Here is a 143,469-nt window from a genome sequence, read left to right on the forward strand (position 1 = left end):
AAGATGGAGTCTTTGGGGGGTTGCTGGTGAGAAGGATTTCTCTGACACACACAAAAAAACTGACCTCTCTTGCTGCATCATCTGAAACACAGACATCTGTAAGATTTAAAGCTCTCTCCGTCTGTCAGTGAACAGAGGTTTAAGTAAGTGAAAAAGAGCTGTCCATCAGACATGCCTGACAGCTGTATGGAGAAGTCACACCCCCTTTACAACAGACTGATACATGATGATAGGAAATTGGTGATGTGCACCACAGAGAACCAGCCCCTAAGAACTGCTGAAAGATACAGAGCACATCCCACCAAAGGGCAAGACAAGCCCATTTCTGTGGATGTATGACAGATGAGGATTCTAAAGACACATAAATTGTGTGTCTGGTGTGACAGCAGGCCCCAAGGAGACTTCATGCTACCCACCAGACACAAACACAAATGGTCTGATGCAGAGACAGGCCCTCTGTAAAAGTCCTTGTAAAGCTACTGTTCCATAAGACTGAAATCCACTCCTTTGACTTGGAAGTGGTCATGCCATTTTTCTAGATCATTCTGTATGAAAGCTGAAGGGGGTGAGAGAGGTTTTCCTCTGAACACCAGGAGAAATCCACCTCTGTTTTTAGCACCCTCAGTGGATGGATGCTCATGAAAAAACCAACTCCTTTCTGATCCAAATCTTGCTTGCATGCACTCCATGCATTTATTAGCACCCCTTAACTACACTCCTGGCAGCTGGTTTGTTGGTTCTGACAGGCTCTTGATAGAATCTGTGGAGGGCCATTTGAACGAGGCGAGCGGGGAGCGGATGTCTGGCACACACGGCTACACCCCAGGTGGAGCTATATGGTTGTGGGGACTCTGGCGCCTGAATAGCCCTTTTGTGGTGGCGTAGGCCTTGCTTCCTTCTCAGCATCTTGCTTTTTAATTTTATCTAAAGAAAAGCATTGCTGAGCTCTGGTCTCGCCCGCCAACTGTTATTCCACTCAATTGTTATTTTCAACAGCCTTTCGAAATAACAGAGAATACCGCATATTTTAACCTGTAACAGAAGATGACAAAGACAGGCCTATTCTTTCACCCTCATCAAAACAGCCGGGGATTTTGTAGCTTAACTTCTCTACTTTCAGTCATTGTTATTTTGCTGCCCTTTTCCTAACTCTGATCCCACTGATTATCTTATTTTCTCTGTCAGATAAACAGCTATCTGCTCTGCAGTGGCGCCCGAGTTCAGCACAACAATATCATTTGGTACACTGCAAGTGCTGTGCCACTCCTACACTTTGCTCAGAGCTGCAGCAAACCGTCCTTGCGTGGCACAGGCCATGATGGCTAATACTGAGGCTCTGAGTGTTCTGGTGCCATTGTGTGGATCTGAAAGCCCCATTAGTTACTTCATGTCTGCAATTCTGTTAATCTTTTTCCTTGTCAGTTTTTCCACAGATTCCAGTTCCAGGACTGTTTCTTTGACTGTTGCCTTTGACCTTTTCTGCTTCGTTTGCAACATTCCACTTCTACACACATGCTATTCTTTTTTGTTACATGCCTTTTTTATGGATTTTATCTTATCTGGTATCACTTTTGCCTGCCAGGTTGTTTCTACAATTCTTCTTTCACAAGTAAAATTACTTTTTGTTTGAAACCTGTGTCAGCTGTTGTGCATTTTGGATCACTCATGTCATCATCCATGTTAAAAGAGCTGAAAGAGGGAACTAGCTGGAATCTTTCAGACACATTACCACCACAAGGGTGAACTTTGGAAAATAAGAGTGCTTGTTTTAGTGTTAACAAACGGATGAAGATCTCAGCAGTATAAGTTTGGCAGCTGTTCCTGGGTAGATTGTGTACCTGCTGTCAACAATGAAAATGTCCAGGTACCCTGCAGATTCAGGGCTGTAAAATGATTTAGCCATGGAAGGTAAAACAGTACTGGCCATAAGGCGTTGTGTAGTGTGTCATGTTTATTTTGCAGCCTCATAAACATGCAGACTTGCGATATGCAATATAGTCTTGTTGGAAAGAGAGCCCTTGAGTCATCTTCTCCATATTAGCCCTCTGCACTTATGAGGCGACTGCATATGGAGGATTGTCTATGATGAAGTCTTAATAACAACGTCTGGGAGGGTTTAGCGGAAACATATTTGGAGACGAAAACAGTGTTTGAAAGGTAATGCTTTGGAATAGTGCAACTCACTTGGTGGGCTTGGAACTAAGATCTGAAGTATTTTTTTTGTTTCTTTTCAAACATTCATGACAGTGAGATGGATTTATTACTGTGGAGGCAAAGCAGAGTTTATTTGCTGTGTGGTTGTGGTTGACACTTTGCAAATGTGCATGCTAACAATCTCTCTGGCTTCAATGCATTCTCAAAGTGCTCCATTTCACTCATGTGGTTCCCACATTTTCACAAATTCATCACAGCCACACACATTTCAAATTGGCTCAAGATAACACTGGGCCCAGCAACGGTGTGTTCACGTAAAGGCATGTGACATTATCTGGCTATTTCTATGCAAATCAGTGGGCCTTTTCTTGTGAGCGGTATTTCATATTGTAGCATTATCTGACAGGGCAGACCAAGCGGTGCAGCTCTCAAGGCTTCATATTCTGATGAGGCTGTGGCCAAAGTGTGTAGAAACGCATTGGTCTCAATCAGAAGTGTTGCAGACTTGTTTATTTTTTTTTTTTATAATTTGTTATTATTATTATTTCTTTGTTTCTGTCTTTATGTGATATTATGTTGAGTGAAAAGCTATTAAAATAGCACAAGTGTCTGAAATATGATTATTCTGATAGAGCTGGGAATTACTGCTTCTTGTCAAGTACTTCCCGAGCTAAATTACAGATGCTTGTCAGAACTGTAAAACACCATTTCCTTTGCCAATTTCATTTGTGTCACGGCTCAATTAACATTGTTTACTTAAGTGCTGACTGTGGAATTGAAGCATTACAAGAGGCATTGAAGATTAATTTGCAGTCTAACTTATCTGTGTAATTAACTTTTTCTTAAAGACGATTACTAGTTCATTCGCAGCTCGAGGCAATCAGTGTAATGCACAACCATAAAGAAAACAGCACACACATTGCAACTAAACAGCATGACAATACTGAGTAAGGAAGTAAAGTAAGGAATGCTAAGTTCAAATAATAGCAAACAAAGAGGGTTATTCTATTATATTTGGACAGCCCATACAATTTTGCTGTGTTTAGTGGGCAGCAATCTTATACAGTTGGTCACAAAGCACTGGGCGAGGGTGTAAAGAATGAACATATTTTAAGGACAGACAGACTGGACACTTTTTTGAGCATGCTTCGATGACAGTCCATGTTAAAAACTAGCCTAATGTACACTAAAGTTGACAACAGAATCACACCATCCTTATCAATTGGACAAGGATGTCATGGAGTATAGGCATTTGAATGTCGTGTGGGCGACCAAATTCAACATAATTAGGTCATATTCAAATCCTGGCATTACTGTACATTTGAAATGAGTATACTATATAAATAGTACAATTTGTTTCAACATTTGATACGTTGCATCTGTTCCTATCGCCAGGGGCGCCGCTATAGGGGGCAAAGTTTTCTAAGGGCCCAGCACTGACAGGGGCCCCCAGAGAGCCCCCCCAATAATACTATTATTGGGGGGCCCAGAATTATTGTCTGTCATAGGGCCCAATTTTTCTAGCAGTGCCCCTGCCTATCACAGCTAAATATGGGTTTATGTGATTTGCAGATTATCACCTTCTGTTTTTATTTATATGTCACACTGTGTCCCAACATTTTTGGAAACAGGGTTGTATTTGTCAACATCAGAAAAAAAACGTATGAAAAAAGACTGCCCCAGTGAATTGAATCAGCCTTCTTGTGCTTAAGGTGTCCTTTACAGTCATGTTATGTCCAACAAAGCCAGAAATGAATGATTTGTCCGCTGATGTTTCTAATATTTTATGCCCTCATTCTAGAAACAGAACAATTTGGTTAGCTAATCACTATGGAGCTAAATTTGTCTCAACAATATTTGTATATGCGCAGAGGGGGATCCACAAATATTTCTTGATTTGCATGTGTGTTTTGATATCTACAATTTGTAAAACCGAAAATTTCATTTGTGAAATGTGATTCTGCATTTGCGGATCACCAGCACACACATTCATTGCTTTCCAAAGTTACGTGTTTTTGAGACGTTCTTCACATGAAAGTCACACAAATCCACACGTAAATAGGCCTACTTTCACAAAGAAATCGCAAACCAGTAGATGGCGACATCCACAAATATTTCTTGACTTGCATTCGTGTTTTGACATCCACAAATAAAAAAATCATATTTGTAACTTGTAAATTGTTTTTCACAATTGTAGATGTGTATTTGTAAATGAAATGGCATTTGTAAAACTGAAAATTGCCTCTGTGAAATCTAATTTTGCATTTGTGGATCACCAGCACACACAGTTTTCGTTTTCACATTTGTGGATCAGCATTTGTGGATCACGTATTTTTGAGACAAACTTTGCGGCAGAGAAGCCACTCAGATCCACAAGTAGCCTGCTGACACTTTCTAATCCAGTAGATGGCAGTGTTGTTCTATGGGACTCATAACCAAAGATTCTTTACTCATAACACACAGAGCTAGCGAACCTAGTTCTTAAATCTAACAAGTTATGCCTTTTACAACAAGCTTTTTGATGGAAAAGTGGTGTTTAATTTCCATAATCTTTGTTTAGTAAATGCATAAAACTGTCAGTTTGCAAGCGAAATCAAGAATTACGATCTTTGAGTTTGTATATTATTGAGACAAATTTAGCTCCATAAATCACCATCATGAATCTGATGATCAAAATGAGACGTTCTATTCCTTGACACTATTGAGGATGTGGCGAAAGCTGTGGAGGGTGGAGCACAGTCTGAAGCTCTCTAGGGCATAACAGGACTCATGTGGTGTTAATTAACGTAATGCATGGCTCTGTATCTGAAACTGGAACTAATCGCTGCTGGATCAGCTTATTGCACCAACAAACCCAACAAGCCCGCTGATGAATGGCCATCGTATTCAGAGTTATACCCCCTTCCAAATTTATCATAACCCCTTTCAGTGGCCGTGCCAGTAAGCACAGCGTGCAGCCACAGCAAATAATTAATTAACAGGTTAAGTAACTGGAGTTTAGAATTCTGAAATGACTTGCTATTAAGGAGATTGAGGGAAAAGGGGTCACTTGAATTGAACATAGTGTGCCCTAGCTGATGCATCATTGCGGTATAGGAGTCCAGAAAGCTCCGGCTTGTCTAACCAGAGTGGGCATTGATTCCTCTGGTTCCAAATCAGATCAACAACACCAAACAATGACTGACATTGAGTAGTGCAACAGGACTGGGCTTTATTTGAGAGTGCAGATTAAATGCAGTCACCTCTTCTCATATTCAACATCACCCACGGCCCCATCCACAAGGAGTCGATTCTTATTTCATTATGTAATGTCATTTTGCTTATCTGGAGTGAAATGCAGACCAAACTGTCCTTCTCACTTACATCACAGTCAGGGGAGGATCAATTACACTGTCTTCTATAGTCAAGTTTTGTCTTTGCTCTCTCTCTCTCTCTCCCTCTCCCTCCCTTTCTCTCTCCACAGGATTTCCTTATTAGATTATACCAAACAAATTCATTTACAAATTGCTCATTGGCGTTCCATAGGAATGCTTGCTGGCCCGTGCCAGCAACTGCAGTCACCTGTGCATGGCTAGGCCATGTGCACACCCAGAAACAGCCAGCAACAACAACAACAACAACAACAACAACAAAGATGATGGGAGTGCAAAAGCTGAAAATGTCACATTGTTGAATTGGGTGACATTCTCTTGTTTGTCCAGGTGGCAGAAGCTAGGTGACAGATGAGTTATTCACAATGCTTTGATCCAGACTGGAGAGGTGCAGCAAGGCCAATCCATTGTGAATCCAATCCATAAAGTTTCCAACACACATTGCTTTTGTTATTTTGTGAGAGTGTACACAGTGTGTGTTGAACATAACACAACTTGTTTTTTTTTTGTTTTTTAACACATCTCGATGTCCAGATAAGGACAACACAGTTTGTGTTGTTCCCAACACATTGAGAGTGTGCCTTTATTACTTGCCAATTAAAGCATTACTTACAACAGGAGTAATATCCTTTTTCCAGCAGTGATGAATGTATTCATGCATTTTTGCCCCCCTCAAAAGGAGAATAAGATGTTTGGAAACTAAATGCATGCTCATGGCCATGGGGAAAGAAGCTGCATGGGCTGCTAGCCCTGAGAAGACAGTGTAAGTTTTCTCTTACAATGGCTACACCATTTTGTGTTTGTGTGAATGCTGAGCTGGACACAAAGCTCTTTGGTCCTCATTTTGATGCTCTTTTATTATATGTGCAGACCTTCTCTCCTGATGACCTTTTTTTATAAGTTGTTTCATAATCAAAATGGGATCAAAGAGCTCTGGTGGGGTCAGAGTCCCAGTTTATATTGATAGCTTTCTGAAGACAACTGGGGCATACTGTATGCACGTCAACATCGACCAAGATAGGAAAACACATGGGTCTTGCAAGGGAATAATGAGATTTTTCTTTCCAATCAGAGTACAGTTTAATCTTCCCAGATTAAGGGTTTAGTCAATAATTCGGTAACACTTTATAATAACTACACACAATTTATCATTTATTAAGCCTTTGCTACTTATTAGTTAATGGTTTGTTCATCATTAGTAATTTCTTGTTCATACATAATTTATCATCAGTAAAACATTTGTTCACACAATTATAAATGGTTTGTTCATAGTAAATAAGCCTATCCCAAAAATATGTTTGTAAGTACATGATTTATAATTAATAAGTAATAAAACAACCACTTATAATGAAATCATTTTTCTTATTATAAACCAGTTGTAAACTATTACAAAATGCTTTGTTCATCATTTGTAAAGCATTGTTCCTATGTTAATTCTCATAAATAAAGTATTTGTACACATAGTTATAAATGGTTATCTATCTAAAATATGTTTATGAATTATTGTTAATACTTGATAAATTATGCAATAACATACACATGCACTAATGATTAGTTAGGGTGAGGATACATATTTTATGAACCACTTCCTAATACTATAATTCATGATTAACTCAGGTGTTACAAGTGGTTAGTTAATGATATTTTGTGAGCCCTGCAACACATTTTCAAATGAGTTGTAAAGATTACATTCACATTCATTCATTTAGCAGACAAGCGACGTACACATGTCAATTAAATTGAAGGCCATTGACATAACTGTGAAAGGCCGGAATCAAACCCCCAACTTTTCAGGTTACTGCATGCTAGTCGAGCTCCTTACCCACTACACTACCTTGGCCAGGATAGAAACCCCTACAACTATGCAAGAGTTTCTGTTTTCTTCTAATACACACTGTTATTAAACATCTGTGAACTATTATTAAATGCTGTATTCTTCATTTGTAAAGCATTATTCCTACATTAATTATCATCTGTAAATCATGTTTACACACAGTTAAAAATGGTTTGTTCATAGTAAACACGCATATCTATATTATATTTTTGAATTGACTGTTGTAATACCACTGGGCAGAGGTAGTGTAGTGGATAGGGAGCCGGGTTAACATGTTAACATGTAGTAACCCATAAAGTTGGGGGTTCAAACCCCGGTGTCCACCAATGTGGCCTTGCCCTTTAATTTCATTGAGATGTGTAAGTCGCTTTGGGTGAAAGTGTCGGCTAAATGAATAAATGCAAGTGTAAACTTTATAATACAATTATATTTGTAAATGTGTTGCAAGGCATACAACGTCTTCACTTTAGATGAGCTCACAAAATATCATTAACTAACCACTTGTAACTCCTAAGTTAATTATTAATTATAGTATTAGGAAGTGGTTTATAAAATATGTATCCTCACCCTAACTAATCACATGTGTATGTAACAACTGTTAAATAATGGAAATATTACTTAATCAATACCATATTATTGCATCATTTATTAAGTATTAACAATAATGTATAAACATATTTTAGATATAGGCTTATTTACTATGAACAAACTATTTATAACTGTGTGAACAAATGCTTTACTGATGATAAATTAGAAATGACTAATGATGAACAAACCATTAACTAAGTAACAAAGGCTTAATAAATGTTGAATTGTGTGTAGTTATTATAAAGTGTTACTAATAATTCTACTTCAAATTCCCTTAGATTGTATCTCATTACATTTCCTTACCTGTGAGATGTAAAGAGATGAGCACCACCAGTCTCCAACTACAACGTATTTACTAACTCTGAATTTAGTCATATGAATCTTCTGTTTCCATATGGGCAATATGAGAAGCCCCTGAGATGTGTTCTTAGGTTATGATTATGACAGAGGAAATTGTCCAGATCTAATTGTTTGTTATTCATAGCCACACATCTTTGAAATATCCAGACAGAGTTATCCAGGAAAGTAAATAGAATTGCATAGTCTCCTGAAGAAAGAATGTAAGGACATGAAAGGAAGCTTTCATGTCAAAGATTTCAGTCTCCTAGCTTCCACACTACAGCTACCACAAACTATGGTTTAGTCTTCACATGATTTAGTCCCAAGTCCACAGTTCTGCCGAAACCTCAGGGTCTCTCCATAGTTCCAAAGATAAGGGCAACAGCTCCATCTACAGTGATTAAAGTAGCACTGGGGCATCAGCATCAATGGGACCTTGCCAATTTCACCACTTTAGTATGCAGCCAGTAAACTGATGACTAAACTCAACTATTCATTAAACAGTAGCAATAACACATGTAAATCAAAAAGATGTAGCTATTGTATGTTGTGGTAATTAGTGTTATACAGCACACATGATAATTTAGCTTTCATTTTCCTATAATAGCAACTTAGAAGCTACTGTATTTATAACCCAGTGGGAGCAAACAATGCATTTGTGGTGTACATCTAAAGTCTTTCACCCTGAAGAGCAATATCATGTCAGTCTACTGGGTGCCACTTAGCTCACTTGTTTGTTTCTCTGCATGTGAACGATTCTGTGAGACAGCTAGACAGAACCCACAGTCCTCCTCAGAGACACAATTAGATTCCACATGTCAGAAGCAGGGAGACTCTCTGTGTCTTATCCCTGCACGGACAGTTAATTGCGGTCATTTGTTTCTTCTCTGAGATTTGGCCCACCACACAATCCAGTTAATAGAGGCTCGATGAGGCCGCGAGTTTCCTGCTCTCGGATCTTCTGGGAGAAGGACATGGGATGTAGTGTGTGTGGTGGGCTGAAGAGGCCATTGATTTCGCTGCCTTGGCCGCAGTGGCTTTACAGTGGATGAGCAATGTCGATATGAGTGAAACAAGCTAACGAGGACCCCACGGTGGTCAAGATTGTAGCTGAAGAATTTCAACATTTCAGACTGGATTTTCATGGTTTGAAGCCATGATACTCAGTTCTTGTTTGGTAACTGGATTGGAGCGTGGGGGAACTGTGGTTATTAAAAAAAGCTAACAACTTGACCTCGGGTCCATGGCTGTGGTCCAGCCAGCTTGCAATTTGACCGTTTTCATACCTTAAAAATCAAGATTTGTTCCTTTACTACCTGAACATATATTTATTTAAGTCAGAGTTTGTATGTTTTTAGGATTGTTATTGTGATGATTTTCTATCATTATTATTATGTTAAAACTACTTAGTCTATTACTAGTAGTAGTATATTTAATGTAGGTTATATGACCACTTTGAACTGTTAAGTTTTTCCAAAGGTGTAATACACATATTAACAAGACCCCACAAACCTTACAAAACCCAACTAAGTGTGTAACAGACATGAAACGCACAGTATTATTGTTTTATTGTTTTGGTTAGTTAATCTGAATTGACCTCTTTCGGGGAATCTGACAACAATGTAGGCACACTGGTTACGGGGCCATCAAAAAGTCAATTATAACAGGTAGTAATTATGAAATGAGAAATAATATATTCATGCTTCCAAATTGATGCCTGACCTAAACAGGAAGTACGGTTGTATCATTTCTCGGTGGTAACTTAACTGGATAGCAAAATATGTTACGTTAATGATGTGTTCATGAATACCCAATATGTTGTCAACCTTAGACATTAGTTTATGTACAGCATTGCAGTTTTGTGCTTTTTTCTGTGTAGAAAATGTGCTTTTGCTGACACACTGGCCTATTGAATTAACTATTTAGAGGACTTATCTCAATAATGCATGGAGCTTACCGTATGTCGAGTGGCCTGCTGAACCTAAACTCAACTTAAGCTAACACACGTGTATGCTACAGGGAAAGAAGATACATGATTTCATAAATAATGGGAGAGAGATATTGCGTGTATATCACAAATATTGTGTGTGTGTGTGTGTGTGGTTATGAGTGTGTGGATGTGTTTTTGTGTACATGTGTGTGTGTGTGTGTGAGAGAGAGAGAGAGGGAGAGAGAGAGAGAGAGTGTCTGAGCATGAATGCGCAAGTGGGAGATGAGATGTTTTCAGGCTAATTAACACATCCCTGCCTCTACTTCCTCTGAGTATTCCTTGTCAATCACAAAACATGACACAATTGCCTTTTATATTACAAGCTTTACATTAGTGCAAAGCCTAATAGTGTATTATTTTTTAAAGCATTAAGGCATTCAGAGGGGCTCAAATGCTCTCTAAGCTACCTTGCTGTACTGCTGTTTTCTTCGAAATTCCCTGACCATCATGTTTGAGATGAGACAGTATGAATTCATATCACACTTCCAGCAAAACTTAAAATTAATTAAAAAAAAAACACTGGTTATAACACTGGTTAACACTGGTAATGGTATAAACACAACCTCTGCCAACTTCTCTGCCTATCCATGAAGCAACATCTAATGCATCAAACATCCCAGGAGAAAGCCTGCATGGAATACTCTACTCGTCAGCTCAATACCAGTTCCTGTTGCATCTTGTATTCAAACTCAGCACGGCCGGCCTGCTGGAGAAGAGAGGTAGACTGAGGGAGACGTGAGGGAGGGAGGCCTTCCTCAGAGGACGGCCTGTTCTCATGTACTCGCTCCTTGTTATCCTCAGCTAGGGTCGAGACTGCATACAAATCTCATTACAAGATGCCTGCTATGTCAGTCTGCACTCATGCCCTTGTGTCTCAGCAATCCCATGCAAGCCACTGGCACCAGAAGGGCAATTCTAACCACACATTAAATAAACTCAAAGCCCAGACATTGCCTCAAAGCCTTCGCAAGAGAGCCGGGTTATCCGCCCGTACAACTCAATTTTGGAAAGATGCTGCATTTCAAAGAGGCATGTCGATGCTTTTAGCATTGATCCTGCCGCACAGTGACAGAGATTCAGTCATCGATCCCGTAGAGTGAAGCTGGTCAGGGCAGGAAGGGACTGCGGTAATAGAGACTCGGGAGTGATTCTCAAGTGACCAATTACAGGCCCTGTCTCACTTGTGGTTTGAGATCACGTCTCTTATGGATTTGCATCAGATTTATTTTTCACAAGGAAACTTCCCAGAGAACCAATTGAAATATTTCATTGAAAGGGAATGTGCTTTTGATTCTAATCTATAGATATGTTTATGTATATATTTGTGTGTCACATATTTGTGAGTCTGAATCATTGAAGCATGCAACGTAAAGGATAAAAAATACCAGCTAAGCAATTCTGCGGCTGGTGAGCTGCATGCATCAGTTGCTCTGAGCTCCTCAGAACTACTCTCGTTGACACCAAACCCTTCTGAATTGAGAGTGGGTCTGGAAAGACTTCCTTCAGAGGTGTAACTAGCAGTGAAATTAAACTTAAATTGGCGCATTAAACTCTTACCAAATTGTTTCAGAAACTGAATTGTTTCAGAAACCTCTCCCCATTGTATACTACACACAGAAGTAACATATGAACACATCAGAATACAGTAAGAATACCCCAGAATTCTACAGTAGCAATATTGTAAACAAAGATAAATCCAGTTATTCACTTAATTGCAAATAAATACACGTCCATGCTGGATAAGCAATTGTATTTGTGTGCCCGTGTTTTAGGGACATTGGAAATGGGCTTCAATGGCATCTTGCCCAGACGAATCTGCAGAGCAAATCCCATATTTGCCGAAAGTTAGTGTATTCCCAGGCTACCTCAGAACCAGCTTAACAAACAGTATGTTGTATTCCTACATAATTTTACACGTACAGTTAGACTTAAGGGTATGCATACCATGCAAAGACAACTGTACTGATTCTTTAAGACGAGTAAGATTAGAAAGATAGAGGATGCTTTCAACCGTTAAGAATTGTACACAAACTAGAGGGTTGTTAAATGCATTCTTAGGTTGAGCCAACAGTCATTCATCTGCCTTATTGACAACTTAACTGTCCATCAATTGCTGTTACTGCACAATCAATATGTTGAAAACACAGTTATGGGATGACAATCATGAAAAGAAACTGACTAACACTATAACTAAAATAATATTTTTTTTAACCTCATCTGTTTTTCCCATGTGCAAGACATACTGAGTGATGACCACAGTCACCAGAACAGAAACTATTCAATAAACAAGTTGCACATTTTGCACTGAGAACTGAGAACATCTCTATTTTGATGATCAGACAGATTCAAAGCTTACCATGAATACATTGATGTAAATGCCTAATTCTTTCTCCAAGGAAATGATGACACATCTGTCTAATTGTAGCAGCATGATAGCAAGCAGCCATTTTCTCTCAGGCCATGCCCTAAGGTATATGTTTCTTTGTTATGAGAACATAAACAGGGGATGATGCCTGAGAGAGATCTCTGTTCCACATCTGTGCCAGGTGAGTACTCTCTCAGGCCATAATATGATAACAGGTTGATTGAACTTTCACTTGACTTTGATCACAAATCAGTGTTTTTAAATATGCACTAAGGATATAGACTCTGGCATCCACATTGAGTCATGATGAGTATGTGAAGAAAAAAAGTCTTTGGACTTTTCAACAACACATTACACTAGGGAGTGCCTTAAAAAATATGCTAGTAAATAGCAGCAAATTAATATTTAATAACAAAGTACCGGTACACCATACAGTACAAATCTTTAGGACATTCAGTTCAATCATTTGAAGTAATATGCTAGCTAGATAGAGAGCACAAGTAGCGTTGTGTTGCTGAGGGCTCTAACAGAAATGTTGACTCATGTTAATGTTGACTAATTGCCTATAATGCAGACGTCATTGAATTGTTCTGAGCTGGGACAGGCGAGAAAGGTTAATGTGAAATCAATAGGCTGACAGGTTCTTTCCTGGCACATATATTGTGTGACCTTCTGGGTGGCAGTTCTTTCATTATGGAAGCATGTTTTTTTTCTATCCATGATCCGTTAGCAGAACATGTTCCTGCCTTTTTGTCAAGAATTGCATAGTATTTTTTTCAGGAAGAAAATTAAACTCATTGATGAAACATGAGTGAAATAGGCCATATGCTGCAAAATATAGCCTATGTGTGTCAGAGTGGTAAAGTGTTTGTTTTTATTTTCCATGGACATAGAATTACAGTACATGTTATTACAGGCCTTGTTGGTTTTCTGCTGATTTGCACATGAAGCGATATCATGCCTCTGTGTGAGCCAGTTAATGTTGCTGGTTCTACTTGGTGTGAGTACATTTATAATTTGACTCTTTTTGACTCTGAAGAAGACGCATGGGCGTCGAAACGTCGAAAAGTCAGTTTGCACTAATAAAAATCACTTAAAGCGTTGTGTGCTCCAGTCCTGGTCCTAGTTAGATCTTGGATCTCCTCTTTTGACTTCTGTGTCCTATTCCGTGAGCACCAACCAGGCTGAAGCGCAAGTGACCCCCTTTTACTACATTTATAATGCTTTTCAGGAGTCGCAAAGTGCTTTACAAGGAATAGATCAAATGTATGTGTACACAACACAGTACAAAGCACAGTACACAATATTCAAAAGAGAAAACACAGACATACAGACATAATGTGATACAGACACATTCCACAATGTACAAGAGGGGAGGCACATGCATACATGTATTTGTGCACACAAGGCACTGTATCACTGGGGTCCATGGAGTACATAACAACATTATGCCTAAACATGAAATGAACTACATGCCACGTTGAACAGATGTGTCTTTTTTGCAATTTCTTTAAAGAATCAGTAAGAGTCAGCAAGATGTAGCACATTCAGGGAGCAACAGCCTCAAAAGGCCAGTTAGCACGGTTCAGAGGTACGGGGAAAAGATAGTAAATGTAGGAGTTTTGGAGCTTAAGAAGTGAGCTGAGCAACAGGGTACAAAGGTGTAGGATGTCAATCAGATAGTCAGATATGCTGTGTGAATTTTATCAATTTTATTGGATCCTGAATAAGTAACCATTTTGTGGGCAGCTGCCACACAAAAGTACGAGACTGGGAGTAGGCGCTGTAGGTTGACCTCACTGTCCCTACTGAAAGCCAGAGGTAGAGGGGAGGGGGTGGTGTAATTGTTTTCAGACTTGTTTTCCACACTATGCAATCTTTGTCAAGCAGAATCTCCGCATGTTCTTCGCTTCGTTCAGATATGAGCTCATTTACATAATGTCCGTCCGAAATACTAGGAGGGGAGTAGTGTTAGAGCTTGGAGTTTGGAGTTCCAAATGTCGGGATATGTTGTTCAGGTATATGGCCCAACCGCTTGATTTCCGCAGAGCATGCACTTACACCTAGGTCTGAAAGCAGCTTATGAGACAGAGCATCTCTAACTTTGCAATTGGTGGAGTCAGTCACACTAAGAAATTGTGCCTAATGGATGCCTGGAGTCAATTTAAAAGTGAGATTTTGAAGCATTGTGAGAGCATTGTGTCTATGAAAACTTGTTATACTGCAGCAGTGAAGGTCCTTATGGAAGCCAAAAGAACAGACCACATCACTCCTACTCAAATCCCTGCACTGTCTTCCAGTGATGTAGAGTTGATTTTAGATAGTGCTACAAATCTTTAAATGGGTTGGGACCAAAATACCTTTTAGACATGCTCCAACATTACATACCCTCCAGACCGCTCAGATCATGGAGAAGCACCTACAGTATTCACAAAACCTCGTGTTAGAACAAAACATAGTTGCCTACTCTCTTAGTCTCCATATTTATTTTATGCTGGTCTCTAGACTTTATTTTTGCACTGTTGGACTTACTCATTTGCACCATCACCATGACACTCACTCACACAAAGCACCTTACCTTACTATGCACAGAGAATCACAGGCTCAGTCTCTGCCTCAGTCATTGCAAGCGCCTCATGATTAATCACCCACTATGTGGATACTGTTTTTAGACTTGATTTAGATTTAGTGTTATTTAGTATAATTTGTATTTTAGTATATTCTTTATCTTCTACTGTCCTTATTGCTTAGTTGTGTTTTTTATATTATATACTTTTAATTACTTTTTTCTGCTGTTAGTGAATGTGTGTGATGTCTGTATGCTACTGAGACCTTGAATTTCCCCTTTGGGGATCAATAAAGTAAGTAAGTAAGTAAGTAAGTAAGTAAGTAAGTAAGTAAGTAAGTATGTAAGTATGTATGTAAGTATGTATGTAAGTATGTATGTATGTATGTATGTATGTATGTATCTATCTATCTATCTATCTAGTGAAGCAGCATTTAGCAGTTCAACTCCGAAGACATAACTTGCTCATGCTCCAACTGCTACCAGTTTTAAATCTAGACTGAAGACCAAACTATTTACTGCTGCTTTCTCTTAATTCATTTGTATTTATCTTGTATTATTTATTTACTTACTTTTGGCCAGTAGCTGTATAATAAGTGGGATAATGTATTGTCCGCTGGTAATTATCGGAAAATAAGTCCCTTCAGGTCGAAGCAGGTCTGTTACGTATTTTATGACTTGTATGATGTGTTTTATAACTTTTATCTTTATTTTTTTTTAACCTTTTACATTTATTTTAATGATTTATTTTCATTATTTATTTTTTTTGCCCTCCTTACTTTCAATAAGAACTTGTTATTCTCTTCTCTCCAATGATGTAACACACACTGAATTGCCTTTGTGCTAATACATGTATAAATAAACTTTGCTATGAAAAAGACACACTTTTGTTACATATTCAAATGCTCTCTCTCTCGCTCTCTCTCTGTATGCAGTTGCTATGCAATATGTCTCCTTGAGAGAGACAGACAATAGTTATTAAAGAGTTAGAGAAAAAAACAAGGTAATTTCTCCTGCTGTCTATACAGTGTGTCACTGTATGTCTTTCTTGTTGCATATTGCAGAGGATCCAAGTGTATCCCCTCCTAAGTGCATTAGAACCTGAGGACTCTTGAGCTGCAATTGCACCATTATGCAGTTCATTCTAATGATGAGTCACTCAGGGGGGAAGGTCAGCTGATTGTGACGGGCTAATGTTGGTTTTCAGAAGTCTCCAAGGACACTTCAGAACATTCAATGCAAAATGTTTGGGAGTGTAGAGATTAGAGAGAGGGAGAGAGAGAATAAGAGAAAGAAAGGAAGAAAGCAAGTGTGTGACGTTTCTCCATCCTGTTGGCCTTGAAATTACTTTCCAAGGTTTTACCTGGGAAATACCTTCAATGTATTGACCTTAACGACAAGACTCTGGATGGATAGAGAAAATGGAAATGATGGTACTGATGTTTTGTATATGTATAATGTAAATGTATAATCAGCGACTTCCCTTTTTAATGTCCATCTAAGGATAAACCAAAAATTTGAAAACTATAAAGGTAAAATAGCATTTGGGTCATTCTATGAAATGGGTGCCCTTTGCATCCACAACATTTAATGAGATGCATAAGGCACAAACTAGAGCCAAAGTGTGTTTGCATAGCCAAAAGCTAATGCAAGAGTTGTTAACATGATGTGCAAGAATTTGTAACCATTTTTCAAAAGTGCATGGCCATTTCCATGTGTCCGGGTTGACCGACATGACATTTACATCTAAAATATCACCACATAAATGTTATATTATTATCAAACTTTTTGTTATTTTCAGAATTAAATATATTTTCCTGATGACATTAGACATATTTATTCAGAATAAAACCAAGTTTTTTTTTACATTTTTTTTATGCGACTTACCACCCCATCAAATTAACTTGTTTTGTTTGCAGTCTACTGTTACTTGAAATGAAATCACAAAGACAATTTTGAATAATGTCTGCCTGTAGAGCAACCAAGAAACTAAGCTAAAAAATTCTGACATTATTGTTTATTTGTTGTTTTTTCATTACTATGAGGGGGTCAGTCAAGCTTAATCCAACCACCTCATCTCTAAATTCAGAGTTTTAGAGTTGAGGGTTTTAACACTATCATTGCTAAGTCAATTACATTTCTAATCAAAGGCATGTTAAGCCTTTGATTAGAACTTGACCATTATTGGTTAACTATAGCCATTTTATCATGAAATATACCACCCAGTCACATTTATTATATTTCAATCCATTATATTTTAATGTGAGAAAAAAAATGTGTAAATGTGAAAATCAAAATACTTATTCAAAATTCTGAAAATGTTATAGTGGACAAGGCCCATAGAATGACCCATGTATGAACTGGTGCTGATCCTTGTTTGATTCATTTTACACAAGCAAAGGAAGCTGTTCAGTATGGGAGTGGTCCCTGTTGTGACGAAGTTCAGCAGAAAATGCAAATCAATCACCTTGTCACTCTGACTTTTTGAAGGCATTGTCTTCATTTCCTGCACCTCCCCGAGGAGAGTTTATTCAGGATCGATACCATGTGGAAGGCAGATGAATCATTTGGCATTTGGCTTATGGGGGCACATTTATGTGCTGAATGCATTATTAACCCACAGATTTATTGGTCCTGGACCTGTTTACCAAGCCTGCCCCACAGGGAGGACTGGATTGAACAAAAAAGGTCTTGGCCGGATACTGATACATATTTTTGAACAATACCTCCCCCTACTGGGCTGAAAGGTTACAGCATGACATGGCCAGCCTTTGTATGGCTTTGTCTACTGATCGTTTGCTATAGATTTTATCATGGTCAGAATGACAAAAAAATATTTTCTGCAAATTTGCAGCAAATACATACATATTTCCCTTCATGTAACTCCTATATATGCTGCCTTGTTTTCTATCCTAGCCTGAATTTTTTTGTTATTTTTTATTGTTTTTATCTAAGGCAAGCAGTTTATATTGTTCATTTAAAAAGGTGTGGCTTTTTAGCACAGGTCTAACTTTGTCACTTCTGATTCAAAACATGTGGTAAAGCAGCATGAGTACTCAAAGGTGAAAAAGTTAATTCAGCGTTGTTCAAAGGCTAAAGTCATGCTGGCCCTGTTTGTCTAGCATACAGTAATTAATTAACACCAGAGAGTTGTTCATGTTTTATCTCCTTGCCCCACTAAGCTGTCTTTCCCACCATGACTGTGCTTATAATCTATAGCACAGACAAGAGCTCATAATTAAAATGCTTGAAGGTTATCAGAAAACATGTAGCCTATGGGGGCACTAAAGTAATGGGCTAATTTCGCATGGGTTATAATTAAGAGATCATAGAAGCAAGAGAACCATCTAGGACACGATATCAGACATGCTTCTGAAACCAGCCAAATGTGATTGGACTACTTTTCATAGCAACAATTACAGTGTGTGCATGGTCCAGTGTGTGCATGGTCCAGGGTATTTCAAGGAGCTAACTGGGAGTGAAAAGGTCTGAGTACATCATGAGAATGACGAAAACGAAGAGAAGAGAAGAGAAGAGAAGAGAAGAAAATGCATAAGAGAGAATGTTTTTCACAGGGAAATAAATTTCATTCACAAGATGATCTTATCAATATAGGCAGTGGTGTGGTGGATAGGCTAGATCATATTACAAGTTATTGGAATATGTTCTATGGTGTTTCAACATCAGTTAGTAACTCACTGCAGAAACTGCCCAATCATGACTGTGCCAAAGGATACGGACCTACCCTACATCCACAGCTTAAACACAGAGCATTATTGTGCTTCTCTAAGACGTACAGTAAGACATTACTAATGACGCCCTAGAAAATTCAGTTGGTTAATTGGCTAGCACTGGGTCCCCCTGAAGACACAACATCCCCCTCTGAGTCTTCAGAGAGAGAGAGAGAGATAGAGATTATGTACCTCTCCACCGTCAGAGATACAAAGCAGAGACAGATTCTTACCAAGTACAGGCTAAGTGACCACAGCCTTGCCATAGAGAAAGGCCGGTACAAAAAAAGCATGGCTTCCAAAAGAGCAGAGGATCTGTAGTCACTGTACGACTGGTGAGGTTGAGACAGAGATGCACTTTCATGTCCAAAGTTTGAACAGATAAGAAAGGGATATTTTTTACAATTCTCAAACAAAATTCCAAATTGTAGCTCCCTTAAAGACTCTCATCTATTGGCCCAATTGGCTTGCCATGACATGAGGGACAGTGAGTCGGACACCTTGCCACAATTGCCAACCTATTGTCTGTACTTAATTCAATGTATTGTAATGCGTGTGTGTGCGTGTGTGTGTGTGTGTGTGTGTGTGTAGGTGTGTGTGTGCAAGAGAGAGAGAGAAAGTGTGTATACACAATTTTCCTGTTACATGTTACTGTTTCCCTTAAAGTTTGTATCTGCCATTGCAGGCCCAAACATAAATGATTCACATTCATCTAATCTTTCCTAACGATTCGATAGCTGGCCGCCCCATAAGCAGACTGTCAAAAAATGCTTCTCTGTAGGCAGCCTAGGCTCTGAGATCTGCACACAAAAACAATTGCTACCAACAAGTGTTGCCAACCACTCAAAGGCAAAATAAAGTGTTCCAACCAATAACTGACGAGATGCGCTTTCAGGAGAGTTTCTATTGCACGGGAGGGAGTAGCGAGCTAGCTCTCTGTTTTGTTAGAACGTCAACAGAACGTTCTACAGACGTTACCCCGCAATTGCTGATACAACCTTTAATGTTGTCAGTGTTCTAATTGTTACTGTAAAAATTATGGAATGGGCAACTTGTTGTTGGGAACCCGCGGCTATAAGAACTGTCTAATCAGACTTGACATACCAAACAGACATCATGTATTGCAGCTATGGGACCTATAGCAGCATGTCAATCTCCACCCACATGCACCATGCTCTCTCTGATCAGCGCAATTTGATTCCCCAAATAAAGCACTAGTTCCTTCAGTGCCCCACATGGCCTCTAAACCACCAACTCTCATCCTCCACTAGAGAGTGGTTATACTCTAATAATGATCCACTAACTCCTCTGCCCCTAGACACCTCATAATGCACTTCATCCCTGCATAGATCTCATTAAATTTACTGAAGAAATTCAGACTTCAATTTGAATCACGAATCCCCTTCAGGATCATGGAGTACAGCTTCAATATCAAAGGGTGAGTCATCTTAAGTAACTATTATCCTCACCGTTGAGCTGGGGTATTCAAGGAAGACTCAAAGGCACACCACCACAGGGAAAAAAGCCACACCACCGAAGAAAAACAAATGTCCATGTACAGATGTTCAGTTCATCTTCATCTTCTTAGGCACACACCAGTTCCTCCTCTTCTTTTCGTATTTATTTTATTAACCAAACACATGGTATATGATAAATATGACTATCTATGGCTTTTGAATATTGTATTCTATCAAAGCCTTCGAACATATAACAGTCATCATTTTGTAGCATAAAATCCTAACAAACACAATGACACAAGATAGTCTTGTATGATGTCTGTTTACACTAGGTGTATACACCACTTACTGTAACTGTACCTTTGAACATAATTTTCGACCTTCTGATGTATTTTTAGTGCTCATATTCGTGTGTATAATTGCATAGATAGATAGATAGATAGATAGATAGATAGATAAATGTCATTCCATGACATTTCCCTGACAAAAAAAACTGAATTTCCATGACTTACTATATAATGTTAGCCTGGGTGCCAGCCGAACTTAGTCCCGCCCACAACATTTGAGGTCGGGGAAGTTCGGTCTGGCATTGCTCCGTGTGGAGCAACTATGTTCGCCCCAAATCTGGCGGGCCAATCAAATTGGGCTTTACGATGATGGACAGGTGAGCAACAGCGCCTCGTATGAGTATGGCTACGTCAGGCTAATATAATGTACAACCAATAATTTCAGAGCAGAGCAGAACACATCACGCACCCCACAGCCTACTCCATAACAAAAAGCAACCTGTAACACACCCATTAGAAGTTCACTCTACGGGCCTTCTGTTCAGCAAAGTAATTGATTATATATCAATGAAATCCAACTGCTGTTTTCTATGGAGAGTAGCCTATGGCCAATCGTTCTTGTCCCATACTAGACTATTCCTAAGGTATGACTTAACGTCAGCATTGCTAGCATCAACGCCAGCAGCAACATTTGAGGTGTTTAAAAAGAGCTATCCAATTTCATTCATTTGGATTTAGTATCCACCAGTTCTCACAATTCTTTTCTCTTCTGCGGGCCACTTTTATGCTTACTAATTGCTGATTCCATTGCTGATTATTATAACTAAGCTACAACACATCCAGAAGTAGCTTCACAACGTAACATAATCATGAATGACAGGAAATTGGATGTTTGACCGAGATCATTGGATAAACACATTTTCACATTCCCTGCTGTCCTTGTTCCTTTGTGTGTAACAAAGTCCATGTAAAAATGTTCTCCCATAACAAGGTTCTAATCAAGATGAGGCATTATGTATTTGAATAGGTCTAACTATCTAGATTCCTAAGGAAAGGCTCTTCATATAGGCCTACAGTAATTTATTTGTTTAAGAAATAAAAGAGTGTATAAAATAGAATGAATAAGAATAAAATGGGACTTTGTTCTGTGATAACCACATTGTCATACATTGTGAGCAGTTTATACTTGCAGTGCCCGTTCAAACCTGCTATTCCTGTAGAAAACAGCCCGATTGCATGCCTGCAGGTGTCCATGCTTTAAAAAATAAGATATGGAAAAGCACCATTCCAGGTAAGCATTCAATAATAAACATTGTATATTAGCCTTTAATAAATGTGCAGTGAGCAGAATTTAGGCATGGCTGCATGTGACATTTTTTACAAATGTACCTAGCTGCTTTGTGTGACACCTGATGTGTGTGTCAAATTTCAAGACTTTTCGGCCATGTTAACCACCTCAAAATATATGCCAACCACAGGATCCTAAGGGGATATCTGAAAGCTATACTGATAAGATTTACAGGGGAACTATGCAGTTTTTGTTTATCTTAATTTACCTTAACTGAACAGCTTAGGAGTCACTGAAATGGCTATATGACTTTTCTGGTTGAATGGTGGCCGTCTCGCTTCCCCCTAGCACCTGTGAGCAGAAAAACCACCATTGCAACCTTGGGCCGATGGCCTCAGAGACAGAAAGTCTCGCAGCCTCACAATGTAATGAATTGCTTTACTGCACTACACACATACAGTACATGCCAGGCACCGGCTAGAACAAGGTAGCGATGGAGTTTCTCAGACAAGTGTCATGGCAGAGTCAGCGAAAAGAAGCAGAAAGTGAGTAAACCGTTGTCAGAGGAACAGGGACTGACAGATTGAGGAGTGTCGTAATATATACTCTGAAGCTGTAGGGGAGCTCTGAGAAACCTGCGAGCAAAAAGCAAAGAAATAGCCAAAACTGCATAGTTTCTCTAGCCTGACGTTGTCATACTCAAATTCTAGTCAGAATATGAGTCTGATACTCCATTGGGACGTAATTATGGGGTGTGTTTCAACCGATACAGGGGGGGAATGCCTCTGCACTCAATTGGATAGACCTAACCAATCAGAGCAACGGAATTGCTTACCGTGAGATGTAGGAAGAACACACAAACCATCCTTCTTCTCCACAAATGCCTTAACATTGTTTTCTGGACTTTTGTAAAAGTTATTGTGCCATCAATATCTCCTACAACACTCATTAACAAAATCTAAGCGATATGTAGTAGGGTAGGCTATTAGGAAAAACTGAGCCTATACATCCCCTCCGCTTTTAAAAATAATTCCGTTGAACACTGATATGCTACAAACATGTTATAAACAGCTAGGAAAGGCTGTCGCAAATCCCCTGAACAGGTGGTCAGTCAGAGATTTCAAATGAACGAGGGAACAACATGTCACAATGCAACACGCTGTTTTCTCTTGATGAAAGTGAAACCATGAGTTTTCCCACATCTCAACTTTGGCCAAAGTTTTCCGAAATAATCGTTTTCAGTGATAAAACCTCACTGAAATACAGTTTTTCTCAGTCACTTTGGTGCTTTTCTCACATCACTATACTCTTAAAACTGCTGGGTTATTATTTTAACCCAACATGAGGTCGGTCCAATAGTGACCCAGGTACCTGGGCTAGGAATAACCCAATTTGGGTTGTTTCCAACCCAGCATTTTTAAGAGTGTATTAACATTTAAACAGCAGTTAGTGCATTTCTCAAAACAATTAGTGTGAACTGCAAAACCTAGTGGATAACCTTCAAAAGCATGTCACTTGCTCAAAATGGATAGTCCATTCCTCATTTGTAGGTTTCATTGACACAAGTATTTGTGTCAATAAAACTGCCAGTGTCATCAAAATGAGAAGTCTTGACACCATCGTTTATGAACAAGATAGTCAAATGGCTTTGTCATGTTTTCATTACGACAGTTTATGCTCTCTGTGTTTTCCCATGCAAAAAAAGGTCAGAACTCGGTGACACTACCTGAAAATATTCAAGACACCACTATGCAGTGTACTTGTACAGCCATTTGAAAACTACAGTAAAGTTACAAACTGCTGTAGTTACGGGAGTAAGAGAGTAGGCTACAAGACACTGAATATGTACGTTTCACAGTTTTTCTCAGTCACTTTGGTGCTTTTCTCAGAATGAAAATTCTCATAACTATTAGTTCAGCCTCCACAACATTTAGTCATTTGTGCACATCATAGAATTACTCTTTCCTCTGAACAAATTGCAAATGCTTTGAACAACAATCTTTTTGAATCAGTTGCTTTGTCATGTCAGTCAAAATGAACTATACTTATGGATGCTGAATAGTCGTTCCCAATAAAACAAATAGTCTTCATTTCATTGCTTGAGTCATTACATACAAAATTGGTGAACTAGTTATCAAATTCTGTCACAATGCTGTAGAATTGAGGTCAGTGCTGGGCCCTTAGACTCGCCATCGACACGCCTGGTGTAGCTCATACCTTGCTACGATGGATGTCAGTTACTGTAAGTGTGTGAGGGTTCAGGGCTTAAGGATGACATTGGGATTTAGCCATATGCCTACATCTAAGACATAGTAGACTAAATGAAGATGACTTGGATCATTTGGATTATAGGCTAGGTCTGAATCAAAGCCTAGGCCTGATATGAAATGTAGAAATGTATAATTTTTTGACATACACTGCCCTCTATAGTAATTATGATGTACTGCTAGATGGTTATAAGCAGATACTGTAGATAGATAGATACTGTAGATCAGACATGTCAAAGTCAAGGCAAGTCAAGGAATGAATGATCTATTTCCATCCATCCATCTATTTCCATTTATCCATTTCCTACCATGCAACGGTAGCCCACGAACTCACTGCGGCGCCGCAAGTGGGCCTCGGCTTCATTATTCATCAGTATTCAGTCAGGGCATATGTCAACTTTCAGCTACCCCCTCCCCAGTGTTGTGCCTGAACACGTTCATTGAACGAAAGTTCATGAACTCGATCATATTTTGAGCGAACGTTAACTGAACGTAGGCTACTGTATTAGCCTACTACTGCCTGATGAAAGTTACTGTGAACTCGTTCATTCTGGTGTCTGTGAACGGCACGCAGGGTTGCCAGATTGGGCGGTTTTGCAATCTATTTTGCGGGCAAAAATGGGTTTGGGCGGGTGTATAAAAATTGGGCTGGTTTCGGATCAGTTCGGCGGGTTTTTGTAGCCGAAACAAAGGCACTTCAGACCCTTCTTCCAGCGACCGTCTCTGGTCAGCAGGCAGCAGTCTCTCACTCACTCACTCACACACCCTCTGGCTGACGTGCCCCCCTAAACTCACAACAGACACTCTCAGCTCACGTCACCTTATGTATCGAAACATGCATTCTAGCCATATAAATGGCATAGTGCATGGTATTTCCATAACCGCGAGATATGCGCTTCACAATGACCGCAATTAGTTGTTAGATATTCACAGCAGACAGTAAAGCCCAGCAGTAATTTATCCAAATTAAAACATATTTCAAGTACCATTCATGATGTTGTCAAATATTGAAGTTGTGGGAAGTTTAAGCTGTATGTTTCTTTCGTCCCCCATGTCGTTTCATTTATCCCGGTCTGGAGGGACGAATGAAACAAAACGCATGTTCGATTTCTCCTTAAATAAATCCTGAATGGTTTTGTTCAGAGCTGAAAATGCAACTGTATTTGACAGAGGACCGATGTAGTTTGCTTGTGACAAAATATTAGCTTTCAGTGTTTTACGATGTCTTTGTAAATTACGTTTAATTAAAAAGTGTTTCAGTCCGGTTCTCCCCTACTCTGGCGCAGACCGCCATTCAAACACACAGCTCGCGGGGTTTTCAAACTTAGCTAGCTGACTGACAATGTCAATATGCCAAAGTGGGCAAAGAGCATTTTGTCATTACAGTCAATCTCTTCATGAATGTGCACACTGCTGAAAGATTACCTACGAGACAGGATGGACTTACCCCTTCTTTCAGGGTTGATGGAGGTGCGCAGGTCTTGCGCGAATGGCTTGACATAGGACTACGGCCCACGTTCCGTCCAGCCCGACAGTTGTTGAGGAAGTTTGACAAAGCCTAGGCCTACTAGAACTTTTTAATTATTTTTAGGCCTAATAACAATTGCTCAAAGCGATTTTCACGAAGGGCCTAGGGCCATAGGCCTATGTTTTTTGTGTAGAGATGGCCCATGCATGAACGTTCTGCTTCTGCAAAGAGCGCACTGACACCCCTGTTCGTTCAACGCGACTTTCATGAAAACTAGGATTAACTGCCTGTCAGGTAGGCCTACTAATTGTTCTAAATTACAGGTGTCAAACTCAAGTTTGCCTTTAGCCTATATCTGGCGTATGAATATTTTTTATATTTATATTTTTTGCGTGTAGTTGCCATGCATGGACGCACTGCTTCTGCAAAGAGCGCACTGACACTGTCCTAAATAGCCTATTCAGCGCGATTTTCATGAAAACTCTAGGCCTAACTGCCTGTCTCAGGGAATATATAGCGCCTAGGTAGGCTATTAATTAATTGTTCTAAATCACAGGTGTCAGACTCAAGTTTAACTCAAGCCTTTAGCCTACATTTGGGGTAGGCCTATGAAAATATTTTTTTGTGTAGCCTACAGTTGGCCCACCAGTTATGAACGCACTGCATCTGCAAAGAGTCGACACTCTTCATATATCCACTCAATGTTTTTATGTTAGGCTAGCCTACTGAATGCTTTTGTTCCAAGCGTCTATTGACACTAAACAGACAGATTAATAGTCTATGTTTAGCCTATTGCATTATTTTCCGTAACATAAGCTTATAGAATAATAGTCTGACGTCCGTGTAGCCTACTTTTGCGTTCATTTGATTGAATATTGTTTCTGAAATTGGATAGGCTAAGTCGAAAAATGGGTCATTTTAAAGCTTGTTAATGATTTTAATGTGTTTAAATGAGAAACAAGCAAAAGCAAATTTGGGCGGTTTTTTGTGCATTCTCGCGGTTTTTGACGAGGTTTTGGGCTGGAAAACCTTGCTGGCATCTGGCAACACTGACGGCACGCTCTTTCAGTTTAACTTCGTTTAATAGGGTGTCAGATTTCTACAGCGCCTTCCACGCGAAAACCCGGCTAAAACACACCGTAAAAAGGCCTTAATATGGCAGCATGCAGGTCACCATTTGTCAAACTATGGGCCGCGGTCCGCAATGTGGACAATGGTCTGCAGAGTGAAATTATTCCCGGGCCATCGTTTGATAATTTGCTGCGCAATTGATCAAGGAGCCGCGGACAGAAAAAGAAAACAAACATTTCTGCAATTAGTAAAAAATACTTTTTTGATGTCATCAAACATAGAGGCATAGAATTAAGTCGTGGTATGGGCGTTTATTCAATGCATGCGTGTGCACGTTGGTATAAGCTTCAACCTATTGGAAGGCTATTTAATTATGAAACGACATTTAATAGAACGACGTGGATTTATGCAACTTCCATAAAAAGCAGAGCACAGACTATATAAAACACTGTTTGGCATTAAGTATTAAAGTCAGCCAAAAGCTATTAATTAGTCTTAGTTAAAGATAGTTAAAGATCTCCAGATCAGTGATTTACGCATGATCTGATCCGCCATTTACCATTCACAAAAGCTGGTATTGTGTTTCCTGAATCCTTACATTCAGGCATTCAAATGAAATGTAATTAGCATATAAATATTCTATCAGTGTATGATGCTTGCATGAGGGAAACATCCCAAAGCAACGGCACCTATATAACTGCTGTTGTTTTGAGAAGTATTTCTCATGCAAGCACCATGCAACAATGCAAAACCAATGAAACTATTGTAGGCCTAATTATATTTTACATTAGTAAAGCAGTACTCTGATGTGCATATTTTCACAAACTTTTGTGAACAATCTTAGCACTTTAAACATTGACTGTTTTGAAGTGCATGTATAGCAATATAGTATAAAAATAATAATAATTGTGATATCATTATGATAATTTGATGGGGGGTGGGAGGAGGGGGTGGGTTCATGTAGGTTGGCGCTATGACCCCAAAGTATGCCTTGACTAGCTGGGCCTCAGGTCAAAGAAGAGGACAAAGAAGTTTGAGAAAGGCTGATGTAGACGACAAAGCAGCAAGGAGGCATCGTATGATCATTTAAACAACTTTTATGACAAGGTCGGTGAGGATGGGAAAAATCGTACATTTCTGTGCAAACTTTGCCTGCACTTCAGTCACAGTCATTATTCATTTAATCATTAAATAAAATACAGTACACGTCTTGGTTCAATAGGTTACGTGCAGTCATTTTAATATGTTTTAATAAACATTGAACCAGTCCGGCCCTCGGCTTGTAGCAAATTTGTTTTTTTGGCCCTCTATAATGTATTTGACTTTGACATCCCTGCTGTAGATAGATAGATAGATAGATAGATAGATAGATAGATAGATAGACAGACAGACAGATAGGTAGATATAAGCCAGGTGGAAAGTATAAAAGGTAGGGTATAAACGGGAGCATGCCTATGTTCCCACAGCCCTATGTTCCCTAACCCTAACCCAGTGTTTCTCAAAGTGTTTGCGGACCACCAGTGTTTCTCCACTGGTGGTCCGCAAGCTATCCCAAATGGTCCGTGAGCAGACGTGGTAAAACAGATGAGTTGTTTGCAATATTGAACCAACTTGTATGTAAATCCAAACAGTTCTGCAACACTGCCATGTGATGCCAGTTTAAATCATGAATGCTCTGACACCATAAGCAAGGTGCAAAGACAACTAGATGTACCGCATAGCGGTACAAAATATGACAGCCGCTCAGTCCTGTACATCCGTTCCGCGAAAAATAAATCACACTTCAATTTGTCTCCATCTTTTACTCTATCCCCCACTCAGAATATTTCTGTAAATGTTTAACTATGTTCATTTAGAATAATTTATTTCTTTGAATCGTTATATCATTTTAAAATGTTTATTTTAATGAAAGATGTAGATTTTTGTAGATAAAAGTAGCTTGTATATTTTAACTGGTGTAATTTCTAAAGTGTATGTAAAAGCTTGTATAATTTTAAAATGTTTGTTTTATTTGCAAGGTTGTGTTTGTTAAACTTGTTAATAAAAGTAACTTGTGCTTTTAATTACTAGTTTTGGATTTCTGTTTATTTTCAAGTACTTTTGGTAGTTAATGGGCCACATGTGGCCCGGGGACCCAGCCGACATTCAGCCAACACTCAGTCAGATCAGTTTTATAGTGTGTGGGCCAGTACAGGCCCGGGGACCAAGCCGACACTCAGCCAACACTCAGCATATCAGCTTTATAGTGTGTGGGCCAGTACAGGCCCGGGGACCCAGCTGACACTCAGCCAACACTCAATAAGTCATTTTACTGTGTGAGGGCCACAACTGGGCCAAGAGAAACTATAAGAGTAATTTTACTGTGTGTGGGCCACACCTGGGCCAAGAGAAACAATAAGAGTAATTTTACTTAGTGTGGGCCACACCTGGGCCAGAGCAAATTCTTTGTGTCAGTTATCAGTGACTGGGCCATTTTCGGTGTTTTTTTAAATATTTTTTATTATTGGTTAAGTGGTCCTTGGTCTGAAAAAGAAACACTGCCCTAACCCACCCACCCACCCACAACTCAGGCCTAACATAACCTAAGCCATGGCCCACTGGTTAGCACTCTGGACTTGTAACCGGAGGGTTGCCGGTTCGAGCCCCGACCAGTGGGCCGCGACTGAAGTGCCCTTGAGCAAGGCACCTAACCCCTCATTGCTCCCCGAGCGCCGCCGTTGAAGCAGGCAGCTAGCTCACTGCGCTGGGATTAGTGTGTGCTTCACCTCACTGTGTGTTCACTGTGTGCTGTTTGTGTTTCACTAATTCGCCGATTGGGTTAAATGCAGAGACCAAATTTCCCTCACGGGATCAAAAAAGTATATATACTTATACTTATACTTAACCTTAGAAATATGGGAACATAGGGTGGGAACATAGGGCTGACCCCGTATAAACAACAGAATTTCCTCCTAAGGTTTTGCCAGTACTGCAAGCAAAACGTGTCATTTTGGCCAGAGTGCTTTTGAAGACACAGGTGTTCTGTTTTGAGAAAGTGATGTCAGAGTTGACACAAGCATCAAAACGATCGAGAAAAACTGTAATTACTGGTAGCAATGTGGGCATGCACATGCACACTGAGAAGTAAATTGTTCTGGAATGCAGAAGCAATAGGGCAATAGGCCTATCAGGGAAAAAAAGAGTTAAGATAGATCTACCTGGCTGTGTGCAAGTGAAATGTGTCGAAAGTTTAAGAAAAACAAGGCTACCATGATAGCATACTGTGATAAATGTTAGAACCATACCGCCAGACAGATAGAAATAAAGAACCATTGTTTAAAATCCTACTTGTGTTCATAAATAAACGTGGCATTCTAAAATAATGATAAAACACAACGACTGTTACCTAATTTCGTGGCATTAAACGGATATTGAGAATATTCGCAGTTGACTTTTTGCACACTACATATCCCAGCATTCAGCTGTCTGTCAGCATACGCCAAGAACGCAATCGCAGCAGCCAATTCCTGTTGAGACGGCCATATTGGAATTTCAACTGTAGTAGCTAGCAGTCTGGTAATATTCGGAGGCTCTGTTATTTTGTCATCACAACATTGATCACCTTTATTTATATCTTCCGATCTGCAGTCTGGCATCCAGCCGGAGAACCCCACATTTTGTAGACGGAAAGCTGTCTTTAATATACCTTAAAAAATGAGTCCAACCGACGCAAAACGAGGAGCTAAACGCAGGAAGAACAAGCGGGGCGGTGGCAGCAGTAGCTGCACCAGCACTATCTGCAGTATCGCTAGTAATATCCAGGCCGGGAGCCCAACTACGGCCCGGACTTCTCTCTCAACAACCCCGGCCGCCCCTGTCACGAGCTTTTTAACACCGGGAGGCACGGGGAACGGTGATGTTGTGGGGATCACAGGTCTAAATGGAGAGGTGAGACTTGTATGCAGATGTACGATCATAACGATCAAGTTTTACATGAGAGCAGAGCACATCGGACACTGCGGCCTACTTGAAAATCTTTATCTTGCTAGCTGGCTCGGTAACGTTAATGTAAGGTTTGGAGCTTGTCCTGGTCCTACCAAACACTGATCAATACCAGTGCTCATCATGCATTGCGTAGATGCATCTGACAAGAAGCACCGTATACCGATTGTCATATGTAAGCGATCACTGCTATATTTCATCGGAGTGTAAACTCCTCAGTTAATGTTAGCTTATTAGCTAACTAGCTAATCGTTAGCCAAGTTATCAGACTAGACCAGCCCAACATAACAAGGAAAGATGTCCGTATGTTTTCAAGCAATGGTATGATTTTTGATGATAGACTTCGTAAAGGAATGCCTATTGCCACTATGATCTATATTCAGTTCGGGATATAGCAGACAGAAAGAGGAATACTGGTAACTCGAGGGGTTCTGTCAATCGATTTTTGCTGTCAGTGTTCACGAGCTGATCTTACATTAGCCACCATAGCAGGTCGCTGGCTAGCTACTGTGCCATAGCAAGTCGGGAAAATTGGCTATGAATTGTAATCAGTGAAGCTTTAATTAACATAATTTTATATTTTTGGTTTGACTACATGAAGGGTATGAAATGGTCACGTGTCACAATTTCTCGAGCTTGTTAGATAAGAAATTGCTTTAGCTACGTTAGTTATGGTAACGCCAAATTCGCCAGCGACACCTGTCCCAGTGTCCGTAGAGCTTCATAACAGGAAGTGTTCCTGAGAAGCTGCATAAAGGTGTCACTGGATCCTATGATTGGATCAGAAGGGGCACGTTTGTTGTTGTGTTGTAAGATTGGTAACACATATCGTGGATCATTTTTTACCCTCTGTGTAGGCAGATTTTTTGGTTGGGAAAAGACGTATATCTGACGTGACAGGAACTATGCCTGTTAATAAATGTTGGCCTACATCCATGCTGGTACTGCTTGTCCGGTGTTGTGGTCAACTGCTCTTATCTATGTGGCTGCTGTACTAGGCTATTACTTACTTTTTTGTTTACATCATCTCAGCTGTTATGAAAATATTATCCACTTATCCCATCCCTATCCTACACTTATAAACATTTTCCCTGGGTGCTTTTGACTGTCTGTGGATGTACATGAGTCTTTTGTTTTGTTTGAAATCTAGCATAGAACCTTGATCTTAAGACTGAACCCGTGGCCTGACCAATCATAGTCAAGTGTTTTGATTGAAATGGTGTTCCGTTTTTTAACTGTCTAAATAGCTAAAGAAGAAAGAAAAAAATAGTTGCCATTTTTGTCAATGTGTGCAGTTATGATGTTCATAAAAGCATCAATATTGTTTAGATGTTGCTTGATTCCTTATGTCTCATGAACGTGATCGTGCCCACTCAATTGGTCTAAATTGGAGTAGGGTCTGCTTCATGTTGAAAGCCTGGGCTAACTGCCTCAGGAGTGTGCCGCCCTGTAGCTCAAAAGAGGAGGCTGTTGATCTGACATCTGCTGCGTGACTTGCCATCTCCTCAGGCTCAACCGGCTCCGGAGATAAACAGGGAAGGGTCTGGGGGAAGTCAGAGGGACGGGGACAAGTAGGTTTCGAGGTAGTACAACATGGCACATGACATGTGGTTTGTCAGCATGGAACGTGGTCATGATTATTCCTTGGATGTGTCTTGCTGTTCCTTGCATGACATCTCAAGCTGAATGTGCTTTAGCAGGTGCCTGAAGCAGTAATTCACAAGACACTGCTGCACTGCCAGGCTGTGTACTGGCCACCTCAAGCGACCACGGCCTCAGCGCATTTAAATTCAACCGGTGTATTTCTCGCCAGTTATTTAGGTGTGTGTGACTTAGCATAGCCCCCTCCCTGCAGTGTAGTGCTATTATACCATGCTGTTAGATTTACAGCTCGGAGCATTACCTCCCTGTTTATTTTTTTTCCCTTGAGTTGCAAGTTACTGAGGTAACAGCATGGATTTAATTTTGCCTGCCTGCTTGCAGGAGCGATATTACTCCTTCCCACTCTGAGTAGGTATGCCATCTAATAAACCAGTCTTTTTGGTGCAGGGGAGAGATGAACTCAACTGTAAGATTTCAACTGTAAGATTTGAAACAACAAAGTATGAAATGTAGGCCTGCTAGTCATATTTCAGGCTAAGTCTGGTGCCTGGTGGTACCTGGTGGGTCAACATTTTTCAGGATTTAAGAAATAATTTAGCAGGTTCTTTCTGAAGGCCTCCAGGGTCTTGTATACAGTGTTCAAGGTACACATTGCATTAACTGATTGGCAGAAAACAGCATTTTTATTTTTGTAAAGCATAGATTTAATTACGCAAAAGCACATTGTTTGCCTGCTGAAGTACCTTAGTATTATTGACGAGATCGTAAGTCAATGTGAGAAGTTATAGGCCTAGCTTATGCTCCTATGTCATCATTATTATTATTATTATTTGAATTATTATTAATAATTCATTCATATTATTCATGCTGTGTCTTAAGTAAGCTTAAGCCCTAAACTAGTGAACTGCAGTGCCTGCCTTGTTGAACGTGTGATGTTTCTTTTCTCCAGGTTCCCATGAACGGCACGCCTCAGTTCTCTGTGAACGCAGACTTCTCAGGAGTCCTTCAGGTAAGATGTGACTGTGCCCTCTGCCTTCCAGTTGTTGTGAGCACCCCCCCCCAGTCTTTGAGTGAATTTCCAACAGTAGTGATGCAAACTGTTTTTGTTGTTGTTTGGCGACATGCTGCAACATCACACCGGCTGTCTCTTCCTGCTCCTTCTCTCTCCTCCTCCCTCCCCATCCTTCCTATCGGCTTCCCCTTCGGCAGTCCCAGACTCCGTTCACCTTCGGCCTGAACCAGAGAGCCCCCTACACGAGCGGAGACCGCTGCCTGCTGTGCCGGAGCGAGCGGAAGGACAGCACCCTCCTGGACGCTGAGGCAGTGGGGCAGAACGGCATGTCGCAGCCCCTCAAAGCGCCCAGCTCCCTGCAGCTGCCCCTGTGGGTGTGCCCAGACTGCAGACGCACCGTAGAGAAGGAGGAGCGCCACGCGGCCATGGAACAGTCACTGGCCATGGTACGCCTCTCGCTCTCGCTTTCTGGAAGTTTCTCCCGTGGGCAGCACTGCAACTTTAACTAAAGTGGAGTGGAGGGTAGTAATAAAAGATGGGTCTTTTTTGTTTTGAATTGCATACTTGCCACTCTGGTGTACTTGGTGCAGCCAGTTCCTTTGCTTACCTTAAGCCTACCCAGTACTATGAGCAATGAGATGTACTGTGATCTCTTCACTGCTCTAACTGTCCAAAAAAATAAAGTTGTCACCATTCAGGGGACGCAGCCACAGACAGCCAAAGACAAGACCGTCATTGGTCAATTTGGAAACGTTCTGTATTTCCTGTTGATAAATGAGTACTTGTCAGCTTGCCTGTGAGATTGCTGTTTTTTTCTTCAGTAGCTGCTGCAAGACAGGACGACCTTAGAGATTTAATGACGAAGTATTGTAAAAGGAATTGATTACGGTGACTGGTCTCTTTCTTGCACTCACAACATCACCTGACACTGCTCATCTCCGTCTAACCGTCCTGTCTGTCTGTGCTTTTGTGTTGTGTCTTTTTGTTTCTCTCAGAACCAGGACTTCCTGTTGCCGATGCCAGTGGGTAACGGCGGGCTCGTTCAGGAGCCTGTAGGGGCGGGGAGCCGACTGACGGGCACTGGCGGCGCGCCCCCTCTCCCCGCCCCGGAGCTCAGCGCCCCCCTCCCCCTCGCCACCGACACTGTGTGCAACTGCGAGGCCTGCAACGAGAGGAGGTGAGCACTCGGTCCCAATCTCCTCGGATTTTAAAAGACAGGCACAACACCCACCCCTCCCCCCCCCCCGCACACTTCTAACCCTCCTCTGTGTGTGTGTGTGTGTGTGTGTGTGTGTGTGTGTGTGTGTGTGTGTGTGTGTGTGTGTGTGTGTGTGTGTGTGTGCGCGCGCACGCCCGTTTGCAGAGAGATCACTGCGGAGTCGGAGCGGGAGTCCCAGCAGCTGCAGAACCACTGGTCAGAGGTGCGCTACCTGGTCCGGTGCATCTATCGCCAGACTGGCACACCACTTGCCGACGACCAAGACCAGCCGCTGGACCGAGACAAAGAGAGCATGAAGGAACTGGTGGACAGGTACGTCTGGACGCTGACATTCACCTCTGGCCTCAAAGTGGCTTTGGTGGGGCCCAACTTAGTATACTGGAGAGTGATAGCAGTCTATATGGATTCTTGAACTGGAATGCCTCAGACAGAGCTTTAGCGGGTTAGATTACACACACACACACAGACATAGCGTGTGAGTGAGTGGCGTAACCCATGCGTGCCCCTTGTGTGTGTTCCAGGTTGTGCGAGAAGGACCCGTACCAGCTGTACCAGCGGCTGGAGCAGCAGGCGCGCGAGTACGTGCTAGAGATGAAGGTGCGGCTCCTCAAGCACCTGTCGGCCGGCTCCAAGGTGACGGCGGCAGCTGCGGCAGTCCACGGCCCTCCACAGGCCCACCAGTTCATCTCGCTGCTGCTGGAGGAGTACAGCGCCCTCTGTCAGGCCGCCCGCACCATCAGCAGCTTCCTGCTCACGCTGGTCAGTTTGCCGCACATACCTTTACCACTCTGGGCCTTCTTAACCCACGCGAGGCATACATTTGTGCATGGTGCCATGACATTTTTATGAAGCTTTTCATTTCCCTTGACACATACCTCAGGTTCTGTCAAACAGTTCTCCCTTTTCTCTGAGGAGGTCATTCTCCCTGTCGCTGCTTGTTGTTGACGATCCAGTGTATTCCCTTCTCCTCTCTACTCCTCAGGAAAACGAGCACCTACAGAAGTTCCAAGTGACATGGGAGTTGCACAACAAGCACCTTTTTGAGAACCTGGTGTTCTCTGAACCAATCCTGCACAACAGCTTACCTGCCCTGGTCTCACAGCTCAGGTGAGGGCTCTCCGGCATTCGGTAGGACAGCTCACACGTTTTCAGCTGGAATTGAGGCAGACTAGGCCCCTCCAATATTATGTATTTTTTATATCTGTATTCTTGTTATCCTGAAATCGATAAGCTTTACAGTAGAAATATATTTTTATATAATATATTATTGTACTATATGTTGCACTTATGCCACTGTAAAGCAGGCGCACTCTCTCATCGGGATAAAATGCCACAATGTTCTAATTATGTTTTGTGAATGTGTGTGCTATGTCTTCAGGCAGGGCACAACCTCTCACGACTCTTACAGTGAGGACATGTACCGAAAACTGCTGGAGAGCTACCAGCAGCTGGACCAGGAGATGAACTTGGTGGCCGTTGAGTGGCTTGAGTGTGAGAAGAGAATAGACAGTTATGTCGACGAGCAGGTAGGCTACGAGCATTGTGTCGTGTTTGTTCATCATTACTATCTGTTGTTTGATGTATCTGATTTGACTTGTTTCCTTGCTTCATAATGGGTTTTGTTATTTCTGTTCATTAGTTACTTTCCAAGGTCGAAGGGCAGAACGGTACAAATCAACGGACTGAACCACACAAGTCGTTAATTAGCAAAAATGTAAGTCAGTTTGACCTTTGACCTTTGTGACAGTTGCACTGGCACATCTGTGAATACAAAAATAAATGAAATACACAGAGATAATAGAGATTAATACATTTGAGATGGTGCCCACCTTGTATCGCCCACTTTCAGTCAATGACATGATGTTCTGTTTTCAGATGTCCTTAAAGACAAAGCAGCGAATGCTGAAAGAAGACTGGGAGTTTTTCAAACAGAAGAAGTTCATTGAGGAGCAGGTATGAGCAGACATTGAGACTTAACTCATTGAGTGCCAAAAACGTAATATTACGTTTTACCTTCCCATGCGTTGAGTGCCAAAAACGTAATATTACGTTTTTAGCTTTTCTTTTTTTATTTATTACGAAACTAGACACTCTAACACACCTTATATGTGATTTTGGGAACTCTGTGATGAATGGAAATGAAATATATGACGATCGAAAACTCATGAAAACGCAAGATCTGGACATTTTATTTGGACGTTTGATCTTAACTCGGCTTTTGATGGTTGCCACTTTGTTTTGAATCAGTCACTGATTAGCCTATCAGTGACATGCACGCCAGGTCAAAATCAGGTCATTTATTTTCGTAGGTTTATCACTAGGTGGCAGGTCTCGTTAGATCTCTTCCCAGAAACTTTGCAGGCAGACTTTCTAGAAAAAAAAACAGGGATTTTGATGAAAATTACCCACTGTTTAGCTTGGGATTTCTCAGGAACAGAGGCATGTAGAAATACACGGTTTGCACCCACTGAGAGCTTAAAGTCTCACCTTTCAAACGAGCCATTGTATGTGTTCATAGCTATAACACCGAATATGCTGTGGCTGTATCATCAACAACGGTCTAGATTGCTGGCACTCTAGGACAAAGCTTCTGAAAACAGCTTGGCATTCAATGAGTTAACATCTAGCACACCTATTTAGAGTATGCATGTCTTGTATGTTTACATTTTTAAATAGATAAGAAGACAAGTGCTCATTATTTTATACATATCATGAACAGACAAAGGAATGAAGAAATAAAGGATGTATTATAAGGAGGTTGTAGAACAAAAACAAAAAAATGTTAAGCCCTACACCCACCAGTGCCATGTATGGCCTGTCGAGGCTTGTTTTTTTATCACTTAACACCCACTGGATGTCTCATGTCATCTGTACCGTTTGCAGAGTTCTTTTTCTTTGAGCATTAACTTTGCGAAAAATAATTTATTCTTGGTTAACTTTACATACCCCAGATGTGGGCTTAGAGTTTGTGTGAAGGTGTCTTGTTTGATATTTTTATAGCCATTGCTTTTGTTGCATAGCAACCACTATTCCTGGGAACCACACTCACATATCATGGGCATTAACTTCATAATCTTAGGTGTCTCTGTCATTATGTTTTGTGTAGTTAGAATTAATACTTTTGTTCTATGCTGACCATACTCTAATTTGAAATACATACAGACAGATTTTTTGCCGTGAATGTCATTTGACATGATTGTGTTGGTGGAAAAAAGGAGCTACTATGAGGGAGAGTCATGAATCGGACAAAGTGTTGTCATTAGCCCCTTTTACATGGACACTTTTAATCTGATTACAAATTAATGCCTCAATGGATCGGATTCAGCCTGATCCGACTAAATTTCTGATCAAATACAGAGAGGTGGTGTACTGATAATCGGATTCAATCCAGTCGATTGAAAAATCCACCAATGTAAACAGGTACTCCGATTGTTGGAGTACATTTCTGCTTTTTGTGCAGGTTTTCCATATGTATGGGATAACGGTCGCCGAGGTGTCCTGTTATACGGAATTAATGGGCAAGGATGAGAGGAAAGAACTTTTCCCGTTGCCTCCGCCCAAGTCCATTAATTCCGTATAACAGGACACGTCGAAGGCCGTTATCCCGCTTATCACCCGGTTGCCACTATAGGCAATAGTCATGCCTTTATAGCACGCAAAGGAAACAAGCGGTTCTGTTTAAAAGGAAGCAGACGTGTTCAGTTTGTTGTACAACTTTCTTTGGCCCTATAATAGCGATAGCATGGACAGTAACTTCGTTTACAGTTGATTCCATAGTTGCGAAGCCTGCTTCCAGACTAAACCATCATCCTTCTATGGTTGTTATAGCAACCATTCATAAGCATTGATATGGAACGGTGATTAAACTTTTTTTTACCAGATCTACTTCATAGGTGTCCTGCTATTCAGAATTAATAGCCACCCCACCAACCAATCAGAAAAGAGTATTTCTTCTCTCCGGGTGATAAGTGGTAATAATGTAGAGTGACATAAACAAATCAGATTCCATGGCAACAATACAACTAGGAGCTTCCAAATGATTAAATGCTTGTTTCTTGTAAACGCAGAGTAAATGCCAATCTGTTTTTTTTTTATCTGATTGGAAAAAAATAAACGTCCATGTAAACGCAGCTTGTGTTTGGGGTTTTGAAAATGAGATTCACACCTTGCGTTTTTGTTTTTCTCAATCTAGGTAGCAAACAGTCAGAAGTCTGTTGCAGGAGACACTAATTTCACAGACACAGTGAGGCAGATGCTGTCTTCCAGACTGAGTTTACCAGACTGTCCAAACTGTAATTACCGCAGACGGTAAGGTTCCACCTACAGACCGTTACGCCATTTAACTGCATTGTCCAGCCATTAGCACTGACCAAAGTGCTAATGCTAGTTTTATCACTAATTCATCATCGTCCATTTCTCTCACTCTTTCTCTCCCTCCCCCCTTCCCTCTCTCCCTTTCTTTTTATATCTCTATGTATCTACTCTCCGTGCCCTGCGTTGCTCCTCAGGTGCACCTGTGACGACTGCAGTCTCTCTCACATCCTGACGTGCGGCATAATGGACGCCCCCATGGCCGAGGAGCTGCACCTGAAGCTGCCGGCACAGGCGGAACCGCCCAGGGACTACCTGTCCCAGGTGCACCCCCCCAGCATGTCGTCCGGCAGCTCGGGCTCGGGCTCAGCGTCCAGCTCCCCAATCACCATCCAGCAGCACCCCCACCTGCTGCTGCCGCAGGACACACAGGCCACCTTGTGAGTGATCCCGCGGTGGGCAGCTCAACACCATTGGCTACAATATTTACACACACACATACTAACACTCACAGGGCCTTAATTTAAAAGTCTGTCAACAAGCAAAGTTCTTGTGCAATGCTGTCATGGGGGCATTGAGCTGAGGCATCGGTGAATGTCTTGCCTGTGTTATTAAATTACGCAAAAAAAAATATTTTACCTAGTTATTGAATTAGCCTCAGTCTTAGTTAGACTTAAGACTATGCATTTAGTCCATCAGATTAGGGCCAATGGACACAGACACTGTATGTGGTTGTGTGCTGTGCTTGTCTTCGTCGTATACCATAGTAATTATATGGAAATAATATGCATCTACTTTGAGTAAGTTAAATGTTTGCAGGTTGAAATGGAAATGTGTTAGAAATCCTCAATCCTATCTTATCTGGAAGACATTACATTACACTCAATGTCTGGGGGTCTTTGTGTATGGAGAGCATGTGCAGACAGATAATTACAAGTGATTATTCTTTGTTGACGCATGACGTTAGCTAGTTAAGCAAGTTTGTGTGTGCTATTGTGTTGTGTGCAATAAATCCTCTGTCCCTCGTGGAACACACCCTAAAGTGACGAATGAGTGACTCACTCTTGTTTTTTGTTTGTTTTGCTTGGTTGTTGTCTTCCCTGGCGTAGTGGCAGTGACGATGATGAAGTGCCTCCTCTGTCGGCAAAGTTTGCGGACATCTACTCCATGAGCCCTTACAGCGACCCGGCAGTGGTGGCCGTCATGAACGGCATTCACAGTGACCTCAATGGAGCAGGAGAAAACATGGCGCTCAAGGAAGAGGTGTGTGTGTGTGCGTGTGTGCGTGCGTGCGTGCGTGTGTGCGTGTGTGTGTGTGTGTGTCCGCGCGCGCATTCGTGTGTGCATGGGAGAAAGTGTGACCTTTGGTGCTGCCACTTCAGGCATTTTTAGACATATTAAGTTTCCAGTGTAGGTAAAGTCTACTCAGATCTGTGATTTTAAAGGTTTAATTGCATGTTTAATTACACAAAGAAGACACTATGGTTTAACAACATTAGGGTTGGGCACCGAAACACGGTTCTAATATGGCACCGGTGCCGACGCAAACGGTAGTAACTGCATCGAATAACAACGTGGATTTCGGTGCCTCATTTCGGTGCTTAAATAGCGTTTTTTTTTTTTTTTTTCATTTTTTATACGAGGCATCACTGCATGTCATGCGCCATCTCTAACGTTGATGTGTTCTAAACAACATAATGGCATGATATTGATCTTTCATGTGCATGAGGCCCATATAGCATCACAATGAATTTGAAGATCATGTTAAAAGTTGCTGTAAAGTAGCTGGCAAAAACATAAATATGTAGGTTACATACCTGATGTCACTGAGCTGTCAAAGAGGCTACGAAACCATCTCCGTACGTTATTGCTAATTAAACTCAGCTGACTGGTGTTAGCGCATAGCCATAGTTGCTGTTAAAATGCCTACTAGGCTAGTGCTGGGAATCTAAACACTTCAACACCGACATGTAGCCTAACATGTTCAAAACTATTGCGTGTTATGGGTTAAGACATGAAATTTCTTGAAGCATTTGTGAACACACTAAATTAACTGGAAAGTAGAGTCCCTGTTAGATTAGCTTGCTTGCAAATGCTGTTGTCCATGACCTGGCAGTTTTATGGAAAGCGGTTTTAACATAGGCCTACCTTATGGCAAACCGCCTACACTGGATAAACTAGAAAGCAGAGCTTTAGCCTACCATTGTGTGTGCATGCATAGCAAGCTGTTTTAACATTTAAATGTATTATGGTGTTCGTAGGAGCAATGAGATATTGATAGTAAATTGAATATAACAGTTCAATTTCATGTTCAAATTTGTCTTATCAATAATAAAAAAAGCAATTCATGCTTTAGACCATTTTAATTTAAAACATTTTATAAACAAAGTAGCCTACCGGTTCAGGCACCGTTTCGGCACCGGCACCGTTTTAAAAGCATCGAGTTAGCACCGGTATCGGATAAAACCCAAACGATACCCAACCCTAAACAACATGCTTTTCCATAAGCAGTTTTTGTCTGAATTTGGAAACCTCGTCCTAGAAACTCGGGACTAGAAGTTGTCAGGGTCCAGTTGTGTTTCAATCTCTGCTACGGACATTTTGCTCTTTTCTCTCTCCCTGTCTGTCCACCTCCTCTCCTCTCCTCCTCTCCTGTATCTGTCTCCTCTCCTCTCCTGTATCTGTCTCATCTCCTCTCCTCCTCTCCTGTATCTGTCTCCTCTCCTCCTCTCCTGTATCTCTCATCTCATCTCCTCCTCTCCTGTCTCATCTCATGCTCTCCTGTATCTGTCGCATGTCTTCGTTTTCTGTGTCTCTGTCCTCTGTCCTGTACTGAGACCTTGAATTTCCCCTTGGGGATCAATAAAGTATTTTTCTATCTTTTTATATTTTTTTCTATCTACTCCTCTCCTGTAGTCTCCGCGGGGGAGCAGCAGCAGCAGCAGCTCCTCTGAGGGTGATGAGGAGGAGGCCGAGGGGGAGAGCGCAGGAGAGCATCCAGGGCAGCAGGGGGAGCACTCTCCAAGGAAGAGCGACAGCCCGCCTCCATCCTACCCACACACACAGGTGCACTGTTTTCTCTCTCTCTCTCTCTCTCTCTATCTCTCTCTCTCTCTCTCTCTCTCTCTTTTGCAGTTCATGCTTCCTCAAAAGCAGGATAAGCTGATAAGCTTAGTTCTAAATAAGCTGCATTGGGCGTCTTCTGAACTTGGTTATAATTTAGCAGAACAGTCTGAGTCTGTCACCCTTGCACTTAAACATTACCATCTTCCTCACATATTCTCATCATTGATGTGAGGTATGGGCTAACTCACATGCACTCATAGAATATTACAGCTGAAGATAGCATGTCATGCGTATAATTTAATGATGTAATATGTGTATGATATATTTATTAATTATAAAAAAACATTCTTCCTCTACACGAAGGTGGAGCAGGTGCAGCATCCCTGTGAGTGTCATGTGTGCAACCAGGGCAACATAGATTCCACCAGTCTGTTGCCCGGCAACAACAGGCTACATGCCGCTCAGCAGCAGCAACAGCAGTTCTTCACAGAGAAGATGGCGCCCCACCCCAGCCTCCACCTCTACCCCCACATCCACGGCCACCTACCCTTACACAATCTGCCTCATCTACCCCGGCCATTGCTGCACCCCACCCTCTACCCCAGTCCACCCCTCGCACACAGCAAGGTGAGGCCACGATTCAAAAACTGTCTCATGTAACGCTATCAATAATAACAACAGACCGACATCTCAGGTGCTCCTTGATCAGGTCTGTCTTAGTCCTTCTGCAGTGGTATTCGGTTTTGAAACACATGGCCGTATTGTGTTAAGATAAAGGCCGCTTTTTAGTTGACGTCTTTAAAGCTGCAAATTATTTTACAGACACTAAGCATGCAGTGGACTGAGTAGTGTCCTAACTGCATGTGACGCGATGGTGTTTGATAGCTTTGTTTTCAATTACAATGTCCTATCTGGTTACATAGCAACACAGTGCTGTGCGGCGCAACAGAGGGCACTGTTTTGAACAGAACTTCTCTTGGATGCACTGATTCAAGTTTACTTGGATTTGCTTGCGTTGAATTGAACAAATTGAACGAGAGAGATGATGCAACAGAAGTGAATATTTAACTGATTCAGTGTGGACAGAGAACGTTCAATGTTGCACATTAGATAGTCAGATACTTGCATACAGTGAGTGCATGCTGTACGGCAGCCTTGTGCTCCAGGCTGCTGAGCTGTTGTGTAAGAGAAGTGCAGTGCAGATTAGTCTGGTTTGTGGGAATTAGAAATGTGGGCCACTCTTATTCTCTGGCCCTCAAATGCATGGCACTAAGCTGAAGGCAAGGCAGGTCTTTATGTCTGCACTGCCACTGGAGGACCACTAGGGGTCACACCTCATCAAAATTTAAACTGGACGGAGTTATTTGAAACTGCTGCAGCGCTGTCGCAAGAGGTGTGCAGAGGTGTTTTGAGAGATTTTGACCTTGAGACTTCATAATGTTTATATCTGGTCTGGTCTGTCAGATGAAAACAGACGCTGTTTATATCAAACCTATATCATATGCACACATTTTATTAGAATCCTTTGCAGTTGATCTGGATGTTGATACAGGTATTGAATTCTTGGCTGCATTTTAGCCTCTGACAGCTTCACAATGTGATATAAACAGACGCTGTTTATATCAAACTTATATCAGATGCACGTACTGTATTTGCTTAGACTCCTTTGCACTTTTACCTGGATGTTAATACAGATATTGAACTCTTGACTGCATTTTAGCATCTCTGTCAGCTTCACGATGCCACTGTCCTTTATCCCCGTCCAGACTCTGCCTCCTGCCCCCTCGTCAAACCACACAGGCGGAAGGCCGCAGGTGTTCAGCCCCACCCTGCCTGACCACGTCTACCCCAACTGCTTCAGCGGCGCCGGCGACTGGAGCGGCTCCCTGGGCTGCCCCTCGCTCAAGTTCGAGAACCTGTGGGACGCCCACATGATGAAGAACTGGAACTCCAGTGTGCTGCTCCCCGACCCCCTCTCCGGTGAGAATGACCGGGAGTGCGCCCTGCGCGCAGGCCATGGAGGTGTTATTTTGATCCGGAGGGAGACGGAGGAAGTTCCGGCCCCATTCATTTCCATGGCCGATTCTAGACGAGCTAATTCACCCCAAAATTGACTCAATGGGGTTCCGCTGCCACTGTCGCTGTCTTAAGAAACGGCGCCAACCAACATGTGCTCACTTCCTTCCACATTTTCACAAACAAACTAATTATGTCCCACGTCACTGATGTAGTCATCCATGTGGATTGGCTGATCCTCCCAGCAGGAATTCATTCACATACAAATCCAGACATACAACATCCGTTTGTGTCCGCCAGCGATGTGGCATCTAATTGGTTTGTTTTTGAAAATGTGGGTAGAAATTATCACTTGAGGGTAACCATTTGTTTAAAGATGGTGGATGCTAATTGGCTGAAGCTATCAGGCCATTTGTTTAAAGATGGTGGTTGATAACTGGATGAAGCTATTAGGCCATTTGTTTAAAGATGGTGGTTGATAACTGGATGAAGCTATCAGGCCATTTGTTTAAAGATGGTGGTTGATAACTGGCTGAAGCTATCAGGCCATTTGTTTACAGATGGTGGTTGATAACTGGCTGAAGCTAACAGGCCATTTGTTTAAAGATGGTGGTTGATAACTGGATGAAGCTATCAGGCCATTTGTTTAAAGATGGTGGTTGATAACTGGCTGAAGCTAACAGGCCATTTGTTTAAAGATGGTGGTTGATAACTGGATGAAGCTATCAGGCCATTTGTTTAAAGATGGTGGTTGATAACTGGATGAAGCTAACAGGCCATTTGTTTAAAGATGGTGGTTGATAACTGGCTGAAGCTAACAGGCCAGATGCACTGTGGTGGTTCTGCCTGTGCTCCCTATTCTGCCTAATACTCCAGCCCACTCAACTCTGAGTCTGTTGTCTTGACAGTTGTAGTAAATACCTTAGCTATTTAACAAACAAAAAAAGTCTTCAAACAGTTGGTACAGAACATGGCTGGTGGAAATATGTGTTATTTTATGTTTATATTTTAGGTTTTGTGTGGACTCCACATTGTTGACATCGTGTCATATCCTGCCCAGCTTATATACAGTTAAGAACAAAATGATTCATACCCCTGGCAAATAGTGATGTAATTTTCTCTTGACCAATATGTTTGTTCTGGCTGAAAATGACACTGCCACATGGCAAAAGGTTGTAAGACAATATGGGAGAAACATGAAAGAAGCGTTTTTCATCTTTTAAATATTTTTATGAAAAATGACATGGCCAAAATTATTCATACCCTTTTTAAAAAGTCATATTTATTTGCATTCACAGCTCTCAAAATGGTTTGCATAGTACCTACCAAGCTTCTCCATGTTGCCACCTTTTTAACAGCAATCCGGGTCTTGAGGCAGGATCAGTTATTTGCCATCACTCTGGCCTTGTGTTGTCAGATTAAGGTCTGGACTTTAAAATGTTGAAATTGTTCTTTTTCTGGACAAAGAATTTAGCTTTCGCTGGATTCACAGGAAACATTTTTTTGACCAGGGACATGGTCTAAGATTGGCATAAAAAAGAAGCATTAAATCCCAATGATGCCATGTCCATTTCAAGTGTGGGGTGAGAAAATTATTATTTTGGGATGTTTTTCAACCAGGGAGACCTGGTGACCTTATCAAAGTAAATGGTAACATTAAAACAAGGGGCTAAATTAACATTCTGGAGGAAAAGATCAGGCAGTGTGCTGAGAGACCTGCCCCAATAGATGCCATTGGACCATTAAACCACACAATGATCAAAAACATACGGCCAAACAAGGCAGGAAATAGTTAAAGTTGCAGTTGGCAAGATTTTTTTGATCATATTCACTGAAACCAATACTATGCTCCGACAGAACATAAATCAGCTGGTTTTAGAAAAAAACCTGCATTTCTCCCTTCACCTAGAGCCTGTTATTTGTTTTGCAAAAATCCACAGCTCCCGGTTCTTCTGGTCCAATCAGAGCAGGGCTGTGTGAGATCGGACTGTCAATCATAGTCTGGTGCAGTCTGATGCGCACTGACGAGCACAAATTCAATGAGAGGGTGCTTGTGGTAGTGGGAGAGGGGCATGAGAGTTGTAAACATTCAACATTTTGGCTAAGTCCCCTCAATCTGACAGACTTGCCAACTGCAGCTTTAATAGAGAACAATATCAACATTTTAGAGTGGCCCAGCCAGACTCCAGACCTCAATCCATCAAAAAAGTGAGCACAATGTTAAAGTGATGGCAAATAATCATTCCTGCCTCAAAACCCGGATTGCTGCTATAAAAGTGCAGTCTAGAATCATTGTGGAGACATGGAGAGGCTTGGTATGTATTATAAGAACTATTACCGGAACCATAAGAGCTGTGATTGCAATGGAAGATATGTGAATTGCATGTTTCTGTCTACTGTTGTTTTGAACTCTGTTGTCTCTCTGGTTGTTGAAGGTGACATGCTGGCTCCTCCGTTGCCTGACGTCCCCCTGCCGTCGCCGGGTAACGAGCACCCAGCCCTGGCCCCCCCGCCCCCCGCCCTCGCCCCCCTGGGCAAGGAGAAAAAGAACGGAGCCAAGAAGAAGTGTCTCTACAATTTCCAAGATGCCTTCCTGGAGGCCAAGCAAGTGGTGATGGCCACCTCGGCAGCCACCTCCTCTGTCTCCTGCACCGCCACCACTGTCCAGTCAAGTAATAATTTCCTCGAAGTTGCATCTAAGAGACACACCTCCCTAGGTAAAGAGGGGAGTGCTGCAGACAGGCAGGCAGGGGATTTGGTTAGGGCTCACACAGACACATTCACTTCACATTTTGGTGTTTACTTTGTAGCTTGAACTTGAACTTGAGCTTGAGCTGAAATTGTGTGTGTTACCATAGGAACTGTGTAAGGCAGTAACAGCAGTAAGGCAGTTTGCACACACTACTCAGTATTTGACACACTAGATAATAACATATAGTGCACTGCTACAACATTACCATAGGTTGTGAATGTTATGTGCTATTGACATTGTAATGTCTGGATGGTGATGTGCTGATGTTTAATGCGGTGTCCACGATGTGTGAATTTCGGTCCCTCATCTGTGTTGTCTTCCTTTCTCAGGTGAAGTCTTTCACAATATAGGTAAAGAGGACCACCGACACCCCAGCAGCCCTCTCGCCGCACGGAACAGCCCCACGGGACTGCCCCCCCTCAACGGTGCTTCCCTCGCCAACAACCCCGCCACACACCTGCCCAGTATGGGCTCGCAGCCCGGCTTCATGGACGCCCACCCAGGCCTGTGTCTGTCCGCCGCCGAGCCCCCCTCGATCCCCGGAGACGGTCCCGTCAGCGCACCCCCGAGCATCTGCAGGTCAGTTAGCCACACCTGCCCTTTCAGACGCAACTCCAATCGCTTATATCATCATATTAGTGAATAAGAGGAAAAATGGCCCTTTCAGATGCAATCCAAATAATGTTTATCGTCATATTTATGGATAAGAGGGAAAACTGTAAAAAATTTTGTTGGGTTATCTCTTTATGGATAGATAAAGAATATGTTGTTCAAGTACACTTTGTCATCATTATGAATAGGTTGCAACTGTGAGGGCCACTGTAGGATGTTTACTCTAAACATCATAATCTACCACATCATGAAACTCATGGCAGTTTAGTAATGGCGCCTCCATCATTAGAAGGTCACTTAGCTCAAACTGCCCTTAGCCATTGCGGAACAAGAAAGGTCATATCTGCTCAGTGTTATGAAGGTTATAACTTGGTCAGATCAAACTATTTATTAACATCTGATTGGGTGACGGGCATTCAACGAGTATTCCCACTTGTAATCTGCACCGCTAGGAATCACTCCACGTTTTGCATTTAATTTTCAGACACCAACATTCCATTCAGTCAAAGGGAGAGATCAGCGATTTCATTACATCACACTTGGTAGTTATTGTGGGAGAAAGTGCATTACATTGAGTAGGGTGAATATTCATGTAACATGAGGACAAGCAAGTTAACAAATTATTGCCCATCAATAGACTATTGATTGAAACAATTTATTGTGGTGGAGGATGAATGAACAAACATCAAATGGAACGATATAAAAGCACAATTTGATGTTTTTAAACTTGATTAATTGTAAGTGGAACTGTTTTATGAAAGAAATATGGCGATCGTGGCGTAGTTACCGGCGGCACCCAGCCACCGGCCTTGCGCTTACAGCCCCGGGTATATCCTTTAGCGACCCCACTCTCACTCGTACCTCATTGACCTCTGTCTGACCTTGCAGTGACCCGGACTGCGAGGGGCATCGCTGCGAGGGCAACAGTGGGTACGATCACCCTCCCTATGACGGCGAAGAGAGCCAGGACGATGACAGCTGCTCAGAGCACAGCTCCTCCACCTCCACGTCCACCAATCAGAAAGAAGGAAAGTACTGTGACTGCTGCTACTGTGAATTCTTCGGACATGGAGGGGTAAGGTTTCATCACAGCAGTTGGAAATGTCATTGTAATCATTGTAAATATTACGTATAATTATTTTTTAATGGAATGCCTATAGGGCTTTTGGGGCATGATGCTGCCCATGGAAACATAGGAAGTTGGCAAGCAAGTGTGAAGATAAGCGATGTTAATGCCAGTGCAGTTACCTACCTGACTTCTCAGATGGGACATGACTGTGCAAGCTCAGTTGAGGTTGCCCTCCTTTATGAAATGCAAATATTATGTTAAAGGAACTTCAGGTTAGATAATATGATGGTCTAAGTCAGAGTTACAAAAACATAGTACTCTAGATGTCTAGGTTTAAGTAGTCAAATTGCTGGCAGAATAATGTAACTAAAATGTGTTGATTTTAGCAGTAGTGGTTTGCCACTACTATCGTAACACCCCCAATTATCACCACTTTTGTTCAGAAATTCTAAAATAACAATATTTTTTAACACTTCAAAATAACATTTGCTAAATGAACCTTACATTTTTCAGTAGCCATAGGTGTGTAGATTTGACCAAAATCTGGTTTGGTTCTTAACGGGAGCATTTACTGCCTGAAATATCCGATTTTTTTACCACGCTCTGAGTTATAGTGCTGGCCTGATGGGTCGCCTATTTACGCCGCTTCAACGGCACATGAGTGGTTCGACCGAAAATTCTCGTCATGAAATTAAAATTCCCCTGGAGCTCCAAGCGGTTGTGTACACGCAGCCTTACAACACTGTTTACAGCTCTTTGAGTCACGCTAAAATGTTATTTTTGGTACATAGCTAATTTAGATACACCTATGGTGTGGGTGCTTGCGTTTCTTTAGGAGTCCGCCATCTTGGTTTGTATAGAAATGAATATTAAGTGACACATACACGCAAGACGGCGGAAATATGGGACCGACGGTAATAGGGGGAGTTCCGATACTGATTGTTAGTGGGAGTGAACTTGCCTAAATTTATTAGCTTTCTTTTCTGAGTTAACAGCGTAATTGAATCTAAGTAAACACATGACTTGTTGCCATTTTCTCCTAACTATGTTCTAAATCTATCCCGTGTGTGTGTGCGTGTGTGCGTGTGTGTGTGCGTGTGTGTGTGCGTGTGTGTGTGCGCGTGTGTGTGTGCGTGTGTGTGCGCGTGTGTGTGCGCGTGTGTGTGCGTGTGTGTGTATCTTCTGTGCGTGTGTGTGTGTATCTTCTTTGCGTGCGTGCGTGCCTGTGTGCGTATGTGTGCGTGTGTGTGTGTGTGTGGATCTTCTTTGTGTGCGTGCGTGTGTGTGTGTATATGTTCTTTGTGTGTGTGTGTGGTGAGATGTGTGTTTGTGTTCCTGTTCCTGTCTGTATGTATGTTCCTGTCTGTATGTATGTGTGTATACATGCGTATGCCTGTGTGTTCGTGTTACCGCTCCTCTGTGTGTGTGTGTGTGTGTGTGTGTGTGTGTGTGTGTGTGTGTGTGTGTGTGTGTGTGTGCGCGCGCGTGTGTGTGCGTGTGTGTGTGTGTATCTTCTTTGTGTGCGTGTGTGTGTGTGTGTGTATGTTCTTTGTGTGTGTGTGTGTGCGCAGCCCCCGGCGGCCCCCACCAGTAGGAACTATGCAGAGATGCGGGAGAAGCTGCGGCTGCGGCTCACCAAGCGCAAGGAGGAGCAGCAGCCCAAGAAGGAGGAGCTGGTGCTGGAGCGCGATCCGGCCGTGGCCGACCACCGCAAAGTGGAGGACCTGCTGCAGTTCATCAACAGCGCCGACAGCAAGCCAGCCAGCAGCTCCAAGGCAGCCAAGCGCGCACGGCACAAGCAGAAAAAGGTTCACCACCACCACGCCGACTTTGTTGCACACCACACTCAATTTTTTTTTTTTGTTTGTTTTTTTTTTCCAACCTGGTGTTTAAACAATTTACAAGAATGTCTGCGCTGCGAATAACAAAAACAGGGCAACCCCCCCATCTGCCCGCACTTGCTTTTTAAAGACATGTTGCTGAAATTTTTGACATGTAAACATTTTAAATGGTCACTTATGCTACTCCCACTCTTAAAATTTGATGTTTCATGAAAAGAGATTCTGACATTTCAGCATTGGCGTACCAACGTTTTTTAGACTGTGTAGAGAAATGTTGAAGGAGAAATGATCCTGCTTCTGATTACCTGTGGCAGGAAGGTGCTGAGACCAGCTTGACAGGGGAAAGGCTGGGAATCTAACAGGAAACATCCAGCACACTTCACTTGAATTCCACTTGGCCCAGAGCCAACTGTATTCACTCTCCTCTGACGTTCATATTCAGCTCTTGGTAACTTGAGGTTAGATAGAGAACCTTAACCAAACCCGATCAGTGTAGAGAAGTAGAACCCTCCCAAAAATACCATATTGTTATTGTCAGAGAGTTCAAAGTTTCCCCTTTGTCGTCACCTAAATCGCTTCCTACAGCTGATTTTCAGGAACCAAAACCAGGTCTAATATGCCCTTAACCTTACTATCTCCATATGTCTTTATGATAAAACATGCACTGAGCTATTGACTGTTTTCTAAATTTTCTCTGTTCATAGACCACACACTGGTCTAATGTTCATATTTTTTCCAGGGAGATGCACCTTCATAATAAAAAAACGGCAGTCAGTTGAACACCTTTGTCTTGTCGCAGCAGATGTTCAGAGTTTAGAGCTTATTAGTGTCGTATGACCAGTAACGGAATCAATTTTGTTTAGGTTATTTCTTCAGACACAAGTTAGCTATGTTAATACATACCTGGCCTTTACCCTTGATGGCCTGGACACTGGTATAGAGTTTGAGTTCTTATGTGTGATTGAATCTCCGGTGCTAGAGTGTTTGTTGTTGTTGCTGTTGTTGCAGCTGGAGGAGAAGGCGCGTTTGGAGGCGGAGGCTCGGGAACGTGAGGAGCAGCTGCTCCTGCAGGAGCAGCAGCGGCGTGAGGAAGAGGAGGCCCTGAAGCAGGAACTGCTGCGCCTCCAGGAGCTCCAGCTTCAGCGGCAGCAGCAGCAGCAGCAGCGTGCCAACAAGAAGAAGAAGAAGGACAAGAAGGCTGCCGAGACCACCGGCACGGCCGCCGCCACCACCACCACGCATCTCGCCCCTCTACTGCCCGCGCTCCAGAACAACCCACAGCCCCTCAAGCAGACGGCCCAGAGCGTGCTGGAGAAGAACATGAAGAATGGCAAGGCGGCTCTGCTGCGCGGCCTCATCGGCCTGACCCACAAGGACCTCCAGCCCGAGCGCCTGCCCGCCATCGCCGCCCCCCCCAATGGCCAGCCGCCAGCCCTGCACAGCCCAGCCGAGAGCGGGAAGGACAAGCCTGCCAAGCACCTTCACAACGGCGTGGCCGCCGCGGTCATTGCAGCCAACTCAACAGCGACAACAACAATGCCGATGACCGCGACGACGACAACAGCGGTCAACACCTCCCTTCTACAACCCGAACCCCTCAGCATCAAGGCTAGGGCCAAGTCGCAGCCCGCCAACGGCAGATGCCATGGCGAAACCACCAAGAGGTCAGCCGACGCCATGAAAACCTCGGAGGTGGCCTCCAAGGCGGACGAGGGCGCGTTCACGCATGCAAACTCCAAAACGAAGTCCCGCAGCAGCGAGGAGTCGACCGCAGAGGCACGCAGGGAGGAAAGGAGTAACGGAACGTCGGGGAAGAAGCAGCTAAACGCCGGAAAGGAGGATAGGACCTCGCCTGTGTCCGTACAACATTCGGAGCCACCCACGCAGAATGGCCGACCACCGGCCAACGAGTCCCCTCAACCCAAGGGCAAGAACAAGAAGAATAAGAAGAAGAAGTCAGACAAGATGACCAACTCTATAGGTTTGTGCCATTTTGTACCAGCTTGTAATAGTTTTGTATGGCTGGACTTTTGTGAAGGTTTCTCTGTGTGTGTGTGTGTGTGATTATGTGTGTTTGTGTGTTTATTTCTGTGTGTGTGTGTGTGCACGCATTTCTGCATGTGATTATTTTGATCCAGCACCTAAAATCGCGTGCTCTCGTTTCAGATGACGTGTTTCTGCCCAAAGATATCGATCTTGACAGTGTTGAAATGGATGAGACTGAACGGGAAGTGGAATATTTCAAAAGGTAGGGGCTTCCAAATCTCTTCATTTCTGGAAATGGATGAGATAAATATGCAACAGCCAGACTCCTTGTCTGAGAATGACATGCTCTGTAGAGGGCAGCGCGTGACTGACCATCAGGTGTATGCTGTGGCACTGACTGTAACCTAGCCCTGCAATAACCTTGTTGCACTACATTTCTCTGGGTACTCTATAGACCCTTTTAACATGTTCCTAGAGGGTTTCCGGTTGAAAAGTAATGCAGATACTTTGAAATGAAAATGAATCGGACTTTTTATCGTAATGCTCTACAAAATGTCGACTTTAAAACTTCTTTTTTTTCAGTTATCATTAGTTCAATGTTGTTAACTTTGTCATCAGAAATACTCTAGAAATGCTGTTTGTTTATGCAGTTGAAAGGATCTATTGTTAAAATAAGTGCAAAGGAGTATCCAGGTAAATTATATAAAAGCATGGTAGTAATAGCTAATAATTGTCAGAAGAACATAAACACAATGAATGGGAGAAATTATAAATTACTTCTTAAGCGTTTCTTTAAGTCATTTATAGATGTCAACAAGGGCAAGGATTATTTTGCAGAAAGGGATAGATTTTGAGTGCCCCATCACTGCTTGTGAATTGCAGCTTAAATGAGTGGGTGTTCACTTGTTGTGACATGTGGTGTGGGTAGGTGAGCCTTGAGAATCTGATAATGGGGTTTAGGTCATACAGGTGCACTTTCTGAAAATAAATAAATAAATAAACATTCTTTGTCTCCTTCCTCAGGTTCTGCTTGGACTCTGCTCGACAGACTAGGCAACGGCTATCCATCAACTGGTCCAACTTTAGCTTGAAAAAGGCCACCTTCGCCGCACACTGACCGGAGTGTGGGGGCTACACTTGAAGAGACTCTGGCAGGAACTCAATCAGCTCCCCCCCCCCCCCCCTCCACCACGCTCCAGGCCAACTGCTGACCCCACTGCTGCTATGCTCCGACCGACCGCTCCTCTGAACTACATATCCCACGCTGCCTTGCCTTGTCCTTGTTGCTGTGTGGTTCCTACTAAGAACCCGTATGGGCTGATGTTCTCGCAGTACTTTGGGGAGGGGAAAAGACAATTGACGACAAAAAAATCGACTTCTCTCAACTTGATTTTTTTTTCTTTTCCCTCCTTCCATTTTTCTTTTCTTGCTTGTGTGCTTTTGGTCTGTGAGTGGGGCATTTCACATTGACTGAAGCCATGTTATATGTTTTCTTTTGGCTTTACCAAGTTGTCCAAAATGCTTAATATATGTTTGGAATAAGGCCTCCTTAAAAAAAAAAGACAGAAAACAAACTACACAACAAATACATATGATTAAAAATGCCTTTTGTTCACTATGGCTGTGGCTTCTATCACACTTGCACCCAGAACCGCAGTTCAAGAATATAGCAGACACGGGCTCGGACCCATCCAGGTTCCTTACTTCCCCTGTCAGCCTGTTTCACTATGTACAAGAAAGGCTAATACTTGATAAAGTTCTCATCGGTTCTCAGTTCCACTTGACAGCCGTTAAGGAAAGTGTCCAAGTTTAAAGCTTTTATTTTTGTTTTGTTTTGCTTTTTTTGCTTTATCTTTTTTTTTTTTTTTTTTTTGACTTGTAGCCAGCTTGTATCGAAATACTTTCAGAATCAAATTGATGAAAAAAAAACAATACTCACACTATCAATCTGTTATAGAGTGTCTATTGTATTAACACTGAGGCCGAACCGCCTACTTTTTAACATATTGTTAAGTAATATTAAAATCTTGTCTTTCTTTTTTGAAAGATGGAATCCAGTAGAATGGCAGGATATGTGTCTGTGTGTTGATGTTCATTTTATTGCTCCATCTTTGCTAGTGCGGCCTGGTTTCGCTACTCCTTCCTTGCAGTTGTGCAATCTTAGATGTTCCCGTAGTAACTGGAAACCAGACCCGCAGACCTCACCGTGGCCTCCTGTGTGTTTGTTCCTCAGAATAAACGTCCCGCCATAGATTTAGCACTGTCGAGGCAGTTCAGCACTGGAGTACGGGAGACAGCAGTCGATTATTGTGTCACGCCTGTCATTTTGGCCACCTCGGGCATGTGTCACTTCTAGGCCACTTTGACTAAGGTCAGTTATGACAGCAGAGGAGAGGTGGTTTGAGTAGGCAAAGTACCTAGCAGTATTACTTTCTCCTCTGATCTACTTGTGAGCTTCGGTGAGTCATGTTCCTTTCCCAGTACATTTCCCTGAGTGAGCATGAAGAGCACAGATGACCCAAAGGCTACATGCACGGCAGCTGCCCAGGGCTTACTCCAGAGTGCCGTCACTCTTAACAGTGTGTCCTCCCAGAGATGACCAGTTCTGACCTACTGTCCAGAATTGCACAGGTGATGAAATCTTTTGTGTGTGTGTGTATGTTTCTTTTTGCACCACTGCTGTCCCGGCGCATCAGCTTTACGGGCAGTGCCATGAGTCATGAGGGTTTGTCTGAGACGCAGAAAGGGTGGGGGACTCCAGAGATAACTGGGGGATGGATCACATGACCATCTGGTTCTCACACTCTCTCAGGCCGTTCCCTTGCAGGCTCCTAACATGGACGGAATGCATAGAGTCTGATACTGACAAGGGGACGGAGCCTGCAAAGGCGGCCATTGATAAGACACTGTATGGAGACTAATAATCCAGCCATTAGCTCACCTCCAGCTGGTTTGTGGCTGAGTTCCTGAATGAGTGGAGAGTGGTGTCAGATTACAACTGATCACATCAAAACTGGAACAGAGACTGAGGCTGTTACCTCAGCCTCCCTTACTGACAAGGTTGTGGAAATTTCTCTCGGTGGGGAAATAGGCTTTACCCGTCCCTCTGTTCAAACACTTTAAACTGCGCTGAAGATTTAAAACGGGTGTTTTAGGGGAGAAGCATTCTTTACTTGGCACAGAACACCATTTCAGACACCCACAGAGAGGGAACTTTTCAGGGCTGTTTGTCTTATCTTCAAACTTCCTTTCTCTCTCTCCCTCTCTCATGTCCTCTCTTTGTCTATCTCTCACACTCACTCTCACTGCACATCCTGCCAAAAAGTGCTTCACTCTGTGGTAAAAAAAAAAAAAACACCCACCACCACCTCTGTCACAACCGGCGATGATGGTCTGATCTCACAAAAAAGTCTCTAGATGGGGATTTTTCTGCACTGGCAAACGTACTCTTTACAGGTACACTACTAACACTCCTGAGTGATTTCCCTGTTGAGCCCCATTGTCTGGGCTCGTGACTGGATTGTGTGTGTGTGTGTGTGTGCGCCTATTCAAATCACCAGGCAGGATAATAACCAGAGGTGCTGTGTACCTCTTTATATGAGTGTAAGACACAGCAGTGAGTCACACAGAAACAAGGTCACCATGGCAGCACTTCCTTGAGTGTGCATCTAGAGTGAAATCTCAAGGATTACTGGCAGCCCCGTACTCTCCTTATATGCACATAGTGATACTAACCTGCTCAAGCCTTGGCATGAGGAAGTGGATGCATTGTCCATTATGTCTAGAGGATGTTCTGCGCTCTACTCACTTCCTCATTGAAGTCAAAAGTGGTTCTCTGCTTCTGTTTTCAAATGTCCCTGATATGGAAATGACCTGCTGGCGGTGGTCAGGTTTTAATGTTCATGAACAATTGTGAACATCGCAGATGATTGAAAGCAAGAGGCAACATATCAGTTGTAGCTTGTTTGTTTTTTTAATGTATATTTTTGGGCTTTTTATGCCTTTAATCAGACAGGACAGTGGAGAATGACAGGAAGTGAGTGAGAGAGAGAGTGGGGGTGGGATCTGGAAAGGACCACGGGGCGGGAATCGAACCCAGGTCACCGGTGTACGGTGCAGGTGCCCCAGCCAGTCGCGCCACAGCTGGGGGCCTTCATGTAGTTTTTAATCAAGCTGGATGCTTAGCTGTTAAGCTTTGCTTTTTCCCCCCTTTTCTTATTTCAATTTGACCAACTAGTTATTGATCTCTTATCTCTGTAACAAACTGGGGGGGTCTACATTTGGAGTCATGTGGTATGCTGGGACATTCTATCAAAGACATACCTGTCTCATCGGGGATGTAGTGAAGTGTAGTGTAGTGAAATTTCAGAAATAGAGTTTTTCACCAATTGCAACTTTTAACATTCAAAAACCACACTGTATTATCCACATTCACAATATGTAAACTTAGCAACACTCTAGGAACCATTTAATACCACTGGTATTGTTAGAAACATTGGACAATAATCTCGACCATCATCAAACATGTTCTCAATGCCTTTGATCACAGAGATCACAGAATTAATAGTTTACCCACCTTATTTTACCACTACATGTACATTCCAGTGACTGCTTAGGTGATATGTATGGCCTTTGCCGTGCTTAGACCTCTAATGTCTATTTCCTCCCCACAGTGGAGTTTGGACAATAACAGGGACAGGCACATACAGTATGAGCTTATTAGAGGGACTCAGAGATGTGAGAAGGGATCCCAGGGCTTGTAATCAGATGGGGGCAGGTGTGTGTGTGTGGGAGGGGGGTGTAGGGAAAGGCAATGGCTCCCTGTGCACAGCCTGAAGCTACACAGAGAAACACATGAGTGGGGAAAACCCTCTGCCCGCTCACTCGGGAAGTGGTGATGGCGTGCTGCGAGCTCGAACCTCGTACCCCAAAGTTCTGCTGGTTATCTCTACCTTTTATCGTAAAAACATATCGGTGGGGGGGGGGGGGGGGGGGGCGTGAGGTGTGTGTGTGTGTGTATGTGTGTTCACTCCCAACAAGAGTAATACAACAAATACTGCTCTGCTTTTGTTTCAGCGCTATGCAATAGTAACAACGTACTGTTGGGAATCCCCTCCTTTTATGGGAATTTCCCATTATTTTCAGATACAGAGGAGATTAAAGGCTGTATCTATCCCTCCTGTGCCTGTCTGGCCTGCTGTCAGGTCCGGCCTCTCCTGAGGAGAAGAGGAGAGCAAGAGCGAAAGCCCGGCGGCCTTATCATCACAGATGGAAGTGGACGGAACACTCAGGCGTCAATGGCGGAGACCCGCGATGCCGTGATTTTCTTTTCTTTTTTTTTTACGTGGGCACTATTCCGAGGCTATGTAGGAGTGGCTGCCTCTCCCTCTGGAGGTCTAAATGCAGTGGGCACAGTCGAGTCAAGGGTGACCTAATTATTTCCACTCCTGAGATGAGTGGGTTGAGTGTGTATGTTTGGTTACAGATCATGTGGTCCCAGCAGAGGAGGTGGGAGTGTGCAAGGGGGGCAGGGGATTCCCTGTCTGGCCCACCTAGCCATTCTTATAGCAGCACCATGGAAATATCTGACTGTAAGAAGGGACAGACCTAAATGCAGCTCGCTAAAACTAGTTTTGAACAACCAAGCAGTTACATTTCTGAGAGGGACACATAAAAGACTGCCTGTTTCAAAAGAAATAGGCCATTAAGGAAGAAAACAACAGTTCTCCAGTGAAGAGCGCAACTAGAGAGCTAACAGAGCCTCAAGCACAATCTGAGGTTCGGAGCATGAGAAGAAATGTGTAATGAAGACTTCTACCTACGTCACTTCAAGGATGAGATTAGTGTTACCGGTATATGCTCACTCAGTTACTCCTAGCACTGTTTTCTTCTTGACCTCCTCGGAAGTCTTTGCCCAGAAGATTCAATCTAGCGGTAGAGTCTAGATGGCGTGCAGTGGGCTGTTTGTGTTGCTCTGACATGCTAACACCACTGATGGGACTGTAAGAACAGACTATTTTGAATGTCCCTGTTATTTTTAAATGGCACATGTAATAATAGTGTTGCCAATCTTGTTCCATGTATTGTTTGTCTCTGATATTTCAGTTGATGTGCCAAACACTTGAGTGGCCCCTGAGACTTCTATGCAAGCACATACCAGCTTAAGTAAAACTCTCTGGAAGACACACACGCACAGACACACGCATGCACACACGGACACACACACACACATAGGCCTTGTTTGGTACTGTACTGCCTGCCTGCCTGCTTGCCCACTTAAAATAGACTGTCATTCCCCAGTCCAAGACCTCTCTCTCTCTCTCCTCTCTCTCTCTCTCTCTCTCTCTCTCTCTCTCACACACACACAGAGAGAGAGAGAGAGAGAGACTCAAACACACACACACTTTCTGTCATTTATTCCCAGAAAGACAGCTGGGAATCTGCCTCAGTCATAGCCTGTCCATTCAGCATGGCATGGGAAGGGGCTTTCCACAGCACACAAGCATGCTTTCAATACACACACACATTGTGGAACTTAAATACTATATCTAGAACTATCTTAACGCCTTCACAATGCCCCATGATCTGGCCGTCATTATTGCATAAGGATTTCCGAACATGTGTGTTATCCACGCCCTTCTGGAGTGACCCATACTCAAATCATGACCCATATTCAAACCACCAAGACACATAAAAGCACATGTGACTAGATGTGTGAAATAAATGATTTATTTAAAAAAAATAAACCTCTGAATGATAACCCACCCCCTTAATCTTAGGTACAAATTTGTCAGTTAAGATGTGATTTGACATAGTGTACCATGACATCTGAAACTGAGTCAATTTAGTTTGGAACAATCTCTGAGACTTGATTCTCAAAATCACATGCATTTCCTGTTCTTACTCTATGATGGTCTTTCATGGTTTAAAGTGGATCAGATGGCAAGGAAGTCATTCTAGTAGACGCCTGTTGTGATAAATTGTAATCAGTCATACCTCAGTAAAAGTGAACTACAAAAATATATATTTATATTTAAAAGCATACTGATACATTTCACTAAATGTATCACTGTGATACATATTTCAATAATTTAATGATTAAATTTAGCATTACTTTTTAAAAACAGGAAATGATTCATTTTCAATGTATTTTTTACAAACCAAAATATTATACATAGATATTACAGAATGATATGAATAGCACCATAATAACACACAATAAAATATATAGTATTAATTATATCATGAAATCTACCAAAAGCTTATGCATTTCCCTACACACATAAAATATTCATTTGTGCTTTCAACCATTTTGGCAATAGTAAATGAGAAAAAAAGTGCAAAGGTTTTCCATCTATTGGATACACAAAGTATTCAACTGAGGTATATTCTGTTGTACCTAATGTCTAGCCACTCACATTTGTCTGACATGCAGCATTCTGTGGAAATAAACTTGTCAAAAAAATACTTGACTAGACATACCACAACACACAGCCAGTTAAAATCCAGTTCCCATTAAAATCAAAGGAAATTAACTTTTAGATTTGACTTTGTATTTGCGAGGTGCATATTCTGATGTGACTGTGATTCAAAGGAAACTGTCAGTTTGGCCCTTGCTCTGACGCAGGCTCATGTAGTGCTTTGCTGTTGGTGCCAACACCGAGAGTGGCAGAGTTTACGTCTGAGGGGAACGAGGTCTCACTCACAATCTGGCGCATTCGTCCAGGTGCTTCATGTACTCTGTCGTGCGTGCACCGTCGTACGTGCTGAAACAGTACGGACACTGCAGGTCGCCCGCGCCTCTGCACTCAGTCCTCGTGGAGCTTGGCGTCGAGTGCGCCGCCGAGCGCTTGGACCCCGGCTGGTCTGGGCTGTTTCCCAGCAGTGGTTCTGTCATGGCGTCCATGTGTGGGGATTTCTTCCGGCTGGCATGGATTCTGCAGGTTTTGGGTACCTCTCTTGGGGTCTGTGGTGCATAAGCAGATATCAAATGTCAAATATTTCTTCAACCTCTGATCTCCATAAAGACATAATATACTATTCTGCTTTGTTTTGTTATGTTATGCTATTGATGAAAGATAACAAGTGAACAAATGAGCCTTGGTGTATGTACAGTAGGTGTCAAAGGCAAGGGCATCTTGCCAAGATGGCAGCAGTGTGTTCCCTTACCTGACTGCGGATTTGCAGCTGGAGACGGCCCACCTCCTCCTGAAGGTCTAGAATCTTCCCCTGGGCTCTTTCTCGATCTGCCCTCTCAGACTTAAAGTCCTCGATGTATGCAAGGACCTGTTGTGATCAGAAGATCCAGGTATTCAATTAAAGGAGATTCACTTAACCTCATGCTAAGTCACATTATCATTGAGTTCATTTTCAAAATCCAATTTTCCATTGACTTGCTTACAGAGCTACACATACAGTATAGGATAAAGGAAACATTCATTTTCTATTGTGTTTGACTTATCAACTTATTTCAAATAACTAATTTAAGTGGCTATGAGAGTTGCAGGATGAAAAATGATGATGACAACGATGATGATGATGATGATGGTGAGGTGCTGACCTGTTGTTCCAACATCTGGATGCGTTCCTGATCCCGTTTAGCTATATCGTCCCTCTCTCTCACTAGTCTCTTACAGTCGCTCATCTTCTCCTCCAAGAGGCTGTTGAGCCGGGCGATTTCCTGCTGTAGCAGACCGGACCCCCCAGGCACCAGACCCAGACCTGGTCCCATGAGCACCGGGCCGGCTGCCTCAGGGCTCCCAGTGACCAGCACGCTGGACTCCTTCAGCCGCTGGCACAGGCCCCTCACATACTCCTCCCGGCTCGAGTCGTACTTCTGCCACTTTGCATTGAGGCTCTCTACCTGAGGTGAGAACATGACAGGCCAGAATGGGTCACTTCCTTCTCATAACAACCTTCTCATGACAACCTCATATCATGGTATCATGTTTGAACTCAATGCAAACTGATTAGCATGTGCAGTAGTAGAGTAACATTCCAGCTTACATATGCCACTCTCTTTTTCAGCTGCTGATTCTCCTCCTGTAGTTTGTCCACTAACTCATTAAGACCGGCACCCTCTGTGGAGTCCACTTTCTGGGAAAAACAAAATGAAAATGGATGATTTTTGAACGCTGAACTCATGAATGTGTATTAGAGAAATCCTTTAGACACTTTTATTTTATTTATTTATTTGTTTATGTGTTTTTTTAAGGTGGGGGGGGGGGGCAGCCAAATTAAATAACATAACACTCAAATTTGAGTAGTTAATGATACACACCTCTGAGACGTCTGGCTCCTCAGCCAGGCCCCCTCTCTTCTTCTCCTTCTCCAGACGGCCCAGGAGCTCCTGACAGACCCTCACTGTGGCCCCCAGCTGGCCCCTCAATTGGTCAGCCTCCTCGGCCAGGGAGTTGCAGAGGACGGCACGGGTGGCCTGGATGCGGTCTCTCTCGGCCAGGGTTGTGCGGAGACGCCGAATCTCCCGCTCCTGATCCTGGTCTGTCCGCTGAGCCAGTCTGTCCAGCTCCTCCTCCTTCTCTCTCACCTGCCTCTGAAGTCGTTTGACCTCCTGAGGGGCAACAGGTACCACACAGGTGTCAGACCAACCGACCAACGCCTGACGCCTGATTTAAAAATCTGGTGGTCCTACACTTGATTAAGACTTACACTTGATTAAGAGCAGCAGAAATTATACCAATTTGGAGAATACATAATTTCCTTGTTTTACAGTGGTTATACAAGTATTTGTTGCTAAATAGATGGATGTGATTTGGCAGGTGTAGAGTGTAATAGGAAATACTCACTTGTTTGCTTGCTTCCAACTGTTGGCTTCCATCTGCCTCAGACTCTTTCAATCTTTGTTTTAGTTTGCTAATTTCTTTGCATAAGCTCTCGAAAAGAGACTTAGAAGGTCCAATCACCACGGGTTCCTCTCCTTCGACATTGATCAAAGTCCTCTCGTATTTCCCAAGTCTTGCTTTTAAATCAGCTATTACAGAGTCCCGAGAATATAGCTGTTGGCTTAAATTAGCAATCTCTCTTTGCGTTTCGTGGTAAAACGTTGTTAGGATAGAACAACTCCTTATCTTGGATTTCAGCGCATCGTTATCCACTTGGATGTTAGTCATGGTACACCCTTCTCAGAATTCAGACGTACCCTAAATAATTACTTTATAGAGGAGTTGCTAGAGCAAGCAAAACATCTGCACTATTCCATAAATATAAGATAGTATTTTGCTCGTGCCGAGTTGATGGCTCAGCCGCATGTCTTCTTGTCTAAGGAGAAGAACTTCGTCGCCTTCAATTTCGAAATAATAATTCCGCACTAGGGGATTTCCTTGGGACTTCCCCAGCTGAACTGGTGGACTTTTCTTGTACTTCACATTTTAACATTGTAGGATACTTTAATGACAACTCCTTTCCATCTTGTGCACAATCATCAATTCCGTTAATTGTCTAGTCACAAAGAAGAACACCAATGGTTTTTCCCGAGTATGAAACACTTAATTTGTCTTTTAGCTGTGTAGCTTGACAGCGCTGATGCAGTTGCACATGCGTGCGCCTCTTCCTGTAACTAGTTTAAGAACACATAACCCTGAGGTTAGAGTGCGAAAAGGCCTCTTGATAACCACAGTTCGTTTTACATTAGCAAAACTATGTCATCGAATAGTTTCACAGTTAAGATATTCAATAGACATGCTGCTGCTAAGCATTATTTTGCGTAGCCTGTGTGCAAAGTGACGCAGTGGAAACTTCACCAAACCACAGACCCAATGTATGCAAAACTCGTGTCAGAATGATTTAAGAGAACGGAGAGCTTCTGATACAGTGCTAATTCTACATATTATCACAGCCGGTATTCTCAAAAACAATTCTTTCTGACGGATCAACGTCCATATGATTTTAAAGTTCTATATAGAAAATTGTGATGAATTAATTCATTTCTCAAGAATGCTTGATGATTTACACTAAAAAATCTGATCAGTCAGCTGTATTGTGTAAATTTTACAACAATGTGTGTGTCGTGTGTGTGTGTGTGTGTGTGTGTGAGAGAGAGAGAGAGAGAGAGAGAGAGAGAGAGAGAGAGAGCACACGCTTGTCCGTGGGTGTGGCTCTGCAGTGTGTTGGTGGTGCTGGGATGTGTGGGTGCACTGTAAACTGTAAATGTGCAAAACAGTGATTGTACATGTGTGAATTCTTGTGTGTGCGTGTGCGTGTGCGGCTGTGCATTTACTTAAATATTCTTAATCTAGATTACCATAAACGTGTAACATCCATTTGATATTTCATTAATATAGCATACCATTTGAAATGACTCTTGCCTAAATATCTCATTTGAGAAATGGGTAGTAAAACTTACCTACTGGCTTCAAGGAGAACAATAGTTCCCCCTAGTGGCCATTCACTGATCCATGGAGCTAGCTTTTTCAAAGTGAGGAATATTAATATTAACAAATATTCTCTCTATTACTTTATCATTCTTTTCATTTCCAAACTTAATATCTTCTTGATCCCACTCATCATGTATTAGCCCCCTCTGATCATCATGTATTAGCCCCCTCTGATCATCATGTATTAGCCCCTTCTGATCATCATAACCAGGAGCATTATCATTTTCATTGTCATTATCATTGGCTATGGCATTATAGCCTATTGTCTTTCTCGTGTTCACTGTCATAATAATATTCATCATCATCATCATCATCATCATCATCATCATCATCATTATTATCATCATCATCATCATCATCCTCATCATCATCATCACCACTATCATCACCATCATCATCACCATTATCTTCATCATAATACAAATCCTCCTTATCATCATCATCATCATCTTTATCTTCTTTTTGATCCCACTGGACCTGTGTGAGTTTCTGGTCTTCATCAACATCAGCAACAGCAACAGCAGCAGCAGCAGCATTATCATCAGCATCAATGTCTTCTAATGTCTTCATATTTGTTGTTGTTGCTGCTCTCTTCCTTTGAAAATGTATTCTTTTTCACGAAATTCTCCTGTCCAGCATAGAGAACAATATTAGCACCACCAAAGCATTCACTCCTTCACTGTTTGGTATGTTCAGCTGTGTTTGATTTTCATCACCTTTATTCATACTGTTTTCACAGAGAGGAGTAATGTGTTTACTCCCTGTGTTTGCTCTCTGTGTCATTTCACCACCTGTCATCCCTGAAGTCACCACATCTTCCTCATCTTCCTTATCTTCTTCAGTTTCCTTACTCAGCGAATCAGACAGAGGGATATATATAAAGCATATAAAGCAGTATACCCATTATCATCACAATAGCAAATAAAGTCTTTTCACCTGTGTGTGTGTGTTTGTGTGTGTGTGTGTGTGTGAGAGAGAAAGAGAGAGAGAGAGAGAGACTGTGTATGCATCTGTTGTCTTAACAATCTTGCTTGTATTATTCAACTCTTGCTATTTTCTTAATGCCTAAATTAAGGAACAACTACCCTGCATCACAGAGTGTCTAGACTGTAGATCACTGCATCTCCCCGCCAGTGATCTCAGGCTTGTTTCTGAAGACAGGCATTCCAGTCTTGCTGTAATTAGTCACCTTGGTGTGTCTGAACCGCGTTGTGCCCAACCTCAGAAGAATCTTCATCTTCCTGCCAAAACAGCAGAGCTAATACACAGAGAAAATTCCCAATGAGTGTAATAGCTGTTTGCAGTTGAGGCCCGTCTCTTTGGGAAACTCCAGGTTGAACTCTCAAACTCTCTACTGCCCCCCAGTGGTGCGATTACCTTAAACTTTAATGCTATCTAAAAAAGCATCTTTGGATGATTAATTGGAAAGGTACTTTTTACAACTGTGTTCTGTGTTCTTCTTACAGTACAGTTTCAAAACCTCTGTCATTGCCATTTCTTTAAATGTGTTCTTTGGTGCTTATCTAGGCAAAGTAGTGTGATATTGAGCAAGCCTTGATATACACATAAACTCTGCAGTGCATGAAAAGATTCATTTTGCATTCAATCATAATCGATTTTGAGATTTTGAGGCTTACTCAATTACATTTGTTGGACAACTCATCACATAATTCTGTCTGCTATACAAATAAAGCTTATTATTATTATTATTATTATTATTATAATTCCGGTTCAGCTGAGTGAAGGCTGGTCATGGATAGTGGACCCTGTAACTAGCATGGTCTTTGTGAGGAGAAGTCTGCATATGTGCTGAGAGACTGTCACCACTGACTGAAGGTGTTTATTTTCTCTGGGCCATGTTTAAAGGGGATTGTTGACGGCAGGTCTGTTAATTTTATTTTGAGAGCCGAGCTCAGAGCACCTCATTTTTGGATTGTGATAATCTCACACCGGGCATATGCAATTAAGAAAAGCAGCTTCAAATGGCCCTTGAAATGTGATAAATTGTCTACTTAGTGTTCCATTTACTGTATGCCAAACATAAGTCATGTGATTATTTTATTTGGATTCAAATCAAAGAGTGCCTGTCTGAGTAAATTATTAAAGCAAAAGGGCTGGTGTTCATAAGATGGAGAGGTATGCCTGAAAGGAATGTGTTGAATGGCTCCTGATTGTTATAATAGCCAAGGTTAGAAAAAAAATGTTCACCACAGCACATTCAAGTCATAATAGTAGCTTTATTCCATTCTCTTCTCTAATTACTCTGTCAGCAGATGATTAACATGGCTCACAGTCACAAGATACTATATGGTATGTTTCTGCTATTAACAAAAATACTTAATTACAGCAAAGGCATACAAAAATGCAGTGCAAACTAATTTAATTTAATTTAATATATAGAGAGTAGCCTACCACTTCATATAAAACACATTCACTTGATATATGGCACATATCACAGAAATAACATTAACTCAATAAAACATCACAAAAATCAGTTCAGTGATCTATCAACAGTCAGATAATAGTACTTAACACATGGGCGGAGGAAAACAAATATAGGCCTATTTCTGTTTTTAAATTAAATAAAAGTGCAACACAGTACAAGGTTAATATGGCTACAGAGATTGTGTCATCTTCGCAGCATCAACTCCCCTGGTGTGTCGAAAGGCATGAAGAGGCCATCGAAGGGCTCAGGGTCACCAGCGTCGCCAATGTCTCTCATGTTAGACTCATCACTGTCACTGTCACTGTCACAGTCCTGGTCACCTCCTGGGGAACACTCGGCAGATTTGCTCTCGTGGCTCTCGTGACTGACCGCAGCCTCACTGTCCTCGTTGCTCTCCGTGCTTTCGGCGCTGTTGTTCTCCATACTTTCTGTGCTGTTGTTCTCCATACTCTCAACACTGGCACTGTCCTCTGTGCTGTTTCCCAGATCAAGGCCCGTGCTAGCTTTGCTATCCTCGCTGCTTATGCTTTCAACGGAATGACTTGGTCCTGCAGTTGCTTCTAGGATTTCATTGGAGATGCTGTTGCTCTCCTCTGATTGGTGTGAGTCAGTAGGCCTATCCATAACAGTTGCTTTGACAGCATAAACCTTGAAAAACTGGAAGAAGAAGACATACACCATAAAGGTGAAAAAGTAGCCTACCCTGACATGCTGATGTTGATGTCATATTTGATAATATTGTGATACAGTTAAATCCAGTGTGTTATTGTGACGTGTTTTCAACATACCCTTCGTAGGTTCTCTTTGCTTCCTCTACTGTCATCCCTGGTGACTCCAGTCTCAACTAAATTAAACTGCAAATAACCACAAGCAGACATGTTTTTAAATCACCACATCTCTGATATGTATTTTAATGACCAGGGCATAAGTTAAGTCCTAAATGGCCCTGATGACTCAATCTAATCTTTATTTTGAGATATTTTACCTTGTCTTCAAGGGAGCGACTCTCCTCTGATGTCTATAAAGAAATAATCAAAGATTGTCAAGGTGATGATTCAGTAGGCTAAGTTCAATGATTAGATTAAAAAAGGAATTGTAAGATAATTAAATAGACCTATAGTAATGCAGCCAAGGTAGTGGTAGATTTAGTCCCATTACAACGGGAGCTAAACTGTCAAGTTATAACTGTATGATCAACTGTATATTCAAATAAATCATACCGTGTCTTCCAGGGATTTACTTGGACTCTCATCTGATGTCTGAGTGGGAAGATAGAAATAATGATGAAAGATCTCTTTCCTCAATGTTAAACTAAAGTGTGTAATTATTAGTCAGTTTAATTGTCAGAACAAGAGATATGACTTACTAAGCCATTGGATTTAGATTCATCTGACTCGGAAGATTCTGAAGTCTGTGGAAAGATGTAAACAATTAGTTTTGATCATCGTTATATCCTACCCATCTTGCAGTCCGATCAAGTAGACTATGTTAATAGTGAAAAGCACTCACTGTGTCCTCAGATGTGTTTTCTTGAGAACTCTGGGGAAGGGGGAAAGGCAGCAACTATGATTTAGTGTTCATTTATTCCATAAATATTTGGCATGCATAGTTGCAGTATAGTTGCAGCAGGCAGTTGTTAATATTTCTAAATCTCACTGATTTCTAGTTGGTCATCTTACCGACTGCTCTGAAGTCTCACTTTGACTGGATGAATCCGACACAGATGCACTCTGGGCCTGTGAAAGACATGACATCCATAGATCAGTACATACCTAAACACATGGCACATGGGGAAGAGATGAGGCAGCCATGTTTTAAGTGTTATGTCACAAGTAGGAGGTGGTATTAAAATAATAGCATGCAGTGTAAATGTTTCATGATAGAGTTGACTGACCTGCTGCTCTGAAGAGACGCTCACTTCTGATGATGATGATGATGATGATGACGACGACGACGACGACACAGAGTTACTCTGTTTAAGACATTAAATCAAACGTTACTCCAGTGTGTGAATATAACTATTCAAATGTTCTCAAAGTTGTACATTTTTATTTCAGGTTTTTTTTTTCTAGTATCAAATAACCTCCATTAATTGATTTCCATGTGTCCCTCTCACCTTCAGCTCGGATGTGTTGCTTTGTTCTGAGGACTCAGATTCAGACGAATTGTGTGCCTGGTGAAGATAAACCAGAGAGTGTCATACTAGACATGCAACAGTTATATGAGTTATCTCAGACATGTTTATTTAAAGCAGAATCAGAACTTGTACTGTGAGTGTTATATTGTGGTTTAAAATGCATTGTAAAATATCATAGCTCACATGAGAATGGTATGAACTAGATGTACCGCCGAGCGGTACAAAATATGACCGCCGCCCAGTCCAGCACATTTTTTCCACAAAAATAAATCACGCTGAAAGGCCTATATGATTCTAACTGTCTCACTAACGGTTCTCAAGATATTCACAGAAAACTGTGTCTGCCCTACCCTCCTTTCGGGGGGTCCAGTACAGCGGGGGGGCTACAGATCAAAACGAATTCCCGAGTGTCCCGGGAATCCTTGTTGGTGTACGGTCACTAAATGTACACATAAATTATTTTATTGTAAGGCCCCCCATGAACAAAAGTTCACAAAACTTGGCATGCATTCGGAGGGTGTCATAATGATCCTACACTTTCAATTTCGTGCAGTTTTGACCATGTCAGCCAGAGATATTGTGGTGAAAACACCTAATTTTTTGCTTTTTAATTTTTAACTAGGTGGCGCTATACATGAAATAAGTGGTAATGGGATGGGTTGACATGCCCCCTTAAGACCAACATACAAAAAAAAGGTGGACCTCCTAGGCCCTACGGTTCTCGAGATATTCACAGAAAACTGTCTCCGGCCACCTACAGGCCAGTTGGTGTATAGCAACATAAATTAATTTATTGTGTGGCCCCCCATGAACGGAATTCGACGAAACTTGGTGTGCATTCAGAGGGTCTCATAATGATCCTACACTTCCAATTTCGTGGAGTTTTGACTATGTTAGGTCACAGATACCTGCGATTACAACACCTCATTTTTACTTTTTTGTGTTTAACTAGGTGGCGCTATACATGAAATGAGTGGTTATGGAATGGGTTGACATGGCCCCTTGAGATTAACATACAAAAAAAAATGGTCCTCCTAAACCTTACGGTTCTCGAGGTATTCACAGAAAACTGTGTCTGCCCTACCCTCCTTTCGGGGGGTGCAGTCCAGCGGGGGGGGCTACAGATCAACGAAAAACGATGGTTCCATGCTATCCATATGTGGTTACATGCCCACCAAGTTTCGTGTACTCCGGTCTTTCAGTGTCCAGGGAATCCTTGACGGAAATTTGGACATGCGAAAAAGAAAAAAAAAAAAAAATCTGACTAAACCTATATGACCGCTGCTTCGCTGCACAGCGGTCATAATAATGGATAGCAGGGCATTTGTTTTTTCACGTCACATGCGTTTTGTGTAAATGATTAGTAGAAACAGACTTTTAAACAAACCTTCAGCTCAGGCATGCCTGTTAGCTCCAGAGAGTCCAAAACGGATGAGATCTGTGAAATTAACATTAAAGAAGAGGTCACTAGCTGCACTATTGAGAATTAGTAAGACCAAGCTCCCTCTGCTGGATGACCACAGGTAGTGCAGGCTTTTGCTCTAGCTGTGCTCTAGCTGTGCACAAAATAATAATATATTGACCTTGGCTAAAAAGTGCTAAAACAGCATGTCCTTAGACAGAAGTCATATTGTCATTCCTTAGTAATATGTTACAGAAGCATGATGATTTGATCAATGGTTCCCTAACCCTTTTAGACCGAGGATGTTTCTGATGTTTTGATGTTACAGCCACTTTACCTAATATTTCAGCTGTAGCCTACAGCACATTGACAATACCGAAGAGAGACATTTGAACAAGTCTCAAATCTATGTTTGTTAACACAGTACTGGAAGAAAGCAGGGCCAACAAAGTGTATGCTATATGTCAATTAATTATAAGAATAACAAAAAGCTAATATTTCATTATAGTTGGTAAGCACACTCACCCCTGATAATGGGTTCACTTTACTGTCCATAGTTGTGTTGTACATTATCTGTCAGGTGGAATAACAAAGAATGTATCAACTCAATTTTATATTCAGCTTTGACTGATTTCATTTCTCAACTTAGTATAATATAATAGTAATAATAGGATTATAGTAACTACCAATGCACTTATGTTTGTATGGACAGATACATGTAGGATACTCACAGGGTTGGCCATGGCTGCACCCACAAGACAAAGAATCACAACGGTAACCCTCATTCTGTTGAAACAGAACGCAAAATTGAGGTATTGTGATAATCTATCTATCAACTTTTAAAACTTTTAAACTAACTAACAACTTTCAAATCCCATAAGCAAGAAATGAAATATTAATTATAAAAAACAAAGTGGATTTTGAAGTACTAAAAAGAAAACATACCTTTTTGTATTCAAATATGTTCCAATATCCAATTAAAAGTTGAGAAGTTTATGTCCTTGGGTCCTGAGAGCTTAGAGAGTGAAAGGCTGGATTAAGCGCTGTGGTAGAGTGGTGGCACTGAGGATGGCTATTTATCAGGACGCAAGTACGCAAAGGTGGACGCATCACTTCCTCTTCTACACTAACTCAACTCCAGCATGTTCACTGTGCTGTCCCATGGAGGATGGCTTGAATGGCAGACATGCACATACACAGACACAGACATAGACACACACACACACACACACACACACACACACACACACACACACACACACACACACACACACACACACAGGAGGAGCTCTAATTTAGTATGCCAAACTATAGGGTGCGTGGGTTGTAAAGACTGACTGTAAGCACTGAAGGCACCCACGCCGGAACAGGAAGACCATAATAAGAGAGTGTTCACTTCCTGTGGTTTCTTTTATTTTTCTATACTACACTTCTCCCCATCCTCCTCTGGGAAATAGCAAAAAAAACATATATTAAATTATTATCAAGACTGAATGAAACCATCACAATTTAGAGCATGTTTAATCAAGCTTCAGTTAACATAACATTTAGACCTGTTACTGTCATTATATATTTATACCACATGAACATGGTGATTTTAATATATCATTATGATTATATTAATATTAATATTAATAGCCATATTCTTTGCTACTTCCTGAAACACCATGTTTGGCTTCTCCACTGGAATGTGTCTGAATCTCCATTATGAGCATAATGACTTTCACTCCACACACAAGCCCAGTAATTACACCTCGCAGGCATCACCCTGTGTCTACCAGAAAAGCCTCAGCTAACTGCCACTGTCTGTGATGTAGTGTCTGTAACTGTGTGCATCTTCCCAGCGGCAGGGGAGGAGAAGGGTCAGACAGGCATTCTGCCTTAATCAGGCTGTTTTCCGTCGGACATGATGCAATTATGGGACACTTCCTTTCTCACTAGGTGTGTAGGAACATCACAAGCGTGCTGACAGTGTAAATGGACTCTTGTTTACTCATGCTGTTTTTTTTACCGTAATAAAGTGAAAAAGAAGTATGTCATGAATATAATTATGAAAATATTGCCATGGATCAAGACTAACATACTGTAAATGTGTATTGTGTATAAGTGGACTTCCTGAACATATCCAAAAATACAAATCCAAATGCCTTGGACACATGCAACCCCATTCACCCCAGTCAACCCCTCATTTAGCTTTGTTTAGATTTCTCAATATAGAATGTAGGACTGGTTTCCCGGACACGGTTACTCCACAGACATGCGTCACTCAGGGCACTTTTGTGCCTTTTATGTAGCCTAGTATAGTGTGGTATGTTGCTTGTACAGTTTGTTTTACCATAACAGAGTCATCAAAGTTCAGTTCAGGTTCCTTGGCTGAATAAAAAACATAAACCGGTTACAGTAAAAAACAGTTACAGACACAGTCAAGCAGAGTGAGTCAAAAATCATCTCATTAAATGCCACAAACAAGCAGTGACATCAAAGGGGATTCCTTTTGCTTTCATAAATAAGGAATTCCTCATGAGTTGGGGCTCAATGACTGTTACATCTCCATTTGATGGATATTTTTCACACATTTCAGTATTATTTAGTTTAGTTATATGCGTGACATGACATTTTTTGTCATTTTATCCCAGTAATGCCTATGGTCAAGCAACTAAACCGAAATGTATTAATCTAAAATGCAGCAAGGGAATGAGCCTGGCAAGTGCATATAAGAAGAGTGGGGATAGGCATTGAGGTTTTGTAGTTAAACTGTAGACAACACTTTGGTATACGAGGATGGGCACCTAAAGAAGCCATAAAGGAGTTGTCTGAAGCTGCTGAAAATGGAAGCCAAAAGCTTAGGGTGAGGGGCATACTTGGGGATCAGGATGTAGTCTGATCACTAAGATTTGTGAAAAGTTGCCGTCAGATGTATGTTAAGGTGCATATGTTGGTGGCTCTGGTTGACATGTGTCTTAACCCATCGTGAGGTCGGAGGGGCTTGGAGGGGGGTGCCAGACATCACTGTCGTCTTCTGCCAGTGTCGTGGGCCTAATTTTTCAAAACACAGATGAAGGAAGGTGCCTACTTGAAAGCGAGTCAAAGTCTCACAGAGTGCTTTGTTGTTGATGTTGTTTGTTGCTGCTCAGGTTCTTTGTTTGGGAAATCATATTTTTTTTCCATTGTGGTCACAGCATAGTGTGTAGTATAGGCACTACGGACCAGACTTAATCCAGGTAATATTCTGGGTACCAAGGAGGCGAACATCTGGAGTCTGTTCTCCAGCCCCTGATACACAGAACATCAAAGCATGTTATGCAATTGTATTCAAATAATTAATCCCATTAAAAAATTACCTAACTTTTATTTAGAATAATCAGATGTAGTTGTAGCCTATTTATACTCTCTAAATATTTCAGATGAAAACCTATATATGCTGTATACTGTATGTTTACAAGCCTAGTCTGTTGGTTCTGTGTGAGAACAAGAACACCACACCAGCAGGTGGTGGTAAAGCTTCCTGGTCCTGGTTTCCTAGCAAGAACAGACTACAAGTAACCTAAACTAGATGTACCACAGAGCGGTACAAAATATGACCGCCGCCCAGTCCAGCACATTTTTTCCACAAAAATAAATCACGCTAAAAGGCATATATGATTCTAACTGTCTCACTAAATTGCATTATCCACACTCAATTCTCACTGGTATCTGCTAGACAACAAGTACCAAAACATGATTAGTTCATAGATTTCACATGTAAAATTACATAAATTACATAAAATACATGAATTGTGGTTATGGAATGGGTTGACATGGCCCCTTGAGATCAACATACAAAAAAAATGGTCCTCCTAAACCCTACCCTCCTTTCGGGGGATCCAGTCCAGCGGGGGGGGGGGGGGCTACAGATCAAAACAAAAAACGATGGTTCCATGCTATTCATTTGGGGCTACATGCCCACCAAGTTTCGTGTACCCCCGGTCTTTCAGTGTCCCGGGAATCCTTGACGGAAATTTGGACATGCGAAAAATAAAAAAAAAAAAAAAATAAAATAAAAATCTGACTAAACCTATATGAGCACCGCTTCTCTGTGCGGCGGTCATAATTACGTGTGAACACATAAAATGTAACATGTCATTCTATGCTCACATGTAAATTAGGTGACTTGTTAGGCGTTGTCTAATTTACTATTATTTCTAATTTACGCTTTAATTAAAAATATGTATTTACTACACTTTTTAAATATGTTTAGCCTTAGGCCAGTGGACCACTGTTGGATCACTATGAGAAAATGTGCCAGTCTGCCATTATACACATTGGTTTGCATGCAGTCCACTGGTGAGTTAAATCATTATTCTCATTTTATGGTATTAGCTTAACTAAAGGACCATGGTGCTCTGGAAGGGGACCACCGGTGTCAGCACCTAAGGGCCCGTCCCAATACCTCCCCTACCCCTAGATTTTTGCCCTAACCCTCGTTTTTGCGCGTGCATGTGTAGGGCTAGGGTGTCCCATTACTTTAGGGAGCAAGGGGAAGTGCTATTTTCCCCTTAAAATCAACCCTCAAAATATAGCCAGGACCGATGCAGGCTTAAAACGAAGTGGGAGATGAATTTGCATATAGTGGTGTCCCAATTCATAGGGAAAGATCTTACCCTCCACTTCCCTTGTCGAGGGGGCTTTAATGTTGAGGGCAGTCAAAACCAAGTGGAAGTTTTAAGGGGGGAGAAATGGGACGGGCCCTAAGAGACTGTCCCTGAACCTTCATTTGGAGATGACAAGTGGTGTGTGAAGTATAGGTATCATCAACACACAAACACACAAACAAACACCTCTTCATTTGTAGGTGAAGACCGATCATCTGCATTTGCTGCTGCCTGTGATGTGTGTGGCAGTATAATTTTAAATAATATCATGGAATAAAAATATGGAGAATGTTAAACACAATCTATCCATATTCAGGCCAATATACTACATAATGTACTAGATATAAATATGTAATATTCATTCTCCATAGGGGGACCAGAAAACAGGACTAACAGCAGACAAATGCAAACTTGCCTAATGAGTATCAGCGGTGGCGCCACCAAGGGGTGGCCAGTGGTGGCCGCAGCCACATCAACATAAACTCTGGCCACCCCTGTGGCCACCCCTGGCTATGTGGCCGTTGGACGCAAAATGTGTCCAAATTCAATTCACACCCATTATTATGACCGCCGCGCAGCGAAACTATATAGGTTTAGTTGGATTTTCCGTCAAGGATTCCCGGGACACTGAAAGACCGGGGTAAACGAAACTTGGTGGGCATGTAGCCCCACAAGCTTAGCATGGAACCATTGTTTTTCGTTTTGATCTGTAGCCCCCCCGCTGGACTGGACCCCCTGAAAGGAGGGTAGGGCGGACACAGTTTTTTGTGAATATCTCGAGAAACGTAGGGTTTAGAAGGACCACCTTTTTTTTGTATGTTGATCTTAATGGGCCAAGTGAACCCATTCCACAACCACTCATTTCATGTATAGCGCCACCTAGTTAAAAATTAAAAAGTAAAAATGAGTTGTTGTAATCACAATATCTCTGGCTGACATGGTCAAAACTGCATGAAATTGAACGTGTAGGATCATTATGACACCTTCTGAATGCATGTCAAGTTTCGTGGACTTTCATTCATAGGAGCCATACAATAAATTAATTTATGTGTACATTTAGTGACCGTACATCAACAGAGTTTTCTGTGAATATCTTAAGAACCGTAGGGCCTAGGATGACCAATTTTTTGCCTATGTTTGCCTCCAGGGGTCATGTTAACCCATTCCATATGCACACATGTGCATAAACAGATATTCACACACACACATACATTCACAGTAATCATACGTATGACACATTTACACACAGTAGACATATGTACGCATGCATGCACATGCACACACACAGGCACACCCGCAAGCACATGCACACACGCACACACACACACGCGCACACACACACACGCACACACACAGACACACACACAAACACACACACACACACACACACACACACACACACACACACACACAAACATAAACACGTACACGCACACATGCAGACAATTTAAGAAATTCTCAGAATTATGAACAGGCAAGATGGGGGTGGGGTTGTATAAAATGGATTTTACATGTGAAATCTATGATCTAATCATGTTTTGGTACTTGTTGTCTAGCAGATACCAGTGAGAATTGAGTGTGCATAATGCAATTCAGTGAGACGGTTAGAATCATATATGCCTTTCACCTTTTGTTTTTCAGCCAGACCAGCTGCAAGATACCCTGCCTTTGCTGAATTACTGAAGTTAAGCAGGCTTGGTTAGTACTTGGATAAGAAACCTCCTTGGAAGAGTAGGTTCCTGCTGGAAGTGGTGTTGGTGGCTGGCCAGTAGGTGGCACTCTTCCCTGTGGCCAAAAGCCACCAAACAAATATCAATCCCAATGTCCTATTGCAGTGACAGGGACACTGTACTGCAGGAGATGTTTTCCTTTGCATGAATGTTAAATTGAGGTCCTGACTCACCATGGTTGTTAAAGATCCCATGGCACTTATCGCAAAGTGTAGGTGGTTCCCTGATTTGCTTTATTTATGTACACATTCATAAAGACACACACACACATGCACACACCCACACACATACACACACACATAAAAACACACACACACAAAGACACGTAAGCACACACACACATGCACACACACACATACATGCACACACACAACATGCACAAACACACACACAAACACATAAACACACATACACACACAAACACATGCACCTACACATACAAACACACCTACATACACAAACACACACACACACACACACACACACAGACACAAAAAAACACACACAAAGCACATAAACACAAAAACAACCACACACTCTGCACACACTCAATTACAAACACACAAAAAAGGAACAAAGTAGGAAATGAACACAATTTGACAAGCAGGACTTATTTTTGTGGAAAAAATGTGCTGGACTGGGCGGCGGTCATATTTTGTACCGCTCTGCGGTACATCTAGTTCTCTGTTGAATTACTCACGGAGTACTTATCACACATAAATTACGCAGAATCTGAGCTTCCCAAGTATATTAGCGGCTAGGTGTTAAACATTTTTACAAAATTACATATTTACATGGCATTGGATTTACATGGCATTGGATTTAAGCGGATCCCGAGTAATCCGGTTTTGAAATTGCAGCAAAATTCTACATGTTATCCAACTTTGTGCTGAAATTCTAATATATTCTAATAGCACACTAAATAATGAACTTGCTTTCCAAATCAAAGAATCAAAAGTTGCTCATGGCATGCACAGATCAACAGTGCTTTTGAATAGATATTTCTACCAGCATGATTCAAGGCATGGATACAGCACAAAGTATTTTTACCTAATATAAAGGCTTACCCAAGATATATGCAAGCATGATCACATCATACTTTCCCAGATATGGGTAGGCTAGACTTGAAAACAATATAGCCTAGCATATGAAGAGCTCTTTTCTTAAATGCTATAAATCCATTGTTGTGGAACAAGTCATGTTATTTACTTGTTTTATTCAGGTAATATCAATAAAAGTGCAGTTGTGTTGTTTTGATTGAGTAAATAACAATTACCCAATTACAGTTTGAAAACAAAAAAATAATTTAAAAAAAAATATTTATGAAAATGCATTAAAATAGAGGATATAGTGTTTTGGAGCCAAACTCTTCCTTTGTGTCCTAATATATATGTGATATATATATGTGAAATATTACTATTGATTTTTTTTTGGCGTGCCACCCCAAGATTTGCAAAGGCCTCCCATGGCCACCCCTGTCAAAAATTTCTGCTGGCGCCATTGAGTATCAGGCCAACTTCTAAACATTTCTGTCACCCAGCTTCACATTTCCTGTTGCCGTTTTAGAGTGGGTGTAGAGACAACTGTCTCATAACCATCTAATATATTTGAAAATAAAATATGAATAGGGAGCAACTGGGTTTCTGATATTTAAGTGACACTTGTCTCTGCCATTTATGTAGCTTGTTAGAATATTTCTCTTTTCCACTTAATGTGGGAAAAAAAACAGAATAGTTCACGTAAAAAAACATATCCCCACTTACTCCCTCTCCATTTTCTCAATCTACTTTCTTTTGAATTATTATTTGGAACAATTTGGCAATGGGTGAAGGTTGAAAGATATTATGAAGGACTAACTATTCCTTCTTAGTTTTGTAAGGGGTCCTTGAAATACCACATATTTTCATTCTTGTTTGACAGAAGGCATGTTGTTATCATTGTTTATGTTGCATTGTACCCAAATATCCCCTTGTGTAATCACCTGCCCAAATATCCCCTTGTGTAATCACCTGCCCAGCATAACAACTTCAATGAGATTCAGCTATTTTCCTGTAGAATTATCTAGCATTATTACTGCTGACACGCCCTATAAACATGTACAATATGCATTTTGTTCATTTTGAATGCATTTTGTGTTACAACATTCAACAATCCTTGTGTGTGAAATAAGCACATTTTGCACATTGTGATGCAGATACTGCACTGAATCCCCCCACCCCACCCCAATCTCCACCCCAGTGTGTTGACTCCCTGGTTGTGGAGGAGCGCCTCTCCAATGTTTTCCAGCCGGGGAGGCATGCATAAAAGACTCTAAGTAGTGTCTGTGGTGCGGGGATCTTCAGTGCATTTCCACAGTGCTCAGTGTGAGGATCCCCACCCTCAGCCTCTCACACGGATCCAGCCTCCAGACTCTTTCTGCGCTGCTCATACAACTGCAGGTAATCTCTCATTAATGTGAAGACAAAAAGAATCTCTCTGGTGGGTGTTTTATTAGGGTAACTTGCTGCAAGGAAGCCTTTATTCAAGTGGTTTTTGTTAGGAGGATTGGTCATCTGTGTATTTCGGCCGACCAGACGAGAAATGTATGCCAGTGTTGATGATCCCCATCAGTGTCTTCGTTCTATTTTCATTGGGGCTATAAGTGGAAGGAAACAAACTTTGTATGCATTTTGATCATATCAAACGAATATGAAACATACAGTATTTTATACTTATCTTTTTACAACTTCATTACATGTTTATGCTATAGCATATACATTATGTATATAGCATACATTTACTCAGTGCAAGATCATGAAATCAGATAAATAAATAAATAAATAAATAAATAAAATCAAACAACCAATAATAAGAAAGTACATTTGCAAGGGTTTCTAGGCTACTAGTGCTTGACATATATTTTGGGAGGCACTATCAACGTTTGCTTGTTGGGTTCAAATAATGTCTGTATTGTTTCCGCCTGAGAGACAGAAAAGTTGTGTGTACTTAGCCCAACTTAGCCCATTCTCTTTCCAGTCTAGTACATACTGCTGTTTACTTAGCCCTGATGGACTCTGAATGTGACTTTTGAGAGGAGCACATCTCAAGGCCTATTGCCATGGCAACAGGGAGCTGATTTCTGTGGCTGGCTGTGTCATGGCTGACGAGATTGCCTGCATACAGATTGAGACACCTCAAGGAAAGAATGGGTGCCATGCTGTGCATATGCTGCTGCTGACCACCGGAGAAGGACTAAATGACCTGAGAAGACTTTCTCTTGATGTCAGAACTATACTTTTTTATCATGTGAATTCATTTAATTTATTTTCACAGTTGAAATGAAGACCCATATGCTTCTCCTGTGCCTCATGGCTTCAGCATCTGTCATGTGTGTAAGTAATTTGGAGTAAGGTTCCCTAAAAAGTGAGCTATAAGAACGTAAAAATAAAGTTATCTGTCCATAAGCCATAGACCACAATTAATGGGTTCCAAGTAATTCAGATGAAGTGACCCTGAGAGAAAAATGGTGGAACTATTTGATGGGTTCAGCAGGTGGCAAAAGGCAGGTAACCCTGTCAATTTAGGACATTTGAGTAAATGGGACCAAGAATATGCTGCAAATGTATAATTTTTTAGGATAAAGATGGTTCTTTAGCGATTGACGTGTGCCATTTGCAGGAACCCCCTTTCAGCCAAAATAGTGTTATATTAGGTACATAGCTTTTATGTGCCATTATTCAGTAAATAAGCCTGTGAAGTTTTATGAAGATTGGCAAATATTGGCAGCTGAAATTAGTTTTTTGGTGGCCATTTTGAAGAGTGAACCAGTTGGCAATTTGGGACATGTTTTCAAATAAACAAGTATAAGTGTACCAAATTTCAAATTTTTATGTTAAGCCGTTCTTGATATATTGACATGTAGCAGCTGTAGTGCCCCCTATGGGTGGAAATACGTGAAATTCGATGTGTGTCCAAAGAAATATATGGTGAATGTATATTAGCAATAGAGTCATTACGTGGCCCTGAAATGTGATTGACGTGAAACTTTGAAAGAAGGCAACAAATCCAAAATCTGCAAAGGGAATTGTGTCCATTTTTGATGAATGACATCAGGCTAGGTTATTTTACTTTAACTTTTCGTTTTTGACGAAAGAAAGGCTAAAGACACTTTTTAATCCAAATGATGTCTATTACCAGACAGAAAATACTTGAGACATTAGGATGATGAAAGAACTTCAACTGTAGGCCAAGCTGCTTTGGAGATACCTGCAAGAATGTAAACTTCATTATTACAGCGCCACCTTGAGGCCTGTGTATGTCATTTCATGTGCCTGAGTTAGAGGTGAAGTTCTGAACCCCTCTGCCAACTTTGGTGTATTTTGGCCTGCCCAGGTTTGGTGTTTTTGCTGCCCGGTCACTTTTAGCCCTTTCTAAAAAATCAATGAGAACAAAAACAATGGGCTTCCAGCAGTTTCACTGCTTGGACATTTAATACATGTTTTGTCTATCCCTCAAGGTCAGAAGCAAACCTCATGCAAAACATCATGGCATTTCCAAACATTCCCAGTCACCTCAGGAGAAGGTAATGTTTCCTACTTCACTCATTTGGATAGTGTGCAGCATTTAAACAGTGCCTTATTGCAACGACAACTTTTCTGCACTTTCATGCTTTGGTTTGTATCTTAAAGGCTGTTATGGTTACACTAAGATCTCATATTGCACTCTACCTTGATTGTTATCTCTCATTGGAAGTCACTTTGGACAAAACCGTCAGCTAAATCAATAAATGTAACACACCTGACAACCTAACACACCTAACTGCACTTAAACATGCACTTAACATGCACTTTCCTCTCCTCCCTCCTCTACCTACTTCTTCTTCTACAACTTTCTCCTTCTACTACACTTATTAGTACTTTTAACTTCCTTTAGTAATAGTATGAATCTCCTTTACATTGTAGCTTGTAAGGTTGTAAGGTCTCCTTTACATTGTAAGTTTGGATAAAAGTGTCTGCTAAATAATTAAATATAAATGTAAATGTAATGTCAAATTTGTCTCTACTGCTTTTCTCCAGGATTCGGATCCTGAGGAACCGAACGAGGGGAAGGGATCCATTCTACCCACTTTCCTCCCATTTGAAGCCAGCAGCCAGGGGCAAGAGGATGAGGAGGTGACCATTGAGGGGGGACAGGCCAGCGAGGCGGTGGGCTTTGGGGAGGAGGACAACAAGGAGAGCGGCACCCCCGTTCTCCTGAGTGAGGAGGCACTGGCCCACCTCCTCCAGGGCTCTGAGGAGGAGCAGGAGGAGGAACAGGCAGCTGAAGTGGAGGAGGTGGCAGTAAAGGAGAGCGAGGAGAGAGAAAGTGATAACGGAGAAGAGGTGAAGAAGAACGTAGAGAAGGAGGAGGAGGATGGGGAGAAGGAAGGTGAGGAAGAGGCTGAGGGCCAGGGGGGGGAGGTGGAGAAAAGGGTAGAAGAGGCGGAGGAGGAGAGCAACAGCAGCACTGAGTATGAGATCCCCATGGATTTAGATTATGCCAGTGACAGTGATGGGTCAGAACCTCGGGACACCAAGCTGGAGGAGGCTAAATCCTCGTCCAGCGACGCTGAGGATCAGCCTGAGAAGGAACACATGCAGGAGGGGAAAGTGGAGGACCAGGAGCAGGATGGCGAGGAGATCCCCGCTGTCATGGCCGACTATGATCCCGAGACCACAGGAGAGGACGCCGAGATGCCCCCCAAAAAAGAGCTGGAGGAGGAGCTCAAAGATAAATCACAGGAGAAGGACACGTCCCTGGACAAGGAGAAAAACAGCAACGACAACAAACAAGGGGACGGTGAAGACGGGGACGATGCCCTTCAGGAGGCCAAGAACAGCGTGGAATTCAGGTCAGCACGCCTGCCAGGGGACGAGGGGGACAAGCAGGAGAAGCTCACCAACGAGAGCAGCAGTCACACCAAGGGTAAGGGTCGCAAGCAGAAGAAGAACCAGCGAAGGAAGGGGAAGGGGCAGATGCAGGGTGACCAGCCCATCCCGGCCGAGCCCAGCAACCCAGGGCACAGGCAGATGCTTGGGCAGGAGAAGACCCCTGACACTGATGACAATGCTGTCCAGAGGCCTAAGAGAAGGAAGTCTGGGAAATGGGTAATTGTGGGGATGACTCCTCTTCTCTGATTGTTTCTTTAATGAATTGTCATGCTGTGCTTTCCCCTCATGCTGACTCCATTGCTGTCCATCCCTATGTTAAAAAAATGCTGTATCACTCTATAGTCCAGAGTTTCATTACTGGGGATTTCTGCGCTTGAAACACAAGAATATTTAACTATAAAATCAGGGTTCTGACCATGAAACAATTTGAACAAAAATGTGGCCTTGTAGGCCTGCGTGGTTTAACTCCTCTCTCCCTCTCAACAGGCCCCTATGGTGGGCATGAACCCAGTCCAGATCAGGGCCACGGTGGAGCTGTACCCGAGCCTGAGGCCACCCCCGACCCTGCCCGGCCAGGGCGCAGAAAGCAGTAAGTGTTGTTTCAGCGCTTGTGACTGCACGCAGCCGCGCTCTCATCAGGAATCTGCTGATGCGGGTCTTTTCTTTGGCGCTCCCACACAGAATGTGGTCACTGGCCCTGTTTTAGCCATGGCAATGGGCTTAAGGAATCAATGGCAGAGCTCACATCTGATTTAGCCTCTGTACAAACTCACCAAGCCCAAGGAATTTAACTCACCTCAGAAACAACCCTCTCTATCTCTCTCTCTTTGTCAGAATCACACATAGGAAAACAATGCATACATTTAATTGTGATGGCTTATTTTGTGGTAAATTAGGTAGTAATATCAGGTAACAAGAATGATCTTTTTTCATCTGTAGATCCCTGTGAAAATGTCAGATGCAAGCGTGGAAAAGTCTGCAAAGTCAATGAAGATGAGAAGCCTGTTTGTGTTTGTCAAGAGGCAGTGGACTGCCCTACCAGTGTTACTGAATTTGATCATGTAAGTTGAATACAGGACATTTCAGCTAAGTTCAATTCACAGCTGACCCCTTCTACACTAAACATGCATTTTGTAGTTTGTCATGTAATGAAAAATGTAAACTTTAAAAATATCATTTTTATTAGGTTTGTGGGACAGACAACAAGACCTATGACACATCTTGCCAGCTGTTTGCCACAAAGTGTAATCTTGAAGGCACAAAGAAAGGACACAGACTTCACCTAGACTACACTGGAGCTTGCAAATGTACGTCATGCAAAAGTCTTTCATTGTTGTTCATGTCAGAAAATCAGGGAGTCAGGGAGACTAATCTCAGCAGGTCTGGTATATTTTACACACAGTACTTCATTGATTGATGAGTTGGTACTTGTACCATCAAGGCTATGAATAGTATATGTACATATACTATTGTGTGTGTATATATACTGTATATATATATATATATATATATATATATATATATATATATACACTACTCCTCCTATATATATATATACACACACTACATACATGCACTATATATACATATATGTATATATATTATTCATAGCCTTGATGGTACAAGTACTCATCATGTCTCAACGTGTGTGTGTGTGTGTGTTTATAAAAAAAGTATGTGAAGAAAGAATCCATATTAAAGTGTTCTGTGTTGAGTTGTGGGATGGGTGAAATTTTGATCAAATTCAAACATTACAGTAAATGGTTGTTTGTGCTAGCACTTCAGTTGGTTTCAAACCGTTACAAACACTTAACATTTAACACTTAACATGTGCATACCCCACCGAACATCTGTGTGTGTGTGTGTGTGTGTGTGTGTGGCTTCTCCCCCAGTCATCCCTCCCTGCCTGAGCACAGAGCTGGCCCAGTTTCCCCTCCGCATGCGTGACTGGTTGAAGAACGTCCTGCTGCAGCTCTACGAGCATGACACCATGGCGCCCGGCTTTCTGACCCCTAAGCAACGGGCCAGGGTACGAACACGCAGCTGCAAATGATCGCGCAGGCTAGAGAGTCCCCAGAGTGGCGCTAATCAGTGATGAAACTAAACTAAATGACTACATGTAAATGTAAATGTAAATGAAAATTGTCAAGGTTTTTTTCTCCATCAAGGTTTTGGTAGATGTATGTGCATGGTAGACAGGGGTGAAAGGGTTGAACCCCCCACTTCATTGCACTCTGTAACGGTTTCATTCATTGCAACGATATAGTTATTGGGGGGTTGCATTGGCCGGTTTTGGGTTACAACACCCCCCCAACCCCATCCCCATATTGTCTGCCTATGATGGTAGATATAATTGAAATCTTCCCGTTCTAAAATGGCTCTATTTCTGGTTGATGATTACTACTAGTCACTTTGGATGAAAGCGTCAGCTAAATGGGAAGGCACAATGAACAAGGGGTACAAGGAGTAAAATTACCATTGCTGGTTCAGAGGTTGTTGACAGGGGCTCTTTATTGTCAGTGACAGAATGCTGGATCAAGAGAAAAGAGCTGACTCATATTACTGTGCATTGATAGTACGTGTTTAAGGTAAAAATATGCTAATAAAATCAGTGACACACAGATTATAATTTGTCTTGGTAAAGTATAACTTTAGGTTGAAGGTTACTTGAAGGTTTTCCTACAGTAGAGTCTCAGTTGAACACAACAGTACCCTTGGGCTTTTTTTTAAATGTAGTTGATGTGATGTTCCATCTGCTCCCCTACAGGTGCAGAAGATCTATGAGAGTGAGAGGCGACTGCATGCAGGAGACCATCCCATCGAGCTCCTAGCCCAGGACTTTGAGAAGAACTACCACATGTACATCTACCCTGTGCACTGGCAGTTTGCTCAGATGGACCAGCACCCCACAGACAGGTACAACACATCCGTAATATCAGGACAGTCCTTACGGGGTCATAATGCATGAGATCAAACTGAAGCATGCCTGAAAAATCATAAACGAATCGTTGCCACAAGAGACCAGTAATGTAGAATAAGTAGTGTTTCTCTACACCATATGAGCTTGTTGTATACTACTACTGAGATAGAAGCAGAAAACGTACCACTGTGCCACCATAGGACTTGATGAGTGTGCGCCACTCCAACTGCTCCCCCTGGTGTTTGCCTTCTGTACTGCAGGTATCTGTCTCACTCAGAGCTGGCTCCTCTCCGAGTGCCTCTGGTGCCCATGGAACACTGCACCTCACACTTCTTCCAGGAGTGTGACGCAGATAAAGACAAGCAGGTGTCCTTCAAGGAGTGGGGACACTGCTTCGGCATCAAGGATGGTAAGAGCTGTGGCATTTTCACAGGGACACATACACCTTATCTATCAGAGCTTATATGAATGTGCAATGCATCCAGACACTCACTGTTTTTCCTTCAACAGGAAGTCATTCAAAACATTATGACATTATATATATATATATATATATATATATATATATATATATATATATATATATATATATATATATATATATATATATATATATATATACACACACACACACACACACACACACACACACACACAATGTTATACAATATTTTTAATTTGTTCCTTGTATTTTGATGCCATACCTAACTGTATGATTGCTCCTTACAGAGGACATGGACACTCACCTACTGTTCTAGTTACCTCTATACCTCATGCATGGAGAGACAAGAGGACTTCTCCGACTGGTGCTGAGCAGACAGAAATAAAGCTTCTCAGACTGTGAACTGTAAAGGGGGACATTGCAAATTCAAGAAGGAACATGTGCTAAGTTCTTCTTGCCACTGTTTTCCACTTAGATGGATTGAATGAGAAATGTGGGTTTTTTACACTTCCAGATATAATCCAATGTGGGGAAATGTATCTACACATGGCCATGTTGTATGATGGAGTATGTAGTCTTAGCTAGCGAGGATTTTTTGTAATTAATGTGATCTTGTATATCTAACCATTAACCACAATACTATCTATGTTACAAAAACATTCCAAAGGGGGAAAAGTTTACATTTTGTTCATATTAGATAGAATAAAGTGTTAAAAGAGTATATATACTACTTAATCATTATGCTGGAATATCATGTTTGATCATTCCATATGGTGCTTTTACATCACTGCTATAAGAGCAGAATATGAAATGGCACTAAAAATAAAAATGAAACTGAAAGATCAAATCGATTACTGTAAGTTAACAGCAGTAGCTGTTACTATGTAGTGTAAAGTGCCACATATTATTTTACATGTAATGTCTGATGCTTCCTTAACACTTCTAATAAAAGCCTTTGAATATGGGTGTGAATAATCATGTAATTGCTGTTTCAGCCTATTTTCATTTTCTCCACTCATGTTCAGGTGGACTACTTCTGCTCTCATTATGGTTGTGAGGGGGCTTGGCTCTGATTGAAAACCTATCCACACAGAGAAAAAAAGCCAAAATCATATTATCAATCTTGTCCAGACATTTGACTCATATCACACAAACCAATAGTGGATATATGTTTGAGCTATGTTATAGGGTTTTTACAGTAGAAAGAACAGAGGCGCACTCAATGGCTTGATACTAATACAATTTGTATTGAGAACTGATATTTTAACAATGAGTCTTAAGCTGATGATACATGGGGCAACTTTTTGAGCAATGTTGCTGGGCAATGTTCCTCATTATTGTGGTTCTGGCATTTTCTCATTGATATTGGGCAACAGTTTCTTTTCTGGAGAAATTTGATCATCAGTAGGCAAGTTGTCATGATTATCCAATCAGAATAAATGGAACTGGTTATGTGGTTGCCCAGCAACATTGCTCAAGAAGTTGCCCCATGTATCATCACCTTCAGGCTATGGTCTTAGGACAAAACTTATAGGGTTTTTAAAAAGTGTTAGTGATGTTTTGACTGTGAGATGAGTGTAGACAAAAATGCCACCTTTAAAATGATATTTACAAAAATGAAAATATAATCTATAGTACTATAGTACTGTATCTATCGTACAGCATATCTAACCTCAGCAATGATACTACAGTAATAGTATCAGACTAATGAACTGCAGCAACAATGTTGCATTGTATTAATTTCATCTGGGGGGAATAGCTCAGCTGAACAAAAATGTCTGCCCATAGACACCTGAGCTCAACATTCTGCAAGGTTTTGCCACTTGTAGACATTGATGTCATCTTCTCGCACTCTTTAGTCTTGGGTGTGGGAAGGGATTTGTAAAATGACCACTTCACTAACAATTTGTGGTAATCACAATACCTGGTGCTTCACACAGTCTGTTTTCCAAAAGACCTGAAAATACATAGTATCTCCCATTAGTGGTCGCCCTTTCTTAGTCAAGTGTCTAAAGTGATAATGATATTGTATGTACAGAGTTAGCCTAAGCAAGGCTCTTTATAAAAAGAGGTTGTTCCCATACAAAACAGTCAGTCTTCCACAGGAACACTGACAGTATCGAACCAGAGGTATTGGGAAATGTGTCCTGGATGACTGAATACAATTGTGTTTGTGTAAGGCTTAATGTGGCTCTTACAGTGTACAACATTAATATTTTTCAGGTGAAAAGAAACATGATCTGTTTCCTGTGGATCATCTTCCCCTCCTTGGCCTCTATGGTAAGGTTGCATGAAACCAGTGAGAGGCTACGGTCTTGTTTTCATTATGCAACTTGCTTTTCTCTCATTGTTTTTTTCTGTCTGTGGAGTTCACTGGTGATGAATGATGTATTGTTCTCCGGATGTTTAGGCACAGGCAGGGGGATCAGGAAGTGCAGAGGTATTGTTGGTACATAATAAGGCCTTCACTGTAGAGACTGTAGACTGTCCTGTCCATGATTATGTGTCTTTTTTGTGTCGTAGCATGCAATGCTTTGTAACTGCTCTGTATTCTCCCAGGTTGCTAAGGCTGCTGGAGGGGTGAATGGGGGTGTGGGCAATGCCGCTGGTGGCAATGGTGTTAATCCAGTGATCCTCAATGGCATTGTAATGAATGGACAACTTCCTCAGGTGGATATCAAAGTGTGAAAACTGTAAATGTGATACATAAATACAGTATATATTAAACATGTAATTGTTTACAAAGGGTGCTGGCTTTCAGCTGAAAAATATGCAAAGATATTCTGTAGAGATAATATATGCTGGTGTAGTAAAATAGGCAATATGTCTTACCTCGAGTCTGTGGAGTGGGTAACATTGATTACAATGTATTGATTACAATGTATTCCATAAACCTTTTCTCAAACAGGACAAGTTATAGAGTTTAATCAGCAATAAATAAAAGAGATCCTACAAGAGCTACAGAAACCATATCAATAAATAGTGTACCCCTTAGAGTAACCATTTCACTGGACTCCACCCCTCTCTTGCAGCTGGTACCAGTGGGTGCTTTACTCCTCCAGCAGCCAGGGGGTGCTGTGCCTATGAACCAGGGGGCTATGCCAATGCTTCCTGGACAAGGTGCGCAGCCTGGGGTTACCTTCCCCCTGGCCTTCGCTCTGCCTCAGCAGCAGCTACCGCAGCAGCAACAGCTACAGCTACTGCTACAGCAACAGCTACAGCAGCAGTTACAGCAGCAGCAGCAGCAACAGCAGCAGCAACAACAGCCTGGACTGCCTCAGGGCCAGCATCAGCCACAGGCAGTCAGCAATGCTTATGTTACATTATACCTGACATAAACTGTTACATGTTACATATGTTACATATCTGACATACACCATGTCCAGACATTTGATTCAATACTGCTCTGTTGCAAATCAATTATATTCAAAATACATTTTAAAATTGTGTTATAAAAATAACGGGACTTAAACAGAGTGTTGCCTCATTGTGGTTGATTTTGCCCATGTGTTTGCAGGCAGTGCCGGTGTTTGCAGTGTTGCCCCAAGCTAACGGCATGGCAGGAATGGGGGGGCTGCAGTTCCCTTGGATGGCAGCTGGGCAGCAAGTACAGGTGCTAATTACGCCATAACGATTCATGATCAGATCTTTACAAGCACTAAGAGGATGGGGACTGATTCAGTATTTACAGACACAGCGGTCCTGAGTCAGGATTGGGTTGCACCTCTTTGACAATGCCTTCCATTTTCATTTAAACGTTGAAAAATGTCATTTCATTAAATATTTTCAATGATGTTACATTTTTAAACATCACATTGTTGTTTGCAATGACCTATTTTATGTTGCGTTCTCTTCAGTTTTTGCCCCTGGGAGTGGCAAATAATCTCCAACAGGGGGCAGGTGGGGGCCAGGGCCAGGGGCAGGGGGCAGCGGCTAAAGCCCGAGTGAAGGTACTGTTGTGTCCAACTGAGACTACTGTAGGAAAACCTTCAAGTTACCTTCAACCTAACGTTATACTTTACCAAGACAAATTATAATCTGTGTGTCAGTGTGATTTTATTAGCATATTTTTACCTTAAACACATACTATCAATGCACATTATGAGTCAGCTCTTTTCTGTTGATCCAGCATTCCGTCACTGACAATGAAGAGCCCCTGTCAACAACCTCTGAACCAGCAATGGTAATTTTACTCCTTGTACCCCTTGTTCATTGTGCCTTCCCATTTACATTGAACAGTAACTGTCTTCAGTGCTTATATAGCACTTTTTACATATATTCAGATGTAAGATCTAATGTTTATATACACTGTACAATATTCCATTATCCAGGTGATGAAAAAACCGACCATCAGACCCATGTCCCTGGCTGAAAGACTGAAGGTAAGCTGAGAAACTGTTCAACACAAACACAGTGTGTATTTGTTGCCCCAGGGCTCCCTTGTAAAAGATATTTGAATATCTCAATGGAACATCACCTGGTAAAATAAAGGATAAATAAATAAAAATAAATAGTCTGATGTGCTGCAAGTTCCTGTTCCCTAACATACACTGCATTGGTGATTTGTTTTAGCTCTCCGTGACTCCCCAAAGAAAAAGTGCCTGAGGAGAACATGTGAGTCTGGCACACACACACACGCATACACACACATACACACACATACACAGACACACACATACACACACAGACACACAGACACACACACACACACACACACACACACACACACACACACATCACACATACACAGACACCTTTCCTGTCATGCTGTCACTATTGTGGCATTAAGTTGCTTCATTGCGATGCTTTGCTGCTTGCTGACATGCTGACTTGTCTGTACCTGAACACTGTACTTGTCTCCAGTGTTGAGATAATATTTATCTTCACTGTCAGTTTTGGCTTTCACCAGACAGAAAGGACAGAGAACTGGTTAGAGGTGGTTTTGCAATGGAAACAGTGTTGGAAAAAAATGTACCAGAACATTATTTTCTCATATCCAAGGTGATCAGAGCGAGACCCAAGCTGAGATGGAGAAGAGGTTTCAGAAAAAAAAAGAAGATTGTCAGCAGATCTTTAAATACACTGTGTAAAATATTTAACCAGCTGTGACGGACTGTGTGGATTCATGTTGTCAAATTCTTTTCAATGAACAAATAAATCTGTTTAGCTCACAGAAAGCCTCTGAAGTTTTTTAATTTACACCGTGTAAAATATGTAACCAGCTGTGATGGACTATGTTGATTCATGTTGTCAAATTCTTTTCAATGAACAAATAAATCTGTTTAGCTCACAGAAAGCCTCTGAGGTTTTTTGATTATTTAAAAAAATAATAAGGAGATAAGTGGTAAATATATTCTAGGTTAGTCTATGATAAAGGTGTGCAGAGTTTTAGTCCTGCGAAAATAGATGAATCACCACGATGAACAGAAACAATGAAATAAAATACAATGCCTAACAATGACTTCACCAACCACAATGACAGGTAGACTATACTTACTGCACTTTCAGAATGGCTATATTGTGGGTTATATTTGCATGTTAGGTTGTTGATGACCTATATACCGCAGACAAAGCAACAGCATTACACTCCTTACCCCAAGCTATTACCTTAGTGTGCACATTTAATCAGCTGTTTTGCAGGATATGAATGTCTTTACCTCATATAATAGGGTGTGACGGACAAAATGTCATGTTTGTAGCTAACAGTATGTTCATGTTCTAGAATAGTCTTTCTTCATTTGGTTTCACCTCTCAGCAGCACACTATTGCTATGAAATTAGACAAACACAAGTCACAAAATAACAAACATGGCTGTTTATTGGCTAGTGTGCTTGGTTATGTTCAGGGTCAGGCGTGGCTTTTGAGTATTTGTCCAGTAGCCACCTTGTTTGTGTGAAATGATCTGTGATTGGCTGTTAGTTTCGTGTAATATCCAAGGATTGATCAATGAAAATGACAGCAAGATGAATAAAGGTGCAGATTATTAGCATTTCATATTAAGACTAGATGTACCGCATAGCGGTATAAAATATTACCGCCACTCAGTCCTGTACATCTGTTCCACGATCATAAATCACACTAATCAATTTGTATACATCTTCTACTCCACCCCCACTCTTGAAACTTTTGTGTATGCTTGTTTGGCATGCCTGTGTGTGTGTGTGCGGGCCGCACAGCAAGTAGCCTACTGGCGCTGCGAATGTGAATAGATTTGTAGCACTAGCCAAAAAATGTGTAGCATTTTTATAAAACCTTTAAAATCTCTAAACAATCACAAGTAGGGCAGTTCATCACAGTTCATCCATTGCAACTGGACTGATGAAAGGTCATGTACACCTGTAGGCTACTGTGCATTGTATTTGGGGAAAGCAGAAGGTATCAGTTTTACATTTATTTATTTATTTATATATTTATTAATAAACACAACAATCCCTGTCATTTCCATGTAGTTTTCAACAGCTATCAAGAAGAGAGGTCATGCCATGGATTTTTGTAAAAGTTTCTTTTTCTACACATGCACGATTTTAGTCATCTTTAGTTCATATGATATTCAACTTTATTGTCAATGCACAAATGAAATACCAATATTCTAAAATGAAATGCAGTTTTACATCTAACCAGTGGTACAAATAACTGACATGTCCAAAAGGGCCTTCATGAAATGCGTCGCTAGACTGTTCACATTTTAACAGGCCAAGTTGAGAGCTGCGTCCATTATTGTTCATGGGAAAAATACTTATTTCCACATTGCAACTACTGAATCCATGGTCAGGGACCACCAGCAATGTCCTCACGGACCACAAGTAGGCCACGGACCACTGGTTAAAAACACCTGGCTTACAGTATCAAGCGGACTTAAGCTGCCACCTCTTGGCGAAAAGTTGTAATACCTTTCACCCAGCTGCGTGAATCACAGAAAGCGCAAATGAAAAATGAAGTGGCCACTTCTAAATGGGACCCACTGTACAGTAGCTGAAGGTCTGTGGCTAAAGCAGCCATAATGAAAGTGTTATCACTGTTTGGATACTTCCCACACACACATGCTTTTTAACCGCATAGACTACCAAGTACCTACCAAGCTGGAATCAAAGCACATCGATTCACCTCTCACAGTCACACTCTAAACAAGCACTTCAAACAAACAAACAAGCGTCTCAGTCTCACGCATATATAGCCATAGGCAAAACTGTATCAGACGTAACGTTAGTAAATCATCCATCGCACAGAATGATTTTTGTAGCACGTGCAACAGGTACAGCCCTGCCCTGGATACATCTCTCAAAGTGCGCTCTAAAACATTTGGTTTAAATGGAGATGTAGCCTAGATCATCACTGGTGCGTTAATAAATCTACATTGTGACGAGTTGACACAAATGATTCACTTTGATGAATTTATGTAGTCTAGTCAATTACGTTGTCTCAGCCCTAGTTACTTTGTTTGGGAATGAACGTTAGCTCAGATGCTTTTTGAGACTTTTTGTGGTCTTACTGTAATGCAACATTTTACAAAGCACTGACAGGGCCACCAGGACTGTGAGCGAATCAACAGCAGAAAAATCTATTTAGCAAGCAGAAATGTCCCAGCCTGTTTAGGATGCTTCATAGACAGGTTATCTTTCAGGTAGGCTAGGCCTATTTCCATTAGAAAACCATCACGTTAGCGAACGCGTTATGACTAACTCACTTAGCTCCTGTAGGCTATATAGTCAGAAAAGAAGAAGACAGTCGAAAGATACAATTACAGCGCTGATATCAATTTGCTTGGTAACCACATTTATGGTTTTCTACAAATACACTGGTCAATAATCAAATTGGCCCCCATAACTCAACCAATGCTAACGGTAGGCCTAACATTATTTTACCTAGGTCGTAGGTATACAACTTGTATAAGATTAACGGACCTGCAGTTAAAACCAAGCATGTCCGATAAACATTCTCAGATTTATTTCGGCTTCAAGAAGAAATGGGAATTACATTTCATGTGAAAATCATCCTACCCTTATTAGACGTTCTCTGCGGTAAACTAAAGTGTTGTCCTTGTAGGAAGTGTCTTTCCAACCCACTTTAGATTAACTTCCAACAAAATTATGTCTCACTGCAACGATGCGCCATCTGGTGGACAAACGACTACGTAACGCCAATACTGGAAATGTAGCCAAATGATGATGAATATTTGGTTTTCATTTAATCCTACTGAATTTGTAATTATGTATCGGCCGTTCTAATTGCCGATACCGATAGTATGTGCGTGCCTGTGTGTGTGTGTGCATGTGTGTGCACCACCATCTACAGGCCAATGAGTGTACAGTCACTAAATGTACACATTACTTCATTTTTTTTAGACCACCCATGGATGAAATTCTACGAAACTTGGCATATCCCCAGAGAATGTCAGGTTAATCATACAGATACAATTTGGTGCAGTTCTGAACATCTTAACTGAAGAGAGGGGCGATTAAAGCAGAATGATATTGCATTTTCATTTTTTACCGGGGGGGGGGGGGGGGGTGCAAATCACAAATGAGTGATTATGGGCTAGGTTGATGTGGGCCCTTGAGACCAACATACCATAAACATTTGTTCATCCTCGGTGCCACAGTTCCGTGTAGCTATTTAGGAAAAACTTTTTTGGGTTTCGGGGGGCCCAGCGCGGGGGGGGGGGGGGTGTGGAGTGGCCCCCGGGGACCAAACAAAATTTTTCCGTAAAAGTCTAGGGGGACTACATACCCACCAAATTGCATGTGCCCCAGTGTTTCGGTGTCCCGGGTATCGTTGACCAAAAATTCAGGAAGTAGATGACGAAGCGCCGGTCATAAAAACTGTTAAAGGTGCTCTAAGTGATGCCACACCACTAACCACTCGGTGAGTTGCACAGTTTTGAAAACAAATGTTAAGGGTTGTTTTAAGGACATGTTTGTGCAAGCCCATAGGCAGCCACTCTGAAGTAGTCAAAGGCGATTCAAAACTACTCAGAAAAGTGATAGGACCCATCGTCAAAATTTCGGTGTCCACCATTTTAGTTCATCCAAAACAAACCAGAAAAGGGACTCAAAGTGCTAAATATCGGAATTATCCTTTAAGACATCTGGAGGGAGGTTTACCCATAGACAGTAAAATAAAGGGTTTACCTAACATACTGCACTTACCAGCTGGCTACCGCTAAACTAACTATGATATGAACTTCTGGACTATGACGGTTGCAACACAGGTGTTTTCCAAAACCATAGCTCCATTGAATTGGTATAGCCTAAATATTCTGTTGACGTGGGAGAATATGGTCTGCACTAGACTATAGCTTGACAAGTGGTAATCATTTAGCACACTAACACTTTACTTTGAGCTGGATTCAAACCCATAGGGCAGGCTAGTACCTACCATGACACCTTCCAGAAGGCAGAAGAGACATCATGCACTTCAGTTCACTTGCCCCACTGAACCGCAGAGCTGATGGCAAATTGCCAAGCTGAAGTAAACATAAGTAAGAATAGAGGAGATCAGCCTGATGTAGCCTGCCGTGAGGCAAAGTGAGTTGTGTCATAGAATTTTGAGGGAACCAATGTGTTAAACGGTCACTGGTGCAACATATAAGTTAGGGCAAACAATTGCTAGATTTTGCAACTTTTTCACCTATCATGATACAGTCATATGTATGGAAAACATATGGCCATATGAGAATGAACATCCGGCTGTCATAATCATAATCATCATAATCATTAATATGTTGGTGTGCCTTGGCATTTTTGTTTGACATTTGAACGGTTGAGAACTGTTTCACCTACGCTACCTTCAATGATGCATGTATAGGATTAAATTTAATTTCAAATTAGTTCTTCATTTTAAAAGGTCAGCCTATTAATTTAAAAATAGATCATTCACAAATGAAACTGATATAGCCCATAACCGGATCTCTGTGATTTGTAGGTGTGCCATTACTCATGCCACTCTATATCATTTAGCATGTTAGTTCGAACTACAAAAGTTTGGAAACTATCATGGTTTAAACTGACATACATGCTGGTACAACAGTCTTGGGAAACTGTTAGTTCAAAGCCAAACTCCATAGTTATACTGGAATGTAGCGAAGTACTAAACCTGCAGGTTTGGTATACCCCGGAGACCTGGGTTGAAGGCCGGGTAGGGTGACTGCTCTCTCCATTCACTACAGGGAAACACTCTGCAATACAGCACACTTACTGTAACATAACACACATAACAGTTTGGGGAACACTGTTCTATAACTTCCAGTGACCTTGCTCCATCATAACTTTGAAGACAAAAAGTGATAATACATTGAGTGATGTCACACTTAATGAAACCCAGTCTCATGGTATTTACAGCATCAGTGGTTTTCAACCCAATGCCTCATCCGTGTCTGTCGTCTGTTTACAACACCTAATGACACAGCTCCTTGTGGCTTTCAGCACCAAAACACATGAGCCTGTCTAAAAGACTAGAAGCTTATTATCAAGGTAAGTGCTGACCACCCATCATAGCAATTTAGGGGAAGTGAGGTCAGCTAAGTCAGTAACAACTAGAGCTGTGTTTTGTGTGACAAAGTACAAGAGTTGTGAAAACTGTGCAAAACAGAATACTGATCACTGGACAACATAACAATAGTCTCTCAGCGTTTATGGCTGAGGATTACTGTGAAGACAATATGATGAAACAGCTGGATTACCTTGAAGGGTTCTATTAGACTTGATGTAAACACCAAGTCAATAAATTGGAACTCAGTAGACAGCTGAGAGAACTTGTCTACTAGATTCCGAGAGTGTGGCACTGTATTCCGTCTCCTGCTCTTACAACTGCCTACATTGTAGATCGCACAATGACATTTCTGCTCTTTCTTGCTGCAGCTGTGACATTTTGTAATGTAAGTAGTAAAACATTAGATCTGGGAAAATATCATTTGTATCTCCTCCTAACTCATTCTCTGTGATTGACATGTGCTATCTTCTTTCATACTGCAGGTCACCTCTGCGAAGGTAAGCCCTCACCAGACACAGTAGCAGCAGCAAGGGTGACAAGTTAATAGTTGAACTCCACTTGCAGTAAATTCTGACTCAGAATATGACATTCATCTCATTCTATTCTAGAGACTAGACTGTGAGTTCTGAATGATTGATTTCCTTCACTTTCCCTTTTGCAGAAGCTGGCTCTGATTACGGGCCTGAATGGTGGGGGGGTGTTGACCGGGTTGAATGGGGGGCTGTTGACCGGGCTGAATGGGGGGCTGATAACTGGGGTGAACCCGGGGCTGGTACTGAACCCTGGCCTTCTGAACGGGGGCAATGCCCTCATCGCCCAGCCACAGCTGGCACAGGTGAGTGGCCCTATGTTTGAGGGGTTTGTACGAGAGGTTTAAAGTGTGATTCCCACTAGAGATGTGTGTTTTAACTGACTACATGCTGATCATGCTAATAACAGAGTAATGGGAGCTGCTGTGTGTGTGTGTGTGTGTGTGTGTGTGTGTGTGTTTGTGTGTGTGTGTGTGTGTGTGTGTGTGTGTGTGTGTGTGTGTGTGTGGTGCAGATGGCTCCTGGTGTCCCATTTGTTATGCAGCCCCCTCAGTTTGGGTTTCCCCAAGCTGGGGCTCAGCAGCAGCAGCCACCACCGCAGTTTGCTTTTCCATCTGGCAATGGGGTATGTTCACTCTCATCTCTCTTTTCCATCTGCCAGTGGGGTATGTTCAACTCTCATTCATGACTCTACAGAGAAGTACTTCACCTCAGAGATACTACAGTCATTGACATTGTTTAGTTTTGTCCTTTGAATAGTGAAGGTGGTTTGTAGGTTTTTAGAGAAGGCAAAACCCAACTATATGCAGTCTAATGCTTAACTGTGTGATGGTCACTTGAAAAGTGACTTCAGTGGACCAACATAATATGACATAATCTTATTTCATTTCTGATGCAATCACTATATTCGGAAGTGAAAAGTACATTCACTCATGAGTAGTCGTAAAACTTGTATCACTGACTGTAAAGCTCAAGATTCCAAATTATGGGAGTTTAAACTTGCAGTAAATGTGTACAACACTGATTGATTTCTGTCTTGTATAGGGATTTCCTTATTTTGCTGGTTTTCCTCAAGGCCAACCTGGAATGTTTCCTCCACAACAAGCTGCGGTACGCTGGCCCATATTCATATTCAATGTGTGCCTAGCTTACATACGGTGATGTCCAGTAAGGGACCCGTGCTTGGACTCAGCTCTCCTCTTTTTATTCATAGGGTGGGAATGCTCAGCAGCAGCAGCAGCAGCAGCCGAATCCCAACGTGAGGAGATTCAAGGTAGAGTGTGTTATTAGACCTTAAAGCCAGAACACAAATAGCGCAGAAATGAAGACGGGACACATCATTATCACTCTAAGAAGAACTGCAAGACATTTTACAGCAGATGCATTGATAATAGGGTTATTGTAATTTTGGGGGTGGTGAGTGCTTTTGACTACACTGACATGAGTAATGCCTGTTATTTCACTCTCTCAGAGGATGCTTAGAAAACTCCAAAAAACCAGTGTTGGTGTGACTCAGGTGCAGTGATTTATGTCATTTAAAATCACCTTGCAGTGGGTTTCATACTGTAACATGTCACATGAACTCACACAAGTCTGTGTTTTTCCTCCTGTGTGATAACTTCAGGCTCCTCTTTCTATTGAGACTACACCTCCAAGCCCAACCCCAAACACAGCTGCTGTGAAAGATATTCTGTGCACAGAAAAGGTGATCATCAATGAATTTAGTAGAGATGTTGCATGATTATAATGTTACTTGGGACTTGGGACTAATAAGATCTATTTCTCTTTCCAGAAATAAGTTGACACCACCAGTGTTTGGTTTGGAAGAATGTCTACACAGATGCACAGAAAGACTTGTGATCTATACAATGTTTTAGTTTTAGTCTGTTATGCATATTATGCTATACTATAATTGGTGTGTGACAGAAGAAAATAAAATCTACTATATTGCAAATACTGAAGGTAGTCCACGTTTGTTTTCCTAAAGTGGGTAGTTTTACAATCCGGGTGCACTTGACAATAACGAAAACATGTATATGTGCCTTCACCACTTCGACATATCATATAATCTACTGTGGCATTCTGTAATGGAATTGTGGTGTTTAAAAAGTGCAGAATAATCTTAAAGGTCCAGTATGTAGGAAATAATGGAAAATAAACTGTAACCATTCCAAAAATGATCACCATATGTTGTCAGAGAGTAAGGAAACACGATGAATTGAAGTAATGGCTTATTTGACAACATTACTCTAACCCGTAAAACCCCGTAAAACCCATGAAAAAAAAAGAGTTACGGGGCGGAATGTCTTGGAATTTTCGTTTATGTTTTGAACGATTCATTCTAGAATAGCGTATTAATAATGGGCTAGCGCGTCCTCCTATTTGGGCTGCCAAATTAGCAAAGGCCAACTGTCAACAGCTGTCAGTTGTAGTCATGAACGCCTACGAAAGGCAGGCAAATTTCCAAAATTTAAACAAGAAACAAATTAAGTGGACATCGGAGGAGCTTCATGAGATGGTGACGTCTTTGTCAAACGAAGAATATCAAGTCTGACGCAGAGCTGGCCATATTTCTCCACAACAGGTAGCCTAGGCTAAACTTTATCTGCATCGCTAACTTGAGCTAAATATGTTACGTTGGTTAGAGAGGTATTTTTTGTTTTCACTGTTTCCGTAATGTGTTGCTAGGTCATGGTTGGAGAAACGTTAAAGCAGCTGCAGGTCAACTAACGTTAGCTAAGTCTTAATTACATCTGGCAACCCAGAAGAGGCTCGCGTCTGGTAGTCTTGAGAAAGTTCACCAGTGTTTTGATCAAAGATTCTAGAACAGTTCTGTTCTAGAATCTTTGGTTTTGATTTTGGTCTGCAGAACGTTCGGTAACAATCCTACAAATCGCACCTTTAACAGAAATGGCAGTTGAAAGGCCATATTTCTGTCAAATATAAGTTTAGAACTAAAGCTGATCTGATTGAGCTTATCTAGCACAGATAAGTAGCACACATACTTCAGATATGTATCAAACTGCCTACCAACACATTTTCCAGATACAATTTGAACATACAGTATACTGTAAGATTATGCAACTTACTTAACCACTCTAACTTAAATGGTGTTAATAGAAAGGAAAATACTAAAGACTACAGATATTGTGTACAAATATCTTAACATAATGATGGTGAAACACTGCATGTGTCCAACACACCTGTGGAGGTATGCATACTGTCTCTAAGAACTGTCAATAACCAGAAGACCAGAAACCAGATGCCATTGTGTTATCTTCAACAGATGTGGATTAAAGAAAAAAAAGAAAGAAAACATGAATAAGGATATTACACTAACCAAGAAATTCAGGCTTGGAGTCACAGCACCACCCAGTGTTCAAAACTGCAATTAAAAATCACAAATGTGGAGCCCTTTCATAACTTTATACTTTCATACATGTTCAAGTGTGGCAGTATTGATTAAAGCAATGTGAAACAAAAGCGGCACTGAATGGGGTCCAAGCAGTTCTTCGTACCATATTATATACAGTATGTGGTATTTGTGTATTTGTCTCAGAGGCAGCAGCAGGTCCAGTCCAAGGCCTTAGAGATTGAGTGCAGACGACAAAGCAATCTACACAGTGACGGGCTCAGAATTCTTGAAAGGCAAAAAGGGTCACCTCAAAAAAAATCTCATGACATGGGGTAAAAAACGTGAGGTGGACTGCACCATGCGCTATACATTTTTTTTAAAAGGCATTTAGAACATGTTTGATGATGGTAGATGTTATTGTCTGATATTTATAACAATACCTATGGTATTAAATGTTCCTAGAGTGTTGATGCACTGTAAAAAATGATCGATGCAAAAAGTTATACACATGAGGAAATACATGTTGGCTCAACATAATGGTTGTGTAAACAAAGAAAAATATGTTTGGTCAATGATTGCATTATTTTCATTACTTTACTACAAAATGTTCATCAGGAGAAAATGTATAATTGTGTTCACGGAACTTTTAACGTTGCACAAACAATATTATGTTGGCCGAGCAAGGGGGACCAGCGACAATCATCCGAGCATGCGCAAATGAGTTCTACTACTCTGGAATTTCCCACCAAGAGTCACGACCGTCACGACGTTGTTTGTGGTGAGTGCTTCAAAGTTAGCTCTCTATCTTTGTGCTGTGAGGTAATCAGAAAATTTAGGTTAATATCTATTGTCTATCAACAAAGTTTGAAATAGCTATATTGTCAGTTACTACAGCGATAGCAGTGCTGGCAAATCACAATTTAACTCAGAAAAGTTAGCATTCCTTTCCAACTGGCATGTGGTTTTAACGTTGACCCTAACAGTTAAGTATCGCTATATTGCATGACATGTTACCGTTTAGTAGTTTTTCAAATTCCATTTGCATTCTGGCTTATGATATGCATGATTATTGACTTTGCTGCAGCCAGCTAGTCTTGGCAACTAGCGCTTTTGCGATCACAGAGTGTCGGCTAGTTCTAACGGTTAGCTGGCATTCAAAGCACTTGTGCCCTCGTGTTAGCAGCTAGTACTCTGCACAAAGCATCTTTATGCAAGAGTGAAATAACATTTCAGTCTGATTAAAAAAATTACCAGTTGTGCTAACACAAAAACGAATAGCTGCTACCAGAGTTGTAAGCTGTTTAACATATTTGGACGTAGCTCTAATCAATTTGCCTCACCAAACGCCCTTTTAGCCTGGTACCCAGCTATACGTAACCTAGAAGAGGCATGATGGCTAATGCCCCATTGTTAGGTTTAAGAATACCCTAAAATACTTAAGCATAGTTTAGTATGGTTGTCCTGTTTATAGAATTATGAGTTATTGATGCATTTGTCTTGTTTGTATTTCAGGTATTTTGTTTCAGGCTTAAAACTAAATGCAGTGCCGCTATTGTAAATTTACACATCTGCAGCAAGACATCCTGCTTACTGTAAGCACTACAGGCTTCATCATTGGCAAGCAGGTAATGTTTTCCCCCCTGCATTCATCCAGACTGTGTTTGTATTTTTACAAAAACAGGGGCCTAAAAAAACCCATTTATGGCGAGCACATCCTAAAATAGACAGGCGCATGCACTGACCATGCCAGTTCTCAGTGTGAATTATGTGAATTCTCAGATATTTGCTCACTTACTCAATTTCTGAATCATTTAGAAAGGCATTTGCAAAACCATGAGCATCCATTCTCCAACTGTGATTTTAGCAGCAACAACACAACTTTCAGAGCAGCTTACTGCTCCACAAAAACTTTACTGTAAAACTCATCTCACTCAACTCAACACATTTTAATTGCAATGTCTCTGTCAATTGAGTTGATACCTTTGTCTTGTGACATTTATCCATTGCTCATTATGTGAGCAATAAAATTTCATTATATAATCAGAATGTGTCAAAAAAGGTTCCATGTATACCTGATGTTGATGATCTACAATACATGTAAAAATCCCTCACATACTTCATACTTATAAGTTATAGCCATTTTATTGTTTGAACGAGATGGTATGGGTGACAAAACAGGTCAAAGCAGTCAACTTCCCTGATCAAGACCTTGTGATCAACATCATGTATGCATTACACAGAAAGATTCTGGTGTAGTATTAAGCTGTTTTTCTCCTATCATATAGCTCCATTTGACCAGCACCTCCATACACTACTGTGCAAAACTGACTAATTTCACCATTGGTTCATCTTGACCAGCCTCATGAAAGTCACCTGACATGCTTTTGGTCAATATGACTGAACAAAAAACAGCCAACAAGTGCACAGCATTGTTTGAGAACTATTTTAGGACTGTTAGAAAACCACTCTCAGTATCTAACTTAACTCTGGGAATGTTATTCTAACAGTCTTAAGGGATCTGCGTATTTATCACTTGTTGCTGATTATCCGTCACAGATTGTAATCTTAATGCATTTCAGGTAGCTATTTCATGAAGTTGGTTGTAATGAAGCCCAATGGTGAAAGGAGTAAGTGATCCTAAACTGTTGCATGGTAGAGTAGATGTGTGTAACCTCTGTGAATTAGGTGACTTAATAATGTCTTTTTGATGACCTTTTTTTTGCAGACCACAGATCTAACTACTTATAGACGGTCTGCTGTTCTTCATGGTCTTCCCCTGTACTTAAGAGAGCCATCTGCAATTTCAAAGACTATTAAGGTAATTCATTTGAAAACTTTATGGTATTACTGTTTGAGATGCAGTAATGATTGCTTAAGACATGTTTTCAGTCTGACACTAAGTGCCATTTATTGTCTTTCACAGGATACTGACTGAAGCACTGGGGCCACACACAAAAGCCATGAACATGGGGATCCTGGAAGTACTGACAGTTCTACCAACTCAGGACCATATCCCACAGTGGTCAATGTGGCTGTAGTACTGGAGGAGGAAGTTGTCATGGACAATCTGGGAGACTTCCCAAATGCCTTCATGATGCTCTTTGGTCTGCTTTATGCTCTAAATATGGAGTACCCTAAGGACTTAAGGTACACATTCGAGGCAGTCCAGACGATTCTCTTAAACCTGGGGAAAAGTGCACAGCAAGGATACAGTCCTTGAAGAAAGAGTTATTACAGGTGTAATGGTCATTACAGTACATGTTAATTGCCAGTCATTGAGGTATTTTGAGGTATCAAAGGTTTCATGCAAATGTTTCTGTTAAATGGCAGTGACTTTTTTTGTTTGATTTTTGTAACTGTTCTGGAACATGTCACAAATCATTTTGAACCAATTTTACATCAGATGTTCACAGGCAAAGCTGTCATGTTTTACTTTTGTTTCATTTTGTAAAGCAGATATTTGTTTTTCCAGTACATCTATTGAGTGACATGCCATGCTTTCTTGAACTCTCAGATCTTGTTTCTAGGACACTGGTTGAATACTTGTGTAATATTGCACTTGAGCCTTACAGACGAGTTCATATGGATTTAAATAAATAAATAAAATGTACTTTATCAGAACATAGTGTGTAATTTATTTGAAATAATGAAAAATAGACATTTTGGCCAACATGAAATATTTAATTAATACAACATTTTATTTCAAGTTGAGTCTGCTTGTTGACCCAACAAGCTATGTTCGGTCAACAGAGAATATTTAATTGACACAACATTCTATTTTAAGTTCAGTCTACATGCAGGGATAGTCAGCACAACAAAAAAAAGTTGGTTTCCGCAACTTAAGTTGGGCTAACTAAAAGTTTTAGGTGCAACGGGTCACTAGAAATTTTTATGTTGGAGAGGCACATTTTTTTTTACAGTGTGAGTGTACATATTGTGAATGTGGATAATACAGTGTGATTTGTTAATGTTAAAAGTTGCAATTGGTGAATTAACTATTTTGAGAGGTGGATAAACTCTAATAAGACGTGGATAAACTCTATTTCTGAAATTTCAGAGGTGGATTTACTTGCATTTAGCTTCCACTCCCTGATCAGAAAGGGACCTGTAGGGAACATCAAGTTTATCCCATTGTAAAGGCTCCTATTTATATTCTCCACTGCAGGGGCATCCATTACCACCATCCATACCACCTACATTGGTACTTCTTTATGTTTTCTCACATGTAGTACACTGCATTCTGTACTGGAAATGACGCCTTGGAACACAAGCATGTAGGGACAGCATAGACAGCACACAGCATCGCTAATTAAGTTGATTAACTTTTTTAACTTTATTTTCTTCTTTCTACAAGCCCTTCTAGGGACAAGTGATGTAAATCTGATATGTAGCATTAGCCATGATACTTGCATCAGATAACTGTTCTCAGTTTGTCTCTATATATATTGTATGTGTCCCTGTCAAATAAACTCTAACAATAATTGTTTGTTTGTTTGTTTGTTTCTTTCTTTCTTTCTTTCTTTCTTTCTTTCTTTCTTTCTTTTATAATAACTTTGTTAATACACTGCTCAATTTCTGGATGCCTTTTTGAGAAATCTTAGTCTTAGTTGATGTGGTTATTACAGGCTGAAATAAGCACATCAAATCTATTGCTGAGATTAAACTTAATTACTCAAAGCGGCTTCTATAAATAGTGCCATAATAAACATACTGTAGTGCTTCGTACCATAAGGTGGGGATCACACTGGAAATAACAAAACGGCAGCAGTAAGCGTAATGCAACGCTCAGACCATAATAAGTTCTATCTCGTTCCTAAGTAACACAAATGGTTTGCCTAAACTGACAATTGAACACACTCGCGTTGCGCATTGGAAGTTGAACCATGTTCAACGTTCAGCTTGTTCAACGCCACCATAGAGAACAATAGGAAACCTGCCGCTTGCCGCTGGCCAGTGTGATCCCCTAATCCTAAATTTTAGGAGAAATGACAAAGGCAGGATGCATTGTAGCCTATTTGAGATAGGAAGTATATCTGGATGTATAGAGCATATGATCTGGATTTGAAAAAAAAATATTCCTTTGAAGTCTAACTGTATAATATCTCGATTCTTGATTCTCACACAGCTTCACTGTCTGGAAGCCTGGAAAATCCAGACCCTGATAATCTAGAAAGATTAAGGGTCTGGCAAAGAACAATGTAATGGCCCAACTCGAGGGGTGGCAACAAGCATGCATTTAAAAATCTCACTGCACGCAATTGGATAACACTAGACCATGTTTACTCTGAATGATTTCGGACTTCTACGCAATTGGATAACACTACGACCAATGTGTACTGTCCTCCAACGGACCAATACTGGATAGATAGATAGATAGATAGATAGATAGATAGATAGATCATGCAATGTAATTGCAGTGAGTCCTTGAGATATTTCGGGTAAACGTCACATTAGACGTTGCAGATATTCTGTCTGAAACGTAAGCCACCTCTCACAGGTGCTGTACCCACACAACCATAATTATAGGGCCACTTTGCAGCCGACGCTTAGTCACAACTATGTTTCAGCCCTTGCAACATGCCCTCTCTAAAAGCTAGACGCACAAAGGCCTCTACACCATTAGATATGATTAGCATGACTCAGCTGAACGTCTCAATGAAACATAACATTTCACCAGTTTCACCTATGAACATCTATGAAGCTCCCCAAACTATTTTATCTCAAAGTACTGTTGTTGAACTTGCCGGTGCATTTGCACATGATTTACCATTTTGATGATGCCGAAAAAGGGCATTCACCTGTTACTTTTTGACATTATCAGGTGCCAGATTACAGCTCATATCACAGACTCCATGTGTTTAATTTTGCTTTTAGCACAAATCATGAAGCCTTGACTAGCTGCCATTTAGAAATGAGCCAAAGAAATCCAGTCTCGTCCATTTAAGGTTTGTGGTGTAATTGATTACCCATAATGACCTCTGAGATGATGTCTGCGGAGGGGTGCTCAAAATTGCCACACCATCATACCAACCGCAGACCAGAGACGGGACTGGTGAGAAGGAGAATGAGAGAGTGAGATAGAGATAGAGAGAAAGTGAGAGAGAGAGAGAGAGAGAGAGAGAGAGAGTTGAGAGAGTTTAAAAAGATTGGGTTCAAAAGGCAAAAGCAACAGTGTTTGTGAAGTGGAGTCCAGAAAGAAAGCAAGGAGCACATACACCTCTTCACATAGAACTATATCTAATACGGTAAACATTGTCAGATAAACACGTCTCTTTAGACGCAAACAGTAGTTGTAGAGCCTATTGTAATTTTTTCCCACTTTTTGCATTAACTGTAATAAATGCATTAACTGTATCTTTGTCTCACAGTTTGACATGATGGATATCAAAGCTGCCTCTCTCTGGATTAGTGTTATCTGTGTCTGCAATGCAATTCCAGTAGGTGACTGTTCGTAGTACCTGCATTGAGTCTTTTGTGTTAAATAAAGAGTTGCACGTATTTCATCGTTTGCCTTTTCTCATCTTTTCCAGATATTCCAGCCCCAACTTGGAATTGTTGCAAGCGCCAGTAATGAGGTAAGGAACATTATGAAATAAATATGTTGTAAGTGCTCTGTCTGGCAGGTGTTCCACATATAGACTTTGAAGATCCTTATTTCTGTTTTGTTTTCAGATTCTTGGGCTAGGGGGAGTTACCCTTACAGGTGTTGGCTTGGGTCAAACACAAGTAAATTACCATGATGTTGAAAAACAAAAATGACTTAAAAGAAAATATAGTACAGTTATTCTTTACATTTGCATTTGTTTTTCTGTTGATGGCTTCATACTTTTCATCTCTAGGGTACATCCTTCATCAACCCATTTTTCCGGCCCAATGTCATTATGCCCCAGCGGGTGCTGAATTTTAACCCTCAGGCAGCTGGTCCCTTCCTACCCCAGCAGGCCACACCTGGGCTCCTGCCCGCGCAGGGGAACCAGGGGTCCCCTTTCCAATTCAACCCAGCCCAGCAGGACATGCCCACCGGGCCCCAATTCTCGGACCCCAATTCCCCACAGTTCCAACCCCAGGTAACAGAACTGGTCTGCTGCCATCTGGCATCACAGCATCAACAGAAGCTCACTATGTATTTGTCACATACATAGAAATACTGTTGCAAAACAACATGTAGTGAAATGGCATTTAGCTGCTTAACTTCACTGTGTATAGGTGTTTAAAAGGATAAGAAAGGATGAGAAAGAAAGATTTAGAAATAATTGAATACATAGATTGAGAGAGGGGTAAAAAGTGCAGTGTGTGTAAGTGTAGTATGGCAAGTCCATGTACTGGTGTTTAAAGAGTTTTATGTGTGTTCAGGATGCGGATGGCTAATGTTGTTTTCTAATCTCTGTGCATAGGTCTTTCCTCAGTACTATCCCTCCATGGCATTTCCTCAAGGAGCTGGAGGACAGGTAATGCATGTTAACTGAGTACGCTTGATGTGTGATAATGCATAAGCAGAAGAGCAGGTCATTCTCAGCTCTGCACTCTGTGTGTCCTACAGGGCTATCCATACTACATGTCCTATGGCTATCCTCAGAGAAACACCCCTGGAGTGGTGCAGCCCAACCCAAACAATGCACAGCAGAATATTGTGCAGACGACCCAGAAACCCCAACAGCCAATTCAGGTAAGCAGATGGTCAAGTCTTGCTGAGTTTGTGGGATTTTTCCATATGGCCAGTAGAGGGCAGTAAAGCATTCAACATGTTCACTTCTGTTGGCTTCTGATCGGTAGAATCCAGGAAAAGGAGGAGATACCTTGAATACAACTTCACCCCCTGATACTCGTGGAGACATGGCTGGCCCAGTGATTGAGGAGGTACTGCAATAACTATTGCTACATTCATTATTGCTGTTGCATATGTTTGTGCTTTCATTGTCATTTCATTCAGCACTACCAACACTATCTGAACTATTGTTCTGAATTGTGATTTTGTTTGTTCTCTTACACAGGGTTATCCAAGATTTTCATTTCTGCCATGAACTACCTGACAAGCTGGCAACAAGTCCCCTTTATGTATTTTCAGTTGTGGTATCATTTATTTCCTAATAAACTAGTGTGTCAGTCTCTTTTGGAAGTTGGCTCAGTTAACTTAATTTTGTTGTTTTCACTGTTGTCATTTGTACATTCTTTATAGATCACATTGTACCCGCTTCATGAGTTACTTTCATAATGAAAGCATAATAAACTAGCATCAAATCATTATTGGCTTGAATGATTCATTATTAATTTTTATAACACCATTATTAATGTTTGTGTTTAGCTGACAATTTTATCCAGTGTGCCTTGTTCCGAGGCACAACATTGGCAGTTGAGAATGAAACCTACTGTAAGATTACTGTGGCTACTGCATGCCAGCGGAGCTCCTTAGCCACTACACTACCACTGCCCATTCTAAAGCAAGACAATTTAGTTATGTTCCTTAGCCACTACACTAATACAACAAAGTAATTCTAAATGTCTGTGTGCTCCAGTGAACTCCTTCTTTACACGTGTCACTCACTGCTATATATTACACCAACGATTCAGCTGTACCATGCCCAATTAAGGTAGGCTAATGCAGAGTGGGAGTTAAGTCATCTTATTGTCATAATAATGTCTTAATACACTTCTATGCGGAAAACAATACAATGTACAAACAATATTCATGTTTGAATGATTTATTATACTTCTACAGTATCATAGTTCTGATACAGTTTTGAAAGAACATTCTAGAGTCGTGCAAAAGAATGAAGACATAATCACATCTATATATCTATATATTATGCTTCTCATTTTCTATATGCCACATTTTCCAGATCTGTCAAAGCAAAAAAAAAGCAAAAAAAGAAAAAGGAATTCATGTTAAAACAAATATTTTATATGTATATTCACATAATGCAGATTTGAGTCTGACTATAAGAAACAACTTACATGCTCACTGGCATCATCACTAAACTCTAGCCTGTAGAGCTAGCCTGTAGAGAATCCCAGAGAATATCAATATTACATCAGCACCACTACTGTCAGCCAATCAAGGAGTTATATTCTAGGTCAATAAAATGATATTGTTTGCATATATAGAGAGGTATAAAAAGAGTGGCAAAATATGTATACTGACTTTCAGAAATGATGGCAACTTTAAAGCAAAGTTTTGGAACAGAATGATAAGATTTAATATTAGACCAAATACCACAGCTGAATGTAGTACAACATCATTCTAAATTACAGTAAGTACTCACAGGTGATGCAGTTCCGTATTCAAAGGTAATCCTTTCCTATGAATTAAATGAAATGTATAATGGGAATGATTAGTGACTCATGAAAAATTGTATGATTTAACAGAAAGTATAAAATACTTCAGAAGACAGTTTTATGTAAGCACAAGACACCTACGTTTGCCGCAGCAGCATTTGGGTTGTAGTTGTACTTCACATAAGGCTGGGATTTAAACAGAGGAGGAGATATTTGCACTTATCAGCCAACTTTCCAGAATTGCATCGGTATACCCTTTAGGGTAACACTTTATTTTAGGGAACACATGTTAGCCAATACATAACAAATATGTGTATGTATTAGTGCTCAATAAGGTCTGTATTAAGCGTCATTACACAGTTAGGTCTTTATTCAACAATGTCTTATTCTTGGTCAAAAGGTGAATTATTCTGGGTAAATCCTTAATAAGCAAGTAATTGGTCTTAATCTAAGGCTATTAATACATAGTATATGTCAAAACCTAGAAAATTTATAGCCTTCTAATACATTGTCTTAATATGTTATTATTCTGTCACTGTAACTCACATATTCAGTGAATTAGGAGTATATAAACTCTCTATTTTAAATACCAGTAACCTTAGACCAAGAACAACTGGTTGCTTATTAAGGAGTTACCAAGAGTAAATGACCAATTGACTAAGAATAAGAAATTGTTCAATACAGACCAAATAAATGTGCAATGGTGCTCAATACAGACCTTGCTGAGCACTAATATACACACACATATATATATATATATATATATATATATATATATATATATATATATAACATGTTAGCTAAAATGAAGTGTTATCCTTTATGGATTTTATTGATTTTATTATCCACAACATGTAACACTATTTCCCAGAGGACATAAATGCAAGGGGTTACCTGGGGACCAAATAATTGGGGTTGGGATTGGGATCCAAACTGAATGGAACATAAAATTCAGGAAGTCAATAAACCAACAGGGTAAGGGAAACTTATCCAAAATCAAAGCCAAACATCTGAGCTATAATGTGATTTCCTGACGTACCTTGTACGCTTGGGGTTCATTCTGCCGGCCCTGTGAGACAAAAAACAACCCCATTTACCACCAAATGAAGACACCCATAAACATCAGTTTGAATGTTTTATATACCTCTTCAACACTCAAAACACGTTTGCTCCTAATGCTTGGAATTTATACATATACATTTATATAACAATAATACATAATATAATACTACATTTACCATCGCATGGAGAGTATTTGGAGAGAGCAGTTAGTCACTTTAGAAAGGGGCTAGGTGTCTTGTGCTTACCTGTAGGAAGTACGGTGGCAGTAGGAACATGTGCTCTCCCTACAACAAAAACACCAGGCAAACAGACACATGATCGACACAATTCAGGAAGTCAATAAACCAACATGATATAAGATAACACTTGATTATATACCTCCTTCAGTGGCAGACTCGCATTGTTCTAGAAAGGAAACAGATGTTTGGTTAGAACCTGTCTATACAACGATTTGAAATACCATTAAAAAACATCTGTACTGTATTTTATCTTACTGGTAGAGTCAAGTTGTCAACCTGTGAACAAATATTCAGAAACATTACTATTTATGTAAACATTTTGTCAAATTACATGAGGAAATATTAGAATTGCTCTTTTGCCATAAATTGAGGTAAAATAGAATGCAGATTTACCTTGACAATGGGGGTAAACTGCATGATATCCTGCAATGAAAATATGAGACAAAACAATTAGATCATATACAATTTGATGAACTATTATAAATCCATACTTGTGTGCATTTTATCTGTTGCATCCTTGAACGTATTAAGTTAGAAAAGTGTGAACAGGGTCAAGAGCTCTTGATAAATCTATCAGAATCTGACAAAAACCATGAGCTAGTATAGATGAGATACACACCATCATGTTGGGTGTCACTGGTTTTATTCCAAACGGAGCTCTCCCACCTGCACCCCCTGGTCTCTACATTGGGAGAGGAATGCATATTCATTCATTCATTCATTCATTCATTCATTCATTCATTCATTTTCTTCATTATCAGACATCATCTTGTTAGTCTTACCCTCCTATTTGGTTGCCTCCCGTTAAACCCCATTTCTCTCTGTTGTCCTCCGAATCTCTGGCGAAACTGTGCCTGTACAACATTATACAACAAATTATACAACAGTTAGGACCGGGCGAGCTATTTATTAATTTCTGATTGGACGAGAGTCATTCCATGAGTCATCACGAGTGGCGATATCCCAGCACAACGCCACTCAAGACTTTTTACTGCTAGTAATCAATCCGTATATTGCATTGAATGTGTCTGTGACAGAGAAAGAAGGACTTTCTGTTCAAAGATCCATCTATCTTTTTGGTCAGTGCTCAACTATATAATTACTCTTTTGTCCCCTCTGCCAGGAAACTCTGGGGGTCCATCAACCTGGTCGTCTTCATTAAACCATCCTTCATCGTTCTGATCCTCTCCCTCTGGTCCCATAGGAGGGCCCTCAGGCATCTATAGATCATAATTAATTTATTTTAGTTATTTATTTATATTTTAATTACTTCAAGATACATTTAAAACACATACAAAAACAGATATTATTTTCATTTTTTGTAGCAAGGATTCTTATCATACTCACCCATGGTTGTTCAGCCTCATTCATGTCCCAGTCTTCCATGTCTGGGCCGCCTGGGAAATAGTCCCCATCATTTGCAGGTCCATAGCTGGGTCCCATTGATCCAAAGCTGGGTCCCCTTGATCCAAAGCTGGGTCCCATTGATCCAAAGCTGGGTCCCCTTGATCCAGAGCCTCTGCCTCTACCATTGCCTCTACGTGGCCGTGATCTTCCCCCACCCATTGACTGAGAACCCTGCATCCCAAAACCTTCGCTAGACTGACCCTGCATCCCAAAACCTCCACTAGGCATACCCTGCATCCCAGAACCTCTGCCAGACTGACCCTGCATCCCAGAACCTCTGCCAGACTGACCTTGCATCCCAGAACCTCTGCCAGGCCCACCCTGCATCCCAGAACCTCTTCCAGGCCCACTCTGCATCCCAGAACCTCTGCCAGACTGACCCTGCATCCCAAAACCTCCTCCAGACTGACCCTGCATCCCAAAACCTCCTCCAGACTGACCCTGCATCCCAAAACCTCCACCTGGCTGATCTTGCATTCCAGAACTTCCACTTGGCTGATCCTGCATCCCAGAACCTCCACCAGGCTACAATTACAAACATACAGTGAACATTAACAGATGATCACCTTATTATTTATTTTCTTTCAAAGTGTTCCTCAAAACTACAATGGTTAAAATGTCTGTATTATAACATGATAAACTGGCCTATAGTTGTTGTTGCTTAAAGGAGAATTCCGGTGATTTATGATCTCTGTTTCTTGAGGTCATCGAGTATTGACGGTACAAAACACCTCCCTGAAAACAATCGGTTCTACCTAGCTCGATTTGCTGCAGCAAATTGCTGGAGCTGGCAGGCAGCTACAGTGCTTCACTCTGGTGGCATGTTCATGAGCCCCCATGTTCATGCCCCCAGAGTGTAGCACTGTAGCTGCCTGGCAGCTCTAGCTGTTCACTGCAGCAACTCAAGCTAGGTAGAACTGATTGATATTTTTTGTCATACCAACAGTACTCTGTGACCTCAAGAAACAGAGATCTATGTGAAGAATTCTCCTTTAAACCCAGCCTGTTCCCCAGTCTTACCCTCATAGATCCTCCTCCGGATTGGCCACCCTGAGATCCATATCCTTGCTGCCCCCAGCCAGGCTGAATATGTGGAGAGGAGGGACATGCTCCATCAGAGACTATGACATGTCTACATGTCTACTACATGTCTTACTCTTCAGTGGATCTCCAGTGCTATGGCTATTTCTTCTATAAATGCTGATTCCATGTACTATCATGCAATCAATACTGTTCTCAATATCAATACTGTGTCTTGTTGTTAAATATGGAAAGCAAAGCAAAGCAAACTTACGTAAGCAGCGACGCCTGACAGTAGTAAAGCCACCAAAATAAAGTGTGCCATTTCTGTGAAAGAGCAATTCATATTCACTCATTCAAAACAGAACAAATCCAAACAACAGAGCAAATCAAACTCATGTTATAACAATATTCCCCAAAATACTGTAAATAATATTAACAACCATAATGTCATAGGGATGTAAAACACCCAAAACACCCATTGTGCCTTACTTACTCTCTGTGTTTTGGTGAGATATTCCTCCACATTGTGTCTTTTATAGGGTTGCAGCTGTTGAGCAACGGTACAACACCCATACTCCACCTAGCATGTCTAATCCTATGATCAAGACAGCCATGCAGTTTTGAGAATATTGCCACGCTGTTTTGCTGTTGAGAAAGTTAATTTACCACGACGCCCATGACAAGAAATTTTACTAAGACAAAGGCAAGGGTCACAAAGAATAACATGTGTTAGTGTTTCAACTGCTGAATGAAAATTATGAATGTGATAATTAAAGACAGGGAGTAAGTGATTTAGATATCTATGTCTTATTCAATCACATTTAATGAATTGGGTACACAGGACTAGTGTATCTCTAGTCATATTCCCACTTAATACTTTACCATAATTTCTAAGCGTGACCAGAATATTGACCTGAATATTTGTATAGTTTATGTCTCTTTTTTGGCAAGATACTGTATTAGTGTTGATGGAGTTACTCTCAACATGTGATGCAAAGCTATGTTCTTTCATACTATACTGCATTAATTATAAAATAGTTTTCTGCCAGGTAACTGCCTATCTTTTCTTATAAGACACACCTTTAATATAAAGCACAGAGATTTAGTGCTTAACATTTCAGCAGAATGGATATTAGGAAATATGATTCTGCCATTGGGACATGCAAAATATTTAGTTGTGTGGATATTATGTAATCTGTCTATGAATTTAAGTGGAATACAACACCTAACTAGCCTAAATCTCCTAAATCTCTCAATCGCTGTATCAGATATCCTGCAAGAAATCCTGGGGCAGTGGTAGTGTAGTGGTAGCCTGAAAGTTGTTGGTTCAATTCCCGGCTTCCACCGTTGTGCCCTTGAGCAAGGCACTTGCTCCGGGGACAATGTGATCCCTTGTAATATAGCTGACATATGTAAGTCACTTTGGTCAAGAAGTGTCTGCTAAATGTAATGTAATGTAAAAGAAACAGCCATAACTGTGTGTGTGTTTTAATTACATGTCTGTGTAATTTCTTGTAATACAGCAAACCACCATAATCAAATACTTTAGCAGTACTGCTCTAGCATGATCAGCTGTCCATCCATGTGTCCGTCCATGAATCTCCACAGCTAGACATTTTCCTGTCTTTTTTCATACTGAAGATCACATCATGTACTGAAGATCAAAGCATTGGCAGAGAGACTAACAGATGTCATTTGTATTCATGTTCACCGACCAGGGTTGATCACATGCGCATGGCTCGCTACGGCTCGAAATTCTACTCCAGTAAGGTTTTGTTTTAAGGCCCAATTATTTTCTCGAACATCGTGGGGCTACACTGCCACCTTCTCCAAGACTTAATCATAATGTTTGGTGTTTTCATGTTTTTGCAGGTGATTTTGCCCGAGATCACCAGACACCAGCTCCTTCTGTTCCTGCAGCTCATGTCAGCCCTGCTGAACACTGCTCCAGCCACTGGCGAACTCAGGAGTCATACGACCTCCAGATCAACTGCTCAGGAAGTCCCAGATGCCATCAGAAAGACACTGGGTGTTTTGTTTATTCTGCCACTGTGGGGAACTGTGGCACAATAAACAAAACACTGAAAACAGTTTGACGCTCCATCCACAAATGCTAACACTCTACTGTGCACAACCATATTTAAACATGATCCATAAACTCCACTGTTTCTCTAGGCCTGAGCTCATTTAAGATGGTGATCAGACCAATCAAATGATTAAATTGTAAAACAATGCCAAATTGCATTTGTCCCATATGACAACAGCATGGCTTCATAGTAGAAGAGTCCAGGTGCTAAAATGATCAGCCATGCATAGGACCCACTGTACAAGCCTGTTATGATCTGGGCTTAGTTCAATCTTTTCTTCTGTAATAGCATGGCATGGGCAAATTCCAGGATGACAATGCCAAGAATGGTCTGCCTCAAGTTCTGAACAAAAACAAGTGTTGTGAGGTTGTAAAAATTTGTCAAAACAATGCCAAGGTAAATGCATGAATGTACACCATAAACATTGTGAAAGATGGTCCAGTGACTTATTGGAGTTTGTGACTTTTTTAGTACACATATGAAGTTTCACAAAATAATGCACAGAATACGTATTTAGAAAAAACAATAAGATCATCTGAAAAAAGTACCAAATACACATTAGAGACTTAAAACATTCAAGTCCAAAGAAGTGGCTAATCTGCAATCACACCTGTCATCACTAAATCCTAACATGTCTAACAATTTTCTGTTCTGTTTGTTGCCTGTTCTATGTATGCCAGTCCTGCCCTGCTGTCTTTCTGCCTTTTTAAGTTTTATTTATGTTGACTATGTTATTATTACTTATGTTGTGTGTTTTGTGTCCTTTTACCATTAGGTCTATTTGTGTTAGGTGCATCGGACCTTTTAATATCAGTCCAGAGCAGATGTAAAGTAGACATTTTGGCTAATTTTAGTATTTACATTTTATGTTTATTAATGTCAAATAAACCATATCAAAACAGAGTAAATGTGCAATATGTGCATGCTGCACCGACCTAGTATGCACACATATCTACGTACCTATGTCTATAACATGGTAACACTTTAGATAGGGATTAGCCATTAATACATGTGTATAGTGCTAAATAAGGTCTGTATTAAGCTTCCTTACACATTTATTATGTCTTCATTCAACAATTTCTCATTCTTACCAAAAATGCTTTAATCTGGGGTAATTGATATATGGTATAAAAAAATAACCTTATAGCCTTCTAATACATTCTCTTAATATGTTACAATGCATTATGGATGCTTTACAATGTAAAGTTTACATTGTACGCAACATGCGCTTGGTTGAGGTTATGTCCCAAAGACTTGTGTTGCTTGCCACTGGGCTCAGCGCAAAATACCTACAGTATGATTTACAGGGCAACACGGTCAAACTTCAACATTGATGAACTTCGACTGACTGCGGCATGCACATGAGCGGCAAAGTGACAAAATGTTGCTTGCGTTGCACTGCTCAGAACAGCAGCAGACCAGTTCTTGCACGTGCAAGCCATTGAAAACTAGATGTACCGCATAGCGGTACAAAATATGACCGCCGCTCAGTCCTGGACATCCGTTCCGCGAAAATAAATCACACTTCAATTTGTCTCCATATTTTACTCCATCCCCCACTCTTGAAACTTTTGTGTATGCTTGTTTGGCATGCCTGAGTGTGTGTGTGCGGCTGCACAGAAAGTAGCCTACTGGTGCTGAAAAGGTGAATAGATTGTAGAATAGCCAAAGAAGATGTAGCATTGTTATAAAACCTTTAAAATCTCTAAGCAATCACAAGTAGGGCAGTTCATCACAGTTCATCCATTGCAACTGGATTGATGAAAGGTCACTTACACCTGTAGGCTACATTGTATTTGGGAAAAGCAAAAGGTATCAGCATAATGTTATTTATTTATTTATTTATTTATTTATTTTATTATGTATTTATAAACAAAAACATCTCTGTCAGTTCCATGCCGTTTTCAACAGCTATCAAAAACAAAGGTCATTTTTGGATGGATGGATGTTTCTTCTTCTACATAAGATTTTAGTCATCTTTAGTTCATGTAATACTTTATTGTCAATGCACAAATTAAGTAACAGTAGTCTGAAACGTTATTGTTAATGCACAAATTAAGTAACAGTCGTCTGAAACGAAATGCTGTTTTACATCTAACCAGTGGTGCAAATAACTGACATGTCCAAATGGGCCTTGATGAAATGCGTCGCTAGACAGTTCATACACATTTTAACGGGCCAAAGTTGAAGAGCTATTGTCCGTTATTGTTCGTGCAAATATAGGCTGATTCATGTTCCCTTGCATTGTGTAACTGAGGTCCATGGCTAGTCTGGCTTTCATCAGACCAAGCTCAATCTTTTAAGAAATCAAAAAATAAATAGCGGGCAGATCAGGCTGGGTTCACCCAGCCTAGTCCATAGGCAGCCGATATTGTTTAATTTTCCGATTGAGATATACACGCTCTGGCTATTCTAAATGCAAAAATGCATCAGGGAGTTATGACAAAACGGTAACTAACAAACTAGATCCTAATAGAAAGCTGTTAGCTTCCCTAAGCTATAGGTAGGATTATAAGGTAGGCCTATTGACAACATAAATTGTCAATAGGCTATGCTGGCGACACAAATAAAATCTCCTTTGGAAACCAATGGCTTACGCCTTACAGTATCAAGCGGACTTAAACTGCCATATCGTGGCGAATGTTGTAATAACATTCACGCAGCTCCATTAGTCAAGGAAAGCGCGAATGAAGTAGCCACTTCTAAATGGGACCCACTACACAGTAGCTTAAGGTGTGTTGCTAAAGCAGCCATAATGAAATGAAGGTGTCATTGTTTGGATACTTCACACACACGTGCTTTTTAATTTCACAGACGACAACTGCCAAGCTGGAATCAAAGCACATCGATTCCCCTCTCACACCCTGCACGCACTTAAAACAAAATAAACAGGCGTCTCAGTCTCACGCATGTATAGGCAAAACTGTATCAGACCGGTGTAACGTTGGTAAATCTTCCATTGCACAGAATGATTTTGTAGCACATGCAATAAATGACAGTCGAAAGATACAAACAGTGCTGCTATCAATTTGCTTGGTATAACCGCATTTATAGTTTTTTACAAATGCAATCAATCAAATGGGCCTCCATCACTCAACCAACGCTAACGGTAACATTACCTAGGTCCTTATTGATATTACAAGATTAACGTACCTGCAGTAAAAACCAAGCATGTCCGATAAACATCCTCAGATTTATTTCGGCTTCAAGAAGAAATGGGAATTACACTTCATGTGAACATCGTCCTATCCTTATTAGATGTTCGCTTCGGTAAATTACAGTCCTTGTAGGAAGCGTCCATTGTTCTTCCAACCCACTTTTAACTTCCAACAAAATTACGTCTCACTGCAACGATGCGCCATCTAGTGGACAAACGACTACTTATCGCCAATACTGAAAATGCAGCCATGATGATGATGATGAATATTTATTTTGGCTTTCTTTTAATCCTACTGAATTTGTAATTATGTATCGGCCGTTCTAATACCGATAGTATGTGGGTGCCTGTGTGTGTGCATGTGTACATGTGTGCACCGCCATTTACAGGCCAATGAGTGTACAGTCACTAAATGTACACATAACCTAATTTTTTTAGACCCCCCCATGGATGAAATTCTACGAAACTTGGCATACCCCCAGAGAATGCCAGGTCAATCATACACATAAAATTTGGTGCAGTTCTGAACATCTTAACTGAAGATAGGGGCGATTAAAGCAGAATAATATTGCATTTTCATTTTTTACCGGGGGGATGGGGACGAAATGAAATTTTTGCGTAAAAGTCTAGTGGGGCTACATACCCACCAAATTTCATGTACCCCGGTGGTTCGGTGTCCCGGGTATTAATGACCAAAAATTCAGGAAGTAGATGACGGGAAAAATTCTTGAATTGTGTGCATGTGTGTGTGCATGTACAAGTTTATGTTTATGTGTGTGGGTGTGTGTGTGTGTGTGTGTATGTGCGTGCTTGTGTGTTTGCCTGCGTATGTGTGTTTGTGCATGTGCATGCATGCGTACATATGTCTACTGTGTGAGTATGTGTCATACGTATGATTACTGTAAATGTATGTGTATGCGTGTGTATCTGTTTATGCACATGTGTGCACATGGAATGGGTTAACGTGACCCCTGGAGGCAAACATACGGAAAAAATTGGTCATCCTAGGCCCTACAGTTCTCAAGATATTCACAGAGAACTGTGTCTGCCCTACCCTCCTTTCGGGGGGTCCAGTCCAGCGGGGGGGCTACAGATCAAAACGAAAAATGACGGTTCCATGCTATCCATGTGGGGGTACATGCCCACCAAGTTTTGTGTACCCCGGTCTTTCAGTGTCCCGGGAATCCTTGTTGGTGTACGTCACTAAATGTACACATAAATTATTTTATTGTAAGGCCCCCCATGAACGAAAGTACACAAAACTTGGCATGCATTCGGAGGGTGTCATAATGATCCTACACTTTTAATTGCGTGCAGTTTTGACCTTGTCAGCCAGAGATATTGTGATGAAAACACCAAATTTTTTGCTTTTTAATTTTTAACTAGGTGGCGCTATACATGAAATAAGTGGTAATGGGATGGGTTAACATGCCCCCTTAAGACCAACATACATAAAAAAGGTGGACCTCCTAGGCCCTACGGTTCTCGAGATATTCACAGAAAACTGTCTCCGGCCACCTACAGGCCAGTTGGTGTATAGTAACATAAATTAATTTATTGTGTGGCCCCCCATGAACGGAATTCCACAAAACTTGGCGTGCATACAGAGGGTCTCATAATGATCCTACACTTCCAATTTCGTGCAGTTTTGACTATGTTAGGTCACAGATACCTTCAATTACAACACCTCATTTTTACTTTTTTGTGTTTAACTAGGTGGCGCTATACATGAAATGAGTGGTTATGGAATGGGTTGACATGGCCCCTTGAGATCAACATACAAAAAAAAAAAGGTCCTCCTAAACCCTACGGTTTTCGAGATATTCACAGAAAACTGTGTCTGCCCTACCCTCCTTTCGGGGGGTCCAGTCCAGCGGGGGGGCTACAGATCAAAACGAAAAACGATGGTTCCATGCTATCCATGTGGGGTTACATGCCCACCAAGTTTCGTGTACCCCGGTCTTTCAGTGTCCCGGGAATCATTGACGGAAATTTGGGCATGCGAAAAAGAAAAAAAAAAAAAAAAAAAAAAAGAAAAAAAAAAAAAAAATCTGACTAAACCTATATGACCGCCGCTTCGCTGCGCGGCGGTCATAATAATGGGTTTCATAACGCAATGCTGCCATTTGCGTGTGTGTGGACCTAAAAGGACTTTGGTTTCAGTCAGTAGGGAAGTTGTAAGAGTGTATTTGAGATGCAATAAAGAGTGTTTCTCATATTTTCAGAACAACGGCTTTGGCTTCAACCCCTTTTAGTTTAACCCTTACTTCAGGCAAAACCAGGACCAGAACAATGCCCTGCTTACTCTACTGCCCCTGCAGTAGAGTTTGCTGATCAGTGTGTTAACTGGTGGATATGTGTAATAACACAGAGCAGAGATATTTTTGACACTACATCAAAACAGTCTATAAATTCTCCATTATGATCCTTTATACCAGTAACCTTAGATCAACACCAACTTGTTGCCTACTAATAATTTACCAAGAACAAATTACTTACTGAATACATTAGAAGATATTGTTCAATAAAGATTTAATAAATGTGCAGTTGTCCTTAATACAGATATTATGTATGATTAACATGTATTTCCTAAACAAAAGTGTTACCATATGTATATACTGTAGCCTAGCAGTTTTTTTCAACCACTGTGCCGGGGCACACTAGTGTGCCGTGAGAGATCATCAGGTGTGCCGCAGAAAATTACCCAAATGTCACTCACTGGTCCAGAAAAGCAACTGTTGCATCAAAGAATTTATAACCACATGCTCACATTGATTGTATGACTGCACTATTTGTGGTATACAGGCATTGTACAACGGGGGCCCCATATCCAGTATTCACAGAATCATCACATATCCAGTTCATAACAACAATTAAATTAGATATAGTCACCTACAAATGAAACAGAGGGCGCTTGTTTTATTGAGCAGGTCTTGCATAGAAGCCATAATAAGGCCATATCTGTGTATTATTTGAAATTTTAGGCTATGGTATGTTTATTTTTTCTTCACACAGGATGTTAGTGTGCCGTGGGACATTTTAAGTGTCAAAAGTGTGCTGTGGCACAAAAAAGGTTGAAAAACACTGGCCTAGCATACAGTATGATATGATATGTGGATCTATCTATCTACATATCAATTGTTTCTTCAAATCTGTGAATTGTATTTTATTACATGCAAGTAAGCATGGTGGATTGTTATGACATGAAAACACATTTTTGGATATTTGGCAATCCTTTCACAAGCGCGATGACACCTTGAATGACTCATTTACACAATTCTTGCTTGAGTGTGGTAAGTCATCGGGCATATACTGACAGGCAGACAGATAAAGTGTCTCTCAGGACTATATGATGCATGTGATGTTAATGTGGTTAACAGTTTCATAAATCATGGTCAAATCCTCCAAATCAGCAATTGCAACATTTTCCGCATTTGTCAATGATTAAACAATTAGCCTAGTCTAGTTCTCCAACATGATTGGCTACACATAGACAGACATTTCTTTTAAAAAGGTGATGAAACGTTTTACTGAACCAGTTTTTGTCAGAGTGAGCTGATTCTGCTTCTGAATTGTATACCCAGGTAAGTTCAATATGCTTTGCTGATCTGGAAAGTTTTCACATATATGCTTTGCTGTTTTTGTGTGGATAAAACTCTTTTGTACTTTTGATACAGGCATTAGAAGAAAACATGAAAGTAACCATCATAGCTGTGTGCCTCCTTGGCCTCCTTGCCCTCTCCTTTGCAGCTCCTGTAAGTAACTAGTGAAGCCATTAAACTGGTGAATTGACCATGCAGAACTTATGAAAAAGCTAAGGTTCATGTTCATGTGTTTGTGTCCAGCATGGCGATGACCTTGCCCGAGAGAAGCGCTCGTCCAGTGGAGAGGTTTGTTTCCCCCCTCTGTCACACCAAAACGACTCTCAGAATTCAGAATATTTCTAATAGGTCTAAGATCCATGGCCTCAGACAGGTTATGTTTTTCAGTGAAGATCTCAGTGCTAAAATAAGAATCAATGTCTGGTTGAATACAACACCAATGAAACAGGCAATAGACCTATTTAGACAGGATTAGTTTTACATGGAGATTTGGCGTAAAGTAATTATTACCAGGGGTTTTAGTCCTGTCCAAATGTGCCATGTCAGCAGAATTTACAATGACTTTTACATTCTGTAAAATGGTCCAGAAAAAATACCGATGCGAATACGACCCTCTGTAAAAAAATTATGTAGATATATCCTGTTTTAACATAGTTCCCCATGATTTTTTCTGAGCATGGAGGCACTTGAAGATAGCCTGGAAATCTAGACGCACCCTAGCTTCAGCAAATTTAATTTGCTGCCCGGGCTTGTCTAGCAACTCTCCGTTGGCTTGCGAGCTGGAATAATTAAACTTCGATAGGGCCAATTACAACGTGTATAGAGTCGTTACATGGGCTTAACATAATGATTGATGGCAGAGTTGAAACGGTTCGGCGTGAATTCCCTGCTACTTAAAAACAAAGAAGGTGGATGTTCCTGTTGGCGAACAGCGTGACACGAGTTAAACTTTTTTTAAGTTGGCAAAAGTTTGAACTAGCCAACTAGTTCCGCTGGTGGGAAAACACATGGGACTCATAAGTTGTAGCGCTGTCCTATTGCGTGCAGAGGGAATTTGAAAGACAACCGAATGTCCCTCCCCTCGGACTGAGCACTGCGAATTGTGAGTCCCCAGACCCTACATTTTAATGTGGGTCTGGCTCGTCAGGCTAACTTGAAGAAGCACTAGGTAATAAATAATGCAAGGCAACCACAGGGTGATGATTTTGCCTGGTAACCAATGTAATCAACAAGGTGGGTGAATTTGTCTGATATTTTCTCAGCTGTAGCCTGTAGAATAGGCTACCCGAGTCTCACCACAAGCATTTCATTGTAGCCTACAGTTGTCCTTGACATATTGAGCATAGAGTATGACAAATAAACTTGAACTTGACAGTGAACTAATAAGTAAACATTACTTAGGTCATGTTGCATGTATGAATGTGATATCAGAAAGCAATGTAGTATACATATGGCGACAGAGAGGTGACGGCAGTGCATAAATTGAGTTACCCCTCCCAGTTCTGGTAGAATAGGCTACAGAGATTACTTAATCTTGTGTGAATTTACAGACGTCCTGTGGTAAATTACTTCACCCCCATGTCTCCACGTGAAACCAATCATGTCTAAATAGGGCTAAACAGAGGTCAGTTATGTTGTTATGTGACTTCCTTGGGTTTCAGTCAATAGGGAAGTTTCACTAGTGCGTATGAGATGTAATGATGAGTGTTTCTCATATTTGCAGGGCTTTGGCTTCTATCCGTACTATCAGAACCAGAACAATGTCCTGCAGACCTTATTGTCCCTGCTGCTGGCACAGTTGATAAATAACAACAATAACAATAACGCTGCTGCTGCTGGGGGCTAAGTAACAGGACCTGCATGCTGCCAGGGATGGAACCCAACCTCTCACCCAACAGCAGGGCTAACTCTGCATTTCTAGTTGTCCGTCACATCATTGAAGACACTGTTTCCATGTTTCTTCCAATAAAAAACATTCATACTTATATTTCTTGTCATGTTCCATTGATATGCTCTATTGTATAACAAAACATAAACTTTTAGTGCTTTTTAAACTAATTGCTAATATGTAGCCCATTGGAAAAATTAATTTCCAATGGGCTAGGTATAGAGCTTGCTGATCAGTATGCTAATGTGCATACTGACAGACAGACACATAAAGTGTCTCTCAGGACCCTGAGAAACATGCAAAACATGTGTGGGAACCTAGGTGACTTGCAATACAGGCAGTCACATAGTTTCCCCGAAGCTTGGGTTAGATTAGATATTAGATATTTGAATTTCAGTCACAATTTTAGACGTTTGGGATTACAACAGCTTTTTTTTAGAATGTACAGCGTCTATTTCTCACTAACTTTCACAAAATCCAAGCATAAAAAAAGCCAAAAATGACGTTTATCTTCAAATATGACTGTCTCAGACTAGCCTGGCTAGCACCACCACTTCTCAATGAGACGTGGTCTGGGAACCAAACGTTCAATTTCTCGTATTTGAAAAAAATGCCCGGATCCGTTTATTGGGTGCCACGGATGTCTATCAAATGTGTCTGTGCATAGCTCATCATCGTCTTGCTTTCCCCCCTGTTCTGTGATTGGTTCCCTATCTCAGGCGAAGATTTGCTCCATGGTCTCCAGGCTGCCTTAGCAGCGTGAATCAAATCGCGCGCAAGGCAGCATGGGAACACCCAGGCTAGTCTCAGACCATCTACATAGGCTACAATTCATAATAAATGTTTGAAGTTGTATAATTGACACACCATTCTGGGAGCAAGTCGAGTGAAGCTGCTTAATTCAATTCAAACTGCGCTGTGCTGGAGGCAGAGTAGGATGGCTTTTGGAGTTGAGGTCACGTGTGTCCGTTTTAGTGCGGAGCTCCACTCAACCGGTCATCCAAAGCTCCAAAGTCAGATCCTAATGATTATGAGCGCCGCCCTAGCCAAGCAACGGTCATATAGGTAGACCAGGCTGCACTAAACTTGGTGGGCATGTAGATTTTCATTTTGATTTGTATAAGTATTAGTATACTCTTTTGATCCTGTGAGGGAAATTTGGTCTCTGCATTTATCCTAATCCGTGAATTAATGAAACACACTCAGCACACAGTGAGGTGAAGCACACACTAATCCTGGCGCAGTGAGCTGCCTGCAACAACAGCAGTGCTCGGGGAGCAGTGAGGGATTAGGTGCCTTGCTCAAGGGCACTTCAGCCGTGCCTACTGGTCGGGGTTCGACCGGCAACCTTCCGGTTACAAGTCCGAAGCACTAACCAGTAGGCCATGGCTGCCCACGGTGCAAAGGTGATGCCCACAACATAAACAGGATGATAAAAAAACAAATCCACATGACTAAAAAGAACAGTAAAAGACACTGAAGATACTAAAACAAGGATCCACATGAATGTACTGAGGATGTATAAGCATGAGACGCTTGCAGTAACAGGGCAGGGACTGACTCTGTGATTCAATATGCAGTGGTAAGGTGCTCAATAAGGTGTGTGTCATGGTGATAGTGTAAATAAGTCCAACAGTGCTACGTTAAAGTGTAGCGTCTAGCGTAATATAAGAATTATAGCAGCAGTGCAAGGATACAGTAGGTTTGCAGTAATAGAGTATCAGCCATTGGTGAAGTATGATGTTTGACCACAGTCCAGACTGGGGGATGGAGGGAGGGGTTGTACATATGGGCTAATATAGCCAGTAAACAGTGTAGACAGTGTAAGCAGTAACACAGTGGGCTAGTGGACAGTCAGAGACCACGGAAGTGTAGAGGAAGGTGTAGAGGCAGATAGACTATGCAGAGAAGTCTTCCTTAAAGTGATGCATTGAAGAGTTGTAAGGCCCTGGGGACAAATTACTTCCTCAGTCTGTCAGTTGTGCATGGCAGTGGGCGAAGTCTCCAACTGGTCAAGCTTTTCTGCTTTATGATAGCGCTGTGGAGGTGATGACATTGTCCAAGATGTTGATTAGTTTGTTTAGGGTCCTTTTGCCTGATATTGAAGTGATGCACTCCAGTTTAGCTCCCACAACAGAGCCAGCTTTCCTTACCAGCCTGTCTAGTCGCCCAGCATCCCTCTTCTTAGTGCTTCCTCCCCAGCATAGAAGAATTTCTTGTGACAGTGGTAACATTTTGATGCTAGCAACAGTGTAGCCATCACATTAAGTTGTGTAATTAAGGACCAACATCATGTTCTATTCATTAAACAGTGTTATTGAGAAGCAACGTTTCTTGAGGAGCCAAGTCCTCAAACCTAATTTAACAGGCAATCTGAACATGTCACCATTGCTATCAACCATCAACCATCCCCCTTTGGATCAGCGCCACACCCTTGTCTGCCAGATCCGCCTCCTAACTGATAGAAAAACAAAGAAACTAGGACGATGTCATTGTAAATGAAATAACATGGTGAGGTTCTGCTTGTAGACATCAAGTATCATCCAGTGGTGGGTGGCTGAGAGCAAAGCTTGTAAATGTATGAAATATACATATATCACAAAACAACAAACAAACAAACAACATAAAAATTAAATCTCAACTCATATGGTTTCTAATGAAATTAAATCAGCAGTTAAGACAAGCAAACAAACCAACAGAAATGAAAGCGAAAGCGAAAAAAAAGCGAAAAAAAATAAAAAAAAAGCGAAAGCGAAAAAAAATAAAAAAAACAACACAGCCAGGAAACGCCCAAATGGGGATTATATAAAAATTATCCTCCTGTCATCTTAGCACCTATAATAGAATTGGAAAATGTTACCTTAAAATGACAAACTTGTAACAACATCATCTGAACAAAAAGTATTACTTCTAGGCAGGACACACTTACCGGTAAAAGGAAATCAAATGAAATAAACAGTAATATAAAGGTGCAACAGAATAACAAAAATAAAATTCAAAGTCAAAGAGAATCGAATCAAATAATCAAAGAATGATAGAAATGATATTAGTTAAAAAATTGTTGATGTTATAGAATGTCAGTAAAGAATAATCATACTAGCATCTGTACAGCCTAGGTGCTTTGGAGCAGAAAAAAACTTGCAGTCTATGCTCTAAACAGGAGTGTACAACAAAAACCAGTACATAACATATTATCTTTAGCTTTAAGTGACTAGAGTAAAAACTAAGTAGGCACGAGTCAAACTTAGTAGTACAGAGGGGAAAAGGAAGTGTGTAAAGGAACAGACACTTGGAACGTAGACATTAATAATAACACTATTCATTGCAAATGTTTACAATGTTTTCTATAAACCATAAAATACAGTAAGATAAGAAAGGTAACAGTAATCTTGCCCTGGTCAGAATGACAGACACATGAAAGGAAAGAAATACAAATAAAACAAACAAAAATGACAACAATTGTCAGTCCTGATTACATTAAACATTGGCTCAACATTTAAGAAATCACCAGCCAACCTGGAAATCAATTAGTCTTATAAGCATATTATAAGAAAGCAAAGAGTAAAAAGGCTTGCAATCATTTAGTATGGAGAAATAAAGGTAACAAAAACAAACAACAAAGTTACTCTGACATGGCAGAAATTCATGAAAACAATATTCAAAACATTATAAAAACAGGACAGTGATTGTAGATCACAAAAGAAATTAAATCTGTGTTACCCATATATTTGAAAGTGTACCCACAGTTATGGTAACAATTACAGTAATTTACATTTATAAGAATTCCCTTTGGTACAAAACCGTGTGTTACCGTTGGAATTAAGTTTCCACATAATGCACATACCCACAGCTGGCCAGCATACACTCACACATGCATTCATTCATTTGGGGCCCATGTTTACAAGAAGAGTGACAAGACAGACAAGACAAGACAAGACAAACTCATTTCATGTTAGTTGCAACACATAACACTGAACATAGAAAACTCCATCTTTGCAAAATGGGGCTGTAGCAAAATCCTGATCATCCATCATAAGTCTCCACAATTCAAATAGTTGCATTATCAATCAAATTTCAAACTAGTTGTAATTTATCCAAATATAAATCTTAATAAAGATTGTTTCATACATCTGTTATGACCAGCAACACATTCTTATCCTATTGTTTCAGGTGAGAGACCCCAGGCAAGCAGTCCCTAATATAGTAGCATTTACAGGAGAGTGGCCCTTTTCTCCAACTACCCAACTATATCTCACAGAGACCACTCGTATTCTTGTCAGTAATACGTACAGTATGGCCATTTACTGAGCAAGAATCCTCTAACGTCCAAAATATGGCTTCCAAAGTGGGAGCCCAAGATTTCCTACAAGAGGTCAATTGTCAATCAGCATGACTATGGGACTTACTCCCCAGAATCTCTCAACCAGAAAACACAAATGCGGTTGAATGAGTTGAAGGTTGTATCAGCGATGGCGGGGTAAAGTCACTTCTGTTGATGTTCAAACAAAACAGAGAGCTAGCTCGCTAATCCCTCCCTCTCCCTCCCGTGCAATTGAAACTCTCCTAAACGCACATCTCGTCGGTTATTGGTTGGAACACTTTATTTTGCCTTTGAGTGGTTGGCAACACTTGTTGGCAGCAATTGTTTTTTGGTAAAGATCTCGGAGCCTAGGCTGCCTGCAGAGATGCAGGTTTTTTGACAGCCTGCTTATGGGGCAGGCAGGTAGCGGACTGTTAGGAAAGATTAGATTAATGTGATCAATTATGTTTGGGCCTGAACTTGCTGATAGAACCTTTAAGAGTGCGGTCAACCAGGATGATGACAATCTTAGAAGACTTGAATCTCAGTAAATCCAAAAATTATAATCTCAGGGTGGAACCTCCATAACTGATAGCATATTGTTACTACCATATTTCTCTGGTGACTCAGTCAGGACGATGGAAAATCAGGAACAGGCCTTTATTCTTTTCAATGATGGGCCAGTGCCCAGTGTTGTGCGTGAAAGAGTTCAAAAGAACGCGTTCGTTGAACACGCTCATTTTTTCGTGAACGTTGAATTGAACGCCACGCATTTTTTAATAAAGAACTTGAACGTGAATTAGTTCACATTATGTGTCATGAACGGCAGACGTGACCGTAAATGAACGTTGGAATTTGTTTTCCATTGAAAACTGAGTGACATCTGTTTTCTCTTTTGAAATGCAACGAGAGAAAGTTCCTCCCTCCTGTAATCTCGCTGGTGCCACTTAAATCATGTATCACCAGACAGAAATGGTTTTGACATTGTGTGCGCAATGCATTGCGGGCAACGTAGTGTCCGGCTGAGAATAGTTGAATACCATACCAGAGAGGGTTAAAGCGGAGCTAGTAATCAAGGATCTTTGACCATACTGGCTTCCGCACAACGTTACCCGTGATGAATTGCAGCAGAGCGCTGTAGGCATAGCAACGCCGCGTAGCAGGCAACGACGAGAGTAGGTATAGTGATTTCTAGCTCGTAGTGTGAAAAAAGTAGGCCCTATTTATTTGAATATCTCACGAAAAAAGTAAAATGAACTGAACTTTGAACTAGTTCAGAATTAAAATTGTGAACTTTGAACGTGAACTGTTCACTTTGAGCATGTATGAACTGAACTTGAACTAGTTCAGAAAAGCTGTGAACTGGCACAACACTGCCAGTGCCCCTCAAGGGAAAGGTACATATTTGTGTCACTCAATCAAGGGTTTCACCAGTATTCTCTAACTATACAAAACAAGTCTTAAGTTACAAGCAATGGAAGGAGTGACCTATAGTTCCAACCCAGTATAAATATGCAATAGAAAGTGCTGGTGTGTGGGAATGTGGCCTCTTGTTGTGGTGTCATCAGGCCTGGTCAGCTTTATTATTCTTGAATTAAGTGTAAGCTTGAGTAATTACTACAATTCCTGAATATGTATAAAGAATAATATCTTAAGGAATAAGTTAGAAAATATAAGGATTTTATAATGTTAGTAAATGTCTGTCTGTGAGTAAATGTTTACATCACGTGAGGGAACTAGGAAGTGACAGGCTGTGTGGAAGGAGACATGTGTAGAAACTGAGTCGGAATTAAACAGAACTGTTCTTGAGCATATCCATCTCTTTCGTGGGTCTATAAAGTGAGGAATCCACCTGTAGATGAACCCAGGAGTCAGGATTTAGTTTACATTTTGGTGGCAGCGGCGGTGCTTGTGGTGGATTTTTCTTTTTTCACGTAGCCCACTGGATTTTGTCAACCGAGGCTCACGTTAATTCACGCATAGGCTAGACTGGTAGGCTTGGAAGTTGACATCTTCTGTTTGCTGCCTTGCTGGAGACAACGGACACTTGGATATCTGCAGTTCAATAGCTCATTCGCTGTTTTTGGTGAGTTTTTTTTATTCCTGACCTGTCACTAAACATGTCTGAGGACGAAAGTAGCCCAAATGTTCGTCCTGCTGCTTCAAGTCAGCCAACACTTCGTGATAGGCCTAATGCAGACCAGCCTAACAGCAAAAATGCTATGTCAAATAACCATGAAAATTGAACTTCCACCTGTTTTTAATAGTGGTTTCCTGAGGTTTTAATATCAATTGAAATACCATTGAAATCACGTTGATCTTTAGTTTGGTTGTAATTTCAACATTGTTTCAATATTCATTTTAGTTGAAATACCATTGGAATCCCGTTGATCTGTAGTTAATTTCAAAAAAGTGATGAAGAATCAATGTTGCAGTGCGACTGACTCAATGATTTAACATTGACAAAGTAATGTTGATTTAACATAGATTCAATGACTAATTGTTATCTAGGTGCAGAATGAGCAGTCATCAACACCAACTGAAAGCCCCGTTTTGCAGGAAGCCTAATTGCATTGCATACAATTAGGCTTTCTCTGAACTACATTTTCCAAAGGCCAGCTTTCGTGCTTGACGTACAGCTTTCGGCTTGACGTACATGCTTCAAATTCGTACATTTGTATGGACTCAATGATGGAGTCAAATGTCAAGGTCAAACCCACCTTGAGTGTGATATCTCAAGAACACCAGACACATTTTGTTTTGGTAAGAGGGTTTGTATGAACTCAAAGATTAAGTGATTCACTTTATATTAAGACAACAGATTTCCATCCACTATTGTAATTCCTCTGCCATTACATTTCTAGTTTTGGTTTTGTTACTGCAACTCAAAAAAGTTGGGTGGCATAATTGTCTGCCCTCACGGGATCTCAAACCAAAAGCAATCGAATATGAACTGCCACGGAGTAGCCTATAGTTAGGAGCTTCAGCAGCAGCAAAATTAATTCCAGGATCATAGAAGGCTATGCATTTATAACCTACAATGGTCGTCTAGCTTGCACTCAATAGGCAAATGCACTGTGACCAATGTTGCTGGCAGGCCTCTCCTTAATTTGGAAAAAAAAATAAGAAGCACGATATGGACTGCCTTTGAAGTTTGATCGGACTTTAAGTTAGAAGTTAAGTTTCAAGTTCAGTTTCAAGACGCTACATACACACATTTTTTCCCTGTGGAAGTAGCTGACTTTTTTTTTACCTATAATTATTCCTAAGGGGAGCAATAAAAATAAACCAACTGTTTTTGCCCATAGAAGGCAAATCCATTAAACATAGACTTTTATAGTAAACACTCCTTTTATAGTAAACCACTTCACAATGAATTGCTCAAATAACCCCCAGAGTTCAGTGTCCATCAGTCCCAACATTTAGGTATCAAAAAGTCCAATCGTGAATTGGGTCAGTGGGGATTTGGGGAGAGACTGGAGAAGGGCCTTATGTCTTGGGCCAAAGATCCACAGCGAATGAGGGTCGGCGACTATCCCCAATGACGAATGTCAGTGTAGTACACTAAAGCGCAAGAAACTAAGAAATAATCACATTAATTGATTAAAGTAGCCTACAATGATAATAGTAATGACAAAAATTGTCGGAGTGGGGCTATGTCGGAATTGATGGTGGTCACCTAAAAACTCATTGCCTTTATCATGAAACGCGCATCTCGCGGTTATGGAAATACCATGCACTATGCCATTTATATTGCCAGAATAATAAATTTCCAATTATAATAAGTTTCCAATAATGTTTCTAGTAAAAAAATATTATTTCCACTCTAAGTCAAATGTAAAATTCCATTACTTTTCCCTGACAAAAAAACTGAAATTCCATGATCTACTATATAATGACAATATACCGACCAAAGACTTCAGAGCAGCCGCAGAGCGTTCAAGAATCTTTTACTTTTTTAGAGTGGGAGATGAATAAATGGACATTGAGTAAACAAAGTTGGGCTAACCACAACTACTCAAACAAGCAGTAAAGCTATTGGCCGTAGGAATTCTGTTTTTACCTGGGTAAGGCCACCGCACATCCAAATACATAGGCCTACTGCCGTTTCCTCAGCCAATTTCGCAAGTGGACCACCAGTCCGCCCCAGCTCGAGCCGGCCCGGGCTCTCTACTAAGGTCTTGCTGCAGGCCTCCTGTTCTTCAATCATCCTCAACTGTTCAGCGCCTCGTACAGGTAGTCACAAGCATCAGATTCGCGCACCAGATCTTCAGAATCCCCATTTGCCATATTAGTATAAATATTACCATTCGCCATCGTCGTTACTTTCAGCTTTCTCTGCAGACAAAGAGCCTATCCTTAGCTTAGCTTAAAAAAAAAGATGGCAGTTATATCTTTTAGTTTCTGAAAGTGAAGTTCCACCCACTGATCTGTAATAGGTCTGTTGCGTGAGTGGGGGACTCGAGTCACATGACTTGACTCGAGTCAGACTCGAGTCACATTTTTTACGACTTGAGACTTGCTTGATCAACATGTATAAAAGACTCGATTTGACTTTGACTTGCTATTCGTGACTTGAGACTTGACTTAGACTTGAGACAAATGACTTGAAATGACTTGACTTTTTATTTTTTTCATAGAGATTAAGGAGTTAACTTTACGATTTTAGAAAATTTGCTTAGGTGCTGTTGCATGCGTTACGCGAGCGAACCTGTCATTGTACCAAGTAACGCGACAGACCAACAGCAAGTGCCAGATCAAATAAGACAGACTGAGGTACAGTAGGCTAACTTGCAAATATGGAAGGCTCTACGTTTATACCAAAACATAATAATGTTTGGTTTCACAGATGATGTATCTGACAAGTCAAAGGAGAAATGAACAGCAGTCTGCAAGTGTGCAAAATAGCGACATAACCACCACCACGTTGATTTTCATCTGAAGTTAGTCGTGTTAGAAACCTAACGTCAAATTTGAGGCTTGTTAAGAGTTGGCTTTGAATCTATTATGCTTTTTAGTTAACGCCATATTAGGTTAAAATGTGTGAAATGGCAAAGTGAAACATTTTCTTGTCTAAGTTTAATCTTGATATATAGCGAAAATGTTGCCAATGTAACCTAAAGTAAGCGCCTCTCTTTCTCCCTCCCTCTTAAACACGTCCCTGTTCCATACGTTACAGCCTAGTAGTAGGCTAACAACAGTAGGCCTAGCTAACTGCCAGCAATCAGCATAGAAAAGTAGCTTATTTCACATGTTAGGCTTAATTATGTATAATATGATATAGCATTGACGGTCCTAAACCCTCCTAAAACCCATTGCGCTGTCGCGCTTGTCAAAGTTTGGCAGTGACATCGGTGGCAGCGTTTGATTGATTGATTAGTTCACTTTTTCAACATTATTCTGGAGATGTGACAGGTCAGGACAGGTGTAACTTGAACTGTTTGAATATATTTTCATGATTTGATGCAGCTTGATTAGCTACCTAATATTCGAGGCATATTAAAACAATAATAGGCTATTTTATAATAGGTCTACTTGAAATACATTTATTATGACCGCCGCTAGCGAAGCGGTCATATAGGGATTGTCAAAGTTTTTTTTTTTTTTTTTTTTCCCGTCATCTACTTCCTGAATTTTTGGTCAACGATACCCGGGACACCGAACCACCAGGGCACATGAAATTTGGTGGGTATGTAGCCCCACTAGACTTTTACGGAAAAATTTCGTTTCGTCCCCGGGGGCCACTCCCCCCCCGTGATGGGCCCCCCGAACCGCAAAAAAAGCAGTTTTTCCTAAATAACTACCTGAACCGTGGCACTGAGGATGAAGAATATTTTATGGTATGTTGGTCTCAAGGGCCCACATCAACCTGGCACATAATCACTCATTTGTGATTTGCACCCCCCCGGTAAAAAATGAAAATGCAATATTATTTTGCTTTAATCGCCCCTATCTTCAGTTAAGATGTTCAGAACTGCACCAAATGTTATGTGTATGATTGACCTGGCATTCTCTGGGGGTATGCCAAGTTTCGTAGAATTTCATCCATGGGGGGGGTCTAAAAAAATTAGGTTATGTGTACATTTAGTGACTGTACACTCATTGGCCAGTAGATGGCGGTGCACACATATACACATGCACACACACACAGGCACCCACATACTATCGGTATTAGAACGGCCGATACATAATTACAAATTCAGTAGGATTAAAAGAAAGCCAAAATAAATATTCATCATCATCATTATGGCTGCATTTCCAGTATTGGCGATAAGTAGTCGTTTGTCCACTAGATGGCACATTGTTGCAGTGAGACATAATTTTGTTGGAAGTTAAAGGAACCATATGTAAGAAATGTATTTCAATTAATCATAAAATGGCCCTGATATGTCACTAGACATTAAGAAATCATGTTCATTTCAAATACTTATATCACTGACAACAGTAGTCCGGCCAGGATATTGTCATTTAAAAAGTGAAGTTGCAGCCCTCAACTGATGTTGATGTTGTGTTTTGTCATGTCATGTTGTGTTTTGGCCTGATGCGCCACCCTCCACCTATCTACTAATCACAAAGTCAGTAGTGTTTCGGCATCCGGGTTGGTAACCTCAAGTCAGGGGGGGGGGGGGGGGGGGGAAGGGGATACACCGCTCTACAGTAATTTGAAAGTGATTGCAGTACCAGTTTTGGCCACAATCTTACATATGGCTCCTTTAAAAGTGGGTTGGAAAAACAATGGACGCTTCCTACAAGGACTGTAGTTTACCGCAGAGAACGTCTAATAAGGATAGGACGATGTTCACATGAAATGTAATTCTCATTTCTTCTTGAAGCCGAAATAAATCTGAGGATGTTTATCGGACATGCTTGGTTTTTACTGCAGGTACGTTAATCTTATAATATCAATAAGGACCTAGGTAATGTAGAGTGACAGACAACAGCTCTTCAACTTTGGCCCGTTAAAATGTGTATGAACAGTCTAGCGACGCATTTCATCAAGGCCCATTTGGACATGTCAGTTATTTGCACCACTGGTTAGATGTAAAACAGCATTTCGTTTCAGACTACTGTTACTTAATTTGTGCATTAACAATAACATTTCAGACTACTGTTACTTAATTTGTGCATTGACAATAAAGTATTACATGAACTAAAGATGACTAAAATCTTATGTAGAAGAAGAAACATTCACAAAAAATCCATCCATCCAACCTTTGTTTTTGATAGCTGTTGAAAACGGCATGGAACTGACAGAGATGTTTTTGTTTATTAATAAATAAATAACATTATGCTGATACCTTTTGCTTTTCAATGTAGCCTACAGGTGTAAGTGACCTTTCATCAATCCAGTTGCAATGGATGAACTGCCCTACTTGTGATTGTTTAGAGATTTTAAAGGTTTTATAACAATGCTACATCTTTGGCTATTCTACAATCTATTGACCTTTTCAGCACCAGTAGGCTACTTTCTGTGCAGCCGCACACACACACTCAGGCATGCCAAACAAGCATACACAAAAGTTTCAAGAGGGGGCGATGGAGTAAAATATGAAGACAAATTGAAGTGTGATTTATTTTCGCGGAACGGATGTACAGAACTGATGCGGTACATCTAGTTTTTATTCGTATACATTTCATCTTATTCTATAAACCTTTCAGATGTAGGCTATGTGGCTTGAATGAATGCAATGTATATTCGTTTGTTACAAATAAAACTCCAGCAGTTCATAACTAGCCTATTGCAGCTTATTTTAAAATGAAAACATGGGTAAATCATGAATTTCAATGATTTGGCTATGACTTGACTTGCTTGACCCAAGCTGTGACTTCACTTGTTTGACGGTCACAAAAAATGACTTGGACTTGCTTGAGACTTGAAGGTTAAGACTTGAGACTTGCTTGTGACTTGCACATGTGTGACTTACGCTCACCTCTGGTCCCACCCCGTGGAAAAATGAGGAAGGAGTGTTTGTAGTCTCACCCCCTCGAGAAAGATATGGGACTTCCTGCTTTCAGTGATGCAAAATGATGATTTTTACATCATTTAAAGCAGGAAGCTCTGCACAACTGAAATCGGTACTTCTCCCGTCTCAGGGGAAAATGAGGGAATGATGCATGACCATTGAAAAACATGACTGGGTTTGACGGTAACATTATGTTATGAATTAAGAATGCTGAGCTCAGCCAGGGTCTATTGTGCAGTCAGGATGCCTATGAATGTAAACGAAAATATGCCCTTCTCAAGTAGCAATAGGCCACCGTAAAATGCACCAGAAATAAAGGAATCACATTGTCACGGGCAAGACAGACGAGGACCACAAGTGAGTCACGTTTCCTTCAGTTTATTAAAGGGTTGGGGGAAAAGGAGTGTGTGGGTGTGTGTGTCCCAGTGGCAGAGAGGCATCAAACGTTGGTGGGGGCTAGAACTCCTCGGACCGATCAGTCTCCATGCCCTGATCTTCAGAAGGTGCCCTAGAAGTGGACGACCCCGTCAAATGACCGGCTGGTCTGGATGCCTCCGGTGGAAGTCGGTGATTAGGGTCCGGTCCACAATCCGGCTGGCAGGCACCCAGGTCCATAACCCTCCCAGTCGACAAGGTATTGGATGCCCCTACCTCTTCGGCGGGACCGGAGCAGACGCCGGACAGACTGGACGGAGTAGACTGGACCACCATCAATGAGGCGTGGAGGAGGGGGAGGAGGTGCAGCCGGAACCAGTGGACCCTCATGAACCGGTTTGATCTGACACATGGAATGTAGGATGAACATGGATCTTGGTAGTTGGAGCTGAACAGCAGTTGGGCTGATAACCCTCCGGATGGGGAATGGGCCGACGAACCGAGGCGCCAGCTTCCGTGACTCCACCCACAGTGGCAGGTCCATGGCCGACAGCCAAACCTTTTGTCCCACATGGTAGGCGGGAGCAGGAGTTCTGCGGCGGTTGGCACCCGTGGTGTAGCTGGAGACGGACTTGAGGAGCGTGGCACGGGCATGTACCCAGGTGCGGCGGCACCGGCGAGAATAGGCAAGGGCAGATGGGCAGGTGACTTCACCTTCTTGGCTGTTGAACAGGGGTGGCTGGTAGCCGTACACACACTGAAAGGGTGACATGCCGGTGGCAGAGCAGGTCAGAGAATTATGGGCATATTCCACCCATGTCAGTTGCTGAGCACAGGTGTGAGGGTTACGAGATGCCATGCATCGGAGTGCAATCTCCAACTCCTGGTTTGCCTGTTCCGACTGGCCGTTGGACTGGGGATGGAATCCAGAAGTTAGACTAACCGTGGCCCCCAGCAAACGGCAGAACTCCTTCCAAAAGGTGGAGGTAAATTGCGGGCCTCGGTCGAGACAACATCACAGGGCAGTCCATGTATACGAAAAACATGCTCCAAGACCACCTGGGCAGTCTCCTTGGCAGACGGCAGCTTCGGGAGAGGGACAAAGTGTGCCATTTTGCTGAACCGGTCCACTACTGTGAGAATGACTGTCATTCCATCAGACTGGGGCAGACCCGTGACAAAGTCCAGTGAGATGTGGGACCAGGGCCGCGTTGGCACAGGCAGGGGCTGGAGTAATCCAGCAGGGGGCTGATTGGACGACTTCTGCTGGTTGCATGTGGGACAGGCGCGGACAAATTCTCGTACATCCCTTCTCAGAGATGGCCACTAGAACCGCTGGGCAAGCAGATGGCAGGTGCGAGTGGATCCAGGGTGGCAAGCAAGACGAGAGTCGTGTCCCCCATTGTATGAACTGAGACCTCAGGTGTCCAGGGACGAATAGGCGGTCAGCAGGGCATGCACTGGGGCCGGGCTGGTCATGGAGAGCCTCCCGTAGCTGTTCTTTCTACTTGTATCTTTCTGGAACTGGTGGGAGAGGGTGTCTGGTTTGATGTTACGTGACCCAGGACGGTATGACAGGGTGAAATTGAATCTAGTGAAGAACAGGGCCCAATGGGACTGTCTCGGGTTCAGACGCTTGGCCGAGCAGATGTACTCAAGGTTCTTGTGGTCTGTCCAGACCAAGAATGGAACTGTGGACCCCTCCAGCCAGTGACGCCACTCCTCCAAGGCCAGCTTGACAGCCAGCAGCTCACGGTTCCCTATGTCATAGTTGCATTCTGACGGGGACAGGCGACGGGAGAAGAATGCACAAGGGTGGAGCTTGCAGTCATCTGCAGCCAGCTGAGCACGGCACCAACTCCCACATCGGAGGAGTCCACCTCCACAACAAATTGCCGGTCTGCATCCGGCATCCGGAACACGGGGGCAGAGGTGAACAGAGTCTTGAGGACACTGAAGGCCTTGTCGACTGCTGGGGTCCAGGCGAAGGGCTGCTTGGTGCTTTTCAGAGAAGAGAGAGGAGCGTAATTCCGGATGAACTTTCTGTAGAAGTTCGCAAACCCGAGGAATTGCTGCAGCTTCTTTCGGTTTTCTGGGACTGGCCAGGAGGTCACTGCTGAAACCTTGGCTGGGTCCATCTGGATATTTCCCTCTGCCACAATGTACCCCAGGAAGGCCACGGTTTTGACATGAAACACACACTTCTCTGCCTTGACGTAGAGAGAGTTCTCCAGGAGACAACGAAGGACAAATTTGTTTAACATGTCCCGTAGTACATAATTCACAAGAGCTTGGAACACCGCAGGAGCGTTGGCATCACCAGGTACTCGTAGTGGCCGGTTAGGGTGTTGAATGCAGTCTTCCATTCGTCGCCCTCCCAGATCCGCACTAGGTGGTAGGCGTTCCTGAGGTCCAGCTTGGTGAAGATTGTGGCTCCCTGGATCAACTCAAAGGCAGAGGTGAGCAGAGGCAGAGGACACGGTTCTTCACAGTGATATCGTTGAGGCCCCGGTAATCAATGCAGGGCCGAAGGGATCCATCCTTCTTCCCCACAAAGAACCCAGCACCGGCAGGAGACGAGGATGGACGGATTATTCCAGCCGCCAGGGAGTCACTGATGTAATTCTCCATGGACCTTCGTTCTGGGGCAGACAGGGAATAGAGACTGCCCTTGGGAGGGGCAGTGCCAGGGAGGAGGTCGATGGCACAGTCATACGGTCGATGCGGGGGCAGAGATGTGGCCTTGAGCTTGTTGAACACCTCCCGGAGACCATGGTAGCATTCCGGGACGTTCGAGATGTCAGGAGCAGAGTTGACGGGTACAGAGTGGAGGGGAAGCGTGGCAGCGAGCAGACAGGTTTGGTGGCAGTCCTTTCACCACTCCTTGATCTCCCCGGTTGCCTAATCGAGGTGAGGGTTGTGCCGACAGAGCCATGGGTAGCCCAGGATGAGGGGTTGGCCCGGAGAGCGGAGCAGGTGGATCCGGATGGCTTCCTGGTGGTTACCAGACAGCATCATCGAGACGGGGGTAGTGACACGAGTGACTGTGCCGAGCAGGTGTCCATCCAGCGCCCGAGCAGGAACAGGAGGAGTCAGATGGTGAATCTCCAGTCGCAGCTGGTGAGCGAGCTCAGCGTCCATTATGTTGGCTTCGGCGCCAGAGTCCACCAGGGCAGCCAGGGTGTGTGTGGAATCAGAAAGGTGAAGACGAACTTGCAGCAACGGTTTGCTGTTGGAGGACTGGATGGTCATTGAGCTCAGCCGGATTCCTCCTACATCTGGTGAGCTTGGGCTTTTAAAGGGCAGTTGGCAACGTGGTGTCCATCTCTTCCGCAATACAGACAGAGGTTAGAGGAGAAACGGCGCTGATGCTCTGCGGGGGTGAGGGAGGCATGACCAATCTCCATGGGTTCAGACAGCTCAGGTTGGCTTGGTGGAGCAGTAGGGGAGGACAGAAGAGCAGTCGGCGCACTTTGTGTGCTGGTGGCTGGCGGATTCTGGCACCCCCTCTCTCGACGGCGAGTCTGGATCCGTTGATCAATTCGAACGGCCAGGGCGATGGCGTCATCGAGGGTGGAAGGCAGATCATGGGAAACTAACTCATCTTTGATGTAGTCAGCCAGGCTGTTGAAGAATGCGTCCACCAACGCCTCCATATTCCAGACGCTGCGTCTTGCCAGAGTCCGGAAGTTAGAATAATCTGTGACCGTCCGCCGGCCTTGCCGAATACTCAGCAGAGCCCGGGATGCCTCTTTAGTAGATGAACCCAGATCGAAGACCTTGAGCATCTCCTCAGCGAACTGGTCGAAGGATGTGCATGCGGGGGTCTGACGCTCAAACTCTGCTGTCCCCCAGAGTCGAGCTCGGCCTGTCAGGTGTGTGATGACATACCCGACTTTTGCCCCCTCTGTGGCAAAGGTTCTGGGCTGCAGGCAGAACTGAACCCGGCAGCTTGTCAGGAAAGCCCGTACCTGGGTTGGGTCGCCGTTAACCGCTCGGGATTGCCAATCTTGCGTTCTGGAGCTCTGGCAAAAGCGGCGGGAGTGATCAGGGCAGGTGACTCGGGGGCTGGAACGGTGGGCAGACTGGCTGGGGCTGAGCCGGCAGATGTAGGCTGAGGAACCAGGTGAGCGAACAGTTATGTTATCTGGGCAAGTTGTTGTCGCTGCTCCTGAATCTGTTGTTGCCGTTGTAACAACTGATGGGTTTGCTGGAACTGCTGTTGGCCAAGCTGTAACAATGAGGCAATGTCGCCAGTCATCCAATGGATGTCTCCTTCTGTACGTTCAAAACATTGCATGGCAGAGGGTAGTTCGGGAGCATCGAGTTCCATCTTGTCTGACGTGCGCTGGGTCCATGTTGGTCAGAACGTACGGTCATGGGCAAGACAGACGAGGACCACAAGTGAGTCACGTTTCTTTCAGTTTATTAAAGGGTTGGGGGAAAAGGAGTGTGTGGGTGTGTGTCCCAGTGGCAGAGAGGCATCAAACGTTGGTGGGGACGAAGGGTCTGGGCTTACACGCCAGGGGCCTGGAAGTCCTGGGGAACACACACACACACACACACACACAACAGGAGAGCAGAGGAACAGGGCAGGCGAAACAAAGCAGCAGCACAGACAAAGCCAAGGCAGAACTCGCAATAGTAAAGGTGGCAGGTAGGCCGAGTTACCGCGGCAGGAGAGCAGAGGGTAGTCAAGCGGGTCCGGGTACAAAAGCAGGAGTCAGCGTAGCGCGTAGTCGTGCAGGCTACAGGTGCAGGCTTTGCAGACGTTCTGACAAAGGTGGACTGAAAAACAAGGCTTTAAATACAGGGGATGGTTAACAGGAAATGCAGTGCAGCTGGCAGGTCAACGAGAGAGCAAGGGTAGGGACAGGTGCGGCTAATCAGGCAGAGCAGAGACAGATTGGGAGTGGCAGATAATTGAGAGCAATGAAGGCTCGTTAACCCTCTATACCCCGTAGCGGCCGTTGACGGTCGTTCTATATTCTCCTGTTACGGCCGCGGCCGGCCGCAATTCTTAGAGACATCTGCTACAGTATAACCTTCATACATGAAATAATACAGCGTTAGTGGATACATAAACACCAGACTTTTATTTTGACACACTTAAATGGCTAGGTCGCAATTGACATTTCTCAGGTATTTTTGAGTTTAGCCTGTTGACTGACCGGCTGAGGACTTACGGTGTCTCTGGAGTTATGGCTTCTAACAAGCGTCCGCGTCTTTTCTCATTAGATGAGATACTATTGATGTGCATCCACCATGTTTTGATGTAAGTGACGATCATATTGATGTAAGAAAATGACAAAATAAAAACATGAAAGTGTAATGTATTTAACGTTAGCATCCTCCCGTTTGTCATGACTGACTTAGCTGCCTCTCTGGCATAAAAAAAAATTGTATGGCTGTCACTGTGAAAGTCAGTTTGAGTTTAGCTAGCACCAGCAAAATATAGGCATAATTCAGTGATGGGTCATGGCCTAATTAACAATAAAGTTTATGATAAACCCATGCCAGGTTTATTTGCAGTTATATCTTAACACATAACATTATCATTACCACTTTCTGGCATGTACAGTAAAGCTAACATTATCCCACTTACAGATAGTTATTGCAAACTACTACTTATGTATGTCTCTCTCAATGAGTTTTTATGTTGACTAATAACCAAAGCGGGAACCACCGTTGTGTTTTCTGCTTATGGATGTCAGGAAAATGTATATACAAGTAGGCCAATGTCTCGTCATCTTTGTGATTACAAAAAAGCCTGCTAATTTGCTACCTTCACTGATGTAAAGTTAGTCTGAGACTCGTAATGTTAGCACAGGATAGATTGAAGGTTAGTGAACGAGTGCAACAGGTTCATTATCATCAACTGATCAAGTTTAGATAAATTATATAACATGATGTGCATGAAAAACAAAACGTAAATCCATGTCAGGTTTAACAGTCCCTGTTCTTGGTGACATCCCAGACAGCACACATACATCTGCCCGATGTCGGTTTCAGATCAGCATGGAATCCTCCCATATAATAATGTCGCAGGGGTATCGGCCTGAAGTCGCTTCCATGTATGTTGGCTTTTGATCGTTCCTACTATCCAAAGCAGATCCCGCTATCTGTTTTTTTTTACCCCAGCTTCCATGTATGTTGGCTTTTGATCGTTCCTACTACCAGACGCAGATCCCGCTCTATCTGTTCTTTTTCTGCGTGTGTAGCAGGCAGCCAGGCACGTCAGATCAGCCTCCTGGAGCAGCGATTTTCAGGTTGGTAAATTCACTCATGTAAATTGACAGAAAATAGGCATTGTGTCAATTGTATGACTGTTTATATATTTGCCTGCTAGCCTAAGCCATAACTTGGTGTACATTACTTTATAAAGAGCTGTTTTGGGGTAATTACAACTTCGTTGTGAACTAATTCACGTTAGCTAGTTGAGCTAACACTGGAAAATATGTTAAACCTAGCTAGCGGCTATGGCGAAATGTTAACACTACAGCATCCATGATTACCGGTACAAGGACAGCAATATGCTTGGGTGTAAGTATAGCAAGTTGTTATTTGACCATGAGACTTAACCCAGGAAAGGCTGTCGTTTTTGTATGGAGAGGAGTGGGAGCTAGGCTATTAGCTAACGTTACTGTCTTGGCTGAGCTAACCTGCTGGTCGTGTCATCATAACGCCTTTGCACAGATAAATGCATCAGCCAAAGTTCCCAAAGCAAATGTAGGCTACGTTTCAGTCCCAACTTTCTCTAGTCACTTCCAGAGTTTGTGTTTTGGCCGGCATTAGCTCGCCTCTGCTTGATTGAAATATCAGCTGAGGTAATGCTAATGGGTTTGAAATCTATTTCTCCGAGCTCGGTAGTGGTTCTCTGCATCTATGAATATTCCAGCAATCGGTAAGGGTAGACTTTAAAGATGAAAGTGTTGCGGTGAATTAATTGTTGTTTTTGTCTCTTGCAGGAGAAGAACCTGATTTTTGGGGGAACATTTTCTAACAGCATTTTTTCATCATTCAGACTTTTTTAAACATTAAATAAAATGAATTGAAAATATTCCTGGCATCTTTCTTGTGTCTTTATAGATCTAATCATTTATAGCCTAGTGTAAAATGTGCAATCTCAAGTTCCGACCTAAATAAATAAAGGTCATATAAGCCGGTGGTGGGCATAGCGTTGATGAGTCGTTAAAACATTGGCTCATTGTCGTTTTCGATGATTTGCCGACATCCCGGCGATGTCTTGCCAATGTGCAAACGATGAGTCGTTGAAACATTGGCTTATTGTCGTTTTCGATGATTTGCCGACATCCGGGCGATGTCTTGCCAATGAGCAAACGCTTCCTATGCGATGTCTTCTAGACTGTAACGGCATTCATCGGACCGACATCGGTAAGATTTATGTGTGCCGTCTGGGATGCTTGAGTCACGATTTCATTCGCTATGCTTCTGGCCTACGTTCA

The 143,469-nt window shown here is 41.6% G+C and overlaps 8 protein-coding genes and 1 long non-coding RNA gene across 11 annotated transcripts; 6 read left to right on the plus strand and 3 right to left on the minus strand.

Annotated features, from left to right (window-relative positions):
- Positions 1 to 30,297: 30,297 nt before the first annotated feature.
- Positions 30,298 to 54,311, plus strand: fam193a (family with sequence similarity 193 member A). Of its 2 annotated transcripts, none has more exons than XM_042093259.1 (23): positions 30,298 to 30,703; positions 33,309 to 33,368; positions 33,569 to 33,817; positions 34,367 to 34,548; positions 34,735 to 34,902; positions 35,112 to 35,349; positions 35,573 to 35,697; positions 35,969 to 36,116; positions 36,230 to 36,304; positions 36,466 to 36,543; positions 38,783 to 38,898; positions 39,099 to 39,341; positions 40,011 to 40,164; positions 41,818 to 41,967; positions 42,331 to 42,594; positions 43,734 to 43,947; positions 46,419 to 46,700; positions 47,065 to 47,314; positions 48,236 to 48,422; positions 49,988 to 50,224; positions 51,266 to 52,238; positions 52,424 to 52,505; positions 53,267 to 54,311. In XM_042093259.1, exons 1-23 carry the CDS (start codon positions 30,470 to 30,472, stop codon positions 53,358 to 53,360), a joined length of 4,803 nt encoding a protein of 1,600 aa, XP_041949193.1. In that variant the 5' UTR covers positions 30,298 to 30,469; the 3' UTR covers positions 53,361 to 54,311. The 2 variants fall into 2 exon arrangements, with proteins under 2 accessions (XP_041949193.1, XP_041949197.1); XM_042093263.1 differs by having other exon boundaries at positions 46,419 to 46,655.
- A 4,639-nt stretch (positions 54,312 to 58,950) lies between these two features.
- Positions 58,951 to 63,311, minus strand: tnip2 (TNFAIP3 interacting protein 2). Its single transcript, XM_042093276.1, has 6 exons — positions 62,050 to 63,311; positions 61,524 to 61,814; positions 61,250 to 61,339; positions 60,804 to 61,106; positions 60,413 to 60,529; positions 58,951 to 60,209 (listed from the first exon to the last, which is right to left on the minus strand). The coding sequence occupies exons 1-6, from the start codon at positions 62,371 to 62,373 to the stop codon at positions 59,946 to 59,948; spliced, it is 1,389 nt and encodes a 462-aa protein (XP_041949210.1). The 5' UTR covers positions 62,374 to 63,311; the 3' UTR covers positions 58,951 to 59,945.
- Positions 63,312 to 65,929: 2,618 nt separating this feature from the next.
- Positions 65,930 to 70,823, minus strand: scpp1 (secretory calcium-binding phosphoprotein 1). The gene is made up of 13 exons (XM_042103624.1): positions 70,567 to 70,823; positions 70,353 to 70,407; positions 70,147 to 70,194; positions 69,607 to 69,657; positions 68,199 to 68,255; positions 67,977 to 68,054; positions 67,762 to 67,818; positions 67,592 to 67,621; positions 67,449 to 67,493; positions 67,303 to 67,341; positions 67,068 to 67,100; positions 66,871 to 66,936; positions 65,930 to 66,739 (listed from the first exon to the last, which is right to left on the minus strand). The coding sequence occupies exons 2-13, from the start codon at positions 70,404 to 70,406 to the stop codon at positions 66,266 to 66,268; spliced, it is 1,032 nt and encodes a 343-aa protein (XP_041959558.1). The 5' UTR covers position 70,407; positions 70,567 to 70,823; the 3' UTR covers positions 65,930 to 66,265.
- Positions 70,824 to 78,313: 7,490 nt separating this feature from the next.
- Positions 78,314 to 86,215, plus strand: sparcl1 (SPARC-like 1). The gene is made up of 11 exons (XM_042056621.1): positions 78,314 to 78,420; positions 79,295 to 79,353; positions 80,478 to 80,543; positions 81,037 to 82,107; positions 82,378 to 82,480; positions 82,831 to 82,952; positions 83,078 to 83,198; positions 83,784 to 83,920; positions 84,659 to 84,807; positions 85,072 to 85,220; positions 85,541 to 86,215. Exons 2-11 carry the CDS (start codon positions 79,300 to 79,302, stop codon positions 85,567 to 85,569), a joined length of 2,001 nt encoding a protein of 666 aa, XP_041912555.1. The 5' UTR covers positions 78,314 to 78,420; positions 79,295 to 79,299; the 3' UTR covers positions 85,570 to 86,215.
- Positions 86,216 to 87,363: 1,148 nt separating this feature from the next.
- Positions 87,364 to 90,477, plus strand: LOC121718955 (mediator of RNA polymerase II transcription subunit 15-like). Its single transcript, XM_042104416.1, has 11 exons — positions 87,364 to 87,383; positions 87,477 to 87,533; positions 87,664 to 87,693; positions 87,813 to 87,923; positions 88,286 to 88,555; positions 88,771 to 88,866; positions 89,111 to 89,203; positions 89,383 to 89,436; positions 89,585 to 89,635; positions 89,826 to 89,867; positions 90,255 to 90,477. The coding sequence occupies exons 2-10, from the start codon at positions 87,489 to 87,491 to the stop codon at positions 89,856 to 89,858; spliced, it is 783 nt and encodes a 260-aa protein (XP_041960350.1). The 5' UTR covers positions 87,364 to 87,383; positions 87,477 to 87,488; the 3' UTR covers positions 89,859 to 89,867; positions 90,255 to 90,477.
- A 5,555-nt stretch (positions 90,478 to 96,032) lies between these two features.
- On the plus strand, positions 96,033 to 98,227 carry scpp9 (secretory calcium-binding phosphoprotein 9). The gene is made up of 9 exons (XM_042101099.1): positions 96,033 to 96,126; positions 96,224 to 96,238; positions 96,403 to 96,576; positions 96,786 to 96,896; positions 97,316 to 97,381; positions 97,485 to 97,544; positions 97,743 to 97,787; positions 97,896 to 97,976; positions 98,064 to 98,227. The coding sequence occupies exons 1-9, from the start codon at positions 96,082 to 96,084 to the stop codon at positions 98,067 to 98,069; spliced, it is 603 nt and encodes a 200-aa protein (XP_041957033.1). The 5' UTR covers positions 96,033 to 96,081; the 3' UTR covers positions 98,070 to 98,227.
- A 2,042-nt stretch (positions 98,228 to 100,269) lies between these two features.
- Positions 100,270 to 103,241, plus strand: LOC121715414. Of its 2 annotated transcripts, none has more exons than XR_006033597.1 (4): positions 100,270 to 100,404; positions 101,139 to 101,251; positions 102,352 to 102,444; positions 102,550 to 103,241. It is a non-coding gene; the product is annotated as an uncharacterized LOC121715414 (long non-coding RNA). The 2 variants fall into 2 exon arrangements; XR_006033598.1 differs by lacking the exon at positions 100,270 to 100,404 and adding an exon at positions 100,546 to 100,608.
- A 2,581-nt stretch (positions 103,242 to 105,822) lies between these two features.
- On the plus strand, positions 105,823 to 107,845 carry odam (odontogenic, ameloblast associated). The gene is made up of 9 exons (XM_042101087.1): positions 105,823 to 105,871; positions 105,995 to 106,063; positions 106,157 to 106,201; positions 106,299 to 106,352; positions 106,466 to 106,693; positions 107,021 to 107,074; positions 107,167 to 107,292; positions 107,400 to 107,483; positions 107,618 to 107,845. The coding sequence occupies exons 2-9, from the start codon at positions 106,001 to 106,003 to the stop codon at positions 107,645 to 107,647; spliced, it is 684 nt and encodes a 227-aa protein (XP_041957021.1). The 5' UTR covers positions 105,823 to 105,871; positions 105,995 to 106,000; the 3' UTR covers positions 107,648 to 107,845.
- Positions 107,846 to 108,335: 490 nt separating this feature from the next.
- On the minus strand, positions 108,336 to 112,952 carry LOC121702885 (heavy metal-associated isoprenylated plant protein 33-like). Its single transcript, XM_042084253.1, has 18 exons — positions 112,902 to 112,952; positions 112,628 to 112,690; positions 111,988 to 112,132; positions 111,548 to 111,897; positions 111,304 to 111,420; positions 110,983 to 111,054; positions 110,820 to 110,882; positions 110,594 to 110,623; positions 110,456 to 110,476; positions 110,340 to 110,366; positions 110,207 to 110,245; positions 109,939 to 109,968; positions 109,794 to 109,832; positions 109,041 to 109,085; positions 108,887 to 108,922; positions 108,766 to 108,783; positions 108,579 to 108,609; positions 108,336 to 108,465 (listed from the first exon to the last, which is right to left on the minus strand). The coding sequence occupies exons 1-17, from the start codon at positions 112,950 to 112,952 to the stop codon at positions 108,598 to 108,600; spliced, it is 1,158 nt and encodes a 385-aa protein (XP_041940187.1). The 3' UTR covers positions 108,336 to 108,465; positions 108,579 to 108,597.
- Positions 112,953 to 143,469: the final 30,517 nt, after the last annotated feature.

The sequence above is a fragment of the Alosa sapidissima genome, chromosome 1 (genome assembly GCF_018492685.1).
Source record: "Alosa sapidissima isolate fAloSap1 chromosome 1, fAloSap1.pri, whole genome shotgun sequence".
Taxonomy (NCBI): Eukaryota; Metazoa; Chordata; class Actinopteri; order Clupeiformes; family Clupeidae; genus Alosa; species Alosa sapidissima.

Bases quoted from the DNA above. Each gene is read 5' to 3' on its own strand.
- odam (XM_042101087.1), top strand. From the start codon at position 106,001: ATGATGGATATCAAAGCTGCCTCTCTCTGGATTAGTGTTATCTGTGTC. The intron at 106,202-106,298 runs GTAAGGAACATT...TTTTGTTTTCAG, and splicing joins TTGCAAGCGCCAGTAATGAG to ATTCTTGGGCTAGGGGGAGT. The intron at 107,075-107,166 runs GTAATGCATGTT...TGTGTCCTACAG, and splicing joins CTCAAGGAGCTGGAGGACAG to GGCTATCCATACTACATGTC.
- scpp9 (XM_042101099.1), top strand. From the start codon at position 96,082: ATGACATTTCTGCTCTTTCTTGCTGCAGCTGTGACATTTTGTAAT. The intron at 97,382-97,484 runs GTACGCTGGCCC...TTTTATTCATAG, and splicing joins TTCCTCCACAACAAGCTGCG to GGTGGGAATGCTCAGCAGCA. The intron at 97,545-97,742 runs GTAGAGTGTGTT...TCACTCTCTCAG, and splicing joins CCAACGTGAGGAGATTCAAG to AGGATGCTTAGAAAACTCCA.
- LOC121702885 (XM_042084253.1), bottom strand. From the start codon at position 112,952: ATGGCACACTTTATTTTGGTGGCTTTACTACTGTCAGGCGTCGCTGCT. The intron at 110,367-110,455 runs GTAAGATAAAAT...TTTCCTTTCTAG, and splicing joins TTGACAACTTGACTCTACCA to AACAATGCGAGTCTGCCACT. The intron at 109,833-109,938 runs GTACGTCAGGAA...TGTTCCATTCAG, and splicing joins ATGAACCCCAAGCGTACAAG to TTTGGATCCCAATCCCAACC.
- tnip2 (XM_042093276.1), bottom strand. From the start codon at position 62,373: ATGACTAACATCCAAGTGGATAACGATGCGCTGAAATCCAAGATAAGG. The intron at 61,340-61,523 runs GTGTGTATCATT...TGTTTTTCCCAG, and splicing joins AGGAGCCAGACGTCTCAGAG to AAAGTGGACTCCACAGAGGG. The intron at 60,210-60,412 runs GTAAGGGAACAC...TATGCACCACAG, and splicing joins AGCTGCAAATCCGCAGTCAG to ACCCCAAGAGAGGTACCCAA.
- fam193a (XM_042093259.1), top strand. From the start codon at position 30,470: ATGAGTCCAACCGACGCAAAACGAGGAGCTAAACGCAGGAAGAACAAG. The intron at 33,818-34,366 runs GTACGCCTCTCG...TGTTTCTCTCAG, and splicing joins TGGAACAGTCACTGGCCATG to AACCAGGACTTCCTGTTGCC. The intron at 38,899-39,098 runs GTAAGGTTCCAC...GTTGCTCCTCAG, and splicing joins AACTGTAATTACCGCAGACG to GTGCACCTGTGACGACTGCA.
- sparcl1 (XM_042056621.1), top strand. From the start codon at position 79,300: ATGAAGACCCATATGCTTCTCCTGTGCCTCATGGCTTCAGCATCTGTC. The intron at 82,953-83,077 runs GTAAGTTGAATA...CATTTTTATTAG, and splicing joins GTGTTACTGAATTTGATCAT to GTTTGTGGGACAGACAACAA. The intron at 83,921-84,658 runs GTACGAACACGC...GCTCCCCTACAG, and splicing joins CCCCTAAGCAACGGGCCAGG to GTGCAGAAGATCTATGAGAG.
- scpp1 (XM_042103624.1), bottom strand. From the start codon at position 70,406: ATGAGGGTTACCGTTGTGATTCTTTGTCTTGTGGGTGCAGCCATGGCC. The intron at 68,256-69,606 runs GTTTGTTTAAAA...TATCTTCACCAG, and splicing joins CAGGCATGCCTGAGCTGAAG to GCACACAATTCGTCTGAATC. The intron at 66,740-66,870 runs GTATGTTGAAAA...TTCTTCTTCCAG, and splicing joins GCAAAGAGAACCTACGAAGG to TTTTTCAAGGTTTATGCTGT.
- LOC121718955 (XM_042104416.1), top strand. From the start codon at position 87,489: ATGATCTGTTTCCTGTGGATCATCTTCCCCTCCTTGGCCTCTATG. The intron at 89,204-89,382 runs GTACTGTTGTGT...CTGTTGATCCAG, and splicing joins CGGCTAAAGCCCGAGTGAAG to CATTCCGTCACTGACAATGA. The intron at 89,437-89,584 runs GTAATTTTACTC...TCCATTATCCAG, and splicing joins CAACCTCTGAACCAGCAATG to GTGATGAAAAAACCGACCAT.